The 144,179-nt window shown below is 46.4% G+C and overlaps 2 protein-coding genes across 2 annotated transcripts; both read left to right on the top strand.

Moving 5' to 3' along the window:
* Window positions 1–8,396: 8,396 nt before the first annotated feature.
* On the top strand, window positions 8,397–24,036 carry LOC126195768 (tetra-peptide repeat homeobox protein 1-like). The gene is made up of 3 exons (XM_049934400.1): window positions 8,397–8,586; window positions 20,333–21,123; window positions 24,025–24,036. The coding sequence occupies exons 1-3, from the start codon at window positions 8,397–8,399 to the stop codon at window positions 24,034–24,036; spliced, it is 993 nt and encodes a 330-aa protein (XP_049790357.1).
* A 6,441-nt stretch (window positions 24,037–30,477) lies between these two features.
* LOC126195767 (uncharacterized protein DDB_G0290685-like) lies at window positions 30,478–125,157 on the top strand. The gene is made up of 2 exons (XM_049934398.1): window positions 30,478–31,756; window positions 125,105–125,157. Exons 1-2 carry the CDS (start codon window positions 30,478–30,480, stop codon window positions 125,155–125,157), a joined length of 1,332 nt encoding a protein of 443 aa, XP_049790355.1.
* Window positions 125,158–144,179: the final 19,022 nt, after the last annotated feature.

The following is a 144,179-nucleotide window of genomic DNA, read 5'->3' as shown; positions in this document are numbered from 1 at the left end:
GACAGATCCGGCTATGGCATCTACGCCCTTCTGGATAACGAAAGGGTTGACAGAGGAAAAATCCTTTCCATCCTCAGATCGAGAAACTACAAGGAACTGTGGGGCAGGCGGTAGTATTTTTGTCACTGTTGGCTGGTCACGTTTCCGTTTGTGGGTCGAAGTCGAAAGCGATGGAGTAGAATCCATTGCGGAGGAATCCCCCATGATTGCCAGCGTCTCCGATGGCGCGCTCCTTCCTTGTGGGGACCCTCTCAGAGGGCACTCCCGCCTTAGGTGAATGTTTACACCTCAGGTCACACCTCCCGAGAAACAGACAGAGGGACCAATCGGCATGGTCAGAAGGTATCAGCTCAGGCAATCACCCCTCCCCGGGCCCGGCCTTTACCAGGGGGTACGCGCGTGCCTTACATGTCTACCCAGGGCGGGGACTTACGCGTTACCCCGTCACCGGCTATGCGTGCGAACGCGTGGGTCGGCCTTCAGACACGCACAGGGAGGAAGGAAGAAGAGAGAGGGAGAAAGAGGACAGACTGTCTCAAACGCCGAGGCGGAGACCAGAGAAGGCAAGGAGAAGAAGGCAATGAGAAAGCAAGGAGAAGGAGGCAAGGAGAAGGCAAGGAGAAGAAGGCAATGAGAAGGCAAGGAGAAAAAGGCAATGAGAAGGCAAGGAGGAGTCAAGGGAAAGAGTAGGGAAGACAGTGAAGTGGAGAAGAGCAAAGAAAGGAACCAACAAAAGGAAGGAAGAAACGAGAAGTGAAAAACCAAAAAGACCACGATTATAGGTCGTGAAACCGTCCGTCTCCGGACGCAGGCGCTAACTACCCCCGTGAGGGGGATGGACTCCTTTTAGTCGCCTCTTACGACAGGCAGGAATACCTCGGGCCTATTCTAATCCCCGGACCCGCAGGGGGGAAGTACTAGTCTGCTTCTGTGCTACCACCTTTCAAAATCATTTAGCTGTAAAGCTCAAAATTTGTGTATAATTTTTGTTTGAAAGACATAACAGGGACTACAGAAATAAGCCACTGAAGAAACGATAGTATGCAGCAAATCATTACTACCACAAGATTCCAAAATCATAGATGTGGTACTATTTGGCAAGAAACTAAAACATCTATGATTAATGCATGCTCACACATCCAATGTGTGTGTCGTGGTTTTTCCCAAAACAGACGTTTCTTTTCACCTATGTTGTTCCACTATTCAGCATTAAAATGTAAGTGTGGCATTTCAGTGAAGTAATTAAAGCACAGTAGAACATAACACTATTCTCACTTGGTTAGTACAACTTGTGGACATGCTACATAATTTTAGGTGCATCTGCAACACTGTATTCCAATATCGAAAGCCACAATGAACTCCTTATCCAGTTCCTTGATATGACCTCTTCTATCCTATTGTGTTTTAATCACTCCATTGAAACTCCACAGTTAAGAAAGCACAATGGTGTCATCCTCAAACCTTACACTGGAGCAGCAGGTGGCGATTTCATCCTTTGGTGCAACAAAATTCATCTGTATGAGGCTTGGCATTTAGGTATGTATTTCACATGGCAATTTAGCACACTTTCTTTTAGCTTAAGCACCAATGACTTGCATAAAAGATGAAGTTTTACCTGCTGTTGGAAGGTGTGTTGCAGTTCATAGTGTTCATCATCACACACTAGCCACACTGACAACAGCCTTTAAAAAAAATAGCACTCCCTCCCACTTTGGCAGTTAGGGAGGTGACAGCACAACACTGTACTCTTCAGCTAGGTTGAATCACTTTATAAAAATAAAATACTAGCATCATCATTAAAAATGCACTCAATACCAGTGATGAATTCTGAAACGCACTACAAAGTTATCATGATTTCTGAGCAGAACCAAACCCCAGGAAATAGATAGGAGACCAAATGGAGGAGTAAAGGAAGAAACTGACAATGTGTGATCTGACAGGAAAACAAGACCTAGACCCTGTCAATGATACTGATTTCATATGATAGCACTTCCTGCCTTTCAGTGCACAGCAACTCAAAACAAAAATAATGTTCTTGTTGTCTTCAGTCAGAACATTGGATTGATGCAGCTCTCCACACCAGCTCTCCCATCCAAATCTCCGCATGTCACAGCAGGCTCCCACTCATCAATATTTTTTGAAATATAATTTGAAATTTTGAGTCCCAGTTGACAAAAAATGACACCATTAAATGCATGTATCCAAGCTTAAGAAACTACACACACCAAAAGTACTTGTGCAGTAATTAATGGTTTGTGGCAGTAAATCAATCTTAAATGATTCATTATAAACACAATATTCCGCATTAAAATGAATTGTATTGGTACAAGTACAAGTGATGAGGGAATAGGATTGATAAGCATCAATCTGCATGGTTTTGCTGTGAATTAGTAGTGGTGTGGGCAGGAGGCAGACAGCTAACAATCTAATGCCATTCAACAATCACTTACAGTACTATGTTGACGTAACAACAAACTTTTCATCAGTGCATGGGTCAAGAGGAACTGCTATGAACAGAATTCTTCACAGTTCAGCAATACTGTCTGTTGTTAAAAGGTGAAAGAATGATAAATAAATGTTTATTGCAAAATGTATTCCAATTTACCGAATTTTAACTCTATGATGGAATACATCAAGTAATTTATAGGAATTGATCAACTGTTTTTTAAAATAATCAAGTATGTCATACAGCAAATTGTGTCTTATATGTATCTTCTCTTTATTCTTTCCTACAAAATGTTATAATAAATAGAGTATTTTTAGTGACAAATTATGGCCACAAAGGGACAAGAAGTTTCTAAGCATACATACCAAAAGCTGCTGATGAAATCACTTTCATTTGATTTTTATCAGCTACATTAAATTTGTTTACCCCATTTAAAGGCTTCTGTCATTGCAATGTTTTTACACACCAAGTCACAGACATTTTGAGCTCAATAGTTCCTTATACATGGAAAAACCCTACTTGACTTCTACAGAACACAATAGTAGATTTCTTGTCAGCACCCATAAAGGCAGCCCAGTCAAAGTTGTGAAGAGTTGCACATCTGTAAGGTTCTTCAGATTTAAAATGGATTTGTTTTTAGCAGATTCATCAAGGATGTTCTTAATACTAATTGTTTTGTTCTGTGGCACAAAATCTACTAAGGTCAAATGCACCCATGCCAGGACCTTAGAACAAAGACGAAGGAGGTGTTAAAAATGGGTACACACTAATCCCAACTGACAGATGCAAAAACAGCTAAAAATAACTACTTCCTCCTGGAAAAAGATCCATAAAATAAACTGTAGATAGGAGGCATGTCCTGAACCGAAGATGAAATGTCCATATTTCTACGGTGGATAAGAAGTAAAACACAGTTGATGACCTGCACATCATTTGTTAAAATGGCCAGTAACTCACATGGAAAAAAATTGGACTGTAAGTGGTTAAAAAATAGCCATTTTGTCAGAAAATGGCGACAATTAACACAAAATGGTAAGGGATCACCACTTAACAAATGATACGGTTAAAATGACAGTGGCTAATATACACCCTACCTAAAATGATCCCTTCACTGTGAGAGGGTCGAGGAGGAGGTTGGCCAAGCAGTTGAGAGAGGTTTTTATTCCCTGGAGCTTGTTCCCATTAAAGGAAGAACAGTGGTAATGCCAAAGGGACACTACCTGCTGACCGATGGCAACACAGAGATCATTGGAAACAATGAAACAACTGGGGGGGGGGGAGGGGGGTTTGGATTGCAGCCTTGGCAGTAGTGTCAGCAACATTGTTTCAGACCAGACCAATGTAACCAGGGATTGACAAACATCACAGTGTCACAGTGGCTCAATCAAGAGTGACGAACAGGAGTGTATGACCGCATTAGTTAGGCTGCTTCTGTATAAAGACTCCCAAACAGGCTAGTGTATAATGCACCAGCGTTCAAATGGATGTTGCAATGGTGGAGTGTATTTAGATGGCATAAAATTGAAAGACATGCAGAGGAATAAATGGAACACCCACATTCTAGTTTCAGACAGACAAGGGATTGGTAATAACAGATGAGGGTGGTCTGAGCCACTCCCCATAAAGTATATCACTGATCACACATATGACATTAAGTGACTGGGTACAGAAGGCAGCCAGGTAACACACTTTAGAGGACTAAGAAAGTTTTCTGTCAAGCATGAGCCCCAAAAATTTTGCATTTTCAGCGAACAGAAGAGCAGCAGGTCAAAGATGTGAAAACTGGAAGAAACCCAATGAACTGCCAAAAATTGATACGAATGGTTTTATCAGTGGAAAAGCAAAAGCCATTGTCAATGCTCCACAAGTAAAAAGAATTGAGATAATGCTGAAAATGCCAACCAAGGAGACAAGATGACTGAGAACTGCAATAGGTTGCAAAAATCATGAAAAGTGGTGCCAGAGATGCAAAGCAGGAGACAAGCCATAGTAGGGTTCATGGTGATAGCAAGGACGACAACACTCAGGACTGAACTCTGAGGCACACTGCTTTCCTGATTAAGCTGTCTGACAAGGAAGAACCCACACATACTCTAAAAATCTGTATTTAAGAAATTCCTGAAGGAATTGGGGTAGGTCGCCCTCTAAGCTCCACGTATAGAGAGTATAGATGATTCCAGTACCCAGCATGTGTTGTAGGCTTTCTCCAAATCAAAACCCACTTCCACAGTCTTGCAGTTCCACAAAAATTGTCTACAACATTGGTTGAAGTCATGAGATGATGAAATGCAGAACAGTGGACTCTAAATCCACTTTGTGTAGTGGTTAGTAAATTGTGAGACTAGCCACCACACCAGCTGGGCATGAATCAAACTTCCCAACATCTTGCAAACACAGCTAGTGGGAGAGAGGTGGAGGTAGCTTGGAGGAAGGTGTTTGCCCTTATTGGGCTTACGTATGAGTGTGACAGTGGCTTCACGCCAGTGACTGGGAAATGTGCCATCTGCCAGATGGGATTGTTCGTATGAATGAGAAAGTGCTTGTCCACAAGAGAAAGGTTCTGCAACATCTGAATGTTAACTTGATCTGGCCCTGGCATGAAAGGTCAGGATGAAGTGAAAGAATGATATAGCTCCTGCAAATTAACAGCAGTATTATAGTATTCATGATTCTTATAGGAGAAGGTTATCACCTGAGGCTCCTCCACTTGTTTCTGATGGAGGAAGGCGCTGCTCTACAAAATAGCAGCCCAAGGTACAGACGATAGTAAAAGGGTCCACGATGATATCATATGCTACGGTCACACTGGAAATAGTGGAAAAGACGTTCCAAGAGAGCCATCTGAGGATGGCCTACATGACTGAAGAGGGAGTGGAAGTGTTAAAATATATAATAATTGAAAGGCAGCTAGCTGCTTTGCTATCTCAAAGAATGAGAGAGCACATTTCCACGCACAAATTGCATTGTAGTATGCCTCAGTCCACCAAGGGATTGGGACATGGCATGGCAAAGGTGAAGGTGAAGCACAAGGAATTGAATGTTCTGTGGTGTAAGGATAAAGTTTGTAAGGTATTCTACCTGGTCAGCACAACTGGGTAGATGATGTTCATCAGAGGTCGCCAAGGAGGATTAAAGCCTCCAGTGAGCCTCAGAAAGCTGCAAATTGGCTTTTGCACATGGGTGGGGTAGGAGTCAGCAAATGGATAGCACACGGGAAATGGTTGCTCGAGTGTCAGAGAGAATAGACTACTCAAGATAATGGGCAAGTTTGGCAGTGCGGAAGGTTCGGTCCAAATGGGACTTTGTGTGCAAGGAGTCTGAAAGGAATGTGGATGCTCCAGTTCTAAGTCAGAAGAGGTTGAGTTGATTAAGACGATCGGCCAAGAGGGCATAAGCATTAAAGCATTAAAGTCACAGAGTAGCAGAAATGGGTGAGGTAGCTGCCCAATAATGTGAAGGAAGTCTGCCCTGGTGTGATATAGGTGGTACAAAGAGAAGAGGTGAAATGAGGAAGGAAAATGCTGACCAGAACAGTTTGCAGCCACATGTTCAGTGAGATGGTTTGAAAATGATCATCCTGGATGAGCAGTGTGACTCCTCCATCAGATTAAGTTCCATCCTTGGGGAAGGTCAAAATATGCCAAACAGAAATGCAAGAGGTCAAAGAAGCCATAAGGACACAATTTGTTTTCTGGAGGCAGAGAACAAGTGAACACACTGATTCTGAGAGCAGTCTGAATTCCTCCTTTTTGGATCCAACATTATGAGCATTCCATTGGAGGATAGTCATGATGGAGACAAAAAGAAAGTAGAAAATGAACGTGTATCACCTCAGAAGCTCCCAAGAGCCAGCCTTTGAAGACCCATTTCTACAAGGTTCAAAGGTTGGAGGATGCTGCTCCATTAGACCTGCAGAGGTATCAGCATTCTCCCTCAGTCAGTCTGCAGACTCCAGGGCATGAAAATGGTTGGTCGCACACACCGGCAAAAATGGAGGTTGGCAGGATAAGGCTATCACGTCATGACACCACCGAAGGGGATCTTCGAGTCGGCACTGGAGAAGAATATTTGCCTTTGAGTTTCTATGGAAGTATTCCTTATGTCCTTTATGGCCTGTTGGGAGGGAGGGGGGGGGGGGAGAGAGAGAGAGAGAGAGTGGGGGGGGCACAAGTAAGCGAGCGAGGAATTATAGGAAACAGGAAAGGAAAGAACTGCTGAGGGCATGCTCTTAAGTCATGCTACTTAAAAATTCAGAGCATAATCCCAAAAATATCACGTTTGTGGTCCCCAAGGGAGGGGAAGAAAGAATAGCAGGAGGAGAGAGAGGCAGCACATAAGGAAAAGGTGTCCAAAGGATGGTGCCCTGTGTTAGCCAAGCATGAATGCTCAAAAGAGTGGTCAGCCTCATGGGGGAGTTTACACACTGATGACTGACACCTCCAATAGGCCCCTCACGACACATTCACGATTATTACCTCTGTAGTGCCGAGGGAGTCAACCCTATATACAGCTGATCCCCCCCTATCACTGACACTGTTTCAACCAACACTTACAACACCTCTGCCCCCACTGTGAAGTACCTCGGGTGTCCTCTAGCCGCATCACCATCAGATCATGGCAGTAATGTTTCCCCAGTGCTCCTCAATAACTGAGCTCAGGGGGATGGAGGGGGATGGGGAGGGAGGGGGAGAGTGAGGAGTGGAAGGGGGGGGGGGGTGCACACAGCTGACAGGACATCAAATTGTATAACCCCAGTGACTTCCAAGTGTGGATCGCAATCAACTGTCTCTTGTTGACTGTGCATTCATTGGTGGTTTTTGATGTTTCCAGGTCATCCTTACCCTATATTCCACACTACAGACCAAGAAAAATATGAGAGATTACTGTCATGAAAACAAATTGAAATTTTTTCCATTCTCTGACTGTTCTGTCATCTCTGTCCTATATCGCATGAAGCAAATTTTGGTGAGTATACTGAACTCCCCATCATTTTTGTCTGTCTGTGATCAAACAATGCTCACCATCAGCATTACATTAAATTCTGCTGCACAGACAATTAACTATTCAGTATCCTTTCCAAATCAACTAGAATGCCAAGTTTTATGGTAGTGTAATAACACTAGAGAAGTAAGTTGCTCAGAGCAGTTTACCTTTTACAGCGTAATATGAGCATGAAGGGGGCGCAAACTGTCAGCAGAGCATTGTGATGACAGCTGACAGCTCACTACTGATAAGGAGACTACTCCAAGTTCAAACAGCTACAACTGATGGTAAACATACTTAAAATTTAGTATTGATGGTATCCACTCTTAAAAACATGCAGGTGGTGCCTAGCATCAGTGTTCGCCCTCACTGCATTGCAACTGAACACAGTGTAAGTGAGGTTGCTGTTGTATTTGGTAGTGAATGGGTAGATGAAAGCCAGTTAATCCTGTTAATGTTTTTAAGCTACTGCACAGTAACCCAAGTCAAATTTACACATTCAATAGTGGAGATGTAAGTAAAATGGAAGATGAGGCAGTGTATGGTATCATAATGGAAAAAGCACTATGACAGCTTAAAAGGTATTTATACTAATACAAAGGGGAGGAATTTTGAGTGGGCATGAAGGAATAGCACATGGCTATGACAGTTCCAACAGTTCCAAAATGCCATATCCAGTAACTAAAGAAACTGTGTTGAAGTGAATAGGCAGCTGAACCCCCAAAGATATCACAAATGAAAGTGGTGCTTATGCCTGAACGATGGACAACAGTTATAGAGAATACTGTGACTGAAGTTAAAACTCCTAAGAAACCAATCAACAATTTTCTCAAAATCAAATTGCAATGTAATTTTATATTTTGTGATACGCGAAATTCAGGTACTACATCACTTCAAGGGAAACTAAACATCAAAACTGAAGGCTTAAAGTTAAAATGTAACACTACAGCTAGATAGAGTTACCATAATGGATGGATGCTCTATTGTTGGCACACTCAAGCATGTGCTATGGAAGCTGCTAGAGCAGCTGCTCTGGACATTTTTTAAGGCTTCTTTGCATTTCATCCAGGCAAATCACTATCGTGAGCAGGGGCGTGACTGGAATGGGGCAGCCAAAGGACTAGCAGTGCACTGGCACCCACAACAAGGAAAATACTGTAAAGTTGAAATGGAAGCAAAAGTGGAGAAATAGAAAATACAACACGTGTCTAGGAAAGAAAACATATTGTAAAACATATTACGAGAGAGCACATTCCGGGAAGAGATGGGCAACATATTACTACCGCCCACATATATCTCGCGTAATGATCACAACGAAAAGATCCGAGAAATTAGAGCAAATACGGAGACTTACAAGCAGTCGTTCTTCCCACGCACAATTCGTGAATGGAACAGGGAAGGGGGATCAGATAGTGGTACAATAAGTACCCTCCGCCACACACCGTAAGGTGGCTCGCGGAGTATAGATGTAGATGTAGATGTAGACATACTTTCTCTCGGGAAATGTGGATTATGAGAGAGCAGCAAAGAAATCTATACAAATATCTGGAGTAGAGCGGTAGATGGGTTGATGGCTTAACTCACTTCAACCAGCAGGGCACATTCTATAATAATAATATGGGGTATCATATGGTTCATTTGTTAACAGTGATTTCCAGTATTTTCAAGTGTAAAGATAATTTCCACCTGAAATAAAATTTTCTAATGTGACAAATGTTGAAAAAATTACTTCTTTTAGCAGTTAATGCCATTCATGGAGGTACTGCTGAGCATGTGTGTATAGATTCCATTGGTTGAAGTAAAAGTAAATACACTGAAAAAGCAATTCAAAACAACTTAACATTGGCAGCATCTGTGGAATATTACAAACAGTAGTAACTTGGCACTAAAAACATTTTTATTGTATTCCACTGCTGGATTTAGTATCTTCTGTGGTGCATCATTTTCCTTTGGAATTCTGTAACAATGAGGCCTAGAGAGGAAGAATTACTACAACATTGGAAAATTTTGCTAGGTTAATTTTTTTCTTAGAACAGAAGGGAATGAGCGTTTCAAGTACTCTATTGTTGAGGACTCTGTTTCAAGTGGTGCCCAAACCAAAGGCTATAGGCCTGACACGCCACCTGAGAAATCATTGCCCATAGAGAATGGGCAACAGGTTGACTGACTTCCAGAGGACAGCTAGAATGGAAACCATAGAAGAAAACAGTGGTCAAATCTACCATTAAACATCAAGCAGCACGAAACTCCCTACATGGGACATGCTGGGACAAGTTGCAGGGAGTACATTCATCATAAAATAACTGTAATTCATTAATTAACCAATATCAAGTAGGTGTGAACATCCTGATATTTAAACTGCTGTCTTTATTAAAGTTTACTTAAAAAAAAGTGAATTTTTTTTTTAAATTGGAGTACTGTTGATCAGTATTTGCTGTGCAGGGGAAGACCCAGCCAGCAAACCCATGTCGACTTATTATGGTAGGTGTGTCCCACCCCACAATACCCACTGCACCACAACTATGAAGTTAGAGGAATGCAGGGAAAATAGTATCATCATTTAGATCTGCAGTGGGAAAAGAAGACAGACAAGACCTGTCACAGCTAAAGGGGCTGCATGCTTAATAGGTTATAAGTAACTGCATCGTAGATCAGCATGAGGTTGTGATGCAGCTGGAAGCATCTAGGGCAGGAGGACTGCAGCCTTGGCTGCAGCATCAGCAGCCTCATTCCCAGGCACTCTTACATGTCCGGGAACCCACAGAAAGCTGACAGGAGAGCCACCATCAGCGAAAGAATGGAGGGACTGCTGGATCCCTTTAAAGGTGGCGGCCCCGACGACAAAGGCACAGCCGACACAATCGTCAGTTTTGGAGCCATCGGTGTAAATAAAGGTGTGACCGGCAAGTCGAGCACGAAATTCGACAAACCGTGAGCAATACACTGCAGCCGGAGTACCGTCCTTCGGGAGTGAGCTGAGGTCGAGATAAATATGAACCGGAGCCTGGAGCCAAGGTGGTGTCGGGCTCTCACCCTCTCTGAAGGTGGTAGGGAGAGCAAAATCCAATTGCCGAAGCAGGCGACGGAAGCGGACTCCAGGGGGCAGCAGGGAAGACACATACAACCCGTACTGACGGTCGAGAGAATCGGCGAAGAAGGACTTGTAAGAGGGGTGGTCGGGCATAGACAACAGCCGGCAGGCATACCGACACAGCAGTACGTCGCGCCGGTAGGGCAATGGTAACTCAGCAGCTTCAGCATAAAGACTCTCGACAGGACTAGTGTAGAAGGCTAAGGGCGCAAGACATATCCCCCGATGGTGGATGGAGTTGAGCCGGCGTAAGAGGGATGGCCGAGCGGATGAGTAGACGAAGCTCCCATAGTCCAGCTTCGATCGGACTATGGACCGATACAAGCGAAGCAGGACAGTGCGATCCGCTCCCCAAGATGAACCGCTAAGAACTCTGAGGACATTAAGGGAACGTGTACAACGGGCCGCCAAATAAGAGACATGTGGAGACCAACACAGTTTCCTGTCCAACGTGAGGCCTAGAAACTTAGTTGTGTCCACGAATGGGAGAACAACGGGACCGAGATGTAAGGATGGCGGAAGGAACGCTTTATATCGCCAGAAGTTGATACAAACCGTCTTCTCTTCAGAGAACCGGAAGCCATTTGCCACGCTCCATGAGTAGAGGCTGTCTAGACAACGCTGAAGGCAGCGCTCCAGGAGGCATGTTCGCTGGGCACTGCAGTAGATCGTGAAGTCATCGACAAAGAGAGAGAGCCTGAGGCATTAGGTGGAATGCAATCCATAATTGGATTGATCGCGATGGCAAAAAGGGCTACGCTCAAGACGGAGCCCTGAGGCACTCCGTTCTCCTGGAGGAAGACGTCTGACAATACGGAACCCACACGTACCCTAAACTTGCGATCCGTTAAAAAGGAATCAATAAAAAGGGGCAGGCGACCGCGTAGGCCCCACCTGTGCATAGTGCGGAGGATACCTCGTCTCCAACAGGTATCATAAGCCTTCTCCAAGTCGAAGAACACGGCTACCGTTTGGCGCCTTCGCAAAAAGTTTTTCATGATGAATGTCGACAAGGTCACAAGGTGGTCAACAGCGGAGCGGCGGCGACGAAAGCCGCATTGGACATTAGTAAGTAGTCGTCGAGATTCAAGAATCCAGACTAACCGAGCATTAACCATGCACTCCATCACCTTACAGACACAGCTTGTAAGAGAAATGGGGCGGTAACTAGAAGGAAGGTGTCTATCCTTCCCGGGTTTGGGTACAGAAACAACAACGGCGTCACGCCAACGCATGGGGACTTTACCTTCGGTCCAGACGCGATTGTAGGTACGAAGAAGGAAGCTTTTGCCCGCCGGAGAAAGGTGTGCCAGCATCTGAACGTGAATGGCATCTGGCCCCGGAGCAGACGACCGGGACAGTGCAAGCGTACGTTCGAGTTCCCGCATAGTAAAGGGGGCATTATAAGTTTCCAGATTCAGCGAGTGGAAGGAAGGTCGCCGAGCCTCTTCTGCCTCTTTCCTGGGAAGGAAGGCAGGATGGTAATGGGCGGAGCTTGAGACCTCCGCGAAAAAGCGGCCAAAGGCGTTGGAGACAGCCACAGGATCAACAAGGACCTCATTACCTGAGGTCAGGCCAGGTACCGAGGAGTGGGCCTTAATGCCAAACAGCCGGTGCAGGCTACCCCAAACGACGGAAGAGGGAGTAAAACTGTTAAAGGAGCTGGTGAAAGAGGCCCAACAAGTTTTTTGCTGTCTTTGATGACTCTACGGCATTGTGCTCGGAGACGTTTGTATTCAATACAATTCGCCAACGTAGGATGGCGGCGAAAGGTGCATAAAGCACGTCGTCGAGCACGGATAGCGTCCCTACAAGCCTCGTTCCACCAGGGGACGGAAACGCGACGTGAAGAAGAAGTAGTAGTATGAGGAAAGGAACGTTCGGCAGCATTGATGATAACAGCCGTGAGGTATTCGACCTGACTGTCACAACTGGGAAAATCGTGGTCCGGAAAGGTCGCCAGGGAGGAGTAAAGTCCCCAGTCATCTTTCAGTATGTTCCAGCTCGAAGGACGTGGGGATGGGGTGTGATGCAGGAGACGAACGACACAGGGGAAGTGGTCGCTCGAATAGGTGTCAAAGGACATACCACTCGAACCGTCGGGCAAGAGTGGTAGAACAGATCGAGAGGTCCAAGTGGGAGTAGGTATGAGTAGAGTCTGAGAGGAAAGTCGGGGCGCTAGTATTGAGGCAGACAAGATTGAGATGGTTGAAGACATCCGCCAAGAGTGAGCCTCTTAGACAGGATGCAGGAGAGCCCCAAAGGGGATGATGGGCATTGAAGTCACCGAACAATATAAACGGCGGAGGAAGCTGAACAATCAGGTGCATCATGTCAGCCCGACTAACTTCGGATGACGATGGAGTGTAGACGGTACAAACAGAAAAAGTAAAGGCAGAAAGAGTAATACGGACAGCTATTGCTTGGAGTGGGGTGGTCAATGGGATGGGATGGTAATAGACCTCGTCCCGAATGAACAACATGACCCCACCATGAGCCGGAATACCGTCCACAGGGGTGAGGTCATACCGCTCCGAGGTATAGTGGGTAAAGGCAATACGGTCAGTTGGGCGCAACTTGGTTTCCTGGAGACCAAGGATGAGCGGACAGTGCAGGCGAAGGAGCAGTTGTAATTCCTCCCAATTAGATCGAATACCTCTTATGTTCCAATGTAACAAGGCCATCGCTAGTCAGAAAAAAGGGGGGAACGAGACGGCGGAAGAGCTGGTCACCTTGATGGCCGCGGAGGGCCAGGTTTCGAGGAAACAACGCTACAACTGGCGGGAGGCGGATCCTGTTCCATCGAGTCATCGCCAGCTGTGGCTGCTGTCCCGGGTTGCGTAGGAGGGGTAGCATCATTTGCCGACGAGAGACCAGCTGAGCACCTGGCAGCAGAGCGTCCCGGCGAAACTGAGGATGGCCGGGAGCAGCGACTCACGGATGGAGCGTCAGACGAAACGCGCCGGGGTGGAGAGGGGGATAGACTACTTCTTGGAGGCCTTCTTGGAAGTCCAAGGAGGCACGGGGATGGTGGGCTGGACCCAAAGAAGGTCCTCACGCGTGGGGTCAGTTTTGGAACGCCGGACCTCGGAAGCCGGGGTCCGGGACGTTTCCCCGATGGATGCCTGAGAAGAGGATCACTTCTCAGGTGTCTGGGGGGGGGGGGCGGGGGGGGATAGGGGAAGGAGGAGGAGGAAGGGTGGCCCCTGGGGCAGAGGGGGTGGGGGCCGCGGTGGAGGAGGATTTGGAAGGGAGGGATTTGGGAGGCGGAGGCATAGACCCCGGATGGGGGAGGAACTGGAGGGGGGACAGGATAGGGGTGAGGATACTGTGGAAGGAGTGGACACGACTGAGGCAAACGAAGTTGTCAACGTCACGGGATGGAGGCGGTCATACTTCTTCCTGGCCTTAGAATAAGAGAGACGATCCAAAGTTTTGAGTTCTTGAATCTTCTTCTCCTTCTGATACGCAGGGCAGTCTAAAGATCTAGGCGAGTGGATGCCAGGGCAATTAACGCACTGAGGTGGTGGGGTGCATGTACGTTCCTCACGAAGAGTACGTCCACAATCGCCACAAAGGGGCTCATCCTCACTCCGTGACGTCATGTGCCCAAAGCGCAAACACCGAAAGCAGCGCATAAGAGGCGGGACATAAGGACGCACGTCGCACCGGTAGCACATCACCTTTACCTTCTCTGGGAGAACGTCCCCCTCGAAGGCGAGGATAAAGTCCCCAGTGTCGATGCGATGGTCTTTGGGGCCGCGCTGGACCCGCCGGACGAAATGCATGCCTCGGCACTCCAGGTTGGCCCTGAGCTCCTCATCAGATTGGAGCAGGAGTTCCCGATGAAAAATAACCCCCTGCGTCCTATTCAGTGCCAGATGCGGGACAATGGACACTGGGATGTCCCCTAGCCATTCGCACGCCTGGAGTGCCACCGACTGTGTGGCGGAGGTGGTCTTTATAAGAACGGACCCCGAACGCATTTTGCTGCGAGCCTCAATTTCCCTGAAGATGTCCTCGATGTGCTGAACAAAGAACATGGGCTTGGAGGTGGCGAACGTCCCCCTATCGGTCCGAGAACAGACCAAATAGCGGGTGAAGTACTTCGCCCCAAGCCGGCGGGCCTGTCCTTCATCCCAGGGAGTGGCCAAGCGGGAAAGGGCAGGAGAACCAGAACCAGAGAGAGTACCTTTCTTTTTAAAAAGACTCGGCTGCAGAGCGACCTGATACATGTTGACGTTTCATCTGCGAAACATCCGCTCCGATACCACCCACTCCGACCAGGGGCTCTCCCCACGGGCGCCACCCAGCCTCAGTAAGGGCCACCTGGCAGGATGACCGTTGCCGGGAGTCCTGATGCCCCAAGGAGACGGGCATCTACTCCTTGGCCGACGTGGGGAGGGTGCAGCTCAGGTATCAGCAGTACGATCCCTGTGTTGTCAGGGGGCTACAGCCTAGAGGGTACATGACGACCCCACCACAACGGGCTGGCTACCCTGCTGGATTTCGGGTGCCATGGAAAGTCCATCATGATCGTAGGTGCAGATGGGGACACACTATGGGCGTAACTTGTACAACCCATCAGGCATTTATGCCCAATTTGAGGAATAGTGGGTATGGTTACAACGCCGTTACAATGCGGAGTGCCAAGGTCTTAGTGCATGGAGGACCAGTGATACACCACTTAAGGCGTCCTTCCCCAAAAGGCTCGTACTTCTGTAGAATTTTGAAAAATGGAGGTCAAACCCCAAGGGGGGCCATCAGATGGAATGCCGAAACGGTTGAAACTCCTTTTAGTCGCCTCTTATGACAGGCAAGAATACCTCAGGCCTATTCTTACCCCGGACCCACAGGGGGGAGTGGGTACTCGTATGCTGCTAATGAAACTCACCATTAGTGCTTCTCTTTCTTCTTGTCGTCCGCTGTGAACACCAGTCTCCTCCATAACTGGTATTGTGGGTCCTGATTGTCAGGAAGAAAGATCAATTTGAAGTTACTGTCAAAATTTAGTCACAAATATAAGACAACTATAATACACGTGAAAGAGGGACAAAGGGTTTTTAATCATGGAATGAAAATGGCGCAAATTAAACAATAGAAAACCCAGGTTGGAATATTAACAATATTATGAAAATAATAGATTTATACTCACCATAAAGATGACATGTAGAGCTGCAGACAGGCATGAGCAAAAGACTATTGTGTCAGGTTGCATGAACTTACGAACATGTATGCGTGTGCATGTGGGGGGACTTACATCCATTTCAAGAGTCACCAGGTTCATTTTCTTTGGGATTTTCCATGCATTAGTGATACTGAGCCATAGATGCCACCATAAAGAAGGAGTATTTCTTGTGGGACTAGTCAAAAGTGTAGTTCCTTAAAAGGGCACAGCATCATTTTCAGTAGCACATAAATAAGCCACTATAAGTAACTGATGTGGCCTTGTGACAACTTAAATGGTCTTTCTGTGCTGGTACAGCAAACATCTCAAAGCAAGAGGAAACTACAGCCATTGTCTATCAAGGACATGCAGCTCTACTGTTTGGTTAAATGTTGGTATCCTCTTTAGGAAGAGACTCCAGAGCTAAAAATGATCCCCCATTTGGATTTCCAGGTAAGGACCACTCAGGAGTTTGTTGCCATAGCAGGAGAAACAAAACTGGAATCATACAAGTCTGAGATGGTAAATTGTATCATTTAATCTTTCAGGGACCCTAGAAAATGTATAAAGGGAAATGTACAGGTTGAAGTTAGATGTCATGGGAATTAGAGTAGTTTGATGGTAGGAGGAACAAAATTTCTGGTTAAGTGAATATAGGGCTGTAGAAAGGAACTAAATAGCACTAATGCAGGAATAGGTGTAATAATGAATAAGAAAATAACAATGCAAGTAAGCTACTAACAACAACACTGTAACATTATTGCAGCCAAGATATGTGAAGCCAAAACCCACAGCTGTGGTACAAGCTTACAATACAGCTGGCTCTGCATATGGAGAAATTGAATGTGGTGAGACAAAATACAATATTTGGATAGTTAAGGAACACAGAAATTTAATTGTGACAGCGGTTGGAAATTCAATAGTAGGAAAAGAAAGAGAACATATAGTAGAGGAATGTTGACTGGGAAAAGGAATGAAAGAGGAAGCTGCCTGGTACAATTTTGCACAGAACAATTTAATCATCAGTAACACTTGGTTTAAGAATCATGAAAGAAGGTTACACACATAGAAGACTTGCAGCCACCATAAGGTTTCAGATTGATTATATGATTTTGGGAGAAGAGAATTAGAAATCCGTGTCCAAATTCAAAGATATATCAAGGTGCAATGCAGAATGATCATGATGTACTGGTTATATATTGTAGATTAAAATTTAAGCAATGTCAAGAAGGTAGGATGACATATTACCTGAATAAGCTGAAAGAGCCAGAGGTTGCTGCAAGTAATGGAGGGAGCATTATGCAATGACTGACAATACCAGGAGAAAAGGAACACAATAAGACAAGTGTGGGCTAGCAGCCCACCGGTGGTTTTTGTGAGGCCTGCCAATACAGTCAGAATTTTTTGTAACAATTTATAACTTTCTTGAAATGCAAATTAAACTATTGCATGCTATCATTTAAGAACTGTGACCCTCTGCTAACCTCTGCCTACACAAGAATGGCCCCAAAGCCAATGATATTGCCCATTACCGCAGTAGCAGAGCAATAGGTAGCTTTGAGAGCTGGAATTATGAAGTGAGAAGAGGACCAATTATGTGAAAAGAAAAGGCTCAGTAGAATTCATTTGACAACACAGGAGATCAGAATTCAGTTGTTGAAAAAATATAAAAATGCAGCAAATGAAGCATGCAAAAGTGAATAAAAAGTCAATGAGTGACAGGCAGTAACAAATTGCTAAGCAAGAAAGGCTACAGTCCAAATTTAAGAATCCAGAAGCAGATGTCACTAGGGGAAACTGAAGAGGCCTTTGGAGGTAACAGAAGCAGAAGTATGAATATCAAGAACCAAAATAGACAGCAATTTTTAAATAATGAAGAAAAAGCTGAGAGTATATAGACGGTCTGTACATAGGACGTCAACCTGAGGGCAATGTTATAGAAATGGAAGAGGATGTGGACAAAGATGAGATGGGAGATATGACACATCAAGAACCTGAAGGATCTGAGTCAAAACAAGGTTCATGGAGTGGACAACATCTTGTCATAACTACTAACAGCCTTGGGAGAGCAGCCGTAATGAAACAGAACTATTTCATCTGGTGTGAATATGTATGAGACAGATGATAGTTAATTGATTTAAAGGTGGGATAAGGGATCAAACTACAACGTCACTTGTTCCCAATAAAACAATGCCACAAGGGTGAGAATAAAATGGATGAAACATATAACACAAAATGGAAAGAAAGGAAAAGCCACAAGAACAAAGGGAAGGCAACGAATACTAAAAGGAAAAAAAGAGAACAAGAAAAGACAGAAGCTAGGAACAGAAGGGAGTAAAACATGAAAGCAGATTACATTGGCTTGCCAACCACGATAATAAAAAGGGAAAGTCAGACACACCACAATACATTAAAACCTCCACCCTAAAACCATTAGGTTGGAGGACACTGAGGGATGAAGGACATGTGCTAAAACCTACATAGAAGTATAAAACCTACTATCATGGATAAAACTTAAAACTAAAGCTGATGTGGGGCATTGTCACCCAACACTGAAGACAGCGTGCTGGGAAAGTTAGAAGTCTACCGCAGAGCGGCTAAAAGTGGGCAGTCCAGCAAGAGGTGGACGACTGTCATTTGGGAGCCACAGCAACACTGAGGTGGGTCCTCACAACAGAGTAGGTAACCATGCGTTAGCCACGTTTGGCCAATGAGGAGCCAGCAGAGGACAACTGACTCCCTGTGAGAGGCCTGCATGGATAACTTCCACACATTCATTGTCTCCTTAATGACACACAGTTTTGTTGTGTGTGCTGTTATGCTATTCCATCACACAAAGCCAGAAAACCCATGCAGTGTAAGACAGAACGCAGGCCAGCTTCAGAGATGCTGATCTCCAGAAGTGATTTCTGCGTCACCTGTTTGGCCCGCTTGTCGGCAATTTCGTTGCCAAGGATTCCTACGTGTCCTGGGGTCCACACAAACACCACGGAATGGTGGGACTGTTCCAGGGAATAGATGGACTCCTGATTGGACACTACCAGAGGATGGAGAGGGTAGCACTGGTCAATAGCTTGCTGGCTGCTCAGTGAGTCAGTACGCAGGAGAAATGACTCGCCAGGGCACGAGTGGATGTACTCAAGAGCACGATATATGGTCGCCAGCACTGCAGTGAAAACACTGCAGCCAACTGGCAAGGAGTGCTGCTCAACATGTCCTCCATGAACATATGTGAAGCCTACGTGACCATCAGCCATTGAGCTGTTGGTGTAAACCACTTCAGAGCCCCCTAACTCGTCAAGAATCGAGAGGAAGCGACAGCGGAGAGCGGCGGGGTTAATGGAGTCCCTAGGGCCATGCAAAATGTCCAGATGAAGCTGTGGTCAAGGCGTACACCATGGAGGTATACGTGAATGGACAGCAAGTAGAGGTGGTAAAGGGAAGGACTCCAGTTCAGAGATAAGGGACCGCACGCAAACCACTAACGTTGGACTCTATCTGGGCCACTTATGTGGAAGATCGACCGCCACGGGTAGGAAAAGGAGACGGTAATTCCAATGGTCAGGGCAACTATGAATGTGTGCTGTCTAACTGGTGAGCAGTTGCACACGTCTGATCTGCAGTGGAGGTACACCAGCCTCCACCAGTATGGTGGTCACTGGACTCATTCTAACAGCTCCTGCCTCTAATCAAACCCCACAGTGGCGCACAGGGTCGAGTAATTGCAATGCTAAAGTCGTTTCAGAACGATGAACCACACGCCAATAGTCAATTCGGGATTGGGCAAGGGCTCTGTAGAGCTGCAGCAGTGTACAGCGATCTGCATCCCAAATAGTGTTGCTCAGGCAACAGAGGGAATTGAAGTGCTGCCAGCACTTCTGCTCAAGCTGACAAAGATGAGGGAGCCAAGTCAATCGAGCATTGAAAACCAATCCTAGAAACTGATATGTCACCACTACAGTGAGTGGATCGTCAATAAGGTAAAGTGCGGGTTCCAGGTCAACGATACAACACCGACAGCAGTGCATGACGCACGACTTTGCGGGTGAAAACTGGAAGCCGTGGGCTGGAGCCCATGACTGCGCCTTGTGGATGGTCCCCTGGAGGCGCCGCTCAGCAACAATAGTACTGGAGCAGCAGTACGAAATGCAAAAGTCGTCTGCATATAGAGAAGGTGAGTCGGAGGGCCCGAGAGCTGCTGCTAGACCGTTAACGGCCACGTGACTCCAGAACCCAACCCAACTGCCGACATACCATATGTTCCAGCAGCTTACAAAGAACGTTGGTGAGGCTGATGGGGCAATAGCTATCCACATCAGGCAGGTTTTTACCCGGTTAGAGCACCAGAATGATAGTGCTGTCCCGCCATTGCGACAGAAAGATGCCATCACACCAAATCTGGTTGAAGATGACTGGAAGATGTCGCTTGTAGTCAGATGAGAGGTTTTATCATCTGGCTGTGGATCCGATCAGACCCAGGAGCTGTGTCGGGGCAATGTGCAAGGGCACCGAGGAGCTCCCACTCCGTAAATTGGGTGTTATAGGATACACTGCTGCGTTTAGTGAAAGCGGGCGTTCCCTTCCAGCTGCCGTTTGAGTGTGCAAAAGGCTGGGGGGTAATTCTCTGAGGCAGTGCCCGGCAAAGTGCCCGGCAAAGTGCCCGGCAAAGTGCCCGGCAAAGTGCCCGGCAAAGTGCCCGGCAAAGTGCCCGGCAAAGTGCCCGGCAAAGTGCCCGGCAAAGTGCCCGGCAAAGTGCCCGGCAAAGTGCCCGGCAAAGTGCCCGGCAAAGTGCCCGGCAAAGTGCCCGGCAAAGTGCCCGGCAAAGTGCCCGGCAAAGTGCCCGGCAAAGTGCCCGGCAAAGTGCCCGGCAAAGTGCCCGGCAAAGTGCCCGGCAAAGTGCCCGGCAAAGTGCCCGGCAAAGTGCCCGGCAAAGTGCCCGGCAAAGTGCCCGGCAAAGTGCCCGGCAAAGTGCCCGGCAAAGTGCCCGGCAAAGTGCCCGGCAAAGTGCCCGGCAAAGTGCCCGGCAAAGTGCCCGGCAAAGTGCCCGGCAAAGTGCCCGGCAAAGTGCCCGGCAAAGTGCCCGGCAAAGTGCCCGGCAAAGTGCCCGGCAAAGTGCCCGGCAAAGTGCCCGGCAAAGTGCCCGGCAAAGTGCCCGGCAAAGTGCCCGGCAAAGTGCCCGGCAAAGTGCCCGGCAAAGTGCCCGGCAAAGTGCCCGGCAAAGTGCCCGGCAAAGTGCCCGGCAAAGTGCCCGGCAAAGTGCCCGGCAAAGTGCCCGGCAAAGTGCCCGGCAAAGTGCCCGGCAAAGTGCCCGGCAAAGTGCCCGGCAAAGTGCCCGGCAAAGTGCCCGGCAAAGTGCCCGGCAAAGTGCCCGGCAAAGTGCCCGGCAAAGTGCCCGGCAAAGTGCCCGGCAAAGTGCCCGGCAAAGTGCCCGGCAAAGTGAGAAGTTTAAAGGCTGTGTGGTGCTCCAGGGAAGGGTGCCGCTTATGCCGTTGTAGAGCTCACCAACTCTCTTTAATTGCTTCAGCGATTTCCAGCGACCACCATCGGACTTCTTTATACTTTGGGCACCCTAAAGAGCGAGTGATTGCGTTTTCTGCCTCAGAAACAATTGTGCTAGTCATCTGCTCAACCATCACATCAATGTTACCATGTGGGGGAGATTCAGCAGTGATAGTTGAGGCGAAAGCTCCCCACTTCTCCTTGATCAAAGCCAATTCGGGCAGGCGTCCATGTGCCTGACACTGGGGCAGTGACAGGAAGATGGGGAAGTGGTCACTACCACATAGGTCGTCATACGCTCTCCAGTGGATAGATGGGAGAAGTCCTGGGTTCCAAATTGATAAATCAATGGCCGAGTAACTAACATGAGGCACACTGAAATGTGTGGTGGCCCCAGTATTTAAGAGGCAGAGGTCGAATTGCGACAGTAAAGTTTCGACATTTTTGCCTCAGCCAGTAATCTTGGTACCACCTGACAAGTGGTTATTGGCATTAAAATCTCCCAAAAGTAGGAAAGGTTTAGGGAGTTGATCAATCAGTGCAGCTAATGCATTCAAGGGTACTGCACCCTCTGGAGGAAGATATATATTACAGATAGTTATTTCCTGTGTCGTCCTTATTCTGACAGCCATAGCTTCAAGAGGGGTGTCACCACAGAATGAGTTTAGGACATAGACGCAAACTCCACCAGACAGTATTACAGTCGCTACGATTCTTTTAATATCCTTTATAGCCACTTTGTACAGGCGTACACATTGCTGGGAACCAGGTTTTCCTGGAGGGCAATGCAGGTAGCAGGTGTAAAGCTTAACGGTCACCATAGCTCAGCCATCCGGTGGAAAAAACTGCCGCAATTCCACTGGAGGATGACATGAGACTGGGAAGCAACATTTAATGAGGCAGTTTACGTCTCAGTCACCTGCTGCCACCGATTTATGGCCTGCACAGCCTATATCCATAGTGTGAGGGTATGGCGAGATCTAGGTCCTCAGCAGACGCCGAAATTTTCCATCGCATCCTCAGTCACACAGCTTGTAGGTAGCGATGGTGTGGGTGCCACTGCAATTTCCTTGGCATTAGGAGTCTTCTTTTTGGAATTCTCTCGCTGCTCCTTGGGTTTCTCTGGCCGGGAGGACTTCACTGGCTCAGTCTCTGGGACTGAAGCCATATGACCAGCAGCTTTTGGGCTTTTCAGCCACTGGTGGGTGTCATCTTTCCCACTAGAAGAAAGCTGGGAAGGGAGTGACCCACAGGACCCCATCCTAGCGAAAGAAACTGAAGAAGACTTACACTTCTCTGGCTTAGAATTGGGGACAGATGTCCCCGATGGTTGGGGGGGTGGCGTGTTGCTCCTGAAGTAGGTGGTGCAGGATCAAAAGGGAAGAAAATTTTCCCACCATCGCAGGGGCAGGTGGTGTCTTCCGGCTCAGAGGTGACCTGGGTTGTCGGAGCTGATCGTGCCAGAACTGTTGTACTGGTGGCTTAAGACAATGCCATATGTACAGGAAGCAGGTGTTCAAATTTTCTCTCAGCCTCAGTGTAGGTCAGTTTGTCCATGGTCTTGTACTCCCTGACTTTCCTTTCTTTCCTACTCATCCTGCCCAGCCTTGGTTCATGGGAACAAAAACAGTCTTTTATTCATGGTCATAGCATCCCAGTTGTCAGCATCTTCACACTGTGAAACGATTCGCAGTCTATCAACAATGGCATCATGAATCATGGGTGTTTTGTAATATGGCATAGCGCAACCATCAGGTTTTGCATCCATTTCAATTTTTCTTTTTTTTTATGTTTCCTGTAACTCTCCATTGAAGGTACCACAAAATGTTCAATAATACTTTTTTTATATCAATGCTGAAATGGCACAAAGTACTTTTTATTCCAAGTTAAATCTCGTTTTCAGAAAAAGAGTAACTGTATTGAAAATTAAATTTACGCAAATTCTTTAACTAGCACAAAAATACCAAAACTATACAATATTACTTTCATTTTGAATTGTGTTTGAGAATTTCACTTCAAACAGGTTCAGAGAAGTCTTAGAATAATGTGTTTTTTTTTATTATAGTAACTGTGATTCAAAGAAACAAAGTGTCTACTTATGACAGCTGTGAGTTTGTAGAAGATTAACTCAATGACCATGTTAGGTTACACTAAAATGAACTCTCAGAAAAAATAATGTTTCCTGTTTTCCAAATCGAAACGGAACAGCCCATATGTGCCCCAGCCATTGGCAGAGCGGGGAAGTCACATGTGGTACACAGCTTAGTGTGGATGAGTGTGATGGGACAGAGTGTGGTGGGGGGGGGGGGGGGGGGCAGAAAATGGAAGGACGAAATTGGAGAGAAAGTTTAAGTGAAGAGAATGATATACAAGAAACAGGGCAGGGGTGGATATGTCTGTGTGCATGGCACAGGAGCAAGTGATGATTGAGGCTTGTGGGACAAAGGTATGATATAAGGCAACTCCCATGAACTTCAATCAGATAATCTGATATTGGAGACAATGGCAGTGGTGAAGTCAGAATGCTGGGAACCCATATGCTGTGGGTCATGAAGCCAGGTAGTAGCTGAGCATCTCTTTCTTGGCAGCACATTCTGCCTGTGGGTAGTCAATTGTGCTCTTCACTGTGATTTGAGATGGTCATCATGGATTACCAGTTCAGGTAAAATATCATACAGAAGTTACAGTAGAGCTGGAATACATTTTGATTTTATCGATGGCCCTGCCTCTGATAGGGTGAGATATGACTCTGAAGCATGGTCAATTCCTCTAAAGGAGCTGTAATATTATCAGTTGTGTTGCTGCGTATGGCTAGCCTTGCATTTGGTTCTTCCACAGGCAGATCATTGATGTGGAAAGGGACTGGGAGGAAGTATGGCATAACAATGGACCAGGTTACTTAATATGTCAGGTGGCAAATTTCCACTTTGGGAAAGAGAGAAGATGCCAGAGCCAAGACTAGGAATGCAGTTAAGTTGTCCTGTCTGTGGTAATACGGGGAACATTCCTTAACAAGTGACTGAAGGATTAGAGTCACGAGTGGTACACGAGATATGTTTGGGAGTAGAGTGCTCATCTGTCATGTCCTTACTAAGGTCTTCAGGACATAAAGAGGAATTGTGAGTCATTTCATGCTGAGTAAGAGGGGATGGCAGCTATCTAACTGAACATACTGTCAGTACAAGTAATCTGTAGTTCAGCAACATGCAACACAATTCTGGAATTAAAAATTACCCTTGAGCAGTCTAATATGCCACACTACAAATCTTAATGGTGTACAAACTTTTGGTGGTATGAACTTGCAAAACATGCTCTGTAAGAATTCAGCACAGAAGAACATTATATGATTATAGAGGAAAGAACTGCCAGTTATCACAGAAAAGCAGAGGCAATAATTACAATACAGAGAGGAGGGCCTAGTGCACAACAGGGAGATTTGGGTGGTCAGGGCACCTCAGTTCATGCAGTAGAGAGAGTTTTCGCAACTGTAATTTTGACACACATTCAAACAGCCCACTCTGAGCACTAGGAACTCTCAGGCATTCATCCTTCATGAAAGTTTAGTTTTTTTTTTTTTTTTTTTTTTTTTGGTTTTAGGGCGCAAAACTGCTATGGTCATTAGCGCCCAGCCCGTGACTTAGCAAACAGTAAAAAACCGAAATTGAAAACCAGCAGCAATGGGAACAGAGTCATAAAATTGGAGAAACTAAAAGCAGAAGGAAGGCTTAAAAATCCACTACAGAAAGGGGTTGGTTGTCCCCAAAAAAAGCTTCAAATGACTGACGTCATTTTACTGGCACTAATAAACTGGAGAACGCGGTCGGCTGAGTGCGTGTCATCTGCTAAAATCGATGATAGATCAGGCGAAAGCTGTAGACGGGAGCGTAACGGATTAAAATAGGGGCATTCAATTAAAAGGTGTCTTACCGTCCACAGCTGAGAGCAGTGGGGGCAGAGTGGGGGAGGATCGCCGCTTAAAAGATGTCGATGGCTAAAAAGACAGTGCCCTATCCGGAGTCTAGTTAAAATTACCTCCTCCCGAACGCGACGTCGGGAGGAAGAGGTCCAAGCGCAAGGAAGAGCTTTCACTTCCCGCAATTTATTATGGGGAAGTGTTGACCAATGCGCATACCATAAATGAACAAGTCTGTGACATAAAACGCTCCGTAGATAGGTGAAGGGAATCGGCTGAATAGCTGGCCGAGGAAGAGAGACTGCAGCCTTGGCTGCAATATCAGCCGCCTCATTCCCATAGATACCAGCGTGTCCCGGGAGCCAGAGGAACGCCACCGAGATGCCCCCCACGTGGAGCAAGCGCAGACAGTCCTGAATCCGGTGGGCCAGAGGGTGCACAGGGTAAAGAGCTTGGATACTGAGGAGAGAGCTGAGAGAATCTGAGCAGATAACGTACTGTATCCGCTGATGGCGGTGGATGTAGTGGACAGCCTGGAGAACAGCGTAAAGCTCTGCAGCATAAACCGAACACTGGTCGGGAAGCCGAAAGTGATTTGGGGTGTCACCAACAATGTAGGCACTCCCTACACCTAACGATGTTTTCGAGCCGTCGGTGTAAATAAATGTGGCGCCCGTCATTTGTGCACATAGAGCAGCAAATACCTGACGATAAACAAGTGAAGGGGTACCATCCTTGGGAAATCGACAAAGGTCTCGGAGCAGGCAGATCCAGGGATGGAGCCAAGGCGGTGCTGTACCCCAAGTTGTCAAGAAGGTTTTAGGAAAGCGGAAGGAAAGAGAATGGAGCAGTTGACGGAAGCGGACTCCCGGTGGTAGTAGGGAGGAGGAGCGGCCTGCATACCCTACATCAAAGGAGGCGTCGAAAAACAGGTCATGGGCTGGATTAGCAGGCATGGAAGACAGATGGCTAGCATAACGACTCAGAAGGACTGCTCGCCGATTGGACAGCGGAGGTTCAGCGGTCTCAGCATAAAGGCTTTCCACAGGGCTGGTGTAAAAAGCTCCAGACACTAAACGTAATCCACGGTGGTGGATAGAGTCAAGACGCCGAAGAATAGACGGCCGAGCAGAGGGGTAGACTATGCTTCCATAATCCAATTTCGAGCGCACTAAGGCGCGATAGAGGCGGAGAAGGACCACTCTGTCCGCTCCCCAGGAGGTACCATTTAGGACACGGAGGGTGTTAAGGGACCGCAGACAGCGAGCCGAAAGATAAGAAACGTGGGAGGACCAGCACAGTTTTCTGTCGAACATAAGACCCAAGAATTTAGCGACGTCTGAAAACAGAAGGTTGACAGGACCTAGATGTAAGGAGGGCGGAAGAAACTCCTTATGTCGCCAAAAATTAACACAAACGGTCTTACTGGGTGAGAAACGGAAGCCGGTTTCGATGCTCCACGAGTGGAGGCGATCGAGACATCCTTTAAGACGTCGTTCAAGAAGACTTGTCCGTTGAGAGCTGTAGTAGATCGCAAAATCGTCCACAAAGAGGGAGCTCGAGACATCAGGAAGGAGACAATCCATAATTGGATTGATGGCAATGGCAAACAGTACAACACTCAGCACGGAGCCCTGGGGTACCCCATTTTCTTGGGAGAAAGTACGGGGGAGAGTAGTGTTCACCCGCACCCTAAATGTGCGCTCCGCCGTAAATATGCGCAGAAAAAGGGGCAGCCGGCCTCGAAAGCCCCAAGAGAACAGTGTGCGGAGGATGCCTGTCCTCCAACAGGTATCGTATGCTCTCTCCAGATCAAAAAATATTGCTACCGTTTGGCGTTTCCGGAGAAAATTGTTCATGATGGAGTGGAGAGAGCAACAAGGTGGTCAACTGCATAACGATGATTTCGGAATCCGCATTGGGCAGGTGTTAAAAGACTGCGGGATTCCAGCCACCAAGCTAAACGGTAATTCACCATACGCTCCAAAACCTTACAGACACTACTCGTGAGAGAAATGGGGCGATAGCTAGAGGGGAGATGTTTGTCCTTTCCAGGTTTCAGAACGGAAACGACGATAGCTTCCCGCCATCGTCTGGGAAAAGTACTGTCGATCCAAATTCGATTATAAAGGCGAAGGAGGTAACGCAGACTATGGGTTGATAAATGCAGCAACATTTGGACATGGATACCATACGGTCCTGGGGCGGAGGAGCGAGAAGAAGACAGGGCATGTTGGAGTTTCCGCATGGAGAAAACAGTATTGTAGCTTTCGCGATTTTGAGAGGAGAAAGCAAGATGTCGCACCTCCGCTGCACGTTTCTTCGGGAGAAACACTGGTGGGTAATTTGAAGAGCTCGAAATCTCAGCAAAGTGCTGACGCAATGAGTTAGAAATTGCGACGGTGTCCACTACGGTATCATGCGCGACTGTGAGCCCAGAGACCGGGGAGAAACTAGGCGCGCCTGAGAACCGTCGAAGCCGTCTCCAAACTTCCGAAGAGGGAGTAAAGGTGTTAAAGGAGTTAATAAAGAATTTCCAGCTTGCCTTCTTGCTATCGCGGATGACACGACAGCATCGTGCACGGAGCTGCTTATAGCGGATAAAGTTGGCCAAAGTAGGATGGTGACGGAAAATGCGAAGAGCACGTCGTCGCTCACGTATTGCGTCACGGCATGCCCAGTTCCACCAAGGAACTGGGGGACGCCGGGGCAATTCAGAGCTGCGTGGTATTGAACGTTCCGCAGCTGTAAGAATAACGTCAGGAATATGGGTGACCTCATCGTCGACGCTGGGAAAGCGACGGTCATCGAATGTCGCTAGAGACGAAAAAAGTGTCCAATCGGCGTGGGCAAACTTCCAGCGTCGCGAGCGCATATATGGCAGTTGAGGCTGCAGTCTAAGGACACATGGAAAGTGGTCATTCGAGTGTGTATCGTCAAGGGCGAACCATTCGAAGTGCCGAGCTAGCGGAACAGTACCGACCGCAAGGTCCAAATGAGATAAATTTATCGTGGAGGCAGACAAAAAAGTGGGGACCCCAGTGTTGAGCCAAGCTAGATCCGCTTGGTGGAAGACGTCTAGCAATAGTGAGCCACATGGACAAGGATGTGGAGATCCCCAAAGCGGGTGGTTGGCATTGAAGTCCCCAACCAGCAAATAGGGGGGTGGAAGCTGACCAAGAAAATGAAGGAGATCAGCTCGTGCCATTGGTGTGGACGATGGAATGCATACAGTACAAAGAGAGAACGTGTATCCGGAAAGGGAAAGACGGACGGCGACAGCTTGGAAGGAAGTGTTTAAATGGATTGGGTGATAATGGAGAGTATCATGGAGAAGAATCGTGAGTCCTCCATGGGCTGGAGTGCCTTCAACAGAGGGGAGGTCATATAGGACGGACTGAAAATGAGGGAGAACAAAGCGGTCATGGGGACGCAGCTTTGTTTCCTGAAGACAGAAGATGACCGGCGAGTAGGATCGTAAGAGGATCGACAATTCATCCAGATTGGTTCGAATGCCGCGGATATTCCAGTGGATAATGGACATAGGGTGAACAGAAAATGGAGGAACGTGACCAAAGGTGCTGTCAACTCAATGACTGCTCAGAGCTTGCGACCGACAGCATGGAATGGCATTCAGCCAAAGGCAGATGATCCTGTTCCATAGGTTGGTCAGGAGCAGCTCCTGCCACCAGCTATCGGCCGGTTGACCGGCCACCAGCAGTGCGCCTCGGCGACACAGAAGACGGCCGAGGGCGACTTCCGCCAGGTGGTGCTGTAGATGGGACACGCCTTGGCGGAGGAGAGGAACTGGGTTTCTTTGTAGCCTTCTTGGAAGTATGATGTTTAGAGGCAGGAGGAACCGATGGTTGCGAAGTTGCCGTACGTAAAAACTCTTCACGAGTATGCTCTTTTTTCGAAGTCTTGGTGTGACTTTTGGGCTCGAGATTTATCAGAACTCGACGAAGGGTGAACCAGAGAGTGGGCAGGCGAAAGTGGTGAGGTTGAACGGGCGATCTTTGCGCTGGCCGATCTGACGACCGTGGCACTAAAGGTGAGGTCTCAAGTCTGCGTGGCCGCCTCCTTTGTGGGCCGAGGAGAAGCAAGGACAGTGCTGTATTTTCCTGTCTGAGGCACGGTGGGCTGGTGACAGGCGAATAATTTTCGAGCAGCAAAAGTCGACACCTTTTCCTTCACTCTGATTTCCTGGATGAGCTTTTCTTCTTTAAAAATGGGGCAATCTCGAGAGGAAGCAGCGTGGTCACCCATACAGTTGATGCAGCGAGGGGATGGAGGTGGACAAGCACCCTCATGGGCATCCTTACCACACGTAACACATTTGGCCGGATTGGAACTGGACTGGCTGGTGTGATTGAACCGCTGACATCGATAGCAACGCGTAGGGTTTGGGACGTAAGGGCGAACGGAAATTATCTCATAGCCTGCTTTGATTTCGATGGGAGTTGAACTTTGTCAAATGTCAAGAAGACAGTGCGGGTTGGAATTAAGTTCGTGTCAACCCTTTTCATAACTCTATGAACAGCCATTACGCCCTGGTCAGAAAGGTAGTGCTGAATTTCTTCGTCAGACAATCCATCGAGGGAGCGTGTATAAACGACTCCACGCGAGGAATTTAAGGTACGGTGTGGTTCCACCCGGACAGGGAATGTGTGGAGCAGAGAAGTATGCAGCAATTTTTGTGCCTTTAGGGCACTGACTGTTTCTAACAGCAGGGTGCCATTCCGTAATCTGGAACTAGACTTTACAGGACCTGCAATTGCGTCGACACCTTTCTGAATAATGAAAGGGTTGACCGTGGAGAAGTCGTGACCTTCGTCAGAACGAGAAACAACAAGGAATTGTGGCAACGATTGAAGAACTGTCTGTGGCTGAGACTCAGTGAACTTACACTTGTGAGCAGACATAGTGAAAGGTGAGGAAACCATTGCAGAAGAATCCCCCATGATTACCGGCGTCACCGATGGTGCGCTCCTCCCTCGTGGGGGCCCTCACTGAGGGCACTCCCGCCTTAGGTGGTTGTTCACACCTCAGGTCACACCTCCCGACAAACGGACGGAGGGGCCAATCGGCACTTTCGGCAGGTATCAGCTCGGGTAATTACCCCTCACCGGGCCTGGCCGTTTCCAGGGGGTACGTATGTGTCCTACCTGTCTACCCGGGGCGGGGAATTACGCGTTAATCCGTCACCGGCTACGCATGGAAGTGCGTGGGTCGGCCTTCAGACATGCACAGGGAGGAAAAAAGGGAAAGGAAAGAAGAGGGGTCTCAAACGCCTCAGCGGAGAAAAGGGCAAAGAGAAGAGGGAAGGAAAAGAGAAGGACAGAGGAAGGACGAAGACGTGCAAGTGTAGAAAGCAAGGAATGTGTAACAGTTTCGAGCATCCGTCTCCGGACGTAGGCACAAACCATACTCCCAGAGGGGGAGAAAGGGAAGGAAAGAGCCAGAGGTGGAGGGGGGGCGAAGATGGGGGTGGGGACGAAGATGGGGGTGGGGACGAAGATGGGGGTGGGGACGAAGATGGGGGTGGGGACGAAGATGGGGGTGGGGACGAAGATGGGGGTGGGGACGAAGATGGGGGTGGGGACGAAGATGGGGGTGGGGACGAAGATGGGGGTGGGGACGAAGATGGGGGTGGGGACGAAGATGGGGGTGGGGACGAAGATGGGGGTGGGGACGAAGATGGGGGTGGGGACGAAGATGGGGGTGGGGACGAAGATGGGGGTGGGGACGAAGATGGGGGTGGGGACGAAGATGGGGGTGGGGACGAAGATGGGGGTGGGGACGAAGATGGGGGTGGGGACGAAGATGGGGGTGGGGACGAAGATGGGGGTGGGGACGAAGATGGGGGTGGGGACGAAGATGGGGGTGGGGACGAAGATGGGGGTGGGGACGAAGATGGGGGTGGGGACGAAGATGGGGGTGGGGACGAAGATGGGGGTGGGGACGAAGATGGGGGTGGGGACGAAGATGGGGGTGGGGACGAAGATGGGGGTGGGGACGAAGATGGGGGTGGGGACGAAGATGGGGGTGGGGACGAAGATGGGGGTGGGGACGAAGATGGGGGTGGGGACGAAGATGGGGGTGGGGACGAAGATGGGGGTGGGGACGAAGATGGGGGTGGGGACGAAGATGGGGGTGGGGACGAAGATGGGGGTGGGGACGAAGATGGGGGTGGGGACGAAGATGGGGGTGGGGACGAAGATGGGGGTGGGGACGAAGATGGGGGTGGGGACGAAGATGGGGGTGGGGACGAAGATGGGGGTGGGGACGAAGATGGGGGTGGGGACGAAGATGGGGGTGGGGACGAAGATGGGGGTGGGGACGAAGATGGGGGTGGGGACGAAGATGGGGGTGGGGACGAAGATGGGGGTGGGGACGAAGATGGGGGTGGGGACGAAGATGGGGGTGGGGACGAAGATGGGGGTGGGGACGAAGATGGGGGTGGTGACGAAGATGGGGGTGGGGACGAAGATGGGGGTGGTGACGAAGATGGGGGTGGGGACGAAGATGGGGGTGGGGACGAAGATGGGGGTGGGGACGAAGATGGGGGTGGGGACGAAGATGGGGGTGGGGACGAAGATGGGGGTGGGGACGAAGATGGGGGTGGGGACGAAGATGGGGGTGGGGACGAAGATGGGGGTGGGGACGAAGATGGGGGGGTGGGGACGAAGATGGGGGGGTGGGGACGAAGATGGGGGGGTGGGGACGAAGATGGGGGGGTGGGGACGAAGATGGGGGGGTGGGGACGAAGATGGGGGGGTGGGGACGAAGATGGGGGGGTGGGGACGAAGATGGGGGGGTGGGGACGAAGATGGGGGGGTGGGGACGAAGATGGGGGGGTGGGGACGAAGATGGGGGGGTGGGGACGAAGATGGGGGGGTGGGGACGAAGATGGGGGGGTGGGGACGAAGATGGGGGGGTGGGGACGAAGATGGGGGGGTGGGGACGAAGATGGGGGGGTGGGGACGAAGATGGGGGGGTGGGGACGAAGATGGGGGGGTGGGGACGAAGATGGGGGGGTGGGGACGAAGATGGGGGGGTGGGGACGAAGATGGGGGGGTGGGGACGAAGATGGGGGGGTGGGGACGAAGATGGGGGGGTGGGGACGAAGATGGGGGGGTGGGGACGAAGATGGGGGGGTGGGGACGAAGATGGGGGGGTGGGGACGAAGATGGGGGGGTGGGGACGAAGATGGGGGGGTGGGGACGAAGATGGGGGGGTGGGGACGAAGATGGGGGGGTGGGGACGAAGATGGGGGGGTGGGGACGAAGATGGGGGGGTGGGGACGAAGATGGGGGGGTGGGGACGAAGATGGGGGGGTGGGGACGAAGATGGGGGGGTGGGGACGAAGATGGGGGGGTGGGGACGAAGATGGGGGGGTGGGGACGAAGATGGGGGGGTGGGGACGAAGATGGGGGGGTGGGGACGAAGATGGGGGGGTGGGGACGAAGATGGGGGGGTGGGGACGAAGATGGGGGGGTGGGGACGAAGATGGGGGGGTGGGGACGAAGATGGGGGGGTGGGGACGAAGATGGGGGGGTGGGGACGAAGATGTGGGGGGGGACGAAGATGTGGGGGGGGACGAAGATGTGGGGGGGGACGAAGATGTGGGGGGGGACGAAGATGTGGGGGGGGGACGAAGATGTGGGGGGGGACGAAGATGTGGGGGGGGACGAAGATGTGGGGGGGGGACGAAGATGTGGGGGGGGGGACGAAGATGTGGGGGGGGGACGAAGATGTGGGGGGGGGACGAAGATGTGGGGGGGGACGAAGATGTGGGGGGGGACGAAGATGTGGGGGGGGACGAAGATGTGGGGGGGGGACGAAGATGTGGGGGGGGGACGAAGATGTGGGGGGGGGACGAAGATGTGGGGGGGGGACGAAGATGTGGGGGGGGGGACGAAGATGTGGGGGGGGGGGACGAAGATGTGGGGGGGGGGGACGAAGATGTGGGGGGGGGGGGACGAAGATGTGGGGGGGGGGACGAAGATGTGGGGGGGGGGACGAAGATGTGGGGGGGGGACGAAGATGTGGGGGGGGGGACGAAGATGTGGGGGGGGGGGACGAAGATGTGGGGGGGGGGACGAAGATGTGGGGGGGGGACGAAGATGTGGGGGGGGGACGAAGATGTGGGGGGGGGACGAAGATGTGGGGGGGGGACGAAGATGTGGGGGGGGGACGAAGATGGGGGGGACGAAGATGGGGGGGACGAAGATGGGGGGGACGAAGATGGGGGGGACGAAGATGGGGGGGACGAAGATGGGGGGGACGAAGATGGGGGGGACGAAGATGGGGGGGACGAAGATGGGGGGGACGAAGATGGGGGGGACGAAGATGGGGGGGACGAAGATGGGGGGGACGAAGATGGGGGGGACGAAGATGGGGGGGACGAAGATGGGGGGGACGAAGATGGGGGGGACGAAGATGGGGGGGACGAAGATGGGGGGGACGAAGATGGGGGGGACGAAGATGGGGGGGACGAAGATGGGGGGGACGAAGATGGGGGGGACGAAGATGGGGGGGACGAAGATGGGGGGGACGAAGATGGGGGGGACGAAGATGGGGGGGACGAAGATGGGGGGGACGAAGATGGGGGGGACGAAGATGGGGGGGACGAAGATGGGGGGGACGAAGATGGGGGGGACGAAGATGGGGGGGACGAAGATGGGGGGGACGAAGATGGGGGGGACGAAGATGGGGGGGACGAAGATGGGGGGGACGAAGATGGGGGGGACGAAGATGGGGGGGACGAAGATGGGGGGGACGAAGATGGGGGGGACGAAGATGGGGGGGACGAAGATGGGGGGGACGAAGATGGGGGGGACGAAGATGGGGGGGACGAAGATGGGGGGGACGAAGATGGGGGGGGACGAAGATGGGGGGGACGAAGATGGGGGGGACGAAGATGGGGGGGACGAAGATGGGGGGGACGAAGATGGGGGGGACGAAGATGGGGGGGACGAAGATGGGGGGGACGAAGATGGGGGGGACGAAGATGGGGGGGACGAAGATGGGGGGGGACGAAGATGGGGGGGACGAAGATGGGGGGGACGAAGATGGGGGGGACGAAGATGGGGGGGACGAAGATGGGGGGGACGAAGATGGGGGGGACGAAGATGGGGGATGGGGAAGGATGCGGAAAGGGAAGGTATGCAGCCCGGAAAGGAAGAAAGGCCACATTAGCTCGGGGGCCCGTGCTCGCTACACACGTATCCACAAAAGAGTTGTGGACCCCCTGGGGGGAAGGTTACAGTTGTCATTCTGACACAGGAAGCTGAACACTGGTTATTAGGTAAGTTGGTGTGTGACATGAGCAGCCAGTCCCATTCTGAGGACACAAACCAGCAAAACGACTGCCCACTGAACTGCAAAAGTTGGCAATGAAAAGCTGTGTGTTGAGATGACAGTAGATATGATGGATCTTCTTCCAGGATATATCACACTTGGCTGCAAAATTCCCATTTCAAAAAATTTTCTTTGACAAATAATTGAGTCCTCTGATGGCTTCCACATGAATCGAAGCTTTTTCTTCGGAACTGAGCCTCTGGGTTATATGTAACTCAAGGCAGTGATTTGGGTCACTGGTGCGGTGAGTTATTTTTGGAAAAGTTAAATTTAATTCGAGTGTCAAGAATACAATGAAAAGGAAAATTTGATCTGGAAAGAATCATTGTCCACTTACCAATAAAAAGATGAGGGAAATATGTACTGGTGTCAGTGGTGTTGAGTAAGAGCTTACATTATTAAAACTGAATGAAGCTCCAGGCCCAGTGGAATCCATTGATGGTACTATACTGAATTTGGAGCTGAATTAGCCCCTCTTTACTATCATCAATCATAGACACGAGGAAGAAAAAACAGTGCCCAGAAGTCTATGTCACACCTGTCTAGAAGAAGGGTAGTAGAATTGGTCCACAAAACTTATGTCCAATATTCATGACATTGATTTGTTGTAGAATGTTAAAACATATCCTCAGCTCAAATATAATGAGGTACCCTTAGCAGAATGATCTCCATGCCAATCACACACATTCTGATAACACTCACCTGAACCTTAACTTGCATCTGTTTGTTACCAAAGTACAATCATTATGAGATATCATGCAAAAGATTTGACTGGATTAACTTCTTTTGAAGGGAGGTCATGGCTTGTGTCATGAACAGATGTTGAGGTAACTTTGGGTGTGGCACAGGGAAGTTAGTTGGGGCTCTATGTTTTTATATTAATGACCTTGTAGACGTTACTAGCAGTGATCTCTCATTTTTTGCAGGTGATACATTTAGCTGTAACACGACAAATGTCATGGGATTACTCCTACTGTTGCGTCACACTTACTTTGTCTGGTATAGTGCAGCAACTTGACATAGCATCATGTAACGAGTCATTAGAAACCCCTGCAGAAATATTGAGCCATGTTTCTTCTATAGCCATCTATAAATCTAAGTGTTGCCACTGCAAGATTTTAGGCATGAAATGACCTCTCTATGCCCCATAAATGTTCAATGGGGTTCATGTCTGACAATATGGGTGGAAAAATCCTTCATTAAAATTGACCAAAATGTTTAACATGGCACACTGTCATCCATAAAAATTCTATTATTGTATTGGAATATGCAGTCCATAAATGACTGCAGATGGTCTCCAAGTAGCCAAACAAAACCATCTCCAATCAATAATCGGTTCAGTTGGACCAGAGAACCCGTTCCACTATTATGGAGCCACCATCAGCTTTCACAGTTCCTAGTTGACAACTTGGATCCATGGATTTGTGGAGTCTGCATCACATAATAATCCTACCATATGCTATTACCAACTGAATTCCGGACTCATCTGACCAGGCCACAGTTTTCCAATTATCTAGTGTGCAACTTATATGGTCATTAGCCCAGGAGGGGTGCTGCAGGCCACACCACGCTGTTAGCAAACATGTCCTAATCAGTAATCTGCTGGCATAGCTAATTAATGTCCTAATGGATGCATTTGTCACACATCCCACATTGATTTCTGCAGTTATTTCACACAGTGTTGCCTGTGTCAGCAATGACAACTCTGTGCTGCTCTCTCATCAAGTGAAGGCTGTTTGCCATGTTGTCCATGGTGCAAGATAAAGCCTGAAACCTGGTATTTAAGCATGCTCTTGACGCTATCATTTAATACTGAATCCCTAAATGATTTCCAAAATGGAATGACTCGCATGTCTAGCTCCAACTGCAATCAGTGTTTGAAGTCTCTTACTGTCATGCTCACAATCATGCCTTATACCATTTCACATGAACCTCTTGAGCAAAAACGACAGTTCAGCTCAGCTCAGCCAATGCACTGGCCTTTTATACCCTGCATAAGCAATACTACCACCACCTATGTAAGTGCATATCACTATCCCATGAATTGTCACCTCATTTTAATTAAGTACAGTGTGACATAAGTGACAATCTTCAGTTTCATCATGTCAAGATTTAGAGCTGGTGCAAAAAAATGGCATCTTGTTTTAAATGTTGAGAAATGAAATACTGAGCACTTCACTTCACAAAATGAAAAACTTAACGTCCTATGACTATCACATCAATAGTCAGAATTTCTGTTGTGAGTAATGCTGCTAGCAGATTTCAGTTTATTGGTAGTATACTAGGGAAATGCAATCAGTCTACAAAGGAGATTGCTGGCAAATCACTCTTTTAACCCACGCAAGAATATTACTGATGTGTATGGGACCCACATCACTTAGGGCCAACAGGTGATACTGAACGTGTACAGAGACTAGTGGCACAAATAGTCACAGGTTTGTTTAATCTGTGGGAGTGTCACAGAGATGCTGACAAAACTGAAGTAGCAGACTCTTGAAGATGGACAAATTATCCTAAGAAAGCTTACTTATGAAGTATAAGGAACTGGATTCAAATGTACTACAACCACTTGATGTATTGCTCCCACAGGGATTGCAAGGAGAAGGTTAAATTGATTAAAGCATGCATGGATACATGCAAACAATTATTCTTCTTGCACTCTGTATGTGAATGGAACAAGTAAAAACCCTAATAACTGGTACAATGGGATGCACCGTCTGCCATGAACTTCACAGTTGCTCGCAGAGTATAGATTTAGATGTAGTGTGTAGATAGTGTTATTAGATGGGCAAATCAACAAGGAATGGTGTCAAGTAACCACCAGCAAATATATAGACTACCAAGGGTGACTTTAGATGAACAAAGTATTAAATGCCAAACATGAAAGTGAATTTTTGTGCTCTAGAAAATTCTGCTACTTTTTTCCACTTAGTGACCTCTGATTCCTTGAAGGCAGGCAGTCACTAAATGAAATGCCCAATATGGACTTTTTACAACGTTTATGCTTGTTTCTTTCTCAGACAGTAGTTGAATTATCAAGTGGGTGGCAGGAGACATGTATGTAATGGAGAATCACAATCTGGAAGACCAAATTTTACACAATTCTCACAACAAACAGATTGCAGTGGGATGTAAACAGCTTACCTGCATCATCAGATCTCCTCCTCTTTCTTCGAAAATCTGATGAATCAGAAAACCGCCTTTCCTGGAAGAACAAAAGTTCGGCACTTTAATAAATGTAAATGAACAAAATTTGAGTGCAAATCACTATCAGAAATATTGCAATACATCTACATTTATACTCTGCAAACCACTTGATTTTAACAGTAGAGGTGACATATCATACTATTTATTAGGGTTATGAGAGAAGATTAACTGTCACCATACAGATGTGGTGTCAAACAATAGACAGCAAGCCAAGACAGTGTTTGGACAGTATACACTGTGTTCTTTCGTCTGCCTCTACCTTCCCACTTCATTTCCATTCCCCAACACCACTGACACTAGCTGGAATAGGCCCTTTGACATGAGTGTAAAAAGGAACTATCTGTCTCCACATTCCATAGGTTAGCACACTTGGTTCAAGCAAATCTGAGTGTAGTACTAAAAGACAAATTTATTACTTGCCCATTGGATAGTAGGCACTTCTGTGATAATTGTTGCAGAGCTTAAGAAGGTGACTTTAATGAAAAATCTGTATGAGCATTTAATCATATGATAAATTGATGCACTAAGTAAATGAACCATGAAATTTTGGAAGGAGACTCATCAAACCAAGTAAAAGTAGCCCCTGGCTTGCACAAAAGGAGTGTTGGAACCCTCATCATTCTTGTTTTATGTTAGCAAGCTGACCAACAGTACAAATAGCAACCTCAGACTTTTCACAGATGACACTTATCAATAATTAATTATTGTCAGGAAATAAGTTGCAGGAATAAGCAACCGGATGTGGAAAAAAATCCAAGTGTAGCAGACTGGTACCAATATTTGATGTACAGAAAGGTAAAACTAAGCATCTCAAAAAATAAGAAAGTACCCTACCCTATTACTACATTATCAATGATTCAATATTATAATCAATAAACTGAGGCAATAATTTGTAGGGATACAAATTGTATTAGCTCCATCACAGGTGGATGACTCCAATTCATGCGTATGGCCAATCTTAGGTAACTGTTGAAGTATGAGGGACCAGGCCATTTGTTCAGCTGATTCTCAATGTATACAAAGAAGGATGGCACATATGGTCACAGATTTCCTTGACTGATGAGAGCCATACTATTCAAAAGATAGATACAAATTATTCCACAAAAGTCAACTTCTGAAAGTACAAGAACCAGTATTAGGGAATAACCTAGAAATATTCTTCAGCCTCATCCTTGTATCTGCCTTAGGAACTCCAAAAACAAAATTGGACTATTTACTGTACACGTGGAAGCATTTATGCATTCATTCATTGTTCCTCAATCCATGCACAACTACAATAAGGAGAATTTCTAAAACATGGTAATGTGCAAAGTGCCCCCTGCCATACACTTCACAGTCATTTGAGGAGTATGTATGCAAATGTAGACACACATATTTTCCATCCTCAATACTTAAATGCATTTCACTCACAAGAATAATGATAGTTCCACAGTACTCGCTATATGGCAAGTATGAACTGTAAGATCAAGCAGTTTCTCTATTTTAAACCTTAAATGCATGAACTTTTTATTTTTACTGAAAAATTGCAATGTTTGTATTAACATCTAGAAAAAGAGTAAAAAGTTATTTCAAAATTTGATGCAGTTACAAATTAATGTTTTGTAGCTGATGAACTATGTAATGCATTTATCAGTTTACTAACATGCTACAGTGGCAACCTTGCATCGACTAGTTCCAGTAATTGAGATCCAATGTGTAAGTGAGAATTTTGTATACATGCACATACAGGATTTTCTTAACAGATATTAAAGAAAGGGAAACAAATAGTATCCAAGTCTCAGGAGATTATGAATACCAAAACAATTTATTTAAATAAAGGACAAATTAATTCAAAATTTTTCAACCCATTTTGGGACTAAGAATTATGTCCTACTGCATTTGAAATGACTTAAAGCAATTTTTATTTTTGTTGAAACACAATGTAACTACACACTTCAAAATAAACCCTGGTAAATCCACTACATCCAGGAAAATTACATCTGGCTTACTTCCAATTAACACACATGATTGTGTCTTACATCATTGGTAGCACATGAGCTGTTGGTTTTTTGTCATCAGTCTACTGACTGGTTTGATACAGCCCGCCACGAATTCCTTTCCTGTGCTACTGTGCTAACCTCTTCATCTCAGAGTAGCACTTGCAACCTACGTCCTCAATTATTTGCTTGACGTATTCCAATCTCTGTCTTCCTCTACAGTTTTTGCCCTCTACAGCTCCCTCTGGTACCATGAAAGTCATTCCCTCATGTCTTAGCAGATGTCCTATCATCCTGTCCCTTCTCCTTGTCAATGTTTTCCACATATTACTTTCCTCTCCGATTCTGCGTAGAACTTCCTCATTCCTTACCTTATCAGTCCACCTAATTTTCAACATTCGTCTATTGCACCACATCTCAAATGCTTCGATTCTCTTCTGTTCTGGTTTTCCCACAGTCCATGTTTCACTACCATATAATGCTGTACTCCAGACGTACATCCTCAGAAATTTCTTCCTCAAATTAAGGCCGGTATTTGATATTAGTAGACGTCTCTTGGTCAGAAATGTCTTTTTTACCATAGCGAGTCTGCTTTTGATGTCCTCTTTGTTCCGTCCGTCATTGGTTATTTTACTGCCTAGGTAGCAGAATTCCTTAACTTCATTGACTTCGTGACCATCAATCCTGATGTTAAGTTTCTCGCTGTTCTCATTTCTACTACTTCTCATTACCTTCGTCTTTCTCCAATTTACTCTCAAACCATACTGTGTACTCATTAGACTGTTCATTCCGTTCAGCAGATCATTTAATTCTTCTTCACTTTCACTCAGGATAGCAATGTCATCAGCGAATCGTATCATTGATATCCTTTCACCCTGTATTTTAATTCCACTCCTGAACCTTTTGTTTTTATTTCCATCATTGCTTCCTCAATGTACAGATTGAAGAGTAGGGGCGAAAGGCTACAGCCTTGTCTTACACTCTTCTTAATATGAGCACTTCGTTCTTGATCGTCCACTCTTATTATTCCCTCTTGGTTGTTGTACATATTGTATATGACCCGTCTCTCCCTATAGCTTACCCCTACTTTTTTCAGAATCTCTAACAGCTTGCACCATTTTATATTGTCGAATGCTTTTTCCAGGTCGACAAATCCTATGGAAGTGTCTTGATTTTTCTTTAGCCTTGCTTCCATTATTAGCCGTACCGTCAGAATTGCCTCTCTCGTCCCTTTACTTTTCCTAAAGCCAAACTGATTGTCACCTTGCGCATTCTCAATTTTCTTTTCCATTCTTCTGTATATTAATCTTTTAAGCAGCTTCGATGCATGAGCTGTTAAGCTGATCGTGCGATAATTCTCGCACTTGTCAGCTCTTGCCGTCTTCAGAATTGTGTGGATGATGCTTTTCCGAAAGTCAGATGGTATGTCACCAGACTCATATATTCTACTCACCAACATGAATAGTCGTTTTGTTGCCACTTCCACCAATGATTTTAGAAATTCTTATGTAATGTTATCTATCTCTTCTGCCTTATTTGACCGTAAGTCCTCCAAAGCTCTTTTAAATTCCGATTCTAATACTGGATCCCCTATCTCTTCTAAATCGACTCCCGTTTCTTCTTCTATCACATCAGACAAATCTTCACCCTCATAGAGGCTTTCAATGTATTCTTTCCACCTATCTGCTCTCTCCTCTGCATTTAACTGTGGAATTCCCGTTGCACTCTTAATGTTACCACCGTTGCTTTTAATGTCACCAAAGGTTTTCCTCAGCGACTTGTATTTCTGTATTCCTGATTTTCCTGGAACATGTTTGTACTTCATCCTTTCATCAATCAACTGAAGTATTTCTTCTGTTACCCATAGTTTCTTCACAGCTACCTTCTTTGTACCTATGTTTTCCTTCCCAACTTCTGTGATGGCCCTTTTTAGAGATATCCATTCCTGTTCAACTGTACTGCCTACTACACTATTCCTTATTGCTGTATCTATAGCGTTAGAGAACTTCAAACGTATATCGTCATTCCTTAGTACTTCCATATCCCACTTCTTTGCATATTGACTAATGTCTTAAACTTCAGCCTACTCTTCATCACTACTATATTTTGCTCCTGGGTACACCTTACAATCCAGTATCTGATTTCGGAATCTCTGTCTGACCATGATGAATCTAATTGAAATCTTCCCGTATCTCCCGGCCTTTTCCAAATATACCTCCTCCTCTTGTGATTCATGAATAGGGTATTCACTATTACTAGCTGAAACTTGTTACAGAACTCAATTAGTCTTTCTCCTCTTTCATTCCTTGTTCCAAGCCCATATTGTCCTGTAACCTTTTCTTCTACTCCTTCCCCTATAACTGCATTCCAGTCGCCCTTGACTATTAGATTTTCGTCCCCCTTTACATACTGCATTACCCTTTCAATATCCTCATACACTTTATCTGTTCATCTTTAGCTTGCGACGTCGGCATGTATACCTGAACTATCGTTGTCGGTGTTGGTCTGCTGTCGATTCTGATTAGAACAACCCGGTCACTGAACTGTTCACAGTAACACACCCTCTGCCCTACCTTCCTATTCATAACGAATCCTACACCTGTTATACCATTTTCTTCTGCTGTTGATATTACCTGATACACATCTGACCAGAAATCCTTGTCTTCCTTCCACTTCACTGACTCCTACTATATCTAGATTGAGCCTTTGCATTTCCCTTTTCAAATTTTTTAGTTTCCCTACCACGTTCAAGCTTCTGACATTCCATGCCCCGACTCGTAGAACGTTATCCTTTTGTTGATTATTCCATCTTTTTCTCATGGTAACCTCCCCCTTGGCAGTCCCCTCCCGGAGATCTGAATGGGGGACTATTCCGGAATCTTTTGCCAATGGAGAGATGATCATGACACTTCTTCAATTACAGGCCACATGTCCTGTGGATACACGTTACGTGTGTGTAATGCAGTGGTTTCCATTGCCTTCTGCATCCTCATGTCGTTTATCATTGCTGATTCTTCCGCCTTTAGGGGCAATTTCCCACCCTTAGGACAAGCGAGTGCCCTGAACCTCTATCCGTTCCTCCGCCCTCTTTGACAAGGCCGTTGGCAGAATGAGGCTGACTTCTTATGCCGGAAGGCTTCAGCCGCCAATGCTGATTATTTATCAAAATTTAGGCAGTGGCGGGGATCAAACCCGGGACCGAAGACGTTTTGATTATGAATCAAAGACGCTGCCCCTAGACCACAGTTCTATCCTATTGTTGGTACTCTACTCTTAATTGCTTAGATTTTTCTTGTACTTCATTGCCTTATCTCCGTCATTTTGGTGCATTGGTACCTATCCGGCACAAGCATTCGGCAACCTCCATACAAAATTTGCTTCCACTCTGTGACAGAGCTGGAAGACCCCAAGACTCAAGGAGCCAACACAATTGCCAGCTCACCTCTGCATTCAAGCAAATTACAGAGAACATTGGTGAAACTAATTGGGCTATAACTGTCCCATCTCTATACGGTGCTTACTCAGTTTCAGTACTGGGAAGATAATGCTTTCTCGCTATTGTGATGGAACTCACCCTTGCACATATACAGTTTAAGATGCAAGGTTATGATGCTGACAATAAGCTGATAGGTTATTATTTGGTTGTGCATGCAGTCTGGCCCTCGGGCTGTGTCAGGACAGTGGGCTAGGACACTAACTCCCACTTGCTGAATGGAGCATTATATGGCTCCAGGTGGAAGACAGCGAAAGATAATTGCTTTTGCCACTCACTCCTTTGGGACACTAAAGCTGGTTGGTAATTATTTGATGCAGAGGCTTGGACATAAAGCAGAGCAAGATTTTCAATGGTGGTGTCTGGGTCATTGTAGACAGTGTCATTCAAGTTAATGCAGTCACACCTGCAGATGTCTGGTATCCACGGAGATGTGTGACCTTACCCCAAACCTGCTGCAGAGATGCTCCTGGTCTCGTGGTTAAAGATGCTTGTTTCTGTTTTATTATGTGGTGGGCTTGGGCATGGACCCATTTAAAGGCAATAAGGTGCTCCATAGATGAGTGCTGGTTATGGCACTAGAGAGCCTGTCTATGACCTCTAATGGCGTCCAATTTTTGTTGACCACCAAGGTATAGTCTTCCTTTGGGGAAGGTCCGATGACAGGAGAGCACCAAATCTGCTGCCGAAAGAATAAGTGGAGTTGTACTCTGGACTGCCTCACTGATATCTCCACACAACAGGGAGCTGACGGTGGCAGCAAATGTTAAAGCACCCCAGTTGACACTTAAGACCCCATCTGGGCAGGCATACATGGGAGTGATACTGAGTGAAGTACAGGAGGATTGTGAAGTGATCCCCACCATACAGGTCACAGGTAATCATTGACCCTCCAGGAGGGGGAGAGAGAGAGAGAGAGAGAGAGAGAGAGAGAGAGAGAGAGAGAGAGAGATGGATGGATGGATGGATGGAGACAAGGGTTGCAAATGCAAAAGGCAACTGCTGAGGAAGTTCCACAGATCAAGCAGAAGTTTGTGAGGGAATCAATATTCAAGAGGCAAAGGTCAAGATGTGCTGGTAAATCTACAAGGTTTGATTGTAGTTCCACCCCTACCCCTCCCCTCCCACATAGATAGTACAGAGGTTACCAGTCCTCCAGCATGTCTCTTAGGTTTTCTCCAAATCGAAAAACAAAGCCACAATCTGGAATTTCTGCATAAGACCATTCATGGCATGGGTCAACAAAGTGACTACATGGTCAACTGCAGAGTGGAGCACTCAAAATCCACACTGTGCTGTGGTTAGTTCTGAGACTTGAGCCGCCATACCAGCTGGGCATCAACTGTACATTCCATCACCTTGCAAACACAGCTTGTGAGAGAAAGAGGACGGTAGCTAGAAGTAAGGTGTTTGTCCATACCTGGCTTAGATATAGGTACAACAGTGACTTCATGCCAGTGTCTGAGAAACTTGCCCTCTGCCCAGATGCTGTTGTATGTATGAAGCAGAGGGTGCTTGCCCACATGAGAGAGGTGCTGCAGCAGCAGCTGAACATGAACAGTGTCTGACCCTGGGGCGGAGCATGATCTAGCTCCCTCACAGGAAAGGCATCATTGTAGCACTCACGATTCTGAGAAGACAAGGGGAACATCCGACCCTCCTGCATTCATTTCCGATGGATAAACACAGGAGGATAGTGGGTAGAGCTGAAAATCTCCGCGAAATGGTGGCCCAAGTTTATGGGGGTGGTAATAGGTTCCACAATGACATCATTTGCTACTGTCAGGTGGGAAATTGGGGAATGGATCTTGGTCCCAGAAAGCTGTCAGAGGTTGGTCCACACGGCAGAAGAGGGAGTGGAACTGTTAAAACAACTACTGAATGAAATCCGGCTAGCTTTTTGCTACCCTGAAGAACAACTACACTATGCACACAACTGTTTATAATTAATGAAGTTTACCGTTGTATAAGGACATTTAAAAACCTGTAGAGTACATCTCCATGCTTCACAGAATGCCTAAGACTGCCAAGGGACAGGCACATGGCGTGGTAAAGAGGAAATGTGAGGAATGGAATGTTCTGCAGTGGTAAGAATAACATTTGTAAGATATTCATCTGGTCATCACAACTGGGGAAATGTTTTTCATCAATTCACCAGGGAGGAATAAAGCAGACTGTTGACCATAGTAAGCTACCATTTGGGTGTGTACTTGGGTGGGGTAGAAGTCAGCAAACATATAGCACATGGGAAATGGTTGCTTGAGTATGTGTCAGAGTGAATGGGCCACTTGAGACAATGAACAAGCTGGGTGGTGCAGAAGGACAGGTCCAAATTGGAACAGATATGTGTGGAGTCCAAAAGGAATGTGAGCCTCCTGTGTTAAGGCACAAACAAGTAAATTCATTAAGAAGGTCAGCCAAGAGGGCACCTCTCTGACAGGCTCTGGGAGAACCTGAAAGGGAATGGTGTGCACTGAAGTCACCCATCAACAGCAAGTGTTGAGGCAACTGCCCAATAAGCTGGAAGAAATCTGCCCTGGTGACATTGGATAATGGAGGAATGTAAATGTCACTAAGGGAAAAGGGTAAGTGCCGACATCAGGAGAGAAGATCAAAATACACCGGGAAGAAATGTAGAAACTCAAAGTGGTCATGAGGATGCAATTTTGTTTCTTGAAAGCAGAGAACAAGTAGATGCTGTGATTCTAAAAGCAGCTGTAAATCCTTTGTTGGATTGAAGGTAGTCATGAGGAAAAATGAAGTGTTGTCACCCCAGTGGCTGCCGAGAGCCAGCCTGCAAAGACACGCTGTGACAGGGCACAGAAGCTGAAGGCTCCTGCTCCATGAGGTTCACAGAAGCATCGGCTTTCTTCTGCTGTCGGCCTGTGGAGTCCAACACAGAAAAATGTTTGGTGGTGTACACCGGCGACACAGATGTCGGCTAGAAGGGGGTATCATGTGGTGACACCAGTGAAGAGGATCTTCAGGTCATGAAGGAGACCATTCACCTTTGTTTGACTTCCTTGAGTTTTCCGGTTAGTCAAGGAAGATTCAGATACTGGTTGGCTGGAGAGACATAGGAAGTCTTCAAGAGTATTCCTTATGCCCTTTCTGGCCGGCTTTTTTTGTTTTTTTGTTTTTTTTTGTTATGGTTTTAGGACGCAAAACTGCAACAGTCATTAGCGCCCAGTCTGTGACTTAGGAAAAGGTAAAAAAACGAAACTGGAAACCAGCAGCAATGGGAACGAAACTCAAAAACTGAAAACTAAAAACAGAAGCAAAGCTTAAAAACCACTACAGAAGGGGGTTGGTTGTCCCCAAATAGAGCTTCAAATGACTGACGTCATGTCACTGGCACTAATAAACTCAAGAACGCGATCGGCTGAGCGCGTGTCATCTGCTAAAATAGAAAATATATCAGGTGACAGCTGTAGACTGGCGCGTAACGGAGTAAAATAGGGGCAGTCAAGTAAAAGGTGTCTTACCGTCCACAGCTGAGAGCAGTGGGGACAGAGTGGGGGAGGATCGCCGCTTAAAAGATGTCTATGGCTAAAAAGACAGTGCCCTATCCGAAGTCTAGTTAAAATTACCTCCTCCCGACACCGCGTTCGGGACGAAGAGGTCCAAGCACAGGGAAGAGCTTTCACGTCCCGCAATTTATTATGGGGAAGTGTCGACCAATGCGTGTGCCATAAAAGAGCAACACGACGACATAAATCACTCTGTAGATCGGCGAAGGGAATCGTGCGAATAGCTGGCCAAAGGAGAGAGACTGCAGCCTTGGCCGCTATATCGGCCGCCTCGTTTCCACAGATACTAAAATGTCCTGGGACCCAGACGAACGCCACAGAGACGCCCCCCAAGTGGAGCAAGTGGAGGCAGTCCTGAATCCGGTGGACCAGTGGGTGGACAGGGTAGAGAGCTTGGAGACTGAGGAGAGAGCTGAAAGAATCTGAACAGAAAACATACTGTATCTGCTGATGGCGACTGATGTATTGGACAGCCTGGAGAACAGCGCAAAGCTCCGCAGTATAAACCAAACACTGGTCGGGAAGCCGAAATCGATTTGGGGTGTCGCCAACAATATAGGCACTCCCTACACGAAACGACGTTTTTGAGCCATCAGTGTAAATAAATTTGTGCACATAGAGCAGCAAATGCTCGACGATAAACAAGTGAAGGGGTACCATCCTTGGGAAACTGACTAAGGTCACGGAGCAGGCAGGTCCAGGGACGGAGCCAAGGTGGTGCTGTACCCCAAGTTCTCAAGAAAGTTTTAGGAAAGCCGACGGAAAGAGAATGGAGCAGTTGATGGAAGCGAATTCCCGGTGGTAGTAGGGAGGAAGGGTGGCCTGCATACCCTAAATCCAAGAAGCTGTCGAAAAAAATGTCATGGGCTGGATTAGCAGGCTTGGAAGACAGATGGCTAGCATAACGACTCAGAAGGACAGCCCGCCGATTGGACAGCGAGGGTTCAGCACTCTCAGCATAAAGGCTTTCCACAGGGCTGGTGTAAAAAGCTCCAGCCGCTAAAAGTAATCCACGGTGGTGGATAGAGACGCCGAAGAATAGACGGCCGAGCGGAGGAGTAAACTATGCTTCCATAGTCCAATTTCGAGCACACTAAGGCGCGATAGAGGCGGAAAAGGACCACTCGGTGCGCTCCCCAGGAGGTACCATTCTGGACACGGAGGGTGTTGAGGCATCGCAGACAGCGAGCCAAAAGATAGGAAACGTGGGAGGACCAACACAGTTTTCTGTCAAACATAAGACCCAAGAATTTAGCGACGTCGGAAAACGGAAGGCTATCAGGTCCTAGATGTAAGGAAGGTGGAAGACACACCGTACGACGCCAAAAATTAACACAAACGGTCTTACTCTGAGAAAAGCGGAAGCCTGTTTCGCTGCTCCAAGAGTGGAGGCAATTGGGACATCCTTGGAAACGTCGTTCAAGAAGGCTGGTCCGTTGAGAGCTGTAGTGGATCGCAAAATCGTCCACAAAGAGGGAGCCCGAGACATCAGAAAGCTTTCTTGGGAGAAAGTACGGGAGAGAGTATTGTTCACCCGCACTATTTATGTGCGCTCTGCCATAAATGCGCGAAGAAAAAGGGGCAGCCGACCTCGAAAGCTCCAAGAGAACAGTGTGCGGATGATGCCTGTCCTCCAACAGGTACCGTATGCTCTCTCCAGATCAAAAAATATTACTACTGTTTGGCGTTTCCGGAGAAAATTGTTAATGATATTAGTGGAGAGAGCAACAAGATGGTCAACTGCAGAACGATGCTTTCGGAAACCGCATTGGGCAGGTGTTAAAAGACTGCGGGATTCCAGCCACCAAGCAAAACGGCAATTCAACATATCTACATCTACATCTATACTCCGCGAGCCACCTTACGGTGTGTGGCGGGGGGGACTTATTGTACCACTATCTGATCCCCCCTTCCCTGTTCCATTCACGAATTGTGCGTGGGAAGAACGACTGCTTGTAAGTCTCCGTATTTGCTCAAATTTCTCGGATCTTTTCGTTGTGATCATTACGCGAGATATATGTGGGCGGTAGTAATATGTTGCCCATCTCTTCCCGGAATGTGCTCTCTCGTAATTTCGATAATAAACCTCTCCGTATTGCGTAACGCCTTTCTTGAAGTGTCCGCCACTGGAGCTTGTTCAGCATCTCCGTAACGCTCTCGCGCTGACTAAATGTCCCCATGACGAATCGCGCTGCTTTTCGCTGGATCATGTCTATCTCTTCTATTAATCCAACCTGGTAAGGGTCCCATACTGATGAGCAATACTCAAGAATCGGACGAACAAGCGTTTTGTAAGCTACTTCTTTCGTCGATGAGTCACATTTTCTTAGAATTCTTCCTATGAATCTCAACCTGGCGCCTGCTTTTCCCACTATTTGTTTTATGTGATCATTCCACTTCAGATCGCTCCGGATAGTAACTCCTAAGTATTTTACGGTCGTTACCGCTTCCAATGATTTACCACCTATGGCATAATCTTACTGGAATGGATTTCTGCCCCTATGTATGCGCATTATATTACATTTATCTACGCTCCAAAACCTTACATACACTACTCGTGAGAGAAATGAGGCGGTAGCTAGAGGGGAGATGTTTGTCCTTTCCAGGTTTCGGAACAGGAACGACGATAGCTTCCCTCCATCGTCTGGGAAAAGTACTGTCGGTCCAAATTCGATTATAAAGGCGAAGGAGGTAACGCAGACTATGGTATGATAAATACATTAACATTTGGATGTGGATACCATCCGGTCCTGGGGCGGAGGAACGAGAAGACGAGTACATGTTGGAGTTCCCGCATGGAGAGAACGGTATTATAGCTTGCGCTATTTTGAGAGGAGAATGCAAGAGGTTGCACTTCCGCTGCACGTTTCTTCGGGAGAAATGCTGGCGGGTAATTTGAAGAGCTCGAAATCTCAGCAAAGTGTTGACCCAATGAGTTATAAATTGCGACGGGATCCACTAATGTCTCATGCGCGACAGTGAGGCCAGATAACCGTCGAATCCGACACCAGACTTCCGAGGAGGGATTGAAGGTGTTAAATGAGCTAGTAAAGAAGTCCCAGCTTGCCTTTTTGCTGTCGCGGATGACGCGACGGCATCGCGCTCGGAACTGCTTATAGCGGATACAGTTGGCCAAAGTAGGATGGTGTCTGAAAACGTCAAGAGCACGTCGTCGCTCACGTATTGCGTCACGGCATGCCCCGTTCCACCAAGGAACTGGGGGGCGCTGGGGCAAATCGGAGGTGTGAGGTATTGAACGTTACGCAGCTGTAAGAGTAACGTCTGTAATATGAGTGACCTCATCGTCGACGCTAGGAAAGTGACGGTCATCGAATGTCGCTAGAGACGAAAAAAGTGTCCAATCGGCTTGGGCAAACTTCCAGTGTCGCGGGCGCATATATGGCAGTTGTGGCTGCAATCGAAGGACACATGGAAAGTGGTCACTCGAGTGTGTATCAGCAAGGGCGAACCATTCAAAGCGCCGAGCTAGCGGAACAGTACCGGCCGAAAGGTCCAAATGAGAGAAATTTGTCGTGGAGGCAGACGAAAATGTAGGGTCCCCAGTGTTGAGGCAGACAAGATCCGCTTCGTGGAAGACGTCAATCAGTAGTGAGCCACGCGGACAAGGATGCGGAGATCCCCAAAGCGGGTGGTGGGCATTTAAGGCCCCAAGCTGACCAAGAAGATGGAGATCAGCTCGTGCCATTGGTGTGGACGATGGAATGTATACAGTACAAAGAGAGAAGGTGTTCCAGAAAGGGAAAGACGGCGACAGCTTGGAAGGAAGTGTTTAAGGGGACTGGTTGATGATGACGAGTATCATGGGGAAGAAGCACGAGTCCTCCATGGGCTGGAGTGCCAGCTTTGTTTCCTGAAGACAGAAGATGACACTGAGTAGGATCTTAAGAGGATCGACAATTCATCCCGATTGGCTCGAATGTCGCAGATATTCCAATGGATAATGGACATAGGGTGGACAGAAAATGGAAGAATGTGACCAAGGTTGCCCTCAACGACTGCTCGGAGCTTGCGACCGACAGCGTGGAACGGCATTCAGCCGAAGGCAGAAGATCGTGATCCGTAGGTTGTTCAGGAGCAGCTCCTGCCACCAGCGATCGGCCGATTGACCGGCCGCCAGTAGGGCGCCACGGCGACACAGAAGACGGCCGAGGGCGGCTACCGCCAGGTGGTGCTGTAGATGAGACACGCCGTGGCGGAGAAGGAGAGGAACTCTTTCTTATTAGCCTTCTTGGAAACAGGATGTTTAGATGAAGGAGGAATCGATGGTTGTGAAGTTGGGGTACGTAAAAAATCTTCACGAGTAGGCTCTTTTCTGGAAGTCCGGGTGTCTGACTTGTGGGCTCGAGATTTAGCAGAACCCGACGAAGGGTGAGCCATAGAGTGAGCAGGCGAAAGTGTGGAAGTTGAACGGGCGATCTTTGCGCTGGCCGATCTGACGACTGTGGCACTAAAGGTGAGATCACAAGTCTGCGTGGCCGCCTCCTTTGTTGGCCGAGGAGAGGCAAGGACAGTGCTGTATTTTCCTGTCTGAAGCACAGTGGGCTTTCGACTGGCGAGTAATTTTCGATCAGCAAAGGTCGACACCTATTCCTTCACTCTGATTTCCTGAATGAGCTTTTCGTCTTTAAAAATGGGGCAATCTCTAGAGGAAGCAGCGTGGTCACCCATACAGTTGATGCAACGAGGGGATGGAGATGGACAAGCACCCTCATGGGCATCCTTACCACACGTAACACATTTGGCCGGATTGGAACAGGACTGGCTGGTATGATTGAACCACTGACACCAATAGCAACGCGTAGGGTTTGGGATGCAAGGGTGAACGGAAATTATCTCATTGCCCGCTTTTATGTTCGATGGGAGTTGAACTCTGTCAAATGTCAAGAAGACAGTACAGGTTGGAATGATGTTCGTGTCAACCCTTTTCACGCCACTGAACAGCTGTGTCGCCCTGGTCAGACAGTTTTGAATTTCCTCGTCGCACAGTCCGTCGAGGGAGCGTGTATAAATGACCCCACGTGCTGAATTTAAAGTGCGGTGCACTTCCACCCGAACAGGGAAGATGTGTAGCAGTGAAGTACACAGCAATTTTTGTGCCTGGGGGGCACCGACTGTTTCTAACAACAAGGTGCCATTTCGTAATCTGGAACAAGACTTTACAGGACCTGCAATTGCGTCGACACCTTTCTGAATAATGAAAGGGTTGACTATGGAGAAGTCGTGACCTTCGTCAGACCGAGAAACAACAAGGAACTGTGGCAACGATGGAAGAACTGTCTGTGGCTGACACTCAGTGAAATTACGATTGTGAGCAGACATAGTAGAAGATGAGGAAACCATTGCGGAAGTACTCCCCATGATTACCGGCGTTTCAGATGGTGTGTTCCTCCCTTGTGGGGGTCCCTCTCTGAGGGCACTCCCGCCTTAGGTGATTGTTCACACCTCAGGTCACACCTCCCGAGAAACTGACAGGGACCAATCGGCATTTTCGGAAGGTATCAGCTCGGGTAATCACCCCTCCCTGGGCCTGGCCGTTACCACGGGTACGTACATGTCCTACCTGTCTACCCGGAGTGGGGAATTATGCTTTACCCAATCACCGGCTATGCATGGAAATTCGTGGGTCGAACTTCAGACACGCACATGGAGGAAAAAAGGGAAAGGGAAAAACAAATAAAGGGAAAGGAAAGAAGAGAGGTCTAAATCGCCGCAGCGGAGACAGGAAGGAAAGACGGAAGCAAGCGAGGAAGGAAGGAAGGAAGGAAAGACGGAAGCAAGCGAGGAAGGAAGGAAGGAAGGAAAGACGGAAGCAAGCGAGGAAGGAAGGAAGGAAGGAAGGAAAGACGGAAGCAAGCGAGGAAGGAAGGAAGGAAGGAAGGAAAGACGGAAGCAAGCGAGGAAGGAAGGAAGGAAGGAAGGAAGGAAAGACGGAAGCAAGCGAGGAAGGAAGGAAGGAAGGAAGGAAGGAAAGACGGAAGCAAGCGAGGAAGGAAGGAAGGAAGGAAGGAAGGAAAGACGGAAGCAAGCGAGGAAGGAAGGAAGGAAGGAAGGAAAGACGGAAGCAAGCGAGGAAGGAAGGAAGGAAGGAAGGAAAGACGGAAGCAAGCGAGGAAGGAAGGAAGGAAGGAAGGAAAGACGGAAGCAAGCGAGGAAGGAAGGAAGGAAGGAAGGAAAGACGGAAGCAAGCGAGGAAGGAAGGAAGGAAGGAAGGAAAGACGGAAGCAAGCGAGGAAGGAAGGAAGGAAGGAAAGACGGAAGCAAGCGAGGAAGGAAGGAAGGAAGGAAAGACGGAAGCAAGCGAGGAAGGAAGGAAGGAAGGAAAGACGGAAGCAAGCGAGGAAGGAAGGAAGGAAGGAAGGAAAGACGGAAGCAAGCGAGGAAGGAAGGAAGGAAGGAAGGAAAGACGGAAGCAAGCGAGGAAGGAAGGAAGGAAAGACGGAAGCAAGCGAGGAAGGAAGGAAGGAAAGACGGAAGCAAGCGAGGAAGGAAGGAAGGAAAGACGGAAGCAAGCGAGGAAGGAAGGAAGGAAAGACGGAAGCAAGCGAGGAAGGAAGGAAGGAAAGACGGAAGCAAGCGAGGAAGGAAGGAAGGAAAGACGGAAGCAAGCGAGGAAGGAAGGAAGGAAAGACGGAAGCAAGCGAGGAAGGAAGGAAGGAAAGACGGAAGCAAGCGAGGAAGGAAAGACGGAAGCAAGCGAGGAAGGAAAGACGGAAGCAAGGAAGGAAGGAAAGACGGAAGCAAGGAAGGAAGGAAAGACGGAAGCAAGGAAGGAAGGAAAGACGGAAGCAAGGAAGGAAGGAAAGACGGAAGCAAGGACTGAAGCAAGGAAGGACGGAAGCAAGGACTGAAGCAAGGAAGGACTGAAGCAAGGAAGGAGGGAAGGACTGAAGCAAGGAAGGAGGGAAGGACTGAAGCAAGGAAGGAGGGAAGGACTGAAGCAAGGAAGGAGGGAAGGACTGAAGCAAGGAAGGAGGGAAGGACTGAAGCAAGGAAGGAGGGAAGGACTGAAGCAAGGAAGGAGGGAAGGACTGAAGCAAGGAAGGAGGGAAGGACTGAAGCAAGGAAGGAAGGAAGGACTGAAGCAAGGAAGGAAGGAAGGACTGAAGCAAGGAAGGAAGGAAGGACTGAAGCAAGGAAGGAAGGAAGGACGGAAGCAAGGAAGGACGAAGCAAGGAAGGAAGGAAGGACGAAGCAAGGAAGGAAGGAAGGACGAAGCAAGGAAGTAAGGACGAAGCAAGGAAGTAAGGACGAAGCAAGGAAGTAAGGACGAAGCAAGGAAGGAAGGACGAAGCAAGGAAGGAAGGACGAAGCAAGGAAGGAAGGACGAAGCAAGGAAGGAAGGACGAAGCAAGGAAGGAAGGACGAAGCAAGGAAGGAAGGACGAAGCAAGGAAGGAAGGACGAAGCAAGGAAGGAAGGACGAAGCAAGGAAGGAAGGACGAAGCAAGGAAGGAAGGACGAAGCAAGGAAGGAAGGACGAAGCAAGGAAGGAAGGACGAAGCAAGGAAGGAAGGACGAAGCAAGGAAGGAAGGACGAAGCAAGGAAGGAAGGACGAAGCAAGGAAGGAAGGACGAAGCAAGGAAGGAAGGACGAAGCAAGGAAGGAAGGACGAAGCAAGGAAGGAAGGACGAAGCAAGGAAGGAAGGACGAAGCAAGGAAGGAAGGACGAAGCAAGGAAGGAAGGACGAAGCAAGGAAGGAAGGACGAAGCAAGGAAGGAAGGACGAAGCAAGGAAGGAAGGACGAAGCAAGGAAGGAAGGACGAAGCAAGGAAGGAAGGACGAAGCAAGGAAGGAAGGACGAAGCAAGGAAGGAAGGACGAAGCAAGGAAGGAAGGACGAAGCAAGGAAGGAAGGACGAAGCAAGGAAGGAAGGACGAAGCAAGGAAGGAAGGACGAAGCAAGGAAGGAAGGACGAAGCAAGGAAGGAAGGACGAAGCAAGGAAGGAAGGACGAAGCAAGGAAGGAAGGACGAAGCAAGGAAGGAAGGACGAAGCAAGGAAGGAAGGACGAAGCAAGGAAGGAAGGACGAAGCAAGGAAGGAAGGACGAAGCAAGGAAGGAAGGACGAAGCAAGGAAGGAAGGACGAAGCAAGGAAGGAAGGACGAAGCAAGGAAGGAAGGACGAAGCAAGGAAGGAAGGACGAAGCAAGGAAGGAAGGACGAAGCAAGGAAGGAAGGACGAAGCAAGGAAGGAAGGACGAAGCAAGGAAGGAAGGACGAAGCAAGGAAGGAAGGACGAAGCAAGGAAGAACGAAGACTTGCAAGCAGAGAGAGCAAACAATGTGTTACATTTTCGAGCATCCAGCTCCGGACGTAGGCACAAAACATACTCCCAGAGTGGGACAAAGGGAAGGAAAGAGGTGGTGGTGAGGGGGGGGGGCAAAGATGGGGATGGGGAAGGATGCAGAAAAGGAAGGTATGCAGCCCCGAAAGGAAGGAGGGCCACATTAGCTCGGGGTCCCGTGCTGACTACGCACGTATCCACAAAAGAGGGGGGGGCTGCTTGTTGTGTAGCTGCTGACTTCACCCCATGGAGCGGAAGTTTGGTGGCATGTTGCACAGCTGGAGGAGCAGATGGGGGATGCTACCAAGGTGCAGGGCAATTTCACAACCATGGTGCTAAATTTAAGGTCACATGCCTGTAAGGCCACATCCTCCATGGAACGAGATGTAGCAACAGAGGTACTGTAAGTGCCAGATGGTAGAACACAGGGTTTCCCACTAGCCAACAACTTGTGAGCGACTGGGTGAGGCACTTTTCCTTCCCCCCATCTCCAGGAGAGCCCGCTCATTGAGATACTTTGAACTGTCATGGAAGGAGGAGCATGGTTGCCATTGCAGTTGATGCAACGGACAGAAGGAGGTGGGAAATCACCCTCATGAGGATATGTACCACATATTACACGTTTGGATGGGTGTTGGCAGGACTATAATGTGATTGTTACAATTACACTCTTACTATTGCATTGGATTTGAAATATATGGCCTGACTGTGATAACTTCATAACCTGCTTTGATCTTTAATGGAAGGATCACTCCACCAAAAGAGAGAGAGAGTGAGTGTGGACACTTACGAGGCGTCTACTTTTTCGTCACCTGTTGTACTGTAATGAGAGCCTGATCAGAGAGATATGTTTGTATGTCTGCCTTTGTCATATCATCTAGCAGCCTAGTATAAATAACACAGCAGGAGGAATTCAGTGTTCAATGGGCCTCAACATTAACAGGATAGCCATGCAGGAGTGAAAAGCTGCAAGCAGTTGGTGCTCGAGAATCAAAAGTAGCCTCAAAAGCTAAGTGCCACTCTTTAAAAAATAGCAGGATTTCACAGGGATGGCAATTGCATCAACACCTTTCTGATTAATTGGATTTACCGTTGCAAAGGACTGACCATCTTTAGTACATGATACCAGTAGGAATGATGGTGGAGTTTGAATTGGTTGCTTCATTCTGTTTACTTTTTGTAGACATTGATTGTGAAAACAATTGTTTCATTGGAAGAAACTCACCCATGATTGCCACCATCTCCAATGGTGTGCTCCTTCAATCTGGGTGCTCCCTCACCAGGGATGCACCAGGGTGATTGTTCACACCTCAAGTCACACCTCGCAAACACCTGACGGGGGGGGGGGGGGGTCCAATTGCCAATTTCGGAAGGTAGCAGCTTAGGCATATCACCATTCCCTGGGCCTCGCGTGTATCAGGGGTTATGTGCGATCCCTACCTGTCGACCCATGGCTGGGATTTACATGTTACCCAATCACCTGTTGTGTGTCAGATGCATAGTAGGCCTTCAGGAGTACACAGCGAGGAAGAAGGAAAAGAGGAACCCCAAATGCTGAAGTGGAGGAATGACAAGAGAAAGGAAACAAAGAAAGGAAAAGGGAATGAAAAACTGGGAACAAAAAACCGTGGTGAGACTGTTCTTATGTCAGCAACAGACAGTGCTGAACATTCCCAGTAACACACCTGACATGTCCCCAAGGGAGGGGAAAAAGAATAGCAAGCGGAAAGTATGCAGCATGGAAGGGAAAAGATCCTGCAAAGGCTGGGGTCACATGGTAACCAAACAAAAACCGTCAAAGTGTGGCAAATTGAAAACTGACCACAGAGTCCAAGTGGACCCAGATAGCAAATTCTTCCAGTGTAGTACGAAGTGAGATCTGTGTACTAACAATGTCCATATAGACCAACATGCAAACACCACCGGAAGCCATTGAAGGGACAATCTCATTCCAAAAAAGCATAGCATCTATGAATGGTTGGTGAGTGAGCATGAGTAAACTGAGATTCCTGGAGAACAGCACAAGCTGTCAAAAGGCAATAGGGGATTGCAACTCTGGGAGGTGATGATAGTTTCCATTACAGTTCCACTGAATAAGCACAGAGTGGGTATCTAAATGGATGGTGAACAGACGAGCCAATCACATCACCAGATCACCACCCATCACTGATGAGTACAGGTGTCATCCATCAATAATTGGACAGACTCAGGTTGTGAGGGGAAGATGGCACATCTAGAAGTACCATGGGGACATAGTCCTGAGACAGATGTTTCTTTTTCATCATCTTCATCAGCCGAAAGCATGTGACCTTGGGGAACACAGACTGTGTCCCATGGCCAAGTTGTGATACCAGGCCTCCGACCAGGAAGACCCCAGGGAGAGGTCCCAGAAGGGAACCCAATCACAAATGGTTTGCCGAAAACTTAACACTTCTCTGCCCAGTAAGGGAGAGTGGCTCGTGGAGGGGAGGGCGTGGGAACTGCAGGGAAGGGAAGACGAAAGGGGGGGGGGGGGGAGAGGACTAGGGTACGGAGAAAGGGGAAAGGATGTAACAGAGACAAAGGCAGAAGCCATCGACACAGGTGAAGTCTGTCATATTTTTTGACGAACCTCAGTGTAAGATACACTATCAAGGGACTTTTCTCTCTTTTTCCTTCTTATAAAACAGGCAATCTGGTGAACATCAAGTGTGTTGGTTGGAACAATAAACACATATGGCTGGCAGAACGTAAGGGCTCCACTCATGGGGTGGGTGTCCATGTTCATCTAATAGAGCGGGAAGATGTGCCTGAAACACAAGCTGCATAAACACCACGTGTGGCAAAACATATGGCTTCATGACTCACCAATAACACAAAAGCCTTGCCCTTCTCCAGGAGCATATCTCCCTCAAATGCCAGCATAACTGCATCAGTACCACTGCAATTCGCATTACGACCTGAACCATATTCAAAGACTGGTGGGGAGTAACGGACAGAGGGATGTTCTGATGTTGCCAAGATACGCAGAAGCACAAAAGGCACTGAGCGGCAGAAATAGTTTTTACGAACAGTGAAGTCAACCACATCTTACCAAGAGAACCCACATTGCCAAATTTTGTGACATTTTACACAAACAATAATGGTGGTGTGGTGGTGGTGGCGGTGGTGAATGTGTGTATATGAGCATGCAACAGCTCAGCATCAGCAGTCAGGTCACTGTGTTGCCAAGGGGCTTAGCCAGATGGGTACATATCAGCCCCATCACACTGATTGGCCACATAAGGGAGAGGCGGCGAAAGGGAGAGGCGGCGAAAGGGAGAGGCGGCGAAAGGGAGAGGCGGCGAAAGGGAGAGGCGGCGAAAGGGAGAGGCGGCGAAAGGGAGAGGCGGCGAAAGGGAGAGGCGGCGAAAGGGAGAGGCGGCGAAAGGGAGAGGCGGCGAAAGGGAGAGGCGGCGAAAGGGAGAGGCGGCGAAAGGGAGAGGCGGCGAAAGGGAGAGGCGGCGAAAGGGAGAGGCGGCGAAAGGGAGAGGCGGCGAAAGGGAGAGGCGGCGAAAGGGAGAGGCGGCGAAAGGGAGAGGCGGCGAAAGGGAGAGGCGGCGAAAGGGAGAGGCGGCGAAAGGGAGAGGCGGCGAAAGGGAGAGGCGGCGAAAGGGAGAGGCGGCGAAAGGGAGAGGCGGCGAAAGGGAGAGGCGGCGAAAGGGAGAGGCGGCGAAAGGGAGAGGCGGCGAAAGGGAGAGGCGGCGAAAGGGAGAGGCGGCGAAAGGGAGAGGCGGCGAAAGGGAGAGGCGGCGAAAGGGAGAGGCGGCGAAAGGGAGAGGCGGCGAAAGGGAGAGGCGGCGAAAGGGAGAGGCGGCGAAAGGGAGAGGCGGCGAAAGGGAGAGGCGGCGAAAGGGAGAGGCGGCGAAAGGGAGAGGCGGCGAAAGGGAGAGGCGGCGAAAGGGAGAGGCGGCGAAAGGGAGAGGCGGCGAAAGGGAGAGGCGGCGAAAGGGAGAGGCGGCGAAAGGGAGAGGCGGCGAAAGGGAGAGGCGGCGAAAGGGAGAGGCGGCGAAAGGGAGAGGCGGCGAAAGGGAGAGGCGGCGAAAGGGAGAGGCGGCGAAAGGGAGAGGCGGCGAAAGGGAGAGGCGGCGAAAGGGAGAGGCGGCGAAAGGGAGAGGCGGCGAAAGGGAGAGGCGGCGAAAGGGAGAGGCGGCGAAAGGGAGAGGCGGCGAAAGGGAGAGGCGGCGAAAGGGAGAGGCGGCGAAAGGGAGAGGCGGCGAAAGGGAGAGGCGGCGAAAGGGAGAGGCGGCGAAAGGGAGAGGCGGCGAAAGGGAGAGGCGGCGAAAGGGAGAGGCGGCGAAAGGGAGAGGCGGCGAAAGGGAGAGGCGGCGAAAGGGAGAGGCGGCGAAAGGGAGAGGCGGCGAAAGGGAGAGGCGGCGAAAGGGAGAGGCGGCGAAAGGGAGAGGCGGCGAAAGGGAGAGGCGGCGAAAGGGAGAGGCGGCGAAAGGGAGAGGCGGCGAAAGGGAGAGGCGGCGAAAGGGAGAGGCGGCGAAAGGGAGAGGCGGCGAAAGGGAGAGGCGGCGAAAGGGAGAGGCGGCGAAAGGGAGAGGCGGCGAAAGGGAGAGGCGGCGAAAGGGAGAGGCGGCGAAAGGGAGAGGCGGCGAAAGGGAGAGGCGGCGAAAGGGAGAGGCGGCGAAAGGGAGAGGCGGCGAAAGGGAGAGGCGGCGAAAGGGAGAGGCGGCGAAAGGGAGAGGCGGCGAAAGGGAGAGGCGGCGAAAGGGAGAGGCGGCGAAAGGGAGAGGCGGCGAAAGGGAGAGGCGGCGAAAGGGAGAGGCGGCGAAAGGGAGAGGCGGCGAAAGGGAGAGGCGGCGAAAGGGAGAGGCGGCGAAAGGGAGAGGCGGCGAAAGGGAGAGGCGGCGAAAGGGAGAGGCGGCGAAAGGGAGAGGCGGCGAAAGGGAGAGGCGGCGAAAGGGAGAGGCGGCGAAAGGGAGAGGCGGCGAAAGGGAGAGGCGGCGAAAGGGAGAGGCGGCGAAAGGGAGAGGCGGCGAAAGGGAGAGGCGGCGAAAGGGAGAGGCGGCGAAAGGGAGAGGCGGCGAAAGGGAGAGGCGGCGAAAGGGAGAGGCGGCGAAAGGGAGAGGCGGCGAAAGGGAGAGGCGGCGAAAGGGAGAGGCGGCGAAAGGGAGAGGCGGCGAAAGGGAGAGGCGGCGAAAGGGAGAGGCGGCGAAAGGGAGAGGCGGCGAAAGGGAGAGGCGGCGAAAGGGAGAGGCGGCGAAAGGGAGAGGCGGCGAAAGGGAGAGGCGGCGAAAGGGAGAGGCGGCGAAAGGGAGAGGCGGCGAAAGGGAGAGGCGGCGAAAGGGAGAGGCGGCGAAAGGGAGAGGCGGCGAAAGGGAGAGGCGGCGAAAGGGAGAGGCGGCGAAAGGGAGAGGCGGCGAAAGGGAGAGGCGGCGAAAGGGAGAGGCGGCGAAAGGGAGAGGCGGCGAAAGGGAGAGGCGGCGAAAGGGAGAGGCGGCGAAAGGGAGAGGCGGCGAAAGGGAGAGGCGGCGAAAGGGAGAGGCGGCGAAAGGGAGAGGCGGCGAAAGGGAGAGGCGGCGAAAGGGAGAGACTTCATTGAACGCCCATGTGTTCTGCTCATGGTTCAATGTAATTCAAGACCAATGGAGGAGGAGTGACATTATATGCTACAATTTATATTTCTGAACAATATGATGCAATCTTCTTGGAACTGTGAAGAAACCACAAAATTACATTTCTGGACAAATTAAAGAGGCATATAAAAAACTTATTAAAACTTGAATTCAAAGTATAGATGTTCCACAAAAGCAAGGAAAGATGCAGATTGTGATGAAAGCTTCAGTTTGCCAAATTCTCTTAAATTTTTCACACTGGGGCAAGTGTAACTCATTTTCAAAGAAAAATTACATTTTTTGAATAGTTTTATAGTGCAACATCAATACCACATATTTAAGTTTTTAATTAGTGTATTTTGTTCACAGTACTGACTTAATATCCCACAGAAACACTTACATCATCTGATGAAGCTATAACCTTCAGCTCCAGACCTTTTCTGTGTTCCATGATGGGACTGTAACAAATGAACACACATTGCGCACTGGAATAATGTAATTTACTACTACTGTCACAAATATAATTAAACATAAAATTAAGATAATATCCCTGGTACTGATGTGACATAGGATTTAATTTCCAATGCAGTTGAAAATTTTTCATACTGAGAGAAATTTAATGAATTCCAATAAACTAAATTTACAAATGAAGGTGAAAACAATTTGTTACGAAAACACCACATTTTCATGATGATATAAAAAATGGTCATTGATGTCTGTGTTTGCAGAGTTTCATAGGTAAATTGCCCTCTGAAACTGATTTTCATTGTGTATAGATGACCAGTAAAATGTCAAGTATACTTTATGAACTAAACCCTAGGTGCCCAGTGTTCAAAATGTTATTATCAACTTCCTTTCACTGCATGTCTGAACACAGGAGGAAAATTCACTTCAAAACAGAAAGACCATAAGGTGTGATACCTTCCATGACAAAGAAAGGTGGGACACCTGCTACAATTATTGCACAATCTACTGATGCTACACAGGAATCTGGTTGCTTGAGCCAACACCATAGTTACAGAAATATTACGTACTTACTATATGCACTAATGATTCTGAAAATTCCATCCCCAAAAATACTCACATGAGTGAAATGCACTTTGACTGTATATGGGACAGTAGTGTGTGTTTTAGATTTGAAGGGATATGCATCTCCAGAGAACAGGGGTTATCAGTACACAATTTAAATGTGCAACAGTACAGCAGTGTGTTTTCAGCTGAGATAATCTGACAAAGTCTAGGATACCATAAGGGGTTGTCAAATTGCATATCCAGTGTCAGATTACCCACTTGGCCAATTTATATTCAAGGTCACCCCCAGTCCCCTTCTCCCACATAGCCACTGGGAATTCATAAAGGTCAGATAAATTGATTTCAAAGTGAGTTGAAAGTCTTGTTAGATAAGGCTAACAGGGAATTCAATTATGTAATTGTAATTAGTGATCTAAACATTAACACACTGAAATACAATTGTTATACAAGGTGTTCTTAAGATCTGATTAAAACCTATGGACAATTTAACAGTAGGCAGCCCCATGAGGTGCTGTGAAAATACAGAAGCATTTCTAGATCATGTAATCATTAATACACAACAGAGCAGGCAGACAGTACATTTCATATACATAACCATTGTAGACCATTATAGGGTATTAGGTAAATCAGCAAACAGCATAGGAAGGCCAGAAAAAAATGTTTAAAGACCTTAGACAAACTAAACATACAAACATATGTAGGCTAGAAAGGCTATTGGAAATCCAAGATTTTAGTGAACTATACTTAACAGAAAACCTAGATGAAGGATGGGAATCCCTCTGAAATACATTAGGCCATTACATAGATTTTTCATGACCATTAATACATAGGGAAATAAATGAAGCATAATGAAAGTAGAGGTAAAAAGGAAGAGGTGGAAATTGTGTACAAAATTGTTGGCTAAGACCAACCCAAATGAATAGGGATGCATGTAGCGAAAAGAAGAAATCATACACCCAACTGATGAAAGAAACTATTGACATATTATTCAAACAAGACAGCAACCTCAACAAAGGTCACTAAAATCATAGGGTCTCTCATAAATGAGGAGAGGGAAGGTGAATGTGTGGAAATGATGACTTAACACTGGAGGTAAATCTGAGGGAATTCAGGGATGCACAAAATGTCATCAGTATTTCAAACAAACTTACTGAAGTTTGGGACCCATTAGTAAATCAAAATTATACTTCCAAATTAAAAACCAACATTCCATATGCTTATTCCTGGCCCCAACTAATAAATCAGAAATCTCAAGAAGAGTATATAGTCTAAAAACATAAAACACTGTGGGATTAGATGGTATATCCACTAAACTAATTAAATGCTGTTTACAGTGGGTAGTAAAGTCATTAGCCAGTCTGATAAACTTATCTTTAAAAAAAAAAAGGTATATTTCAAATGTCTCAAAAGGAGTAAATTAATCCCTATACATTAATAAGGTTGCAAAAAAGACCCAGGAAATTACAGTCCTGTAACTATTACATCTCTCCTTTCTAAAATAATAGAAACCATAATAAATGACAATATTAAATTTTATACAAACATGCAATATTCTCAACAATGAACAACATGGGTTCAGAAAGAGCAAATCCTTCAAAACAGCATTTGCTGAATTCATAACACTTAACTACAGCACTTTGTGAACGGAACTTCTGCAATATGTTGCTGGACCTATCTGAAGCATTTGACAGTGTACACCATAATAATGTATTAGAAAATCTCCATTGTTATGGTGTAAGAGGGAAAGCAGTATACAACATTCAACTGTTATTGGAAACTGGTGTGCTGAAATAAAGTGAAAAGTGAAAATACTGTAAGTGTGTTTTCAGATTTTGAAATTGTGAAGCACATGATTCCTCCAGGATCTGTCCTTTGTCCACTGTTCATTCTGTATGTCAATGATATGACCAAAACTGTATCTGATAGTGTAGTCATGTTGACTCTATATTTGTTATTACCAGTTCTACAACAAATGACCTGCAAGAGAAGGCTTTGCTAAATATAAAAATTGTAAACAATTATTTCAAGGAAAACAGTTTTTATAAAGGGAAACAAAGCAACATATATCTGCAGATACATCAGACAAAAAACCACAGTGTTGACAATATTACTGTCAGGCTTGGAAACACACAACTAAAGGAGAGACAGACAGCTATAAATTTCTAGGTTTAAGAATTGATAGGTACATGACATGGGAGAATCATAAGTAACATTTGTAGCAAAACAGGTTCAAGCACATTTCTGAAGAGAAAAATGTCAAAATCAGAAAATAGACACACACTACAAACAATGTACTACAAACTAGCCCATTTGCATATCTCATATTGCATTCTGCCTTGGGGGGAATGCTGCAAATGTGCACACAGATTATTAAGTTTACAAAAGAACTGTACAACACACTGCAAAAGTATCCGCTAAAGAATCCTGCAGAAATAAATTCAGGTAGCTAAAGTTTTAACAGTAGCATCAGTGTTTGTATATATGTATGTACATGAAACAATTATCTACCTAAAAACTGTGCTGCATTGCTGAACAGAGGTTACCATGAACATAATACAAGAAGAAAAAATGACTATCATGCAGAACAAAGTAGGCCAAAATTAACAGAGAACATGTAAATTCTGGACACATATTGTAAATCAGTTTACCATAGTGTATCAAGATGGTACAAAATATGCCTTTTTTTAAAAGAAAATTAAAAAGCCATCTGGTAAATATTTGCCTTTACAGTGTTAAAGAATATCTTGAAATAAAAAATTAAATAGTATCCACTGCAAAGAGAAACTGTAACAGATTTGAAACTACATATAAAATCACTTCAATTATGAATGATGTACCTAATAATATTTCATGTCAAAATGCTAATTCAACTGTCCTTTTCTCTATTTTTCTTGAGAGTTCCGAGTGAAGATCACATAATTACATTTTGTAAGTAGCTTATATGAAGTCAGATTATGAATGTGATTATACACTGATATATATCACAGTATTTTTGCTATGTATATGTAAGCTTTATGTAAACATGGTGTTTAACATTATAAGAAATGGTCCACAGACATATACAGAAAGAAGAAGTCATCCACAGGAACTCCCACACACGCTAGGCAATTGTGGAAGCTATATTCAACTCCTGACATAACTCAAAGGTCACATGATACACCCTAAAATTGCAAAGTAACCCCTCCACATGCTTCAGTCAACTGAAGCACAATAAAATGGCAGGAATCCTGTCTAACAAATAAGATCAGAGCTCAACCTCCTCCATTACTATAATCCTCAACTGTGTTAAGCTTCTCCCTTTGAGGTCTGAGTATTTATGGGGAGATCTTCAGGCCTGCTATAACCAATAATTATCTAGTGGAAGGGATTGGAACAGATTATTATATAACAAATTCAGTAACAGATTATGAACAACTGTTTTCACAATACATGCTTATCTTTGTTGCTTATTAACATTTTTCATTTTTACTTACAATGATGTAGACAATATATTTTTATTTACTATCTTTTGTTATAGTTTATTAATAATATTTCTCTACAAAACTGTCACATGCAGTGGTTTCCTTACAAAGCTAATTTTTCTTACAAATAATACTCAAGTTTTCTTGTTTTATTTGCACATATGTATGCACACTATATTTATTGACCAAGTACTTTTCTGGATGCCTTATTACTCTCCAGTAAATGAAAGCTAGGGAAACTACTTTAATACTACATTTTCCATTTTGTTTCTTTGTACAATACCATATTAATTTTCTTTCTATCATTATATACTCAGTACTTACATTTTAACAGTATATTTCTGATGTATTTTTCTCATGTGTACAGGGTGGGCAGAAACAGTCCATCAGATCAGTGGCAGATACAGAAAAACCTCAAGGAGGGGATGCTAAAGATATCTTTCACTACCTTTACTTTTACCATAACAAAAATGATCAAGTCGCATGCAAATTTTTACTTCAACTGATTATACACACACCAAAAAACGTTTTGCATCTCCTCGATTCTGAGAGTTCAGGAACCTGCACAGAAAACTGGTAGAGAGAGCGATGATGATGATGATGATGATGAGTCCCATACTCCTTTACAGAGCGTAGGGGAGCGACGTGGAAGATCTGCGCCGCCTTGCTAGGCAAAGTCCTAGTGGAGGTGGTTTGCCATTACCTTTCTCCAACCATAATGGGGATGAATGATGACGAAGACGACACAACAACACCCAGTCATCTCGAGGCAGGAAAATCCCTGACCCCACCAGGAATCGAACCTGGGACCTCGTGCTCGGGAAGTGAGAACGCTACCGCGAGTCATCAAGTTTTTTGTGGTGAACACTTTAATTGTATAGACATTAAGATGTGTCTTTTTGTGTTTTTGGTTTTAGGGCGCAAAACTGCTATGGTCATTAGCGCCCGGTCCGTGACTGATGAAATAATAAAAACTGAAAATGGAAAACAGCAAAAATGGGAACGAAACTCAAAAAATTGGAGACACAAAGCAGAAACAAGGCTTAAAAGTCCACTACAGAGAGGGGTTGATGGTCCCCGATAAAACTTCAAATGACTGACGTCATTTCACTGTCACTAATAAACTGGAGAACGCGGTCGGCTGAGCGCGTGTCATCTGCTAAAATCGACGATAGATCAGGCGATAGCTGTAGACGGGAGCGTAACGGATTAAAATAGGGGCATTCAATTAAAAGGTGTCTTACCGTCCACAGCTGAGAGCAGTGGGGACAGAGTGGGGGAGGATCGCCGCTTAAAAGATGTCGATGGCTAAAAAGACAGTGCCCTATCCGGGGTCTAGTTAAAATTACCTCCTCCCGAACGCGACGTCGGGAGGAAGAGGTCCAAGCGCAAGGAAGGGCTTTCACTTCCCGCAATTTATTAGGGGGAAGTGTTGACCAATGTGCATGCCATAAATGAGCAACTTTGCGACATAAACCGCTCCGTAGATCGGTGAAGGGAAGCGACTGAATAGCTGGCCGAGGAAGAGAGACTGCAGCCTTGGCCGCTATATCGGCCGCCTCATTCCCACAGATACCAGCGTGTCCCGGGAGCCTGAGGAACGCCACCGAGACGCCCCCCAGGTGGAGCAAGCGCAGACAGTCCTGAATCCGGTGGACCAGAGGGTGCACAGGGTAAAAAGCTTGAAGACTGAGGAGAGAGCTGAGAGAATCTGAGCAGATTACGTACTGTATCCGCTGATGGCGGCGGATGTGGTGGACAGCCTGGAGAACAGCGTAAAGCTCCGCAGTATAAACCGAACACTGGTCGGGAAGCCGAAATTCATTTGGGGTGTCGCCAACAATATAGGCACTCCCTACACCTAACGATGTTTTCGAGCCGTCGGTGTAAATAAATGTGGCGTCCGTCATTTGTGCACATAGAGCAGCAAATGCTCGAGGATAGACAAGTGTAGGGGTACCATCCTTGGGAAATCGACGAAGGTCACGGAGCAGGCAGATCCGGGGACGGAGCCAAGGCGGTGCTGTACCCCAAGTTGTCAAGAAGGTTTTAGGAAAGCGGAAGGAAAGAGAATGGAGCAGTTGACGGAAGCGGACTCCCGGGGGTAGTAGGGAGGAGGAGCGGCCTGCATACCCTACATCAAAGGAGGCGTCGAAAAAAAGGTCATGGGCTGGATTAGCAGGCATGGAAGACAGATGGCTAGCATAACGACTCAGAAGGACAGCCCGCCGATTGGACAGCGAGGGTTCAGCACTCTCAGCATAAAGGCTTTCCACAGGGCTGGTGTAAAAAGCTCCAGACACTAAACGTAATCCACGGTGGTGGATAGAGTCAAGACGCCGAAGAATAGACGGCCGAGCAGAGGAGTAGACTATGCTTCCATAATCCAATTTCGAGCGCACTAAGGCCGATAGAGGCGGAGAAGGACCACTCTGTCCGCTCCCCAGGAGGTACCATTTAGGACACGGAGGGTGTTAAGGGACCGCAGACAGCGAGCCGAAAGATAAGAAACGTGGGAGGACCAGCACAGTTTTCTGTCGAACATAAGACCCAAGAATTTAGCGACGTCTGAAAACAGAAGGTTGACAGGACCTAGATGTAAGGAGGGCGGAAGAAACTCCTTACGTCGCGAAAAATTAACACAAACGGTCTTACTGGGTGAGAAACGGAAGCCGGTTTCGATGCTCCACGAGTGGAGGCGATCGAGACATCCTTGAAGACGTCGTTCAAGAAGGCTGGTCCGTTGAGAGCTGTAGTAGATCGCAAAATCGTCCACAAAGAGGGAGCCCGAGACATCAGGAAGGAGACAATCCATAATTGGATTGATGGCAATGGCAAACAGTACAACACTCAGCACGGAGCCCTGGGGTACCCCGTTTTCTTGGGAGAAAGTACGGGAGAGAGTAGTATTCACCCGCACCCTAAATGTGCGCTCTGCCATAAATTCGCGAAGAAAAAGGGGCAGCCGACCACGAAAGCCCCAAGAGAACAGTGTGCGGAGCATGCCTGTCCTCAAACAGGTATCGTATGCTCTCTCCAGATCAAAAAATATTGCCACCGTTTGGCGTTTCCGGAGAAAATTGTTCATGATATAAGTGGAGAGAGCAACAAGATGGTCAACTGCAGACCGATGCTTTCGGAATCCGCATTGGGCAGGTGTTAAAAGACTGCGGGATTCCAGCCACCAAGCTAAACGGTAATTCACCATACGCTCCAAAATCTTACAGACACTACTCGTGAGAGAAATGGGGCGATAGCTAGAGGGGAGATGTTTGTCCTTTCCAGGTTTCAGAATGGGAACGACGATAGCTTCCCGCCATCGTCTGGGAAAAGTACTGTCGGTCCAAATTCGATTATAAAGGCGAAGGAGGTAACGCAGACTATGGGTTGATAAATGCAGCAACATTTGGACATGGATACCATCCGGTCCTGGGGCGGAGGAGCGAGAAGAAGAGAGGGCATGTTGGAGTTCCCGCATGGAGAAAACAGTATTGTAGCTTTCGTGATTTTGAGAGGAGAAAGCAAGATGTCGTACTTCCGCTGCACGTTTCTTCGGGAGAAACGCTGGCGGGTAATTTGAAGAGCTCGAAATCTCAGCAAAGTGCTGACCCAATGAGTTAGAAATTGCGATGGGGTCCACTAAGTTATCATGCGCGACAGTGAGCCCAGAGACCGGGGAGAAACTAGGCGCGCCTGAGAACCGTCGAAGCCGACTCCAAACTTCCGAGGAGGGAGTGAAGGTGTTAAATGAGCTAGTAAAGAATTTCCAGCTTGCCTTCTTGCTATCGCGGATGACGCGACGGCATCGCACACGGAGCTGCTTATAGCGGATACAGTTGGCCAAAGTAGGATGGTGACGGAAAATGCGAAGAGCACGTCGCCGCTCACGTATTGCGTCACGGCATGCCTCGTTCCACCAAGGAACTGGGGGCGCCGGGGCAATTCGGAGGTGCGTGGTATTGAACGTTCCGCAGCTGTAAGAATAACGTCGGTAATATGTGTGACCTCATCGTCGACGCTGGGAAAGCGACGGTCATCGAATGTCGCTAGAGACGAAAAAAGTGTCCAATCGGCTTGGGCAAACTTCCAGCGTCGCGGGCGCATATATGGCAGTTGAGGCTGCAGCCTAAGGACACATGGAAAGTGGTCACTCGAGTGTGTATCATCAAGGGCGAACCATTCGAAGCGCCGAGCTAGCGGAACAGTACCGATCGCAAGGTCCAAATGAGATAAATTTGTCGTGGAGGCAGACAAAAACGTGGGGACCCCAGTGTTGAGGCAAACTAGATCCGCTTGGTGGAAGACGTCTAGCAATAGGGAGTCACGTGGAGTGGCTTAAGCCAGAGATAAAGTCTGCCGAAATTTTTACGAAGATACAGACGGTGTTCAGGAAGGATAGATTGCATGCAACCGGTGGTGGAGTGTTCGTCGCTGTTAGTAGTAGTTTATCCTGTAGTGAAGTGGAAGTGGATAGTTCCTGTGAATTATTATGGGTGGAGGTGACACTCAACAACCGAGCTGGGTTAATAATTGGCTCCTTTTACCGACCTCCCGACTCAGCAGCGTTAGTGGCAGAACAACTGAGAGAAAATTTGGAATACATTTCACATAAATTTTCTCAGCATGTTATAGTCTTAGGTGGAGATTTCAATTTACCAGATATAGACTGGGACACTCAGATGTTTAGGACGGGTGGTAGGGACTGAGCATCAAGTGACATTATACTGAGTGCACTATCCGAAAATTACCTCGAGCAATTAAACAGAGAACCGACTCGTGGAGATAACATCTTGGACCTACTGATAACAAACAGACCCGAACTTTTCGACTCTGTATGTGCAGAACAGGGAATCAGAGATCATAAGGCCGTTGCAGCATCCCTGAATATGGAAGTTAATAGGAATATAAAAAAAGGGAGGAAGGTTTATCTGTTTAGCAAGAGTAATAGAAGGCAGATTTCAGACTACCTAACAGATCAAAACGAAAATTTCTGTTCCGACACTGACAATGTTGAGTGTTTATGGAAAAAGTTCAAGGCAATCGGAAAATGCGTTTTAGACAGGTACGTGCCGAGTAAAACTGTGAGGGACGGGAAAACCCACTGTGGTACAACAACAAAGTTAGGAAACTACTGCGAAAGCAAAGAGAGCTTCACTGCAAGTTTAAACGCAGCCAAAACCTCTCAGACAAACAGAAGCTAAGCGATGTCAAAGTTAGCGTAAGGAGGGCTATGAGAGAAGCGTTCAGTGAATTCGAAAGTAAAATTCTATGTACCGACTTGACAGAAAATCCTAGGAAGTTCTGGTCTTACGTTAAATCAGTAAGTGGCTCGAAACAGCATATCCAGACACTCCTGGATGATGATGGCATTGAAACACAGGATGACAGGCGTAAAGCTGAAATACTAAACACCTTTCTCCAAAGCTGTTTCACAGAGGAAGACCGCACTGCAGTTCCTTCTCTAAATCCTCGCACAAACGAAAAAATGGCTGACATCGAAATAAGTGTTCAAGGAATAGAAAAGCAACTGGAATCACTCAACAGAGGAAAGTCCACTGGACCTGACGGGATACCAATTCGATTCTACACAGAGTACGCGAAAGAACTTGCCCCCCTTCTAACAGCCGTGTACCGCAAGTCTCTAGAGGAACAGAGGGGTTCCAAATGATTGGAAAAGAGCACAGGTAGTCCCAGTCTTCAAGAAGGGTCGTCGAGCAGATGCGCAAAACTATAGACCTATATCTCTGACGTCGATCTGTTGTAGAATTTTAGAACATGTTTTTTGCTCGAGTATCATGTCGTTTTTGGAAACCCAGAATCTACTATGTAGGAATCCACATGGATTCCGGACACAGCGATAGTGTGAGACCCAACTCGCGTTATTTGTTCATGAGACCCAGAAAATTAGATACAGGTTCCCAGGTAGATGCTATTTTTCTTGACTTCCGGAAGGCGTTCGATACAGTTCCGCACTGTCGCCTGATAAAGTAAGAGCCTACGGAATATCAGACCAGTGTGTGGCTGGATTGAAGAGTTTTTAGCAAACAGAACACAGCATGTTGTTATCAATGGAGAGACGTCTACAGACGTTAAAGTAACCTCTGGCGTGCCACAGGGGAGTGTTATGGGACCATTGCTTTTCACAATATATATAAATGACCTAGTAGATAGTGTCGGAAGTTCCATGCGGCTTTTCGCGGATGATGCTGTAGTATACAGAGAAGTTGCAGCATTAGAAAATTGTAGCGAAATGCAGGAAGATCTGCAGCGGATAGGCACTTGGTGCAGGGAGTGGCAACTGTCCCTTAACATAGGCAAATGTAATGTATTGCGAATACATAGAAAGAAGGATCCTTTATTGTTTGATTATATGATAGCGGAACAAACACTGGTAGCAGTTACTTCTGTAAAATATCTGGGAGTATGCGTGCAGAACGATTTGAAGTGGAATGATCATATAAAATTAATTGTTGGTAAGGCAGGTGCCAGGTTGAGATTCATTGGGAGAGTGCTTAGAAAATGTAGTCCATCAACAAAGGAGGTGGCTTACAAAACACTCGTTCGACCTATACTTGAGTATTGCTCATCAGTGTGGGATCCGTACCAGATCGGGTTGACGGAGGAGATAGAGAAGATCCAAAGAAGAGCGGCGCGTTTCGTCACAGGGTTATTTGGTAACCGTGATAGCGTTACGGAGATGTTTAATAAACTCAAGTGGCAGACTCTGCAAGAGAGGCGCTCTGCATTGCGGTGTAGCTTGCTCGCCAGGTTTCGAGAGGGTGCGTTTCTGGATGAGGTATCGAGTATATTGCTTCCCCCTACCTATACCTCCCGAGGAGATCACGAATGTAAAATTAGAGAGATTAGAGCGCGCACGGAAGCTTTCAGACAGTCGTTCTTCCCGCGAACCATACGCGACTGGAACAGGAAAAGGAGGTAATGACAGTGGCACGTAAAGTGCCCTCCGCCACACACCGTTGGGTGGCTTGCGGAGTATGAATGTAGATGTAGATGTGGACAAGGATGTGGAGATCCCCAAAGCGGGTGGTGGGCATTGAAATCCCCAACCAGCAAATAGGGGGTGGAAGCTGACCAAGAAGCTGAAGATCAGCTCGTGCCATTGGTGTGGACGATGGAATGTATACAGTACAACAGAGGGGAGATCATATCGGACTGAAAATGAGGGAGAAAGCGGTCATGGGGACGCAGCTTTGTTTCCTGAAGACGGAAGATGACTGGCGAGTAGGATCGCAAGAGGATCGACAATTCATCCCGATTGGCTGGAATACCGCGGATATTCCAGTGGATAATGAACATAGAGTAAACAGAAAATGGAGGACTGTGACGAAGGTTGCCGTCAACTCAACGACTGCTCAGAGCTTGCGACCGACAGCATGGAATGGCATTCAGCCGAAGGCAGAAGATCCTGATCCATAGGTTGGTCAGGAGCAGCTCCTGCCACCAGCGATCGGCCGGTTGATGGGCCGCCAGCAGTGCGCCTCGGCGACACAGAAGACGGCCGAGGGCGATTTCCGCCAGGAGGTGCTGTAGATGGGACACGCCTTGGCGGAGAAGGAGATGAACTGGGTTTCTTTGTAGCCTTATTGGAAGTATGATGTTTAGATGAAGGAGGAACCGATGGTTGTGAAGTTGTGGTACGTAAAAACTCTTCACGAGTATGCTCTTTTTTCGAAGTCTTGGTGTCTGACTTTTGGGCTCGAGATTTAGCAGAACCCGACGAAGGGTGAGCCAGAGAGTGGGCATGCGAAAGTAGTGAGGTTGAACGGGCGATCTTTGCACTGGCCGATCTGACGACCGTGGTACTAAAGGTGAGGTCGCAAGTCTGCGTGGCCGCCTCCTTTGTTGGCCGAGGAGGAGCAAGGACAGTGCTGTATTTTCCTGTCTGAGGCACGGTGGGCTGTCGACTGGCGAATAATTTTTGAGGAGCAAAGGTCGACACCTTTTCCTTCACTCTGATTTCCTGGATGAGCTTTTCGTCCTTAAAAACGGGACAATCTCGAGAGGAAGCAGCGTAGTCACCCATACAGTTGATGCAGCGAGGGGATGGAGGTGGACAAGCACCCTCATGGGCATCCTTGCCACACGTAACACATTTGGCCGGATTGGAACAGGACTGGCTGGTGTGATTGAACCGCTGACACCGATAGCAACGCGTAGGGTTTGGGACGTAAGGGCGAACGGAAATTATCTCATAGCCTGCTTTGATTTTCGATGGGAGTTGAACTCTGTCTAATGTCTAGAAGACAGTACGGGTTGGAGTGATGTTCGTGTCAACCCTTTTCATAACCCTATGAACAGCCGTTACGCCCTGGTCAGACAGGTAGTGCTGAATTTCTTCATCAGACAATCCATCGAGGGAGCGTGTATAAACGACTCCACGCGAGGAATTTAAAGTGCGGTGCGGTTCCACCCAGACAGGGAAGGTGTCTAGTAGTGAGGTACGCAGCAATTTTTGTGCCTGGAGGGCACTGACTGTTTCTAACAACAGGGTGCCATTCCGTAACCTGGAACAAGACTTTACAGGACCTGCAATTGCGTGGACACCTTTCTGAATAATGAAAGGGTTGACCATGGAGAAGTCGTGACCTTTGTCAGACCGAGAAATAACAAGGAACTGTGGCAACGATTGAAGAACTGTCTGGCTGAGACTCAGTGAACTTACTCTTGTGAGCAGACATAGTGGAAGCGGAGTAAACCATTGCGGAAGAATCCTCTACGATTACCGCCGTTTCCGATGGTGCACTCCTCCCTTGTGGGGGCCCTCTCTGAGGGCACTCCCGCCTTAGGTGATTGTTCACACCTCAGGTCACACCTCCCGACAAACGGACGGAGGGACCAATCGGCACTTTCGGAAGGTATCAGCTCGGGTAATCACCCCTCCCTGGGCCTGGCCGTTACCAGGGGGTACGTACGTGTCCTACCTGTCTACCCGGGGCGGGGAATTACGCGTTAATCCGTCACCGGCTACGCATGGAAGTGCGTGGGTCGGCCTTCAGACACGCACAGGGAGGAAAAAAGAGAAAGGGAAAGGAAAGAAGAGGGGTCTCAAACGCCGCAGCGGAGAAAAATGACGAGGGAAGGAAAAAGAGAGGGACAGAGGAAGGACGAAGACTGGCAAGTATAGAAAGCAAGGAATTTGTAACAGTTTCGAGCGTCCGTCTCCGGACGTAGGCACAAACCGTACTCCCAGAGGGGGAGAAAGGGAAGGAAAGAGCCACAGGTAAGGAGGGGGGGCGAAGATGGACAGGGAAGGATGCGGAAAGGGAGGGTATGCAGCCTGGAAAGGAAGGAGGGCCACATTAGCTCGGGGTCCCGTGCTCGCTACGCACGTATCCACAAAAGAGTTGTGGACCCCCTGGGAGGGGGGACTGTTCTTGGTGTCAACCATATGTCAGTACAATTCTAAAGGTAAAGAGCGGAAATTATATCTGTAGAAACCCGGAAGTGAAGCGAAGCCATGTGAGAGATGCTGCAGTCCACTGAGTAACTAGAAAGTCATCTCGTCTGTGAAGATCTTTACATGAATACTTGATAATAGGGGAAGGTTATTCCACTCATATTTTTAACGGATACGAATGTCAGTGATACAACAGATTACATATAATCCTTGCACTTTATGAATTCAACTATTTATACTTATAATCGTAAGTGTTTCTAATAAATAGAGAACCAGCAAACCTCTCTTCCAGCTGTTTATCGCCATTACATGCACACCCAACAACCGATGTTCCCTCAACCAAATAAAGATGGGAAATACGTAGAATGGCGGTACAAGCAGTCAACAGCTCAATTTACATGGGGAGGAGCAACTGCCCAGCGCACACACTCGCCCATACTGAATCTTTTCAGATTTACACAGAGCACACACCGAACACACGCGACCATGAAGGTTACCCAGCAGGAACTGAATGGTAGTTCGCTATTCATCCACCTAGAGGGCAACACGGTTAGGTCAGCTGCATGTTGGCACCCAAGCCTGTCCAGTTCAGGTGGTTAAGTGATGGCTTCTGGTGTAAGCCATAAATTTCAATTCGTTGCAGTCACTGGCTATCTCTGTCACGCACCTGCACGTCAGGCAGAATCGTGCTAGAAAACCATCCATATACTTATCAGGGTAATTACAATAAAATATTACGATCGTATCGCCAATATGACATCAGACAATAAGCAAAGTATTAGAAATACCTCCTCCTGACCACTGTGGCTTTAGAAATATCAGTATCTGCACCATTATCATGACTGCCATAATTTTCTCCGTAAAATCCATCGCCCATATGGTTGTCGATTTGCTGAAACTGCAAGTCTACAAGTCGTATCTATACCTACCTCAGTACCAAGCAACGCCTTTTTCTTTGCACACATCGTTACAAAAACTAGGTCACTTCACATTCCAAGACGTACTTCATAAGCCTGGTGACCACATCCAATCTTACATCACCTACTAAGTATAATAGTTCTCAACTAACCAAATGCTGGTGACATAAAACAATATTGAGTGAAAATCTGAAATGGACAGATATATATCATTTGCTTTTCTTGGGAATGGTGCCAGTGTGTCTTAGGAAGAGATACATAATCGGTTGGTTGGTTGGTTTGTTTAAAAAAAGAGGAAAGAGATCAAACAGCGTGGTCATTGGACCCTTGTTCCTAATAAAACGATACCACAAGCGTGAGAATAGATGAGACATATAACATAAAACGGAAAGAAAGTAAACACTAAAAAGAACAAAAGAACAAGATACAGAAAGATGCAAGAAGAGAGTAAAAGCTGATTACAGCGGCTGGCCCACCACGAAAATGAAAAGGAGAAGCCGGGCACCCTAAAAGCACTAGGGTGGGGGACACAGAGGGACAAAGGACAGGCGCTGAAGCTCAGATCGAATGATGAAACCCACCCTCACGGCTGAAAGTAAAGCTATATCAGCCAATGAGGCGTTGTCTGCTAAAATCAATGATAACGAGTCCAGCAACCGAAGATGAAGTAGCACAGCAGCCAAAGAAGGACAGATAGGAAGAATATGGGTCACTGTCAACCGGGCGCCGAACCGACACTGAGATGGATCATCACGGCAAAGGAGGTAGCCGTGGGTAGCCCAGGCTTGGCCAATGCGGAGCCGGCAGGTAACCATGGAGTCCCCGCGAGAGGCCCTCATTGAGGACTTCCATTCTTTCCTGGTCTCAATGGCTCTCAATTTATTGTGCATACTGAGATTTTGCCATTCCGTCTCCCAAAGGTGAAAAACCTTGTGGCGTAGTAACCAACACAGGTGAGTTGCGGGGATGCCCATCTCCAGAAGTGGTTTCCGTGTAGCCTGTTTGGGCAGCCCGTCGAAGTTCATTTCCTGGGATTACGATGTGACCAGGGGTCCAGACGAATACAGCTGAACGACTGAAACATTCCAGGGCATAGATGGACTCCTGGATGAACGTTACCAAAGAATGACGAGGGTAGCCCTGGTTGATAGCTTGTAGGCTGCTCAAGGAGTCAGTACATGAGAAGACTCCCCAGGGCATGAACAGAGATGCTGAAGTGTACGAGAAATGGCCACCAGCTCTGCAGTAAATACACTACAGCCATCGTGTAAGAAATGCTGTTCAATATGGCCGCCGTGAACGTAGGCAAAGCCAACACGACCATCAGCCACGGAGTCATCAATGTATAACACGTCAGAGCCCCAGAACACATTAAGAATCGAGAGGAGGTGACAGTGGAGAGCCACAGGGTTAATTAAGTCCTTAGGGCCATGTGAAAGGACCATACAAAGCTGCAGACCAGGTGTACACCACGGAGGTGTACATGAGCAGACCACAAGTAGAGATGGTAAAGGGAAGAGGAGGGACTGCACGCAAACCGCAATCGTTAGCCATGACCTGGACCGCCGATGTGGGAGATGGACTGCCGTGGGTGGGAAAAGGAGACAGTAATTCGGATGCTCAGGGGAACTACAAATGTCTGCTGCTTAACTGGCGAGCAGTTGCGCACATCTGATCTGCAGTGGAGGGACACGAGCCTCCACCAGTACGCTGGTCACTGGACTCTTCCTAAAAGCTCCTGTCGCTAATCGAACCCCACAGTGCTGCACAGGTTGAGTAAATGCAATGCTGAAGGCGCTGCCGAACCATAAACCAGACTTCCATAGCCAATTCAGGACTGGACAAGGCCGCAGCAGCATAGAGCTATCTGCGCCCCAATTGGTGTTGCTCAGGCAATGGAGCACATTTAGGTGCTGCCAGCACTTCTGCTTCAGCTGACGAAGAGGAAGAAGCAAAGTCAATCGAGCGTATGAAGCCAGTCCTAGGAATCGCCCGCCTTGTGGATGGCTCCCTCTAGGCACCGCTCAGCAACAACAGTACTGGAGCAGCAGTACGAAATGCAGAAGTCTTCTGCCTACAGAGGTGAAACGGACGGCCTGACAGCTGCTGCTAGACCGTTAAAGACCACTAAAAATAGACGCTCAATACACAGCCCTGCGGATATGGATGGCACTAAGGGAGGCGCCAACTTTTACACAGAAAGTACGGAGTGACAGGAAGTTTGGTAAATTCGGGAGCAGGCCCTGGAGACCCCACACATAGAATGTGGCAAGGGTATGATGTCGCCGGGTTGTGTCTTATGCTTTACGTAAGTCAAAAAAGATTGAAACCAGGTGCTGGAGTCTGGAAAAGGCTGTTCAGATGGACAAGAGTATCAGTGGTAGAGCGACCCTGGCAGGCCATGTGACTCCAGGACCCAACGCAACCACCGACATACCATACGTTGCAGCAGCTTACAAAGAACTTTGACGAGGCTGATGGGGCGATAGCGGGTTTTTACCGGGCTTGAGCACTGGAATGATTGTGCTCTCCCATCATTGCGATGGAAAGACGCCATCGCACCAAATCCGGTAGAAGATGAGTAGGAGATGTCGCTTGTAGTCAGATGAGATGTTTTATCATCTGGCTGTGGATTCGATCTGGTCCAGGGGCTGTGCTGGGGCAATGTGCTAGGGCACTGACGAACTCCCACTCTGTAAATTGGGCGTTACAGGATTCACTGTGGCGTGTAGTAAATGAGAGGACGTTCCCTTCCAGTTGCGGTTTTAGAGTTCGGCCGGCCGCGGTGGCCGAGCGGTTCTAGTCGCTACAGTCTGGAACCACGCAACCACTACGGTCGCAGGTTCGAATCCTGCCACGGGCATGGGTGTGTGTGATGTCCTTAGGTTAGTTAGGTTAAGTAGTTCTACGTTCTAGTGCTCAGAGCCATTTTTTAGAGTTTGAAACGCTAGGGGGGGCGGGGGGGGGGGTGGTAATTTTCGAACACAGAGGCTTGAGCAAAGTGCCCGGCAATTGCATTTTCGTCGGTAGATAATACGCCATTTATGGTAACACCAGGGACACCTGTTGGGGCCTGCTACCCGAAAGACGTTTGATCTTTGCCTAGGCTTGGGAAGGTGACGTATGGCATCCAACGGTCGAGACTTCTCTCCCCCAATAAACCTGTTTCCATCATTTGTTAAGTTGGGGAAGGTGGGCACGGAGGCGTTTAAAGGCAGTGAGGTGCTCCAAGGAAAGGTGCCATTTATGCCGTTGTGGAGCTCGCCGACGCTTCTTAATTGCGTCAGCGACTTCCGGCGACCAAGGGACTGCGTTACGACTCTGGCAACCTAAAGAGCGAGGGATCGTGTTTTCTGCTGCAGAAACAATTGTTGTTGTTCTTGTTGCTGCTGTTGCTGTTACCTGCTCAACCGTCACATTAATGTTACCGTGTGGGAGGATTCAATGGTGACAGAGGTCAAATTTTCCCAGTCTGCCTTGTTTAAAGCCCATCTGGGCAGGCATGCATGGGTCTGACGCAGGGACAGTGACAGGAAGATGGGGGTCACTATCACACAGGTCGTCATATTCTCTCCAGTGGATAGATGGGTGAAGTCCTGGGTTCCAAACTGATAAATCAAGGACCGTGTAACTACCATGAACCTCACTGATGTGGCGGCCCCAGTATTTATGAGGCAGAGGTCGAACTGAGAGAGTGAAGTTTCGACATCTCTGCCTCAGCCAGTAAGTATGGTGCCATTAAAATCTCCCGAAAGTAGGAAAGGTAAAGGGAGTTAATCAGTGCAGCTAATACATCCAGGGGTACAGCACCATCTGGAGGAAGATATACATAGCAGACTTATTTCCTGCTTCGTCATTGTGACAGCCACAGCTTCAAGAGGGGTTTGAAGCGGCACAGTGTCACTACAGATTAAGTTTAGGACAGACTCAAACTCCACCTGACATTATTATAGTCGTTATGGTTCTAGTAATATCCCTTATAGCCATGGTGGGCAGGAGTCCGCATTGCTGGGAACCAGCTTTCTTGGAGGGCAATGCAGACTGCAGGTGTAAAGCTCAACAGTTGCCATAGCTCAGCCAGGTGGTGGAAAAAAGCGCAGCCATTCCACTGGAGGATGATGTCATCGTGAGAGTGGGAAGGCATGGAACATTCAATGAGGCAGTTCACACCTCAAGTTACATGCTGCCACCGATTTATTTGCCCGAGCAGTATATATCCATTGTGTCTGAGGGTCTGGCGAGATCTAGGTCCTCAGCGGACGAAAAAATCTCCACCCCACCCTCAGACGCAGAGCTTGTGGGTAGCGGTGGTGTGAGTGCCACCGCAATTTCCTTGGTCATAGGGGTTTCCTTTTTGGATTTCTCTCCCTGCTCCTTGGGTTTCTCTGGCTGGGTGGACTTCACTGACTGAGTCTCAGGGACTGAGGATGATCATGAAGCACTGCGACCAGCTGCTTTTGAGCTCTTCAGCCACTGGTGGGTGTCATCTTTCCCACTAGCAGAAACAAGGAACCCCTTCCTGGCGAGAGAAGCCGAAGAAGACTACTTACACTTCGCTGGCATGACAGTGGGGACATGTCCCCCCTGATAGTAGGGGAGGGGGTGCTCCTGAAGTAGGTGGTGCAGGAGAAACTGGGAGGAAAATGCCCCAACCATCAAACGAGCAGGTGTAGTTTCAAGCTCGGAGGTGACTGGGGTTGGCAGAGCTGATGGTGCCAGAAATGTAGTAGTGGCGCCGTAAGACGATGTCATACGTACATGATGCAGGTGTTCTAATTTTCTCTTAGCCTCAGTGTTGGTCAGTTGGTCCATGGTTCTGGAGAATCCTGCAGTCTGGCGAGCAAGGCCCTCCGCAGTTGACACATATGGGAGCCAGGGCACTTTTAGTATTGGAAGGTGATGGGCATCCACAATCTCGACATAATACAGCAGGAAGTCGTATGGCCGAACTTCCAGCACGAAGCACAGCATCGGGGGAGGGATATAGGGATTTACATCACAGTGGTAGACCATCACCTTGTCCTTCTCGGGCAATTTATCACCCTCGAAGGCCAAGATGACGGCACTGGTGGCTACCTGATTATCCCTCTGACCGCGGTGGATATGCCGGACGAAATGAACACCTCTACACACTAAATTATCGTGCAACTGATCGTCAGGCTGCAAATGACGGTCCCTGTGAAATATGATACCCTGGACTATATTTAAGCTCTTATGAGGCGTGATGGTTACAGAAACGTCTCCCAGCTTGTCACAAGCGAGTAACGTCCGTGACTAGGCAGAGGATTCTGTTTTGATCAAGACTGACCAAGATCTCATTTTGTACAAGCTTTTACCTCCCCGAACTTGTCCTTAATGCTCAACAAAAAACTGAGGATTCATTGTTGTGAAGGATTCCTTATCAGCTTTTGAACATACAAGGTACTGGGGCAAATAAGATCCACTGCCATCCTTAGCCTGATATTACTTGCATGGTGTGGCCAGGGTAGGGAACGATTTTGGTTTACACTTCCGTGCACTGATTTGAGCTCTTTAATGCTTAGAGACTGCTGGTGTTTCACCACCAGTAAGAGATGGACTACGCTTCATCATGTGTCATCCACCCTGACACACACACACACACACACACACACACACACACACACACACACACACACACACACACACACACACACACACACACACACACACACCAACCAGGGGCCCTTCCATGGACGCCACCTAGTCACAGCAAAGGCTACCTGGCAGGATGACCATTGAACGGAGTCCCGATGTCCCAGGGGGTGGGCATCTACCTCTTGGCATATGCGGGGTGTTTACGGCACAGGCATCAACAGAGCAATCCCTGTGTGGTCAGGGGGCTACAACCAGCAAGGTACATGGCGGCCCCACCACAACGGACTGGCTACTGTACAAAGAAGTCCATTTTCATAGTCGACACAGAAAGCGACACTGCTTAGTGCATGGTGGAAAACGCCCAGCTTTTCAGAGCATTCACACAAGGTTGGCGCCTGTGGTGACACCTACAACGTGCTGACATGAGGGAAGTTTCCAACCGATTTCTCGTACACAAACAGCAATTGACCGGCGTTGCCTGGTGAAACGTCGTTGTGATGTCTCGTATAAGGCGGGGAAAAGCGTATCATCACGTTTCCCACTTTCATAAAAGTCGGATTGTAGTCTATCGCGATTGCGGTTTATCTTAACGCGACATTGCTGCTCGCGTTGGTCGAGATCAATTGACTGTTAGCAGAATATGGAATCTGTGGGTTCACGAGGGTAATACGGAACGCTGTGCTGGATCTCAATGGCCTCGTATCACTAGCAGTCGAGATGACAGGCACCTTATACGCATGGCAGTAAAGGATGGTGCAGCCACGTCTCAATCCCTGAGTCAACAGATGGGGACGTTTGCAAGACAACAACCATCTCCACGAACAGTTCGACGACGTTTGCAGCAGCATGGACTATCAGCTCGGAGACCATGCCTGCTGTTACCCTTGAGGCTGCATCACAGACAGGAGCGCCTGCGATGGTGTATTCGACGAGCCTAGGTGCACGAATGGCAAAACGTCATTTTTTCGGATGAATCCAGGTTCTGTTTACAGCATCGTGATGGTCGCATCCGTGTTTGGCGACATGGCGGTGAACGCACATTGGAAGCGTGTATTCGTCATCGCCATACTGGCGTATCACCCGGCGTGATGGTATGGGGTGCCATTGGTTACACGTCTCGGTCACCTCTTGTTCGCATTGACGGCACTTTGAACAGTTGACGTTATATTTCAGATGTGTTACGACCCGTGGATCTACCCTTCATTCGATCCCTGCGAAACCCTACATTTCAGTAGGATAATGCACGACCGCATGTTGTAGGTCCTGTACGAGCCCTTCTGGATACAGAAAATGTTAGACTGCTGCTCTGGCCAGCACATTCTCCATATCTCTCACCAAGCTCTGTTTGACTAAATGCCCAGGCGTATCAAGGTCGTTATTACGGCCAAAGGTGGTTGTTCTGGGTACTGATTTCTCAGGATCTATGCACCCAAAGTGCGTGAAAATGTAATCTCATGTCAGTTCTAGTATAATATATTTGTCCAATGAATACCGATTTATCATCTGCACTACTTCTTGCTGTAGCAATTTTAATGGACAGTAGTGTACTTTGCGGACCAATAATTCGCTTTTTTTGGAAAGCATTGCTAGTAGTGAAGATATTACCATACGCCCACAGCGCAACGAGGTGTAGGACGATGAGGTTCTACGGAGGGATATAAAGCGTGTACAGCATGAAGGTGACAAATGTAACGGCTGCAGCGTTTGTGAGGGTACACTAACGTTAGCGTCTGAAGCGGGCTTACTACTTCTTTACGTAAAATGACGGAACTGCAAAAGTTTGAACCATCAGGATCCTAACTGGACAGTACGAAAATAAAAACCGTTTCTAGTAAAGTAAAATGTGTGTGGTCCCATTCACTAGAAAAAATCTATTTTAGCGTAACGTGTGAACAGCGCTTGCAAATGTAAGCGCATCTGAATAGTAACAAAAAAAAATTCTGTTTGTGATCACTATGGGGACGTTTTGTAATAGTGATTTTGTTTCCGTATGAGAGCCGAATTTTCTTACGAATTAAAACGTTCGTTCAGGCCAAATTTGAACCAGCGATCCAAGGACACCACCTTATAAAATTCGACGGTCTACCGCCCTAGCAAGTAAGATACCGAATACTCGAGATACAGGTGGGTAAAACGATAATTTTCGCTAGAAGTTTAATTTCGTTGAATGTCGCCATCCTTCGTTCTAACAGAGGAAGAGCATATCTCCAAGGCAAGTTAATTCTGACTTCACGCTTCTACACATTTTAAGTGAGTTAGTAAACTCTCCGAAACATTTCAGGAGTTTCCATAAATATATTTGTACATTATGGTACTACACACCATTTGAAATCTATTTTCCAAATCAAAACCTCTCTCTGAATTAACATGACGGCCGCCGGTGCATCGAGCTAGCCAGTGACGTCAGGGGCGTCACGTGACTAATGGAGCGTTTTAGGATGTTTTCAAAATATTTGAATTCCACTTCCGTTATCATAAATACTGAAATTCGAGAGGAAAGTAAGCATGGTGGGAGCGTAAAAAGACAAGCATTTAACGCAGTTTCCAGGAAAAGGTCAAATATCGTATTCCTGTGACATTCACTGACTAACAACGATACTACTAGCAATCTTACAGACACATCGACACTGAAGCGCGTGCCCGCCTTTGCAAATACTGGCAACCTGACACGTTTCGTCTACCAGTCGACACGGGTTGCCGACTTCCAAGGTTTCTGGGACTTTATTTACAGCTGTTTTGACATCCAACAAAAATTAAGAGGGTACGCGTTAAAAACAGATAATTTCTTGGGACAGTGACAGCAAAGTCTACAACCGTCTGCCCATCTACGCCGTCGCGTTACAATTCGCCACTTGTCACATGACTACTACAGTACCACGGGGCCGTCGCTCAGACGACTGCATGAATTAATAACGCATTGCGCAAATGCTACATAGAATCCCGGCACCAAGCTCGGCTGTGTGAACCAGTTATTTCGAGTTCTCTCTGTCTTAAGCGTACTTCACGTTGAAAAGCTCTTCAAAACAGGCGCTTTTCGCTTTTGACGGAGCATAAAAAATGCTAATATTGTATTTGTGAGTATATGTTTTCGTTCTTTCAGTATTTCTAGACGGAATGGCTGTTTTGCTTCAGAACGACGAATTCCAGAAGTTTCCGTCAATGTTGCGTTCCTTGTTCTACGTACTGGTGACAACTGCTTCTCTTGTCACTTCAGCCGATTCATTTTTCTCCACTCATTTTGGAGGTAGTTTTTGGGACACGGCGTCTGGTTTCGTGCACCGCGTTCCTCTGTTTTGGAGACAGCGCAAATGACAGAGTTCTAAGAAAATATTTGAACGTGTGCAATGATCAAGACGTGTTGCCTATTCATAAAATTTACAGAAAAGCTACTGGAACGCCCCCAAAACGTTATCTCGTTGGTGAATGATCTTTCAGTGTTCTTATGACATAAAACATGAAATAATTGTTACAGTTTTTTGCTTATTGCATTTAATTTGCAGTTGGTGCACCTAACAAGGGAACCTCGCCATCGCACCCCGCTCAGATTTAGTTATAAGTTGGCACAGTGGATAGGCCTTGAAAAACTGCACACACATCAATCGAGAAAATAGGAAGAAGTTGTGTGGAAAAATGAAAAAAATTAGTAAAATATACAAACTGAGTAGTCCATGCACAAGATAGGCAACATCAAGGAAAATGTGAGCTCAGGGGCGTCGTGGTCCCGTGGTTAGCGTGAGTAGCTGCAGAACGAGAGGTCCTTGGTTCAAGTCTTCCCTCGACTGAAAATATTACTTTCTTTATTTTCCCAAAGTTATGATCTGTCCGTTCGTTCACTGACGTTTCTGTTCACTGCAATAAGTTTAGAGTGTGTTTTGCGACCGCACCGCAAAACCGTGCGATTAGTAGACGAAAGGACGTGCCTCTCCAATGGGAACCGAAAACATTTGATCACAAGGTCATAGGTCAACCGATTCCTCCACGGGAAAACACGTCTGATATATTCTATACGACACTGGTGACGGCATGTGCGTCACGTGACAGGAATAGGTTATCGACCCACCTAACTTGTACACTTGGCGAATGGGTAAAAAGATGCTTCTACCTTGCCCGATTTAGGTTTTCTTGTGGATGTGATAATCACTCCCAAAAAAGTGATGAAAACATAAGAGTTCCACATAAACTGAAAATAAAAAATTAAACTTTTCACTCGAGGGAAGACTTGAACCTAGGACACCTCGTTCCGTAGCTACTCTCGCTAACCACGGGACCACGGCGCTCCTTGACTCCGAGTGTCCTTGATGTTGTGTTTGTTGTTTGTGTTTGAGGTTTACAGGCGCTAAACAGCGGGGTCATCAGCGCCCAAACGCATAAAAACAGGAACACATGCAGTGAAGGGACTAAGACGTACAGCCAACAAGAAGTACGGCTAAAAGAGACAGACCCGACGCAGTTTCAAATCCTCACATACAGAGGCAAAGCAAGAGGAGAAGGAATACACGAAAAAGGAAGGGAAACAAGGAAAAGAGAACAGAAACCGAAGGGAAACAAGGAGGTAATCGTGACTGGCTGACCTCTTACCGAAAACCTGGGTGAGCCAGTCACCCAGCACCACATTAAAACCCTCTCCCTAAAATCCGAGGCAACAAATTGGACAGGACACAAAACCGTAAGACCTTAACTACAGTAGTTGCGTCATCTTGTAAAATAGAGGGCAAATCCGGTGGCAAAGAAACCACCGCCCTCTGGTCAGAGAATAAAAGACAGTCAAGTAAAATGTGGCGGACAGTAATCTGGACGCCACAAGCACTGCAGATTGGGGGGTCCTCCCGCCGGAGTAAAAAGCCATGCGTGAAGGGACTGTGCCCGATGCGGAGGCGAGTGAGGAGAACCTCATCCCGCCTGCATGACTGGTAGGACGTACGCCACGGCCGCGTGGTGGCCTTGACCAGACGCAGCTTATTGTCACCGACTGCCAGCCACTCCTCTTCCCACTGACGAAGAACGCGAAAACGCAGGAGGGAGGTAACAGCATGGAGGGGGACGGCACATGCAACAACGTGAGGGAGGGAACACGCATCTTTGGCAGCCACATCCGCCAGTTCGTTTCCCCTAATACCTACGTGCCCCGGCACCCAGCAGAAGGAAACCTCCTTCCCCTGCCGTTGCAGGTGGAGGAGGGCATCATGGATGTTCTGGACGACCGTATCCGCTGGGTACAAGTGTTGCATGGTCTGAAGGGCACTCAGGGAGTCAGAACAGATGAGGAACTTAAGACTGGGAACACATCTCATCTGCTCCAATGCCCGCAAGATCGCAAACAATTCGGCATCAAAGATGGTAAACGCCGCAGGAAGCCGTAACTTGACGACTCGATCAGGGAAAACAACAGCACAACCAACAGAGTCCCCCTGTTTAGAGCCATCCGTAAATACCGGTACATGGTCGGGATGCTGGTTTAAAATATCATAAAATAAGGAGGTAAAAACAAACGCAGGAGTGCAGCTCCTCCGGTACTCTGACAAGTCTAAAAGGACGCTGGGCCTCTGGAGCAACCAGGGAGGCAGGCGAGTAAAACCTTGTCGTTGGGGGGCCACACGCTCGACACCAAGGGAGTCAAGCAAATGCATGGCACGAATCCCAAATGGTCTCGTTGCCCTGGGACGACTGGAAAAGAGACGTTCCATAGGCGGTCGGGCAACGGTAGGGTACGCAGGGGAGGTAGGACAGGCAAGGAATTGACACACCTGTCGCACCATGAGGAGTTTCCGCCGAATGGCGAGCGGCGGTTCCCCTGCCTCAGCACACAGGCTGGGGATGGGACTGGTACGGAAGGCACCAGTGGCCAGCCTGATACCCTCATGGTGTACTGCGTCAAGGATCTTCAGATACGAAGGCCGTGCGGACCCATACACGGTGCAACCATACTCAAGACGCGATCGGACGAAAGCCCGATAAAACTGCAGCAGACGCGCCCGATCTGCTCCCCAGGACCGATGGCTCAGACACTTCAAAATATTCAGCGCCTTCAGGGCCCGCACCTTGAGGTCTTTAAGGTGAGGCAACCACGACAACTTGGAATCAAAGGTGAGGCCCAGGAACCTCACAGTGTCTCTAAAGGGAAGAATGGTGTCCCTCAGACGCAATTCAGGAGAGGTAAAAAGACGTCGAGAACGATTAAAATGAACACACACACATTTGTCTGCAGAAAAGGGAAAACCCGTCTGCGCAGTCCATGCCTCTAATCGCTGTATCGTAAGCTGCAACTGCCGACTAGCAGTGACAAGACTGGATGAAGAACAGAAAACAGCAAAATCGTCCACAAACAACGAGCATTGGGCAGGACTCCGGACAGTGGACGTGATACTGTTAATGGCGACGGCAAAGAGGGTGACACTTAAAACGCTTCCCTGAGGAACACCATTCTCCTGCACATACAAATTAGATAGCACATTACCAACCCTATATCGAAAGAGGCGGTGGGAAAGAAAGGACCGAATGAAGATGGGGAGACGGCCACGAAAGCCCAACTGATGGAGTTGATTGAGGATATGGCGGCGCCAAGTAGTGTCATACGCCTTATGAATGTCAAAGAAGACACCTAGACAATGCTGGTTACGCAGGAAGGCCTGCTGGATGGCCGCCTCAAGCAGGGTCAAGTTGTCGATGGTGGAACGACATCTCCGAAAGCCACACTGAGAGGGGCTAAGGAGCTGCCTGGACTCGAGCAGCCAAACCAGGCGACGGTTGACCATGCGTTCCAACGTCTTCCCGACACAGCTCGTCAAAGCAATACTCCGATAACTACTGGGATGCGTTCGGTCCTTCCCCGGTTTGAGGAGGGGGATCAAAATCGCCTCCCTCCACGAGTCAGGGTACGTGCCAGATAACCATATCATATTAAAAAAATTCAGGAGAACTTCCTTGGAAGGCAGTAACAAGTGCTGCAGCATGCTGTACCGGATTTGATCATGGCCAGGCACAGTATCATGAGCCACAGACAGCGCCGAATCCAGTTCCCACATTGTGAAGGGGCAGTTGTAGGGTTCAGAATTTGGAGACCGGAAGTCCAAGTGACCCCTCTCGACGGCAGTGCGGTAGCGGCAGAAAGCTGGATCACAGTTAACAGTAGCGGTAGATTCCGCAAAATGCATAGCCAGTGTCTGGGCAATGTCTTTCGGCGCCGTGAGGAGACTTCCCTGATGCAGCAATGCTGTGACAGGTAGCTGGCCGAGTTTCCCGGAAATCCTCCTGATGGCTTCCCATACTTTCGTAGAATTAGTGGAACGGGAGATGGAGTTCACGAACGATTGCCATGACCGTCGTTTGCTCTCTTTAATCACTCGCCGCGCTTTGGCCCTTGCCACCCGAAAGGCCGCTAGATTGTCAGCGGAGGGACTGCACTTGAAGCGGCGCAGAGCTGCACGGCGGGCTCGGATGGCTGAGCGGCACTCAGTGGTCCACCAAGGGACAGGACGCCTCGTGGGATGACCGGATGACCGTGGGATTGATAATTCAGCAGCATGGGAGATCACGGCTGTAACATGGTCTACCCATTCGTGGACGCTGGCACGGTGTTCCAAAACAGCCAGTTGGCTGAAAAGTGTCCAGTCAGCTCTGCAAAGGTGCCACCTGGGCGGCACTGGTAATGCCACAGCCTCATCCAGGAGGCGAATCCAAAGGGGGAAGTGGTCACTAGAATGGAGGTCTGCAGCAACCTCCCACAGAGCAGAATCTGCGAGTGCTGGAGAGCAAAAGGAAAGGTCAATAGCTGATGACGACCCAGAAGCAGTACAGAAATGAGTGGGAGCACCAGAGTTGAGGATGCACAGTTCTTCAGACATCATGAGGTTTTCCAGAAGGCGACCCCTGGGGCAAGTAGTCGAAGAGCCCCATAAGACATTATGAGCATTGAAGTCCCCCAGAAGAAGAAATGGGCGGGGGAGTTGGCTAATAAGGTCTTTGAGAGCCTCAGAGTCGATCGCATCCTGAGGTGGTAAGTAAAGTGAACAGACTGTGATCCTCCGACCCACAAGAATGTCAACTGCAACTGCTTGCAAGTCTGTAACGAGAGGGAGCTCAGATGAGGGGTGCATGTCACGGACAAAAACCGCAACACCACCTTTCGCCCTTTGCCCCGTCAGATCATCTTTCCGATATACGGTATAGCCCCGTAAAGAAGGAGCATCAGTGGCCCGAAAATGTGTCTCTTGGAGACATAAGCACAAAGGGCACTCTCGTACAAGGAGTTGTAATTCGGCCACATGCGTCCTGAACCCATTCAGGTTCCACTGCAATATGGGAGCCAGTGATCAGGGCGGCTGAACTTTCACCCTGCCTCTGTGTTTTGGAGGAGAGCCCGCACTGGCCGGAGATTTATTCCTGGGGCGAGAAGATCGCCCGCGGTCGACATCAATGTCCATCAGCTCCGATGACGACCCACGGGAGATGTCAGACAGTACGATGGCCCCGTCATCAGACCGACCCTGACCAGTCTCCGCAGGTGGCAAAACCTTCACCTTCGGCGTCTTTGTCTTGGGGGGCTGAGAAGGCAGAGCCTTGGCAGCAGGTGGAGCTGTACCCGCCTTGGCAGAAGGCGCCATATGGGGACAGGCAGGAAGTACCCCGATGTCAGCAACCACGGCCTTGTCCGACGTTGCGGGGAGAGCCGCAGGTTGCAAAACAACCGCAGCAGCACAAGTGAACTGGCAAACGCAGTTATTAGTGCTAACACTAGCAACCTCCGTTTGCGTAGCAACAGTGGCCATTTGAACTGGTTTTTTCAGAGCGGAAGCGAATGACGTCGTAAACACAGGAGGTTGCATGGCCTTAAAGAGCTTCTTGGCCTCACCATAGGGGATGCGCTTAGATGTTTTGATCTCCTGGATCTTCCGTTCGTCGAGATAGATGGGGCAGATCCGGCTCCAGACAGGGTGACTCCCAGAGCAATTCACGCACTTCACAGGCGATGAACAATCAGCTCCTTCATGAGCAGGCTGACCACATTTACCACAAGTGGCTATCCCATTGCACCCCAACGTAGTATGCCCAAAGCGCTGACATTTAAAACAGCGCATTGGGTTGGGGAAATAGGGCCTTACTGGCAAACGTAAGAACCCCGCTTTAACATGCTCTGGGAGGCGTGGGCAACTGAACGTGAGAATAAACGAGTCGGATTTGACTAGGTTCCCATCTACTCGTTTCATAATATGCTGCACGTCAACAATACCTTCATCAGCCCATTCAGATTTTAACTCGTCTGTGGGGATATCCACCAAGTCCCTACAGGTCACAACACCCTTACTGTAGTTAAGAGTGGAGTGGAGCTCGGTCTCGATAGCGTACTCACCGAGACAGGTTGCCTTCCGAAGAGAAGTGACTTGACGGGAACTAGATGTCTCAACTAACAGAGTCCCATTGCGCAGTCGCTTCACAGATTTAAGTGTTCCTGCAATACCCTCAAGACCCTCAAGACCCTTGTGGATGTAAAAGGGAGAAACCCTCTCAAAGCTACCCTCCTTCCGTGTAATAATCAAAAACACATTCTGATTATCAGCATGTGCTCTGTTACGACAGTCTGATAAATCTCTATCAACACTAGGCGCTGGAGGACTCGCAGCACGAAGTCGCTTCTTCGATGGGGTGTGTTTTCCTACCAGTGGCCCACCCAAGCCACTGGTAGGGGGAAATGTAGAGGTCGAAGGGTCCATTGCGGTCCCACGAGCAGCTAGGGAACTAAAGGTCCGCTCAGACAGAGCCCCGCGTGCCTGAGTAAGCCGTATACAACTGGGGTGTGGCAGGTGCCCCAGAGGTTGCCCCCTTGCGACTGTTCCACCTCAACAGCCATGCATCTCATAGGCGCGGAGCACACCGGAAGATTGAGGGGTTTTTATAGAGGTTGGCCTTCCTCGCAATCCAGGCGGTCAAGCCAAGATTACCATTCCCCGCAGCACACAACATTCCACCGCCGCGCCATACGGTGGTCGCTGAAGCATGTCCGGGGGTTACGGTGACAGGAGACTGGCGGCGCTGACCAGTCCCCAGCTCAGGACCCCGGGGTCGCCAAGCCCGTACTCAGCAAATGAATGCTGAGCCCCTGGGGGGTCCTTGATGTTGCCTATCTTCGCATGGACTACTCAGTTTGTATATTTTACTAATTTTTTTCGTAGTTCCACACAACTTCTTCCTGTTTTCTCGATTGATCTGTGTTCAGTTTTTCAAGGCCTATCCACTGTGCCAACTTATAACTAAATCTGAGGGCGTTGCGATAGGGAGGTTCCCTTGGAAGTATTGTAAGTAAATACGTTCCGGTTACTAAAGCAACTTACAGAAGTGGCATTTAAACCTCAGGGATACGTACTTTCAGTATTCCGACTCTCAGCCACATCTTTGAGACTGAGGCTGTTACCACTTCTGAGGCACACATCGGCTGGTGTAATTCCTGCTGGAAGTATAATTGAATCTTGGCAACAACATATACGTTTAGCAACTGTGACCGACAGGTTACTTTCTGGTTATCGCACAACTGTACTGGTAAATTCACTTTAACTCATGTGTCTTACCACTTAATAATCTGTGATTTTTCGCTTAAAGTGAGGTTATCAAGATGTGGGTTTGAATCCAGGAAGGGTATTCCACGTGGAAATTTCAACTAATCTCATCTTTCACATCGCAATTTACCTGTCCTAGCCATCACTGGGACAATAAGAGACTAACAATACAGCTTTTCAGTAGCTCAGGAATGACGTCATCGCCTGACAAGTGAAGGTCGTGTCGACTCGCGGTTCCATTCTTGCTGAAGACCATATTTCTAGCTGTTATGCTACACAGCAACAAGGAGCCAGATCGAAAAGCAGTATGGATATCTTAAGAAAACTATAAATATTTTCGCCCTACTTCCAGTATCTCACAGCTTGGGGGCAACTGTTAATGCCTCAATCTGGTTCTGTCGACTTCACTTTGGTTGTTGTGAATACACAGTTTTATTTACAAAACTCCACATTTCCATGCCACAGAGGGTGACACACAACAGTACGTAAACAGACAGTTTCGAGGTCCAAAGTGAATAACATCTCACTAATTCATGTTGATATAGTTATGGATGTGTTACAGATACTTCATATTTCATTAAAACAGACTTTCGTGATAGTGTTATTGCAGCAAGTGTTATTTCATTTGTACTAGGGCAATGCGTATTTTAACAGAAGTTCCCATTAATTTACTAAACACAACAAACATCACTCACCAAAAATATATTCTCATTATCTCAAACAGTCGGACAATGCTCAAGTAGTTTATCGACTCCATACCTGTAGCAACCTACTGGCTCTACGTTAAAGATGTCAAACCACGTCTGAAGTGCATTTTGGTCTGGAAACGAATTTTCTTAACGGTTGTTTGGTAAGGAGTGGGGAAGGTAATCATCTGAGAGCATAAAACCAGAATTTGGTGAGGTATGATTTCCCAAACAACCTGCCGGATAGTTTTGGTTTTGAAATTAGTGCGTCTTAGTGTAGCAACAAGTGATGCAATTCTGTCTGCTTTTGTCTTACACTCATACCAAAAGGTGTCTCAGTTGCTGGCATACACACTGCAATGGACACGCCTCTGGGAAAGGAGCTCCTAGTGCACGGCACCGACGCTAAGTGTGTTACCACTGAGCTTTGTTCGAGCATTTCGACCCTCACATTAATTTCTTCTTAAGAAGTTGACGCAACGGAATCATACCTTGCGTAGAAGTATTAACGCAGTAGTAATCACAGTTTAATTTTTGTTGCTTTGAATTTGAGCATGGAGTAATCCTATTCCCGACTCGAATCTGTGGAAAATCATGCCAATACGATCGTTCTTAAGGAAGAAAACGTTTTCTGCAATGTTTTGCCCAAAGGCACTCGTCCCACACACGACATATTCAGAGCTGTCTCTGCTGCCTTCATCCCCTCTATTAAACCCAAAGCGAATAGTGTCGCAAATGTTAGCCCTTTTCCCACTTACGAATATTTTACAGTTATAACCACGTTAATCCACTATTTATCATTGTCCCTTTTTTATGAAGCAAATATTGTCTATTTCTACATTATATATATATATATATATATATATATATATATATATATATATATATATATATATCAATGTCAAGCATTAAACGAAATGGGAGTACATATAAAAAAAACTTATGTGACAAGCCGTAATGCTTACGGATAATAAACTGTGTTAGAAAGAATATACATTGCTAATCAGACATATGTAGGGTAAGATTCATTATTAAACAGTAGTAAAGGGAGCGAAAGGTAGAAATAGTGTTATGTTTGCATAATACTGCATTGTCATCACACTAAAGTGACAGTGAACCAAGTTACTTAAAGAACGTCAATCATAGCGTCGCAAAACGAATAATAAGAAACCGCAAAACTAGTATGGAACCTAGTTAATAAAACGTAGTCTGGTGTAAAATACATACTAATCAATCTAAAACCTACTCATTCAAATGAAAAATTTAAGTTAACATGCCGCTGAAAAACCTTATTTCAACGTCTTTGTCTTATCGACGGCAGTAATCTTGGTCACAAGTAGTGTAATTCTATTATGCTTACATGATCAATAGAACGATCAAGTTGATAGCAATACTCCAAAAGTAGTAACCAGGTACTGACAGTTAACAATTCGTCACACTTGTAAAATATACAGCGTATAGCACTCTTATTGTAAATGTAATCTAGCGAAGGGTTGATTAGGTTAATTACACTCAATGACATGCTTAATCACTACTTATTAGGACGGAGGAAAGTCTAACAACCAATATCACCATCACACCATGGGTACTCATTCGTTTCGCTTATCCATATACAGCAGTTCTTGTATAAAATTACTACTTAAAATATAAGCTATACACTGATTACGGGAACAAGCATAAGAGTGGAAAGAAGAATTATTCTGGACGCAAGGCCTCGTAAGTGATTTGGATGAAACTGACTTCACAGCGAAAGGCGATAATGTGTCAAGTATGGAGTGTGACAAGGGAAAGAGAATTCTCTACCGAATTGACCACATAGTAAAGTCCATAGTAGATATAACCGAACACAAATGCATGAACTACTACCTTATAATCGACGGACAAATCTCCATAAAGAGGTGTGTCAATCCAAGTACATGAATTCACATAACGTAGAGGCCAATCGTCAACCACCATATGGAAAACCACGAGAATCTGTACGGATGATCTCTTTTGAAGTCGCTATGCCAGATACAAATTTCTGTATTGGATGTGGTTTATTCGCCAACTGCATTTCTAAGCCAGTCTTCACGTTGTTTAGGCCTTCATAGAGATTTAAAATGGTAAAAAAATCATAACCCCGATATGTTCTGGAGGCACATTCGTTTTTCGGTGTACAGAAAAATCTTAATGACGATGATTAACAACTTATTAGAGCAAATCCAACAAACTACATGACAATCAACTCAATCAAGAGGCCAATCGTCGATCGCAATATGGAAAACCATGAGAATCCGTATGGATAATTGGCATCCGATAATCGTTAACAGGCCGATGTCTCTCGCGATAACGCGTCATGTAATCAATGGAATAATATGTCCTACTTACACCACAACTTTTGCAAATATTTATCGCTGTTTATCTGCACTTCCGAAAAATACTATTAATTTAAAAGTGAGTGGTTATTTCCTGTTCATACAGTAGTTAGTACTGCTCTATACTGGATGTCAAACGAAACCGAAAGTAGTATTTATAGAACTGGATCAATGTCTAGTAATCAAGCTATAAATCTCAAAACCACCACCCACCCCCCTTAAATCCTACCACAAAAATCTGTAAAACCGAAGTTGGAATCTAACACTTCCCTTGACCTATATAGGTCAACAACAACTAACGATACCAAACCAGCCATAGCCACAACCACAGCTTGCTATCAAACACTTCGCCGAAGTCATGTAAGTCAGCAGCAAAGTAAAATACCAAATCAATACAAACCAACAAAATAACCACAACCAAATGAAACTCCCATACGACCCACAACCCAACCCACCCTCCCCCAAAAAATAAAAGACGCATAAACCAAGAAAAACAAAAAAAAGCACTATCACCACCGTAACAAAAAATCCTCTACATAAAATAAAAAACCACCACCCCAAAATCCCTCTACAAACTTCAACAACTAAAGACATCCCCCTAACCCAAGCCGCAGCCACCAACGCCCCACCCAACACCTAACTAACCCTATACATCCCACTAACGCCCTTAAAAAACCCTAAACATACAGCAGCCCTCATGGATGCTCTTCCACCAGATGAGACTGAAGGTTAGAAGAGCGCCTCTTCCCCTCCTCATTACTGACTTAACTGCCACCCAAAACCCCTCTATAGCACTCGTACAGGCCCCCATCTCATCATTCTTAAACTCAACAATGTGGTTCAGTACTAAGTGATTGTACACTTGCTGACCCAACCACCTATAAGAAAATTGGTCAAACTATAGTGGTACCCTCTTCAATAAAATCCTCCTTCAATCCTACTAATTCGCTTTTGTCTCGCCCTCCAGAACCCTAAACACACATTCTGAAACCCCCCTGATACCACACCACCTCCTCCTCCTCCTCCTCCTCCTCCTCCTCCTCCTCCCATCCCCCCCCCCCAACCATAAACCAACCAAACACTTACCCCTCCCACACTTTCTCTTCCCAATCTGCGACTCATCAATCTCCACAACAACACCCAGTCCACCCAACCTAGCCCCATACTTAATACATTCAGAACATACCTCACAACAATAATACCAATTAAGCACCGTTGTCTCACACTCACCTCATGCGCACAGAAACTGTGAGAGGATTTATAAAAAAAAATGATACGTCATAAACACTATTTCTCGCATGGCCAACCTAGACTTCTCGAACCAGGAACCTCGTCTAATGGAGCGCCATAGGTTATCCTTAACGACATCTCTGCATATAGCCATCCCTGGTCCGAGACGCCGGAAGTTTAGTAAGCCTCATTTCTTCACGACACACTGAACACTTCACGACTTCAGCCAACAAGCCGAAAAGCTGTAGAAATTTTAGGAAATACGGAAGCGTCCGATCCCGCCCGTCTGCTTTGACCCATGACGTCACAAATATGGCGGAAACAAAAACACACACACACACACACTTTCCACAAGAAGCCTAATGACACTAACGGGACAAGCGCGGGAAATGGGGTGTTTTGGGTGGGGGGCAAACTAAATATAAACAAATTTAGACGCCTTGCGTAGCTACAACGTGTAAGTGAAGACAGCCATCCATGAATACCCACCCACCTCCCCAGGGGTCGTAACCCCTGCAATCCATAGAAGGTAAAGATGCTTCAGTAGCTGATTAGTGTGTCTTTTTTAAAAATAAATCTCACGGGATAGAACGAACAGATCTGAAAGATAAATATAATAAACTAAAACAGAAATTGGAGGAAACATAATTAACGTAAGTAATAAGTGTTTTTAAATTTTAAAAATCTCACGAGATAGAACGAACAGATCAGAAAAGTAAATAAAATAAGAAAACAGAACTGGAGACAGCCACACTCAAACCAAACTCCGCGCCGTCATGACGTCACACACGACAACACCCTTACGTCTCGGGTCAAAGCCGACGTGTGGGATCGGACGCTTCTGTCGACGACGACAGACAACGCACTGTCCCCCATCATATCCATAACTACCAAAGACATGAACAAAGCACTTTACCAAAATTCACACACGACGAACAGAAAAAAATACAATGACGTAGACATAACAAAACCAAAATCGTTAACTCACTAAAAATATTACACTGAAAGCAGTCACCAACGATACCCCACACGTGCAATGCTACCACGGAAATTAACCTCATACGCCAAGTAACACGCTACCCATAAACACACCACCAGAGAGAGCCACCGACCGCAACAATACGCCACATATAAACACGCCACACATGCAAACTAAACCAAAAACATTCCCTAAAACACAACACAAACACACTATCAGCGCTCACATTCTTACTACCTTTAAAAAATCGTTTGCTATCGGTAGAAACAATTGTTGGAAGCTTATCGCAGAAAATGTCTTCGCCCACTGCAACAAGCAATGACCTGCTCGTGAATTTCCTTAACTAAATTTACGTCCGTTGTCGGTGCTCATCCCGAAAATGCTGAGAACATTTGTTACTTTGGTCGGTTTCAAAACTTTCCTTCAGTCTTCACCACACGGGCTTTCCGAGTCAGATGGGTAAAACACCTTCTGTCGAATAACGGAAATAAAACCTCTGATGCAAAAATAAACAGCACAGCCACTTCTGATTAAAATGAAAAAATCAACCATCAATCGAATGTAAATAGGCAAATACCGTAAAATGTAGCTCGTTTTATATTTACTGTCAAAATAGTCGCAATGAGCGTGCTATTATGCACATTGTCTCAGAGGAAAGTTTTAATCAGTAAGCATCACATGTTTATAAGAACTAATACGTGGACACTGCTGTTTTCAGTGAAGCTAAGAAGTTGCCTTATTTGATGGACTTAACAGCACTGCAAAATACAATACGCAGGAAATATAAACGACTTCACTTACTGTGGTAGTTGACTGGAAAAGCTCGGAAAACTTTGGAAACAGGAAAACGTTTGGAAAACCTTGGAGAAACTACTCAACCGGGAAACTTGAAAAACTACTGAACCGGGAAACTTCAAAAATTACTGAAATAATAGAAAAACTTCAAAAACTACTGGAATAATAGAAAAACTTCAAAAACTACTGGAATAATAGAAAAACTTCAAAAACTACTGGAATAACAGAAAAACTTCAAAAACTATTGGAATAATAGAAAAACTTCAAAAACTATTGGAATAATAGAAAAACTTCAAAAACTACTGGAATAATAGGAAAATTTCAAAAACTAGTAAACAGGAAACAAAAAACTAGTGGAACAACAGGAAACCAAAAACTACTGAAATAACAGGAAAACTACAGGAACAAATGGAAAAACTGGAAACGCAGAAAGTAACTTGAGCAAGTAGTACAGCACTCCAACAGCAAGCGTAGCAGGCAGCGGAATAACGTACAGCCGTTCGTTTCGTCCGTCGCAGCAGTCAGCAAGATCACGTGACTCGAGAGTACCGCCTCTGGTGGTGCCTCGCTTGCACCAGCCGACTGATCGACCAACCGACAAATTGGACGTGTGTCCGTGCTTTGACCGACCGAACGACTAACTTTCATTGTCGGGAAGTCGGGCGCTTCGGACCACACATCATTAATTCATTAAGTTTACATGAACATAATTTATTTTATTTGTTTTGCCTTTGCTTTATCATGACATATTTCCTCAGGAAGCTATGAATCACTTTGCAGGTTTCAAGAAACATTTTAGATAATAATTGTGGGGATCCATTACGCCGAATTTCAGGTCTTCACAAATTATGCCAATGCCTAGAAATCGTGATGTAGCTAACAGTCTCTCTCGCAGTTTACAGCTAACAGTTTCATGGAAAAGAGTAGCAATGATCCAGAATTCTTAATTTTCTATCATAGATACAAAGAGATCTATAGGAGGGTGCTGATTACTGCAAAAATTGATATAATGACAAAATAATATATAATGTAGAGAATAAAAGAAAAGCAGTCTCGGATGTTATAAAAAAGAAAACGGGAAGAGGCAAACAAACACAGAATAATATATTGCTAATGGAGGGGGATAAGGTAATAAATGATCCACAACACTTAGCAAACTATGTAAACGGGCATTTTTCAAGTATTGCAGAGAAGTTACAGCAAATATGCCCCTAAACAAATATAATTCCTATAACAATGTACAAGGATGTTACTTCCAACCTCAGAGAATGCAGTCAATAAAAATGATCAAAAACTAAAAAATAAAAGTTAGTAGGTTTAGATGAAGTACCGATGTGTATACTGAAACAATGCATAGGTATTATACAAGGCCCCGTAACAAATATAAGAAATGAAACCTTCAGAAATGGCTCTGGTTCAAATGGCTCTGAGCACTATGGGATTTAACATCTGAGGTCACCAGTCCCCTAGACCTTAGAACTACTTAAACGTAACTAACCTAACGACATCACATACATCCATGCCCGGGGCAGGATTCGATCCTGCGACCGTAACGGTCGCGCGGTTCCACACTGAAGCGCCTAGAACCGCTCTGCCACACCGGCCGGCTAATCCTTCACATCAGGGACATTTCCAGAGCAGTTAAAACAGGCAAGAGTTGTACGTTTGCTTAAGAAAGGTAACGCAGAAGGCATAGAAAACTACCATCCCATTTTCCTGCTGCCAGCATTCTCAAAAATAATAGAAACAATTATGAAAGGCAGATTAATGAATTACCTCAATAAATACAATCTTTTAAGCGAATCATTTTGGTTTCCAAAGTGGCAAAAATACAGAGTCAGTCATAGTAGAATTCACAAACGATGTACTTGATGCTCTCGATAAGGATGAGAGTGACACAGGCATATTTTTGGATCTTTCTAAGGCCATAGGATTCGCTTAAATAAATTAGAAGTATTAGTAATGAGAAGGGTAGCTAATGACTGGTTTCGATCGTATCTAGCATACAGGGTACAGAGAGTAGAGATAACACATACTTTAGATGGATCTAAACATTTAGTAAAACACCTATCAGAACCAAAATACATCAATATAGGTGTTCTGCAAGATAGTATATTAGGACCAATACTATTCCTGATATACATCAATGAGTTTCCCAGCAGTGTTACTCATGGTGAAAAAATTCTATTTCCTGATGACAGCAATATTTTAGTCACTGAGATGACAAGAGAACTCCTTGCAGAGAAAGCAAATGAAACTCTCAAGGAAGTTTATGATTGGCCAATAAGCAATAAAGAGACATTGAACGAAAAGAAAATTAATGCTATGAATTTCAGTTTGAAGAGGGAAAAGACAATGTCAAATTAAATGTAGCTGGTACCTCTATAGACTGTGTAACAAATGTAAAATTTCTAGGAATGAATATTGATTCTCAGTAGAAGTGGTGTGAACACACAAAGGTACTTGCAAACGGAATGCCATCAGCATGTTACGCACTCAGAATCCTATCATCAGTGTGTAACGTGCGAGGTGTTTTAGTGAGACATTATTCATATGTACACTCAATTCTTCGCTACTGAGCCGTGGCTGGCTCGTGTTATGCTTTTCATTAAACCTCGGTTGCTATTCTGTGATTAGTCTCCCGCAGTTATCGCGATTATGCTGTTATCCTCTTCCTCCGCGAGTCGCAGCAGCATCGTGTATCGATATTTGCACCCTTGTACTCGTGCTTATCGTTTCTGGCTGTGCTGTGTGCGGGATGTTGCTCGTTTGGCATGGAGCAGCGAGGAAGTCTCCGTGTCGCATGTCTGGGCAGGCCTGCTGGCGGCGTCCACGCGCGGCCGGAGTGTGAGGGGCTGTTCCCACTGCTACGAGGTCCGTGGCTCACCGATCCCGGACACGAAAGTTTAGTCTTTACTTAATCTACCAGCCAGCCCCAACTGTTCACAATGTGTCCTTTGAATTTCGCTGTGGGCTGTTGGGACATTCCTGTGAGCAACAACGTGTGTTTTCAAGTTGACGAAATTCTAGCCGCCCTCCTGTGGAGTTTAAATTAATTTCATTATTTCGGAATTGAAGTGCACCAGCAAAATCTTCTGCCTTGTGGCCGTTAGCGTTCCAGTTACCTGCCCTGGCAGGCAGAATATTTTTCTCGTCGTGTTGTGGCTGTCCAGCATGGTATGTAGTTTGACAGCTGAATGTGTAATTCGTTGTGAGTGCCGATACCTTCTGCGTTGTTCCATTGAGCTCCCTATAGCGTGCTGGTCGGCTGGAGCGGAAGTTATCCTGTCCCTGGGACCGTTGACTGTCCGTCAATTGGGTTGCCATCAGACTGAGATGGGCCGACTGCCTGTCTCACTTAAGCGAACGTTAGTGTTTGAATTCCAGGTTGACCTTTGGAAACTTCTGAGCGCCGTTTGATGTGCTGCCTTTTCTTATTTATCCATGTTGTTTGCTTCTGTATGGCTTCTAGCCGATTTTAAATTAAAGTCGTTTTGGCCTTTAGGCGTGAGATTGTTTGGGCCTTCAGCCTAATTTAGAGAAATGTTTCAAGTGAGGCCTTCTGCCTTTTAAAATTCTAATTCTTACTTTTGAGTCTTAAGTGATTGGCCTTCAGCTGGTTTTAAATTAGTTGTTTTGCTCTTGAAGCGTGAGATTGAAAGGCGCATTTAACAGGGAGTTAAGTTCTAAATTTAATGTTTGGCTTGCTCTGTTTTTAATGTTTTCTTATTCCTGTAATGTTTGTCAAATGAATAAAGTAGTATGTTCGAGTGTAATTGACAGCCACTCATTTTGGCCCCTTTCCACAAATTAAACTATCTGTCCTGTGCTGCGGGTATAGCAGGGGATCTCACTGGTTGGCCTTGGATTATTCCGGGCACACCTTTTCCTTTACATTCGCTCCTGAGGAGAAGTTTGGCCTTTGCGAATGCGCTAAACCTATTGTACATCGAACTGTTGGCGCTTTGGTCGTTGAGGATGCAGCTGACGACTGTGATCTGGCCCATCTATTGCCCCATCAGGCTTCTAAGTTACGCGATTTGTTGCACAGTTTTCCCCAGCTCCTGAGTGCTCACTTGGGTGTTACTAACTGTTTTGGTTGGCAGGAGAGCCAACACTGTGTTACTAGAAGCAGGCCGAAATGCACGCGTTTTAGCTCACGCAGGCTGGCGTGAGGTCTGGAACAGTACAAGGAAATTAGAATTTAGAAAAACGGACGTAGCTAGTGCAATAATTAACTTTAATCCATTAATGGTGAACGTCGGTCTTGACGGTACATTATTCAATATCAATAGTAACTGATAATGGCGCCTTGCTAGGTCGTAGCAAGTGACGTAGCTGAAGGCTATGCTAAACTATCGTCTCGGCAAATGAGAGCGTAAGTAGGCAGTGAACCATCGTTAGCATAGTCGGTGGTACAAGTGGGGCGAGTGCTAGGAAGTCTCTCTAGACCTGCCGTGTGGCGGCGCTCGGCCTGCAGTCACTGATAGTGGCGACACGCGGGTCCGACGTATACTAACGGACCGCGGCCGATTTAAAGGCTACCACCTAGCAAGTGTCGTGTCTGGCGGTGACACCACATTCCTCCCCCGCAAATCGACGTACGGTGGTGGCATAAGGATTCCGCCCGCCGTGGGGAGGACCCCATGTTGACGTATGCGACGAGGTGGGGAGCCTAACAACAGGCGAAGCTGTTCCACCCGCACCCTGCCATTCGGACCGCGGGGAGCTAGGAAACGTCTCAAAACCTGCTCCAGGGTGCACGCCAACATGCGGTGTATGCGCCCGCAGAGAGACAGGAGGGTCCGAAGGGTCGACCTCCATCGGGCCGGGGCACCCGACGGGCAAAGAGGCATATGGTCCGGAGTGGGCAAGAGTTCCACGTCGGAGGACAACTGGTCACGGGAAGCGATCGGCGGCCCATGACCCAGGGAGGCGCCCGGCTGTTGCAGCGACGCGTCCACTGCGGACGTCGCCGGCGGGAGAACAGGCGGTGGCGGCGGCGCGTCGCCATGGGGCAAAATGGAAGGCAACGTCGGTAACACCTGGGGCTGAGACGAGCCAGTAGATGGGTCCCCAGGGCGCTGACCAGACGGCACCGTCGCTGAAAGCAGATGGGAAGCGGCAGATCCCATGCGACGACAGAGGCGCAGCTGGTTGAGATGCTGGCGCACCTCACCAGAGGCCCACAAATACATAGCGCGTCCGAGGCAGCGAAGAATCCGGCCTTCGAGCCAGCGCCGTGAACCTCGGTAGTGACGATAGTAGACAACGTCGCCTGGAGCAAAAGCAGGTGTCTGCCGCTGCACAGGAACCTGATGCGACGGATGTAGCAAAGACATCAAGGTTCGATGATGACGACCGTGGAGCAACTCAGCCATCCAGCGACCATCTCGGGGCTGAGAGCGATACGAGGACAAAAAGAGCAATAACGCGTCCTCCCGAGAATGCGACTCTCTTAACTTCAACATCTGTGACTTGAAAGTCCTGAGCAATCATTCAGCGGCAACGTTTGACTGTGGCGAAAACGGCGCGGACGTCAGATGTCGAATACCATTGGCCTTGCAGAATGACTGAAATTCTGCGGACATGAATTGTCTGCCATTGTCGGAAACAATAGTCTGCGGAAGACCTTCAATGCAAAAGATAGGAGATAACGCTTGGATGGTGGCAGATGACGTCGTGGAAGACATATGGACAACAAAAGGAAAATTACTGAATGAATCTACCACAACTAACCGTCGAGCATTCCAGAATGGACCAGCAAAATCGATGTGTAAGCGTTGCCAAGGGGAAGTGGCTTTTGGCCATGCAAAGAATTTCCGCAGTGGGGCTGATTGTTGTTCGGCACACACCATGCAAGAAGAGCACATATTCGTAATCGCGGCATCGATTCCGAACCAAGTACAGTGCTGACGAGCAAGTTGTTTTGTTCTCACTATACCCCAATATCCTTGGTGGAGAAGCTTTAAGACAGAAGACTGTAACGAACGTGGGACCACGACCCTGGACTGATCATTATCAGAACGCAACAACAAAACACCACGTCGAACAAAAAGTCTCTCCTTGTGAGCAAAAAATCGGCGAACCAATGTGTCCCCGATCCGTGACTTTGACAAGGGCCATTGCATAGCAACAAAACGCAGAACGGTAGCAAGGACAGGGTCAGCAGCTGTGGCTGCAGCTACAAGGCGAAAATCAATCGGAAACGATTCGACCACGTCATCGGTTGCTACATCAATGAACATGCAAGCAAGTTCGGAGGAATTGAAAGCTCTATCCACAGCAACAGGCAAACAGGACAACGCATCAGCGTTTCCGTGCTTAGCAGTGCACCGATACAAGATATCGTAGCAGTACTGCGAGAGGAAAATAGACCAGCGAATGAATTTCTGCACTGTACGTGAAGGTACAGGCTTGTTCGGATGAAAAAGCGATGTCAAAGGTTTGTGGTCTGTGATGATGGTAAAGTGAGGACCATACAAGAAATCATGAAACTTTTTAACACCAAATACGAGAGTCAATGCTTCTTTCTCGATCTGTGAATAATTTCTTTGCGCAGACGAGACCAATTTGGACGCAAAGGCAATAGGGCGATGGTGCGATCTATCTTTGTGCGCAAGCACAGCACCGATCCCGAATTCCGATGCATCTACCATCAACAAAAGGGGCTTCTGGGGATCGAATGGCGTAAGGCAAGTATTGGAAAGCAACGCCGATTTCAACTGGAGAAAGGCGCGTTCACATGCCGTCGTCCAGACGACGGAACACCTTTACGGCGTAAGCGATGAAGCAGAGCTTAAATGGAAGAGGCATGCGGCACATATTTATGATAATAGTTGATTTTTCCCAGCACACTCTGTAGCTGCTTCAAATTCTGCGGCGAAGGTAAGTCTTGTATGGCACGGAGGTGCTCGGGACTAGGATGTATGCCTTGGGCATTGAGTACATATCCAAGGTAGGGCAAGTCACGAGCAAAAAACACACATTTGTCCTTCCGCAAGCGAAGACCATTTTGTCGCAAGACCTGAAATAATGTTCTGCTATTGGCCAAATGTTCTTCTTCCGTCTTTCCGGAGATCACAATATCATCCAGATAATTTGCTGTAGTAGGGACCGATGTACAGTTTGTAGATATTGCTGAAACAATGCAGGGGCGGATGCACACCCGAATGGCAGTCGTTTGAATTGATACAAACCAAGATGTGTGTTAACCACCAAAACGCGCTGGTATTCTTCGTCCACTGGTATTTGCAAGTACGGATCTGCGAGGTCCAACTTCGAAAAATATTTACCCTGGCACAGTTTGTCAAAAAGATCTTCCAGGCAGGGCAAAGTTGCAATCACTAGTTATGGATTCACTGTTGCCTTGAAGTCCACACAAAGTCTCAATTTTCCCGAAGGTTTTGGCAAAAGTACTAAGGGTGATGCCCGGAGAGAATCCTGCACACGTTCAATTACATCTTGTGATTCAAAATCGTGTAATGTTTTTGCGACCTCATCACGCAATGTGTGGGGAACATTGCGCGCTCTGAAAAATTTCGGTTGCGCATTTACTTTCAGTTCCAAATGTGCTTTATAGTTCTTAGCGCAACCGAGGCCCAGTGCAAAAATGTCTGCAAATTCATATCATAGAAGAGAAACACTGTCTGAAGGCACAGTCTGGTTCACTGATAGGACCTGATTTACTATAGACAAGTTAAACAACTGAAATAAATCTAAACCAAACAAGTTCACTGTAGAAGAAGAACGAAGGACGTAAAATGACACAAGTTTTGTTTGTCCTTTGTATGTTGCAAGAAGGCTGCATTGTCCTAACACAGGGATCTCTTGACCTGAATAACTAATTAACTTAACATTTGTGGCATGCAACGGAGGTGTTCCCAGCTGTTTGTACGTGTCTTGATTGAGCAGTGAAACTGCAGCTCCGGTATCGAGCTGAAATGGTATCACTTTGCCGTTAATGTCCAAGTCTACAAAAAGTTTATTGTCCTGCTGATGACAAGAGCGACTGTCTCGTGTGACGTGAACTGACACTGGTACATAATCACTTGCGACTTGACGGGATTTCCGGCGATGTCGACGCACACTATTTGTGGGACGAACACAGTCACTGTTAGAGAGAGTGGCACTGAGCGGAGTGGAATGAACTACATGAATTTCCATGGCTGAAGTTTCACGAGCCTGAGTATCCTTGGTTCGAATTCGGCGCGAAGCAAAGGGCCTGGAATGGTTGTGAGTTTCTGATCTGAGCTTTTTCTGGCAAACACTCTGAACATGTCCTTCTTTATTACAGAAAAAGCAAATAGCCTCGCGTGACAGGCAATTCTCACGCGAATGTCTAGTAGCACACCGCGGGCATGATTTTAGCACTGCATTTCCTTGCCTGCGTGGCACACGTGGCTGAGAGCCTGGCGGCAGCGGCACGACCGGGCGCGAGGGCTGTTTACTGCTCCGTGCAGCTCGCCCGGCGTGTTGGTTAACCTGACACACGGCTGGTGAAGATTCAAATGATTCCTGAGCAAAGTCAAGTGTGACCTGCCGATCCACTATGTCCATCATTTGTAGAAAGGAGGGATTGACTAGTTTCAAAATCTGTTCCCTTATACTAGGATCAGAAACGTTCTGTGCAATTGCATCACGTACCATAGTATCTGAATCAGGGAGTCCACATTGACACTCAAAAGCACAATCCCTAGTAAGGCCTTGCAAGGTTGCAGCCCACTCCCGATTAGTCTGACCTGCCATACGTTTTGTATGAAAGAAGGTATACCTCTTCGCAACTACATTGACTGGTTCTTTGAAATATGCATCGAATGCAGAGAAAATTTCGTCGTAGGACAGAGTTTCTACGTCGCGTCGGGGAAATAATTTGTCTATCACATGGTACGTGGTCACCCCAACGGATGATAACAAAAAAGGCTGCCGCTCGTTACCTTGAATTCTATAGGCGGCGAGATGGAATCCAAATTGGCGTGACCACTCCGTCCAGCTTTCCAGTGCAGCATCAAAAGGTCGGAAAGTTGGTGCAACAGCGTGTTGTGGCTGCGTTAGCGGTGGAGCGGCTGCTGCCGCATCGTTTTGCATCAGACGTTGACCCTGGACGAGCTGTCCAAGGGCATCCAGTAAGGCCTGCGTCTGCTGGTTCTGTAAGCAATAAAATTCGGACAGTACATCTGGAGATTGTGGCGAAGCCATTACACAAGCAAATCAGGGCAATATCGATAAGAACGCGGTTGTGCCCCGTCGCAAATGTTTTGGTTGGCAGGAGAGCCAACACCATGTTACTAGAAGGAGGCCGAAAGGCACGCGTTTTAGCTCACGCAGGCTGGCGTGAGGTCTGGAACAGGACAACGAAATTAGAATTTAGAAAAACGGACGTAGCTAGTGGAATACTTAACTTTAATTCATTAATGGTGAACGTCAGTCTTGACGGTACATGATTCAATATCAATAGTAACTGATAACGGCGCCTTGCTAGGTCGTAGCAAATGACGTAGCTGAAGGCTATGCTGAACTATCGTCTCGGCAAATGAGAGCGTATTTTGTCGGTGAACCATCGCTAGCAAAGTCGGTTGTACAACTGGGGCGAGTGCTAGGAAGTCTCTCTAGACCTGCCGTGTGGCGACACTCGGTCTGCAATCACTTATAGTGGTGACATGCGGGTCTGACGTATACTAACGGACCGCGACCGATTTAAATGCTACCACCTAGCAAGTGTGGTGTCTGGCGGTAACACCACACTAACGTTCTTGATTATCATATCCATCTGTGTGACAACATTCCGGTTAGGCAGTTCCCAAATCGCTTCTCACCCCCTTGATTATCATATCCATCTGTGCGACAATATTCCGGTTAGGCAGTTCCCATATCGCTTCTCACCCCCTAAAGTGAAGATACTCAAGTCTAAAATATGTCAGATGCTCCAACAAGAAGTGATTAGGCCTTCTACATCTGCTTATCCGTCCCCAATATTTCTTGTACATAAAGATGAGGGCGCGATTTCAGACCTGTAGTTGCCTACCGCCGTTTGAACGTTAGGGTTGTCCTTGCTTTGCTGGCGCTAATTGGTTTACGGTCCTCGATTTGAATCAGGCCTATTATCAGATTCCCTTGGCTGAAGAATGTAAACATGTTACTGCGTTTTGTACTGATTGGAACTTGTTTGAGTTTAACAGAGTTCCTATTGGGCTAGCGACTGGTGCAGCTGTGCTTACTCGTTTTCTGGATAATATCCTTGGCGACTTGAACTTAGTCTGTGCGTACAACTATTTGGACGACTTAGTTATCTATCTGTATCTGTTCGTTTCAGGACCATTTGGAGCATATCTAGCAAGTTCTTTTAAGTTACAGGCAGCCGGGTTGATCGTTAAGCCTAGTAAGATGACGCTAGCCAAGCAGCAGGTAGCTTTCTAGGGTCATATAGTGTCAGGTCAGAGTATTTGCATCGACCAAGAGCGAACTAAAGCCTCGCGGGCTTTGCCTTCACCTACTGATAAGCGAAGAATTGCTAAATACACAGGCATGGCGAACTAATGTAGGCGTTTCGATCCCAATTTTACTCAGTTGGCGGCACCCTTAAATCAAGTTACGGCGGAAGGGCGCGCGTTTTGAATGGGGACCCGCCCACGAAACCGTCTCTGAGCACATTAAGGAGCAATAGCCAGTCCTCCGGTTCTTGGAGTACCCGGTTTTAATAAAAGGTTTGTTGTTCAAACTGACGCTTTTAATGCCGGTATTTCAGCTGTTCTCCTCCAGGAGGCAGATACAGCCTCTAGCCTACGCATCGGTTAACTGATGCCGAACTTAGGTACTCTGTCTACGAGTGCGAGGCTTTGGCCGTTTTATTTGCGTTGGAGAAGCACCACTTCTACCTTGAACATCGGGTTTTCCAATTAGAAACGGACAAGCAGTTGGGTGTTGGCTAGGTCGCGTAAAACTGGACATGTTGCCAGATGGGCGGTACGTATTTCGGTATTTCAGTATAAAGTTAAACATGTGAGAGGCTCTGAAAATATCCTTGCGGATGTCCTCAGCCGGATGTTCGCCGAAACTACACCTAGTAAGGGAAACCAGCAGGTAGAGGGAGACAGTCTTAATTGTAGAGTGTCGGGTGAAATTCCCCTCTTGTTTGAGGAGGTTGCTCAGCATCGGGATCAGGACTCTGTTTGGGCCCAGATTGAGCAACGTGTGTTGGCAGGAGAGCAGTCGGATGAGTATGTTGTTAAGAGTGGCATTCTCTGTAAGAGGGTGGGCGATGCTAAGCAGTGCAAGATCTGTTTGCCTGTAGCTTTGGTGCGCCCTGTTTTTCGTTATTTAGGACATTTACCTAGTAATAAGAAGGGTCATCGATATGTGCTAGTTATTATCGAGGCGTTCTCCAGATTTACTTGGCTCCTACCGAGCCATAACGTTATCGCTCCCACCACTATTTCTCTTTTAACTAATGTCTTCAGTGTTTTTGGCCCACCTAAGTAGCTAGTTAGCGATAATGCTCCTGCTTTCCTTTCGGCTCCTTTCAAGGCCTTCTGTTTTCAGAACTGTGTCAAGCATATCACAACCACCCCATATTATCCGCAGGGGTCCTATGCGGAAATAGTTAACCGAAATCTTAAGTCAGAATTGATTATTTATCATCAGAAAACGCCTAGTAAATGAGACTCCAGTCCTCCTTGGCTTAGTTTTGCCTTTAATAAAGCGTCATGAAGTTTTGCGAGCTACGCCCGCCTCCTTGATCCTTTCGTATCCCATTAATTCCCCTCTTTCGAACTTGTGGGGAATTCAAGATCTTATTCCACGAGATATTTAGTCCTCAAGTTATCAAGGGAAACTGGAACCAGGCCAGACGAAATATACTCAGAGCACATAATAAACAAGCTGAGCGTTATAGTAGTAATCGAGAAATTTTTAAGGGCAGGCCAGGGGATCAAGTCTATGTCCGCAATTTCCTGGGGAGGCAGGTGCGTGGCGGGAATCTTAGTAAATTTACTCCCCGTTTTCTGGGATCTTGCACCATGATGCGTATGTTAGGTCCGGTAAATCTGTTGGTCAAGGATACTGTTCGGGTAACCAGTATCGGGTTCACCTTAGCCAAGTTAAGTTCAGGTAGCTTAGGGTATGAGTCACCCCCTCCCTGTGTTAAGGGGGAAGGTTGAGCTGTGGCTGGCCCGTAATATGTTTTTCATTAAACCTTGGTTGCTATTCTGTGATTAGTCTCCCACACTTATCGCGGTTATGCTGTTATCCTCTCTCTTCATGAGTCGCAGCAGCAGCATGTATCGATATTCGCACCCTTGTACTATCTTTGGCCTCACGCTTATCGCTTCTGGCTGTGCCCTCTTCGTGTGGAGCAGCGAGGAAGTCTCCATGGTGCGGGTCTGGCCGGGGCCGCTGGCGGCACTCACGTGTGGTTGGAGTGTGAGGGGCTGTTCCCATTGCTACGAGGTCCTTGGCTCACCGATCCCATACACGAAAGTTCAGTCCTTACTTAATCTACCAGCCAGCCCCAACTGTTCACATTGTGTCGTTTGAATTTCGTTGTGGGCTGTTGGGACATTCCTGTGAGCAACAATGTGTATTTTCAAGTAGGTGAAAAACTAGCCGCCCTCCTATGGAGTTTAACTTAATTATTTTTGAATTGAAGTGCACCAGCGAAATCTTCTCCCTTGTGGCCGTTAATGTTCTGGTTACCTGCCCTGGCGTTGACGTAAATTCAGGCAGTGTATTTTTCTCGCCGGCCAGAGTGGCCGACCGGTTCTAGGCGCTACAGTCTGGAACTGCGCGACCACTACGGTCGCAGTTTCGAATCCTGCCTCAGCCATGGATGTGTGTGATGTCCTTAGGTTAGTTAAGTTTAAGTAGTTCTAAGCTCTATGGAACTGATGACCTCATCAGTTAAGTCCCACAGTGCTCAGAGCCATTTGAACCATTTGTATTTTTCTCCTTGTGTTGTGGCTGTCCTGCACGACATGTAGTTTGACAGCTGAATGTGTAATTCGTTGTGGGCGCCAATACCTTCTGCGTTGTTCCATTGAACTCCCTGTTGTGTGCTGGTCGGGTGGAGAGGAAGTTATCCTGTCGCTTCATCAGGTGACTGTCTGTCAGTTGGGTTGCTGTCGGAGTGAGAATTGTTGGGCCATCTGCCTGTCTCACCTAAGCAAGCGTTAGTGTGTGAATTCCAGGCCGACCCTAGGAAAGTTCTGAGCGCCGTTTGATGTGCTGCCTTTTCTTATTTGTCCTTGTTGTTTGTGTATGGTTTCTAGCCGATTCTGAAGTACATTTGTTTTGCCCTTAACGTGTGAGATTGTTTGGGCCTTCAGCCTAATTTAGAGAAATGTTTTAAAGATGAGGCCTTCTGCCTTTTAAAATTCAAATTCATGTGTTTGAGTCTTAAGTGATTGGCCTTCAGTTGGTTTTAAATTAAAGTTGTTTTGCCCTTTAAGTGTGATACTGAAAGGCGCATTTAGCCGGGAATTGAGGTATAAAATTAATGTTTGGCTAGCTCTGTTTGTAATGTTTTCTTATTCTTGTAATGTTTGTCAGATGAATAAAGTAGTATGTTCGAGTGTAATTGACCGCCACTCATCTGTCCTGTCCTGCGGGTATAGCAGGGGATCTCAGCTATGTCATATTTTTTTGGGGAACAAAAATGGCTCTGAGCACTATGGGACTCAACTGCTGTGGTTATCAGTCCCCTAGAACTTAGAACTACTTAAACCTAACTAACCTAAGGACATCACAAACATCCATGCCTGAGGCAGGATTCGAACCTGCGACCGTAGCAGTCGCACGGTTCCGGACTGCGCGCCTAGAACCGCGAGACCACCGCGGCCGGCGTTGGGGAACAAATGAACAAAAAATGAACAAAATTTTCAAACTCTAGAAAAGAACCATAAGAATAATAACCAAAAATAGTAGTCGAGCTCATTGTAAAGATCTGTTCAAAACACTGGGGATTTTACTGCTCGATGGGAATACATTTACCAGTCAGTTGTACACATCAAAAGTAACATTGGTAATTACTGCACAAACAGCTTTGTCCATGACCATGGAACAAGAGCTGAGCTCAACTTACATTTGCCAAGAAAAAATAAACATAAAAGTCAAAACAGCATTTTCTACCAAGGAATAAAACTGTACAATAAAATACCAAAAGAGATTAAAGGAATTGCAAAAATACACTTATTTAATACGGCAGCTAAAATGTATCTGTTATGCATTACATTTTATACAGTGAAGGATTACTTAGATAAAACGGTAGGGGTTTGGTAAAGAACAGTTATACAAATAAATAACAATAATGATTATAAAACATCCAACATTCCATCTAACACCTACACATTATGTTTTTTCCTTATTTTTTCCTTTTCTAGAAATACTTACCCGCAAGCTATGCATAGCACAATACTAACACCTCTTCCTCTTTCTGAGCTCAACACTATAGAGAGATGCTGACTCACTTTTTCAGGATTGCAGATGGGAAGTTGCAGCACAAAAAATGGCTCAGATATCACCTGTGTGTGTGTGTGTGCGTGTGTGTGTGTGTGTGTGTGTGTGTGTGTGTGCGTGTGTAGTGAGTGAAGTGTTATGAAACAATGTGTGTATAGTGTGTACAGTGACTGATAGTGAAATATGAGTGATCAGTGTGGCATTACATTATTTAATAATTTTTTTTAAAAAGTATTGTATATCAGGAATAAATCTAATGATTGTCTCTGACTAGAAGTCTGTAAATGTACGTGTATACGAATTAGCTTATTTTAAATTGGTCGTAACTTGTAAATAGTTTGACATGTCCCATATCCATGTAAAACCAGATCTACAGATGAATAAAGCTACTAACTACTACTACTACTACTACTACTACTACAACTTCACGACTGCATCTTCTGTATGTTCTGAAAAGCAGTTTTCATCCATTCCAAAAATCTTCGGGTCCCAGCTCCGTGAGTAACACAGTGTAGGTGCATTTCTTCCATTGCATTATCCATTTCTTTACCTGCAGCTCTACCACAGCTTTTTCTGGCATTTTTCGTTCGAAAACAGCCAAGCCAAATCCCAATTCTTTTTCTGTGTAACACTAAGCGATATCTCGTAGAACATAACGTCACAACCAGCGAAAGGTGCAGGGCGGCGCTGCAGTCGTTGAGTGTAGTCGGCCGGGACGTGCGTTGTGTGGGCTGCCACGAAATTTGTCGGTCGGTCGATAAATTGTGCGTGTATGCGTTTGTGTGTGTGTGTGTGTTTAAGGTCCTTGAGGAATTCAAAACGTTTGATTCTAGAGAGAAGCGTGTGAAGAACTGTGGTTCAGGTTTAGAAGAAAAGCTGACCATGTGTTTCATGGACATGTGCCTTGTGGAATATAAGACGTATTAGAGATAAAGTTAGTGAACTGCTTATAGATGTTGACTCTGAAATTATTGGTATATCAGAGCACCACTTAAATTATTTGGCAATTCAGTGGCCCTCCTTTACCCGGCTACAGATTAGCTGGCTGTTTCTCAAGGAGTCCCTTGTGTACGTGAAAAACAGTATTCCATTTGAGTCCATAGACGTATCAAGACACTGCACTGAACAGATATTTGAATGCTGTGTAGAGTTAGTTGAATTTAGTAAAACTAAACTTCTAACTGTTGTTGTTTATAGGTCCCCTAACTCCGACTTCAGAGCATTTCTAATCAAGCAAGAGAGGGTTCTTGATTCACTTTGTAGGGAGTACCAGAAACTAGTTACATGTGGTGACTTCAATATTAATTTTGTATATGATTGTACAAGAAAAAGGATGTTGATAGATCTAAATTCACACGATCTGATGCAAATTGTGTTTTTTTCAACTACGGTGCTGGGGAACAGTAGCACAGCCATAGACAATATTTTTATTCATTCTTCATTACTAGATGGTCATTCTGTTTGTAAGAGCGTGAATGGCCTTTCAGACCACGATGCACACATTTTAGCACTAATAGGCTTTTGTACTCAAACCAATGTCACATTTAATTACAAACTATGTAGGAAAGTTAACCCAACGGCAATAGTGAGTATTTTAAAAACTGTCAAGGAACAAGAGTGGCAGGATGTTTATAGCGCCGATAACATAGGTGATAAATACAGTTCTTTACTTAACACATTTCTAATGCTCTTAGAGAGTTGCTTTCCATTACACCATTTTAAACGGGGTACTAGCAGTAATGGGCAGCCCAGGGGGCTCACTAGTGGGATAAGGATATCATGTAGAACAAAGAGGGAATTATATCAAAATATTGTGAGTAGTCACAATCAGGCTACAGTAGCCCATTACAAACAGTATTGTAAGATGCTTAAAATGTTATTAGGAAGGGAAAGAGTATGTGGTATGCAAATAGATTAGCTAATTCACAGGATAAAATTAAAACCATATGGTCAGTTGTGAAGGAAGTGTCTGGTCAGAAGCACAAGGTCGACGATATAAAGTCACAGTAAAAATATTTCTGTTACTGATAAAACAGATATATGTACAGTATTTAACAATCATTTTCTGAGCATTGCTGGTGAATTAAATAAAAATTTAGTTTCCACAGGAAATCATATAACTTCCTTGGCAAATGTCTTTCCGAGATTGATGTCTGAAATACTCCTCTGTGATACAGACAAGAGGGACACTGAGTCAATAATTAAATCACTGAAGACTAAGTACTCTCATGGTTATGATGGAGTGTCTAGCAGAATATTAAAGTACTGTGCTGCGCATGTTAGCCCTGTATTAAGCCATATTTGTAATTTTTCCTTTAGGAATGATCAGTTTCCTGAGCGATTAAAGTATTCAGTAGTAAAGCCGCTTTATAAAAAGGGAGAACGGGGTAATGTAGATAATTTTAGACCCATTTCTATGCCACCAGTGTTTCCTAAAGTTATTGAAAAGGCTTTGTATGTAAGGATAATTGATCATTTTATATCATACGATTTGCTATCAAATGTACAGTTCGACTTTAGAAGTCGTTTAACAACTAAAAATGCTATATTCTCTTTTCTCTGTGAGATACTGGATGGGCTAACCAAAACGTTTCGAACGCTTGGCGTATTTTTTTATTTAACAAAGGCATTAGATTGTGTTGATCGCAAAATATTGCTCCAGAAGTTGGACCATTACGGAATATGGGGAGAAGCTCACAATTGGTTCATCTCTTACTTTAGCAACAGGCAGCAAAAGGTCATTATTCACAACGATGAAAACAGGTGTGATGTGGGATGTGAGTGTGGTACTGTCAAGTGGGGGTAGGGGGGGGGGGTGCCCCAGGGATCAGTGTTGCGGCCACTCCTGTTACTTATTTATATAAATGATATGCCCTCTAGTATTACGGGTAATCCTAAAATATTTCTGTTTTCTGATAACACTAGCTTGATAGTAAAGGATGCTGTGTGCAACATTGGCTCGGATTCAAATAGTGCAGTACATGACCTCAGTTCATGGCTTGTAGAAAATAAACTAAAGTTAAATCACAGTAAGACTCAGTTTTTACAGTTTCTAACACACAATTCAACAAAACCTGACGTTTTAATTTCACAGAACGGGCATATGGTTAGTGAAACTGAATAGTACAAATTTCTAGGTATTCAGCTAGATAGTCAGCTGTCGTGGAAACACCACGTTCAGGATCTTATTCAAAGACTTAATACTGCCATTTTTACTATTCGAACGGTATCAGAAGTGACTTATACTTCGACACGAAAATTAGTCTACTTCGCTTATTTTCATTCGCTTATGTCTTACGGTATTATATTTTGGGATAGCTCTTCCCACTGTAGAAGGATATTTTTGGCTCAGAAACGGGCGGTTTGGGCAATAAGTGGTGCGAGTTCACGAACCTCCTGTCGACTTCTGTTCACGAGTCTGGGTATTTTGACAATGGCCTCTCAATATCTATACTCCTTATTGTCGTTTCTTGTTACCAATATTAGTTTATTCTCAAGAACAGGCAACTTTCACTTGGTTAATGTTGTGTTGGCAGAAGAACCAACACCGTGTTAGTAGTGGAGGCCGAAATGCACGCGTTTTAGCTCACGCAGGCTGGCGTGAGGAGGAAAGAACTATATTGACGTGAGGTCTGGAACATGACAAGGAATTAGAATTCAGAAAGCGGACGTAATTAGTTTGATACTTAACTTTAATCCATTAATGATGAACGTCGCTCTTGACGGTACATGATTCACAATATTATCAGTTCAGAATACATTACTGAAGAATATGGCGCCTCGCTAGCAAATGACGTAGCAGAAGCCTATGCTAAACTGTCGTCTCTGCAAATGAGAGCATGTGTGGTGAGTGAACCATCGCTAGCAAAGTCGGCTGTACAACTGGGGCGAGTGCTAGGGAGTCTCTCTAGACTAGACCTGCCGTTTGGTGGCGCTCGGTCTGCAATTCACTGATAGTGGCGACACGCGGGTCCGACGTATACTAACGGACCGCGGCCGATTTAAAGGCTACCACCTAGCAAGTGTGGTGTCTGGCGGTGACACCACATTCCTCCCCCGCGAATCGCCATACGGTTGTAGTATAAGGCCTCCGTCCGCCGTGGGGGGGACCCCATGTTGTCGTGTGTGACGAGGTGGGAGCCTAACAACAGGCGAGGCTGCGCCACCAGCACCCTGCCATTCGGACCGCGGGGAGCTAGGGAACGCCTCAAAACCTACTCCAGCGTGCACACCAACCACTCCAACATGCGGTGTATGCGCCCGTAGAGAGACAGGAGGGGCCGAAGGGTCGACCTCCATCGGGCCGGGGCACCCGACGGGCGAAGACGACATATGGTCGGGAGCGGGCAAGAGTTCCACGTCAGAGGACAACTGGTCACGGGAAGCGATCGGCGGCACGTGACCCAGGGAGGTGACCGGTGGCTGAAGCGACGCGTCCACTGCGGGCGTCACCGGCGGGAGAACAGGCGGCAGTGGAGGCAGCGCGTCGCAATGGGGCAAAATGGAAAGCAGCGTCGGTAACACATGGGGCTGAGGTGAGCCAGTAGATGGGTCCCCGGGCGCTGACCAGACGGCACCTTAGCTGAAAGCAGAGGGCGAGCGGCAGATCCCGTGCGACGACAGAGGCGCAGCTGATTGAGATGCTGGCGCACCTCACCAGAGGCCCACAAATACATAGCGAGTCCGAGGCAGCGAAGAATCCGGCCTTCGAGCCAACGCCGTGAACCTCTATAGTGGCAGTAGTAGACAACGTCGTCTGGGGCAAAAGCAGGTGTCGGCCACTGCACAGGAACATGATGCGGCGAATGTAACAAAGACATCAAGGTTCGATGATGGCGACCGTGGAGCAACTCAGCCATCCAGCGACCATCTCGGGGCTGAGAGCGATATGAAGACAAAAAGAGCAATAACGCGTCCTTCCGAGAATGCGACTCTTTCAACTTTCTGTGACTTGAAAGTCCTGACCAATCTTTCAGCGGCACCGTTTGACTGTGGCGAAAACGGCGCGGACGTCAGATGTCGAATACCATTGGCCTTGCAGAATAACTGAAATTCTGTGGACATGAATTGTGGGCCATTGTCAGAAACAATAGTCTGTGGAAGACCTTCAATGCAAAAGATAGCAGATAACGCTTGGATGGTGGCAGATGACGTCGTGAAAGACATCTGGACAACAAAAGGAAAATTACTACAAAAGGAAAATTACTGAACGAATCTATCACAACCAACCATCGAGCATTCCAGAAAATGACCACTCCAGAATGGACCAGCAAAATCGATGTGTAAGCGTTGCCAAGGGGAAGTGGCTTTTGGCCACGCAAAGAATTTCCGCGGTGGTGCTGATTGTTGTTCGGTTTATGCCATGCAGGAAGAGCACATAGTTGTAATCGCGGCATCTATTCCGAACCAAGTACAGTGCTGACGAGCAAGTTGTCTCGTTCTCACTATACCCCAATGTCCTTGGTGGAGAAGCTTTAAGACAGAGGACTGTAACGAACGTGGGACCACGACCCTGGACTGATCATCATCTGAACGCAACAGCAAAACAGCACGTCGAACAAAAAGTCACTCCTGGTGAGCAAAAAATCGGCGGACCAACGGATCCCCGATCCGTGACTTTGACAAGGGCCATTGCGTAGCAACAAAACGCAGAACGGTAGCAAGGACAGCGTCGGCAGTTGTGGCTGTAGCTACACGGCGAAAATCAATCGGTAACGATTCGACCACGTCATCGGTTTCCGAATCAATGACCATGCAAGCAAGTTAAATTAGACCAGCGAATGAATTTCTGCACGGTATGTGGAGGTACAGGCTTGTTCGGATGAAAAAGCGATGTCAAAGGTTTATGGTCTGTGATTATGGTAAAGTGACGACCATACAAGAAGTCATGAAACTTTGTAACACCAAATACGAGAGCCAATGCTTCTTTCTCGATCTGTGAGTAGTTTCTTTGCGCAGACGAGAGCAATTTGGACGCAAAGGCAATAAGGCGATCGTGCGAGCCATCTTTGTGCGCAAGCAGAGCACCGATCCCGAAATCCGATGCATCCACCATCAACACAAGGGGCTTCTGGGGATCGAATGGCGTAAGGCAAGTATTGGAAAGCAACGCCGATTTCAACTAGCGAAAGGCGCGTTCGCATTCCGTCGTCCAGACGAACGGAACGCGGCGTAAGCGATGAAGCAGAGCTGATATGGAAGAGGCATGCACATATTTACGACAATAGTTAATTTTTCCCAGCACACTTTGTAGCTGCTTCAAATTCTGCGGTGAAGGCAAGTCTTGTATGGCACAGAGGTGTGTGGGACTGGGATGTATGCCTTGGGCATTGAGTAAATGGCCCGTGTATGGCAAGTCACGAGCGAAAATCACTCATTTGTCCTTCCGTAAGCGAAAACCATTTCGTCGCAAAACCTGAAACAATGCTCTGGGACTGGCTAAATGTCCTTCTTCCGTCTTTCCGGAGATCACAATATCGTCCAGATAGTTTGCTGCAGTAAGTACCGACGCACCAACAGTTTGTAGATATCGCTGAAACAATACAGGGGCGGATACGCACCCGAATGGCAGTCGTTTGGATTGATACAAATCAAATGAGAGCGTATGTAGTCAGTGAACCATCGCTAGCAAAGTCTGCTGTACAACTGGGGCGAGTGCTAGGGAGTCTCTCTAGACTAGACCTGCCGTGTGGCGGCGCTCGGTCTGCAATTCACTGATAGTGGCGGCACGCGGGTCCGACGTATACTAATGGACCGCGGCCGATTTAAAGGCTACCACCTAGCAAGTGTGGTGTCTGGCGGTCACACCACGGTTAATACTCGGCAGAAATCAAATCTTCATTTGGATCGGACTTCCTTAACTCTAGTGCAGAAAGGTGTGCAGTATACTGCTGCATCGATTTTCAATAAGCTACCACTGGAATTCAAAAATCTTAGCAGTAATCCACGCGCTTTCAAATCGAAACTGAAGAGTTTCCTCATGGGTCACTCCTTCTATTCTGTTGAGGAGTTCCTTGAAAAGTTAAGCTGATTCTTATTGTATTGCTGATAGCGTTTACTTAAACATATGGACTGGCTTTTTTCAGGTTCGTTAACATTTATTTTTATCTGTTATTACTTTTGTGGTGTCACCGCTAGACACCACACTTGCTAGGTGGTAGCTTAAATCGGCCGCGGTCCATTAGTACATGTCGGACCCGCGTGTCGCCACTGTCAGGATCGCAGACCGAGCGCCACCACTAGGCAGGTCTCGAGAGACGTACTAGCACTCGCCCCAGTTGTACGACGACGTTGCTAGCGACTACACTGACGAAGCCTTTCTCTCATTTGCCGAGAGACAGTTAGAATAGCCTTCAGCTAAGTCCATGGCTACGACCTAGCAAGGCGCCATTAGTTACTTCATGAATCTAAAGAGTCTCACTTGTATCATCAAGAATGCTGTATACCAAAGGACGATATAAAAGTTAAGTGTTCTAGTAGCTACGTTCTTTTCTTTATCACATTCATTACGAATCCTGTTCCAGACTTAACGCCAGACGGCGTGAGTTGACGCGTGCCCTTTCGGCTACTTCACTGTGGACTGGCTGCCTTAACAGTCCACTACAACTTTCATGTTGTAATATCATGTACTGACTCTTTCCATGAGCTTGGAGATTTGCTCCTCAATTTGGTCCTACGGAACTTGACGTGTAAATAAATGAAAATAAAAAGTGGAGCCGTCGGTGATGGGACAGACCAGTCCTGCATGACCGAGTAGTCGCGCATAAAATGCGAAGTGTGCGTAACCGGACAGCCTGCCCGCACTAGTTATAGTGGCCGAGCGTAGAGGCCGTGACCGTGTCCCAGGTAATGTTCGACTATAACAACGTTAAACGTGTCCTTATCCCTCCGCTACTACATCCAGCACAGGCTTCTCAATTGTGGTGTGTTTATAATCATGCAGAGTGAGAAAGCAAGTGCAGTAATAAGTAAAACTGTAACCAATGCGTAAATGCAGAAGAAACTATTGGGTCTAAAAAGCGAAATAAGAAATAAATATTTGTTATAAACGATAACAGTAAGTCTACAGGATACGTCTCGTGCCTAAACTGATCTATGTTATTGTGTTTCTAGTCGGGAGCAACTCATTTAAAGAAACACAGTTGTAAGATATCCCACACTGGCACACGTCCTTCAGGAATGTACGTATTAATAATAATAATATAAAAAAACAACAGTTCGTTGCAATGTGCACTAAAGAGATGATACTTTGAGAGTTGTTTCTGGTGAAGGGTTCAACGAAATAGGTCTACAATTAATTCATTTGGGCGCATATTATCGAGAACTCAGCGTTTCAGATATTATGTGAAACCTCTCTAGTGTAAGTAAACATGTCACAGAAGAGGTTGCTGCAGCTCGGAACCGGATAAGGCCTTCTGTTATTATCTAAGTTATTAATGAAACATTGTCTGCGACAGTTGCTATGTGGAATGATTTATGAAAAAGTTGCATTATTTGACACTTACAGCACATTACATAAACACAGATTGGTGTCTTGTGAATATCGTTTTACTTACAACCATATTCGCAGACGTTAAGCCGACGGGAGTAAATATTACTAAAGACGCACAGGAGAGGATGACTGATACGAATATTTTGTTTTTGTCTCCGACCAGGTTTTCAATACAATAACAGATTTGGAATATCGTGAGAGCGTTCCCTGTTGTGTTCCTCTTATAACAGTACTTAGCCACATTTGCGACGTTAAATGACACGAACAAAAGCGTCTTCTGCCCATGTTTGGAGCCAAAGTTCCCATTCGTCTGAACAGCTTGTGCACTACGCGAGAATCCGTACAAGCACTGTATAACGAAGTTGCTGCTTTCGTGGAGGACAAGAATTCTGCTTACAGATTAGAGGGGTGTGAGAATCAACTTGCAGGAAGAATTGTAGATTTTCCGGAAACCGTTTAAAGGGGGCAGACATGAATTAATATCCAGTTACTTCTTCGGTTTTACAAACTCGAGAAAATCTGTAGCGTCAAAGACAATGATTGTGATATCAGTTGAATTACCGCAGTTGCAAGTGCCGTTTCATGACGACACGGGGAAAGAATAGATTCGTAATCAATTAGTGTAGCTGGTGCATTTTGGGAGATGTGTATTTTCGACGGAGGTACAAGGAATTAAAAACAGCGTCCTGACTTGTCACTTCCAAACATAAAATTGCAGCTTTCGTTAGGCTGTGTTTCCCTTACCTCAATATGTTTAACACAAAGGCAAAACAACGAATTTCTTACCACTGTGTGATGAATGTGTGCAAGCTGTTCAGTTACAACCTGCGACCATTAACGTAGTTTTTCTACACTTTGTGTTTAGTGTCTCATAGCGAAACGGACGTACTGAGTGCAAATTAAAATACAGCTGCCCAAAGAGGACCAGTGCGGACTGTAGTTATCGTATGGCAACGAAAGGTGGTAGATATTCTAATGAGATAATGAGGAATTGATTTACGCTGGAAAAAAATACTTCCAGTTCTGACTACCACGTGCAAATCTGGCGTTGTAAATGCGAGAAAAGGTTATGGAAATGTTTCCGTAGGTAACGGATTAGGACGAGACATGGGCGGAAAAGTAAAACAAGTAAGAAAGGCTTAGCTTTGATATTATTGTTAACCGCCACCCACACAATTTGTTCAGTATGAGCATCCGTAGAAAGAAGTGATCAACAGTTGCTCACAGCAATTCCAGTGGAATCTCAGCAGCGTGTCCCTGTGTACCGGCATTCAGATCAGGTTGAGACCGAACGTGTCTCTGATAAGAGCATTCTCTTAGATATCCCAAAAGCCAAAAGACGCATGGATTCGGATAAGGTGACTTGCAGGCCATATATCACGAAACAACACTCCCGTGGAAGGTTGCATTAAGCAGATTTTTCACTGGACAAGCGACTTCAGGTGTTGCCTCATCTTGCATGAAAACTCTGGTTTACAGACAGTTCCGCTTTCTCGAAGTAGAAATCACATGCTGTACAAGGAAGTCTCGATAGCTTGCACACGTCTCGGTACATCTGACAGGCTCTCTGCGCTTGTCCTCTTCAAAGAAGAACGGACCAACAATAAAGGTGGTTGTGAATCCACACCACACAGTCACATACGGAGAATGCAGTGTCTCTTCGTGTACAACACGCTGTCCAACAGTAGGCAAATTCGGCAGTTCTGTGCAATCACTACACCCTGTACTGTAAAATGTCCCTCGTCAACCCACAGAATATTGCCTAGCCACATGTCACAAACTTCGATCTGTGCCAGAAACAGAAGAGCTAAATGAGGTGCTGCACTGTCTGAATCGTCTACATGTACCAGTGTCCGATATATCGGAACACTTTCCGCACTGTAGACTATTGCTGGACAATTCTCATGACACATGTGCACTAGTACTACGCAGGACACATGCTGCGCAGTCAACTACAGCAACAGCAACCTCGTCAGTAACTTCTACAGGGATAGGACACCTCCCTTTTCCAGATGCTACATCAAGCTCACCCGTGTTTCCTAATTTCGTCATCATTTAATGTATACTATTTAATGACATTGGGTCCATCCTCAGACTTTCAGCTGGTTTTATCTCTCAATGTTCCACTCTAACTTTCGTCATTAGCATAAGACAGTTTCACTAACAGTGCACGGTCTCTCTTCTCTAGAGTCATAATGTTCACTCACCTTATGGCTTGTCAGATGACAGCGTGAGTAGTGGGGCTGAGCCGTTTCTAGCCCCCTCTGATGACAAATTGATATTAAATTAAGTAAGGAAATTAATTGATCAATTAAGTACCCCTACTCCTAAAAACGTCATGGGTTTTCCACAGCCGGCATGTGGGTCCCACTCAGACAACTCCCAGTACACTCCCCACCAGTGGTGTAATACAAGATGGTCGCCTCAGGAAAAATGGTGGGAAATTCGTTCAGTCTGTGTCGAGCCGATGAACTAGAAGATTATCACAACAGCAGGTTAATATAATGTAAATCATAATGCATTAATCAATTTTCATAGATACTGTTTATTTATTTTTAACATGCCTCTAAATTGATGCTGGAGTTGAAACAATTTGCAAATATACTAATTATGCAGAATATTGTTTCACACATACTTACACAAAAATTCGCAGCTAGTAGCAGATTGACTAAAAAGGTTAGAACTAAATGTTGCATGGACTATTTAAACAATTTGTGGGGATATTGTTTATGGAATATTGTATATTGTTTAAACAGTTTAAGCATGGTGTGGTAAATTCACATAGTTTAGAAATTGAAAATGTCACAGGAACTAAATGTAACACTGCACACAGAGAGAGAGAGAAAGAGAGAGACCTTTGCAGATGACAAAACAATATTTAAACAATTTGCGATATAATTACACTTTATATTCCGAGAAATACAGCCACACTTGAACACACTCTAAAAAGATCGAAGCAGGTTCTGGCACACCTGTGAAAACTCCCAGTCTTTGTCCAGCCTTCCTTCTTGGGACGTTTCGTCCACTTTTGTGGGAAGTACTAAAGCCTACCTCCCTGAGACACTTCGTGCACTGTTTGACCCTTCAATACCCTCGAAAATGTTGCTTTACACAATTTGTTTCGAATACACTTGCACACAAAACACTGCACTGTAGTTGGAAAGTGTTATATACCTGTGCTGAAAGTTCTGACGCACCAAGCCAAGGCCAGACCTCTCTCTAGTCTTCAGTTCCAGTACTGACTTCTTGTCACCACTCACAAGCAGACCAGTTTTCTCTAGTGCATGGGGAACGAGAATATATCGCGCAAAATAAATTAATGCAAATACACTTGGAAATATATTGCATGGGAATATTGTTTATAATCTGAAACTAAGTAAAATGAGCGCCAATAAACGACGTCAAAACCTTAAAGACAATTATAATACTTGTGGGAGTATTGTTTAAACGTTTTCCACTAAAATAAATATATAATAATAAAAATAAAAATCATGTCAAAACTCTAAAGATGATCCTGCATCACGTAACAATATTGTTAAATATACTAGCACAGCAGTTTGCTGTATGAGGCACCATCGTAGCCTGGCACTGGTGGAGCAATATGTGCACCAGCGGCTGCAACTCTCTGCAGAGTGAACCAGTGACTGGAAGCGGGCTCTCCAGCCAGATCGTCGAACATGTCTAGCACAAAGAACGGATCAGTGGAACAAGTGAGTATTTCCAGAATGCGACAGAACCCAAATACAAAAGTGCACGAAATCTGTGGCTAGCAGACCAGTACCAACTTTTCCTGCATTCTGCGACCAGCATTCATCAGTAGGTGGGGAGGAACATCGCACTCCTGTTGGCTCCCTGGGTGAAATGGTAGGCAGAAGGGTAGAGGTTATGTAAACCATCATCGTCCCCTCATTCTTCCATCGTAAGTTCACCTGTGTCTTTGCTTGTTTGTATTTATGTCAGTTCTTTTTTTTTGGGGGGGGGGGGAATGAAGTGCTCAGATTCCATCTAAAGCATCACCAGTGATAGGAGCAACAATACCTTCTTCAGGGCAGCCTGCCATGTAAGTTAATTGCTTTTTTTCTGTTCATACAATGTACCTGTGTGTTCTGTAATTTTCGCATCCTCCTACAGCAAATTTTAGGCCATCGATGGGAGAGGCACTGCTCCATACTATCGAGCTTTGAACAGTTTGCTGATGTAACTTTTTTACTACTTCACCCCCTCCCAGCAGTTGTTTAGCCTGTAGATGGCTAAGGACTCCTTTGTACTATCGAGCTTTGAAAGGTTTGCTGACCTAATTCTTTTAGTACTTCCCCCCCCCCCCCCCCCCCGCTAGCAATTGTTCAGGACATAGGTGGCAGAGGCACTCCTCTGTACTATCGAGGCTTGAATGGTTTGCTGACATAATTTTTTTAGTGCTTCACCCCCTCTCAGCAATTTTTTGGCTGTAGGTGACAGAGGCACTACTCTATACCATCCAGTTTCGAACGGTTTTCTGCTGTAAGTTTAGTTTGGGACCAATTTTTATTCTGTAACAGGTATTACATTCCTTCTTTTTGTTTATTCTCGTTGCAGCTCTCATCTCTGAGTTGCTGGCTGCGCTGGACCGCCAACTGGAGGCAGAGTGAGCACTGCAGCAGCCTCCAGCAATAATATGCAATCTAGATCAGCATGAACGAAAGTGCATTTTATTTTCATAACGTGTAGGAGCTAGAGAATTTTTGTTCATGTAATATACCGTGGGTCTAATGATGAGGGCATGTAATGTATATACATTTATTTTTCGTAATATGTTGCATTCTGTTGGAGAATACGATTTTAGTTTGTATTTCTGTGAGATAAAGTATACGATTTTCTGTATGATTTTTTCTGTATGTCTCTAACATTTTCAAGAAATAATTACATTCATTATCTTATTGTTGTAGGCAGCGTTAGTGACCTAGATAGATGCCTCCAAGGAGAAGGCGCAGCCAGCATTGAATAAATGAGAAGGCAGCTGCTGAGGAAGTTGAAAGGCAGCGCAATCTCGCCCTTTTGGATGCGGAGGAGGAAATACTGGATTGAGTGGGAGAACTACCAGAAAGCCCAATTCAACTGCCAGTGTGTAAAAGGCGATTATAATGCAACTGTCGTCGTTATAGCACATTATTATTATTATTATTATTATTGAATGTTGCTAGTTGTTTCGGCATTTATTTCTTAAATCTTGAGCACTGCACCTAATTTGTTTCGTTATTCGTATGTTACAGATGCACCACAGTCATCACCAGCACCACAACAGCTAGCTGAGGCACAGGTACCTAGATTAGTGCTTGTGGGGCAGGAATCAAAACGCACCTGAGCGGTATGCACAGCTAGCAAAGCACCACTTGTGGTTGTGAGAGAGACAACTGTGTTTGCTGTGGCCTCCCCCAACAATAATCCACTGCCGCCGCTGCACTGCCAGCCCCGGCACCATTGCATACTGCCTAGCGACCTTGGGCAGTTCAGCCCAAGGGAGAAGAACGGCAGCTATCTCCCAGCCCCCCCGCTGGTGGTGTTGAAGGCTACAGCATGCAGCAGCATTGCTGGACACTGTCACGTCAACCTGGGTGCTCCCACTGGACCTCACCACTGCCCCCTCCTCCTACTCCAGCTCCAACTGTTAGCCTGTGCTGGCAACAAAAGGCATGCCTGCCTTAGTTAATACCCCTCACACCAATGCTGTCATCCACCAGGTAGACACAGTTGTCAGCTTCATCTTCTAGACATAGTATTAATGAGAGTGTTAATGATTATGAACCTGCTGCTAGCGGTAGTACAGTACGACATCAGATTAGCGGCATCATCACCGCTCTAGAATACTCGGCAGTTGCCAGGACCTTTGAGGGTCTATCTCTTTCACTAGCATTGAGAATCTGGCTGTCAGGTATTCTGACCCAGTCAGAATTCTAGAAGCATGACTCTGAGTGCTTGCGAATGAGCTCCCGAAAACCACAGATGATTCTAGATTTAATGACCTTAAATGTAACTCAGTACTATGCTGTGAGTTGACTTACCTTCCCATACAGCAGGGTGTTGCTCAAGAGAAAAGACTGTACTATATCTGGAGCATCTTGTGTGATAATGGCATTACATCTCAGAGGACATCAGTCGGTGAATGGTATCATGAACCCATCTTGGTTGTTATACTGCCCCAGTTTCCCAAAATGGAAGTTAGAGGGTCAGGTAAGGCACTCAGCCAAATACCACACCTCAACAGTGCTATGCTGCAAGTTGACTCATCCTCCCATGCAGAAGAGTGTCACTGAAGAGAAAAGACCACACTATATCTGGGGCATCTGAGGTGATAATGGCATTATATCTCAGAGCACATCAATCGGCGAGTAGTATCATGAATCCACCTTGGGCGCTTTACAGCCCCAGTTTCCCGAGATGGAAGTTAGAGGGTCAGGTAAAGCACCCAGCCAAATACCACACCTCAACATCCATATATCATGTCTATGATCCAATTGCTTTTAGCCTTGTGCCTACTTACTTTATTTAAATTGCTGGGCATTGTCATTTGTCTGTTCTTTTACCTTTATTTATTTGTAGTGTCAATTAAGCCTAAGACGATTTCCAAGGTGCTAGCAATTGATTTTAGCCTCGTCTGTACTTAATGCTATTTAAATTCTTGGGCATTGGCATTTGCTTGTTCTTTTACTCTTATTTATTTATTGTGCCATTTAGCCCTAAGATGATGTCGGACCTTGGTATCTGTCAACCTTATTTTGGTTACTAGCGCTCAGGTGCAATATTGCCGGGTCTATCCCAGATTTGTCATTAATTGAGAGCTTTTTTATACTGTATTTTAGTAGTAGGTTTGACAAGTGCACTTGCGTATGGTATTTATTGTGTTTATCCCTTCCCCCTTCCTACTCCTTCGTGTAAACTGATTTTGGCAAGATTGCTAGGTGGCCTCTGTTATTACCTATGTAAGTTTTCCCGCTGCTGTAGTCATAACATGTTTTGACCGGCAAGCGGCCCATGTTGGCGAAGGTTTGAATGTGTTTTGCGCTGTTGATGTTGGGCCTTGCCGTGCATATATTTAGTCATGTACGTGTTGTTGTGTTCAGGATTTTAGGGCAATTTTAACTGTTGAAAATTTTATCACTCTTTTAAACAAGGTATAGGAAAGAGTAACTTCAACTGAAAATTTATTTGTAAATTATACATTTGTGCTTCACATTTAAAAATTTAACTGTATTAGGTGGAAGTATGTAGTTTAATGCACAACAATTATTTGTTAATGTATCAAATTGTAATTAGTTTTTAAGTTTCTCTGTTTACCTGTGGTATTACCTCATATTGTAAGCAGTTTGATTTGTTTGTGCCACCGCAATATGTAAGCCACAGTGTAATTTATTACAATTAATTACTTGTTTTGGGGAAATAAACCTTGAATTGTATGTCCCCTTTTCATTAATCGAATCCCATCCAAATCGTCCGCTCAGAGAGTGTAATTTTTGGCGTCATTCCTTCTGAGAAAAAAAAAAATACTTTTCAGGACACTGACCTGATCTTTCTTCATACCTAAATTAACCAACTCCTCAACTAGAAACCCACTTAAATTATGGAATAAAGTGGATATGCGTCATGGTGACTTATACTTAAAATTGTGAGCATTTTGAGCTACACCACGAAAGTTCCCCATAAGATGATATTGATCTCTATAGGGAATTTCAGCTTTTTTATTTAAATGGAGCCCTCTAATATGAGAGTTAACTGCATCACTGTATAATTTTTTATTCTCCTCTGGTAAGGTCATGTGGGTGTAGGTGTTGTAAAGACTTTCAAAATCCCATGAGAGTTTTTCAAGCTCAGTGAGCAATCAAGCCACAGGATTATTAGTGACACAAGATTCGTAGTAGTTAAGACTTGAATTGTAAGAGCATACAAGTTGGTACACTGTGGTATACAGTACATGTTTTTGCGAGAAGGTGGTATGTGCAGCTAAGGGGTTCCCTTTACAGTGGGTGACTGGGGTAAAGAGGCATTTTAAGTGAGCATATGCATTAAATAAACATTGCTCCTGATGGACTTGTTTTCTTCTGTAGGTGTAACAACATGTAGTGCTTCCTTGGATTTACAGTCCTTCAGATACCTTTTTACATACTTTTCCTTGGGAAAGGTGTTTTATCCATATGTAGTGATGATTTTCATCTCCACAGAAAAGCAGCATGTTTACATGAAGACCACGCCCACCTGTATATTTAGAAAAGTGGGATGGTCCAACTACAGTATGCTTGTCATGCATCTGATGCTGATTGTCAGCATTGTCATCAACTTCATCTGGCTTGCTTTTCTGCTTCTTCAGGCCAGAAATGTGAATCAGTATTCCTAAATATTCTGCCTCAAGTTTAAGTATATCCTGAATCTTTATGAGGAACCCAGTGCCAGCAAAGTTATAACATCAACGAATGTCAAGACCTATTCCATATCGAAATGTGCACTGTTCTTGTTTCTTGTAATTTCTCTTGAAAGTCAGCACTGATCTTGCAAAACAAGCCAGATCCTTTTCAGTTTTGGCGCCTTCTTACCCATTAAATCGTTAGGAAGCTCGATATAACTGGATCCTCCAAAAATATCAGACTGCTGCCACATCACAAACGGAACGGGAGTGCGCGCAGTCCCCAGTAAGCCAGAAAAGCAATAACACACACTCCAGCTACTGAGCCAGCCTGACCACAGTAATTTCAACTCAGGATCAGGGCGCGTGAGCACAACGGGCCCACGCAAAACACACACTGCTAAATAATTCCCACCAACAGATACGGCTGCCCCCCGGGCGGGAAAACAGGGGCGACGACCGGGTACACACCAGCAGAAAACTCAACACCCAGACTCCGGCTAAAACGGAATCACGCAGAAAATATAAACAACAGCTGAAGTAAGGTGAAACGAACCCCGCCACGCAGACCGGACAGAGCAAACACACAGAAAACCTGCGCTGCAGTCCTTACAACTCCTGAGTGCGGAAACCCAAGCGATATCGTGGCACCCTTTTCAGAGACTGAGAACCTCGAGCGATCTCGTGCGGGAATCCATCAGTTGTCTACAACACCACATCATCAACACAGCCCAATGCCCAAATCGAGGCCCGCCAACAACGAGACCACACCTCCGTGCCGGGGCGGAAGGCCAAACACCGCCAGCTCGGTGCGAATCCAACTGCCGAGCCGAGCGCGCGCGGCTCCCCGCGAAAAACGCTCCAGAGGGCAGCAGCCGCCTCAGCGCCTGCGCAGGCCGAACCAGACGGAAACAGAAATACAAGTTGCTATCGATAGTGCCGGATACGCAACGCGCCAGAGAAATGGCACATCCTCGACACCTTGCGTTTCATGCAGATTTCACTCCAGAAACTTGTTAACAATCTACTTCAGGAGGATATGCACATCATCGCACCTGCATACCCCAATGAGGAAAAGTTTCAACTTGTGACCAGGCGAAACTCGACGAAACCAGACTAACTGACATATCTACATCTACCAGTTCTCTCACAGGCGATACCATAGCTAGTGCGGATTACGAGCATGCCACGGATGACTGGCAGGAATTCTACATTCCAAATTTTGGGGGAATACGCAAGACTATACATGAAGACAGACATGTGCTTGTTTCCAGATGTTTTTGAGAAGTTTCATATTGTATGCATGGAAATATACTCTCTGGACCCCACCTTTTATTACATGGCACATAGTTGGTCCTGGAATCCAATGCACAAGAAAATGAGGGGCAGCATCAAACTTTTGGCTAATGTTGATATGCTTCTTATCTTTGAGTGTGGGATTCGTTGGGACTTCGCCAGTGTGTTGACAGACACGACAAGGCAAATAACCCACAGATAATTGGAGGGTTCAACGCATCCCTCAATTCAAGTTATAGTCTGTATTTGGATGTAAAAACTTATACGGGCACGCCATGACACAGCACTGTTTGGTGGGTTTCAATGAGTGCCCAAAAACGAATTAGAGAGATCAGCTGCAAGAGTAATGGGTCTGGCGGGTGATTCTGACGTTGGGAATTTGGTGGACCATATACCATGTTAGTATGCATGAAATGACAAGCGACTTGCCATTATGTCCGGAGCTACAGCATCTGTGAGGAAGCACTAGCCCTAAACTGATGATCACTGTTAGACGTAAGGGAGTCTGTTATCCAACCTGGTGGCGAGTGAGTGACTTGCATTAGCTTGGATTGCACGTTTACGTGAAATCTGGAGGTGTTTTTAAGCAGTTACGCTAGTCTACACATACTAAAGTCGTATATCTAGTGCCAAGTGTCGTATTTTCCATCACATACTGAATACTAGCTACACGAAATCACACTTAAAATGGAAAATCGCCGAACAACGCGCACTGCAGCCAACGGCCAGGTCAGCGACAGCGCACGGGTGGAGTTGCGGCCGCTCCACCCAGCATCGCTAACATCACCACACTCGTGAAGGCTGAGGAGACGCTAAGGAGGCGCTCAGGCTCATTGTTCAAACCATCGCTGATGCTGTCACTGCAGCAGTGACGGATAAAATACAGAAAACTCTAGAGGCGAATGCGAGCGAGATACGTGCACTGAACACATCGTTAAAAAGCAAGTAGGTAGGCAGCATGACTGTTCGAACAAAAATTGATCGAGAAGTCGGACGAGCTCGAACAATATCCGAGACGCAATAATCTCAGACTGTTCGGCATTTCAGATAGCAACAGGGAGAACACAGATGAATTGATAATGGTCAAGACCGAGAACAGAAAGAGAACAATTTTCAGTGTTAGAAGCTAAATGATGTCAAATCTTGCTGCCACTAACCTGTATGTTTACATTGTTTACATTGTCATCCATAACTTAACTAACGGATTATCAAATTTTTCGTTTCTCCACCTAACTATTTTTATCTCTAATTGTTTTCTCATATAATTTTGTTATTATTTGTATTACCAACTTTTCGTTCCTCCACATAGCTATTTTTATTTCTAACTGTTTTCTCATGTAATTTTGTTAATTATTACATAAGTTAGTCTTACTTACACTTGTAATTAGCAACCCACTACCATATTTTAGTTGTTATCCTCATAAGTGCCATTAATATCATACTTTGTCCTTGTCTTGAAAGCCGTAACGTGCAGATTACTCCCGTCGTGTTAGCGAGATTCTTTCCCTTGCCAGCACACAGCTAATTTCAGAACTGTGGCAAACCTCGCTGACCTTGGCCTAGGGACCTACCCTCCCCCCTTCCTGGCTGCATTCCCTGCAGAAAATCGGGAGAACATCCCCTCCCCCTCCTCCTCATGCCTTCCATGTTCCTCATGCCAGACCCTCTTGCCAGTGCTAACCTCGACCCGCAACCACCTGTAGGCAGCCTCCATGGGCAATCGACACCCGAACACACCAAGCTGCATATTGCACAAGCAAATGTCCAATCTCTGCCAGCTCACATTGGAGAGTTCAAATGTATATTTCAAACTACTGATACACACGTAATACTTTTGTCAGAGACTTGGCTCAAACCAAATATTCCCTCAAGTTCTGTAAAACTAGACGGCTATATCTTTCTCAGGCAAAACAGATGCAACGGACGAGGGGGTGGAGTAGGGCATACATATGCTCTGATTTATCACCTACTGTGCTACATACATCCGACAATAATATAGATTAACAAGAGGAATATATGTTCATAGAGATCAAATCCCTTAACAGAGAGTGCTTAATATGTGTCCTTTACAAACCTCCTAAAGTAGGTGGGTTCGCCTGCTTCGAAACTGCCCTCTCAAGTCTCGAATCGTCATATGAACACGTAGTTATAGCAGAAGACACTAACATTAATTTTCTGTGCAAAAGTCCTTCCAGTGGGAAATTTCAGAGGATGCTTTCTTCCTCATATATGACGCTACTTCAACTGGCACCGACTCATCACACGACAACCAGTCACACTTTCATAGATATACTCGCAACGAAATCTCCAAACAGAATAATCAGCACCTCTCAAATATCTGCGCCTGGCATGTCTGCCCATGACATTATTTTCATGACATATACACTAGAATGTCGTAGAAAGAAACAAAAATTGTCTACATACCGAGACTTCAAACGCATAAATTTGCCTGAACTCGAAACTGAGGCACAAGAAATAGTTTGGGGGATGACCTCTACTCCCCTCATGGACATAAACGAAAAACCTCAGGATTTCACTAACAAAATTACTCAACTATATGACAAATATGCTCCAATAAAGACCAGAAAAGTAAAAAGGAAACCTGCACCTTGGATGACTGATGAACTAAAACAGCTCAGGAACCTCAGAGACGCTCCACATCGAGCATACAAGATACACCATACATCTGAAAATAATACTGTATACAAACAGAAACGAAACATAGTCAGTCAAGCGGTGAGAAACGATAAACTCAGGCATGCCCGTACATTAACTGACAATAGATGTAGACCAGCTATCCTGTGGAAAAATCTCCATAGTCTCTGTTTAGCAAAATAAAAGTTGTAGAAAATCCCATGGTCCCAGGTGAAAGCCTAACCGTATCTTCACATTACCTACAACCATAATGGAACTGCAAAAAACAGAGAATCACTGATTACTTCATGGGGATGAACGACTGTAGCAAAGAAAAATTGTATCTACAGCACGTCACTTGCAATACTGTCAAGAAAGCCATCATGCGGGTTAGTCAGCATCTACTGGACATGATGGCTTCACTATCCATATGGTAAAAATTATTGATCCACTACTGCCCTCTATAAGATATACACTCCTGGAAATTGAAATAAGAACACCGTGAATTCATTGTCCCAGGAAGGGGAAACTTTATTGACACATTCCTGGGGTCAGATACATCACATGATCACACTGACAGAACCACAGGCACATAGACACAGGCAACAGAGCATGCACAATGTCGGCACTAGTACAGTGTATATCCACCTTTCGCAGCAATACAGGCTGCTATTCTCCCATGGAGACGATCGTAGAGATGCTGGATGTAGTCCTGTGGAACGGCTTGCCATGCCATTTCCACCTGGCGCCTCAGTTGGACCAGCGTTCGTGCTGGACGTGCAGACCGCGTGAGACGACGCTTCATCCAGTCCCAAACATGCTCAATGGGGGACAGATCCGGAGATCTTGCTGGCCAGGGTAGTTGACTTACACCTTCTAGAGCACGTTGGGTGGCACGGGATACATGCGGACGTGCATTGTCCTGTTGGAACAGCAAGTTCCCTTGCCGCTCTAGGAATGGTAGAACGATGGGTTCGATGACGGTTTGGATGTACCGTGCACTATTCAGTGTCCCCTCGACGATCACCAGTGGTGTACGGCCAGTGTAGGAGATCGCTCCCCACACCATGATGCCAGGTGTTGGCCCTGTGTGCCTCGGTCGTATGCAGTCCTGATTGTGGCGCTCACCTGCACGGCGCCAAACACGCATACGACCATCATTGGCACCAAGGCAGAAGCGACTCTCATCGCTGAAGACGACACGTCTCCATTCGTCCCTCCATTCACGCCTGTCGCGACACCACTGGAGGCGGGCTGCACGATGTTGGGGCGTGAGCGGAAGACGGCCTAACGGTGTGCGGGACCGTAGCCCAGCTTCATGGAGACGGTTGCGAATGGTCCTCGCCGATACCCCAGGAGCAACAGTGTCCCTAATTTGCTGGGAAGTGGCGGTGCGGTCCCCTACGGCACTGCGTAGGATCCTACGGTCTTGGCGTGCATCCGTGCGTCACTGCGGTCCGGTCCCAGGTCGACGGGCACGTGAACCTTCCGCCGACCACTGGCGACAACATCGATGTACTGTGGAGACCTCACGCCCCACGTGTTGAGCAATTCGGCGGTACGTCCACCCGGCCTCCCGCATGCCCACTATACGCCCTCGCTCAAAGTCCGTCAACTGCACATACGGTTCACGTCCACGCTGTCGCGGCATGCTACCAGTGTTAAAGACTGCGATGGAGCTCCGTATGCCACGGCAAACTGGCTGACACTGACGGCGGCGGTGCACAAATGCTGCACAGCTAGCGCCATTCGACGGCCGACACCGCGGTTCCTGGTGTGTCCGCTGTGCCGTGCGTGTGATCATTGCTTGTACAGCCCTCTCGCAGTGTCCGGAGCAAGTATGGTGGGTCTGACACACCGGTGTGAATGTGTTCTTTTTTCCATTTCCAGGAGTGTATTTTCAACGATTCCTTAATCTCAAGTGTTTTCCCTGAAGCCTGGAAACTGGGACAAACTACACCATGGCCTAAGAAGGACATTGTCATGGTACCCTCTGACTACTACCCCATCTGCATTCTTCCTGCACTATCAAAAACCTTAGAATATATAGTCCATGACCAGCTCACCAACTACCTAACTACTAACAACCTACTAGACGAATACCAATCAGGTTTTCATTAACATCGAAGCACAACATCTGCATTGATAAAGGTGACAGATGACCTGAAACTTGCCATGGATAGACAAGAAGCGACTATCATTTGCTTCTTAGATTTCAGCATCGGCGTCTTACTTGCTAAACTTAGCGGCCTAAATTTCTCACCATGTGCAGTGCAATGGATTCACTCATACATGACGTCTCGACAGCAGTGCGTCCTGTCCGGGAATATAAAATCACAATGGTGGCAGGTAGTGTCAGGCGTTCCCCAAGGCTCAGTATTAGGACCTATACTCTTCTCTCTGTATGTCAATGATATGTCATCGGTTCTGACCTATTGTAAATATCACATGTATGCTGATAACCTTCAGTTTTACAATTGTTTCGTGCAAAACCAATGAATCTTAAGAAAGCTATTGAATACTTCAATACTGACCTCGATGTACTATCAAAATGCGCACAGAACATAGGACTAAAACTCGAACCATTTCAAACCCAAGCGGTACTTATTGGTCACTCTCAGCTCATTAGCCCAAAACATCAGGAATGTGTACCATCTTTAATCCTAAATGGAACAAATATCTTGAAACATCATGGCAGATAAAAACAGTGTGCCAGACCGAGACTCGAATTTGGGACCTTTGCCTTTCGCAGTCAAGTGCTCTGCCAACTGGGCTACCAAAGCACTACTCACGACCCATCCTCACTGCTTCAGTTCTGCCAGTACCTCGTCTCTTACCTTCAAAACTTTACAAATGTTCTTCTGTGAACCTTGCAGAACTAGCACAGCCTTGGGGAAGTTTCCAGAATGAGATTTTTACTCTGCAGCGGAGTGTGAGAAGAGCTTTTGTGAAGTTTGGAAGGTAGGAGACGAGGTACTGGCAGAATTGCAACTGTGAGAAGGGGTAGTGAGTCGTGCTTGGATAGCTCACTTGGTAGAGCACTTGCCCGCCGAAGGCAAAGGTCCCGAGTTCGAGTCTCGGTCCGGCACACTGTTTTAATCTGCCAGGAAGTTTCATATCAGAGTACACTCCACTGCAGAGTGAAAATCTCATTCTGGGAATATCATCTTCTCTCCCTCAGCAGAGAGTTTGGGAGTAATAATAGATGACAATCTAAATTGGACAGAGTACATAACCGCAGTATGCAAAAATGCATCAGAATCCTTTCATGCCCTACAAAAATATAAAAAGAAATTAGTACAAACGCTTATACTCCCAATCGTTGACTACAACGATATTATTCTACAACGTCTTTCTTATGAAAATTCGCGACGTCTGGAACTGGTCATGAAAGCCTGCGACCGATGTATCTGTGACTTTTTGATCACATTTTACCAGCGTATGCACAACTGTCCTGGCTACGTGCAGACAAACGGAGAGATTTCCATACACTGCTGCCTTATAAATGTACACAGTCCCTCATATCTCTCCTCGTCCTTAATGTTCATGTCTGAACAACATGACAGAAGCACACGTTCCCATCATAATAAAATCCTCTCTCTTCCACTATATCACTCAGTCACCTTCTCGAAGTCCTTTACAGTAGCAGGACCCCGACTCTGGAATAAAAATTTTAGTACCTCTCGTTCCGTAGATGTTCACGCTAACCACGGGGCCACGGCGCTCCTGAGCTCAGATTATCCTTGATGTTGCCTATCTTGCGCATCGACTACTCAGTTTGTATATTTTGCTTATTTTTTTCATAGTTCCACACAACTTCTTCCTGTATTCTCGATTGATCTGTGTTCAGTTTTTCAAGGTCTATCCACTATGTCAACTTATAATTAAATCTGAGGGGGGTGCGATGGGGAGGTTCCCTTGTCAGTTCCCAGTTTTTTTCTTAACTGATGAGGCCTCCTTAAATCTCCCTTCGCCAAACTCGCTATACCAGTGAACACCTACTTTAAACACCAATATATTAATGTAAATCTGCACAAAATTTCATTACTGTTGCCAATTTTTCTCATGTTTTCTTTTACTGTTATTACTATTGCTTTTATCATAATTTTTATGTATAGTAGCTGTTGTAAAAATACTGCCAGTATTTACCTTATTAGGTCTTAGTCATTACTCTTTGTTCATATTGTCACTAGATTAATCTATTTTTCTTACTCAAATTACTTTCATGCTGTAACTAAAAAAAATGGCTCTGAGCACTATGGGACTTAACATCTATGGTCATCAGTCCCCTAGAACTTAGAACTACTTAAACCTAACTAACCTAAGGACATCATCACACACATCCATGCCCCAGGCAGGATTCGAACCCGCGACCGTAGCGGTCACGCGGTTCCAGACTGAAGCGCCTAGAACCGCACGGCCACTCCGGCCGGCATGCTGTAACTATTGTGTGTAAAATGCTGCATGTGTAGAACATTGGTCCGATGTAAGAGAGAACCTGATGGCCCTAATCTGATCAGGTTAAATAAATAAATAATAAATAATTCGTTCCATAAACTAAAGCAGTGTGTGGGCTTGTGGATGTAGCTAGATAGAATCTCTCAGTCTACCTCCTTCAAGCAGCCACCGTGGCTGAAGGAGTTTACTAAATGGAACACTGAAAAGAGGGCGGGCGCGACTTGTGATTTCAAAAAGACTTTTATAAATTAATATTACCATTTTCGGGTCCTGAAACACCTATTGTAAAACTCTCCGCTGTCATCGGTTTGGAGGTTGTCTGGGCATCGATTCATCACTGTCTGCTACAATCGCTCAGACACATCAGCAACATTTCTTCCCATTTTTGTTTTAACAGGTAATGCCCAGGGAAATTTGGAGTGTGTATTAATAACCATTAAAATGTATTTGAATCCGTTATTCTCATGCAATATTCCCTCATATCTACAAGACCCGCCTCCATAAGTCATCCAAACCTTTAATTATGTTTTGCACGGTGGTTTGTGCTGTTCTTGATTTACTGTATCCCAAAGATACCTCTCTCTCTAAGCTCAGAGATTACTGAAACAACCTCATACAAAGGAGGAGCATTACCTGCAGCAGCTGATGCCGTGAGCAGATGTCGTCGTTTAGTTCGTTGGGATCGTCATAATATATATACTGTGGAATTTGATTGTTCATCACTGTATGCTCAAAGTCGGGACCATCACCGCTGCTCCTGCTGTTGGTTTTATAGTGGTTTTACATTTCTTGTTGCTCTGCCTTTCTGAAGATCTCATGTACATCAGTCAAATGGATTATTCCATGGTACATTACCCTATCATTAAATGAATAATTTAGGTTTTGTTTTCGTGGGTCTTATGAAAATAAGATTCATTAAGCCAGGTGTTCTCTTAAACTGCCTATCACCAATCTGTAATTTCACATCAGTCACATTTATAGGCTGCATGACCACCATGTGTGGCCTTCCCATGCTGACACCGAGTGTTCTGTCTATTTGGCCAGGGCCATGATGGTTAATGACTGGGAACACCGTCGTTATTGAGTGGTTTTGTTTTTGCTGAGAGCTTCCTGAGAGATTGATAGCTGGCTTAAAGGTGTCGCTTAGTGTTTGCTGTCGATCCATACTAGTCCGCTTTAACTTTAGCAACTGTAATCTCTCTCGAACGTCTTTCCGTGCCTGAATGACTTTCTGCTTCATTGACATCAGACTTCTCTGCAGCGTGGGGTTTTATATATATCAATAAATCATCTCATTATTGTGTGGCTGCTCCCCCTTTTCAATAACTAGGGCCTCTACATCTATTTTCCCCTCATTAGTGCCAACCTTTCTACTCAAGTCACTTACTTTCTTACCAGTTTCATTATCTACTTCATTTAATGTTTTGATCATTCTCAGAAGGGTCTGGTAATATGTCTCTTGCTCCAAGTTTATGCATGTTAGTCTGAATTTTTGTATCCATGTACAAGCGAATATTCTGTCTATGTACAACCATTCTATTGGGTTGAGGGTCAGACATTCATGCAAATTTGTCCTTGGTACAGTGTATACTGATGTACTCTCTCCTCTTACCAGGATACATATAGAGAAACTCTTGGAAGTTTCGCCTAACCTACCATCACTCCGTTTTCTTGTTGTATCAATAACGAGAAACTCATACTGTGAATGATGCAACAATCGGCACTTACCTTTATAAATTATTCAACAACCTGTCAGTTCCCACATGTGCTTGGTAAAATTATTTTAAATTCAGATTGTCTTGTTTCAAGGCTATAACGAGGTTTTAATTATCCCTGATCAATTGTTTTGGGGACCGAGCGAGATGGCGCAGTGGTTAGACACTGGACTCGCATTCGGGAGGACCACGGTTCAATCCCGCGTCCGGCCATCCTGATTTAGGTTTTCCGTGATTTCCCTAAATCGCTCCAGGCAAATGCCGGGATGGTTCCTTTCAAAGGGCACGGCCGACTTCCTTCCCCATCCTTCCACAATCCGATGAGACCGATGACCTCGCTGTCTGGTCTCCTTCCCCAAAACCAACCAACCAACCAATTGTTTTGGGATCCTGGAATATGATTGGCTTTGACAAAAACAGCAACATCCACTGCTTTCACTGAATGTTGTGTAGTAATGTCTTATACACCATGCAATATCTTCTGTAATAACTGATACTTGGATGAAAACAGTGTTTTTGCAAATATGCAAACATGTTCAAATTGGACTTTATCTACATATGTGAACAGCATCATGAGAGCATTAGTCTTGATACAACTGGATGGACCTACAATATTTGTTCATATATTACAGGAAGGAGTATTCTACTCTTCTTCTTCTTCTTCTTCTTCTTCTTCTTCTTCTTCAGGTCTTCTTTTACACCTTCACAAGACTAGTTACTTACAAGAAAGTCCTTGTGACGAAGATGTTTCGCCAACCTGCCATGATACCAACAATGTGAGATACCAACAAGTAGTGGGTGCATATAGAAAGGCACACAGTCACTTGTAAGGATGGTAATACAGTAATATGTGTGGCCACTGTAGCTCACTTGTGGCTACACAGAGAATTCAACTACATACATGTACCCATGAAAAGTAACTTCATCATTCAGTTTGACAATAACTGGTGAGGAGGTGTTTGAGGCAACTGTCTGCAGCTGTATGAAATAGGCACAGCATTGAATATAATGATATCACCAAGTGTAATACTTTAACTATAATGAGAGAGGCATGAAATAAAACACAAACAGTTTGATATTATGTCTACACAAGATTTATTTAAATATTGTACACTGGATGCAGCATTTAAAAAAAAATCACCAAAGTCTTTAATAAATCTTTTTGATTTGCAATAAATTCTGTGCAGATCTCCTTCAAACGGATGGGCACCATACAATACTCAGGTTTTTCACATATACATTTAACCTGTTTCTCTTTTGACTCTGAGTTGATGTAGAATCAAAGGTACTGTTCCAAATCATCATGTTCACTATGCACACATAGAAAGTTTACAACATCATTGCATGTGGATTCTATGCTTGGCAACAGATAAACACAAATGTCAACTGATTTCGCACATGGTGCAGAGTCATCATACACTGTTGTAATAGACAGTGTCACACCGGTAAGGTGAATGTCTGGTATGGTATGAGTTGGACAATACTCTGTGGTCATCTGCTGACTGATGTAAAAGACATATTTCATCCTGGTTGAACTTAGAAATAGCAGTTCAACACCCTCAGATGTATTTTCAATTTCTATCCTCACATGCAAGTTCCAGTCATTATGTGCATCTAAACTCCTGGAAATTGAAATAAGAACACCGTGAATTCATTGTCCCAGGAAGGGGAAACTTTATTGACACATTCCTGGGGTCAGATACATCACATGATCACACTGACAGAACCACAGGCACATACACACAGGCAACAGAGCATGCACAATGTCGGCACTAGTACAGTGTATATCCACCTTTCGCAGCAATGCAGGCTGCTATTCTCCCATGGAGACGATCGTAGAGATGCTGGATGTAGTCCTGTGGAACGGCTTGCCATGCCATTTCCACCTGGCGCCTCGGTTGGACCAGCGTTCGTGCTGGACGTGCAGACCGCATGAGACGACGCTTCATCCAGTCCCAAACATGCTCAATGGGGGACAGATCCGGAGATCTTGCTGGCCAGGGTAGTTGACTTACACCTTCTAGAGCACGTTGGGTGGCACGGGATACATGCGGACGTGCATTGTCCTGTTGGAACAGCAAGTTCCCTTGCCGCTCTAGGAATGGTAGAACGATGGGTTCGATGACGGTTTGGATGTACCGTGCACTATTCAGTGTCCCCTCGACGATCACCAGTGGTGTACGGCCAGTGTAGGAGATCGCTCCCCACACCATGATGCCGGGTGTTGGCCCTGTGTGCCTCGGTCGTATGCAGTCCTGATTGTGGCGCTCACCTGCACGGCGCCAAACACGCATACGACCATCATTGGCACCAAGGCAGAAGCGACTCTCATCGCTGAAGACGACACGTCTCCATTCGTCCCTCCATTCACGCCTGTCGCGACACCACTGGAGGCGGGCTGCACGATGTTGGGGCGTGAGCGGAAGACGGCCTAACGGTGTGCGGGACCGTAGCCCAGCTTCATGGAGACGGTTGCGAATGGTCCTCGCCGATACCCCAGGAGCAACAGTGTCCCTAATTTGCTGGGAAGTGGCGGTGCGGTCCCCTACGGCACTGCGTAGGATCCTACGGTCTTGGCGTGCATCCGTGCGTCGCTGCAGTCCGGTCCCAGGTCGACGGGCACGTGAACCTTCCGCCGACCACTGGCGACAACATCGATGTACTGTGGAGACCTCACGCCCCACGTGTTGAGCAGTTCGGCGGTACGTCCACCCGGCCTCCCGCATGCCCACTATACGCCCTCGCTCAAAGTCCGTCAACTGCACATACGGTTCACGTCCACGCTGTCGCGGCATGCTACCAATGTTAAAGACTGCGATGGAGCTCCGTATGCCACGGCAAACTGGCTGACACTGACGGCGGCGGTGCACAAATGCTGCGCAGCTAGCGCCATTCGACGGCCAACACCGCGGTTCCTGGTGTGTCCGCTGTGCCGTGCGTGTGATCATTGCTTGTACAGCCCTCTCGCAGTGTCCGGAGCAAGTATGGTGGGTCTGACACACCGGTGTCAATGTGTTCTTTTTTCCATTTCCAGGAGTGTAGAAGTGTGAGCGATGAAATTCCCGCAGAGCTCCAGCGGCTGCTCAAGTTTGAGCAACAGTACTTTCCACTCTTACTTCACCTATCTCAGTTCTATGGGATTAAAAACCGGCTGACTGGGTATATAATACAGATCGTAATTTAATTCGTGCTCCCGATATCTCCAGTCCTGGGGTAGGGGAACTAATGTGTATATCCGAGAAAGTAAGTTCCTTCCGCAGCAGGACAGCGGCACCCACTTTAGAGTCAAGTCTGGCTGACCTGATAACAAAGAACCTTCTACAGGTGATATACCTATCTAGTTTGGATCACGTTTCGGAAATCCAAGCAGCACACACATTTTTTATATGGAGTTCTTGTAGCAGGCTCTGTCTGTTGTCTTCGACTGACCGAACATGCCACTGAAGGACCATGAAAGCAATGACTGGAAATAATGGCTAGAGTTAAAATTATTACGCCTCTCGTGTTTAACTCTGCTCTGATAAGGGAATATACCTCACTTGTTAATATGATAATCCAGATATTATCTCGGAGTTAACTGCAGCTACCATTCGTTGTGGACGTCCTGAACACTGACACTGTGTTACGGCTTGGTAACATTTAATTCCAGTTCGCCTGGGATAAAAGAAGCAGGAGATATTGTGTGAGCCTCCATTGTGCCTCATAACTCCTCACTTTATGTAACATAAAACTAATTCTAAAACATCTGCATACCCGCACTGTTCGATATTGCACTTCACCGCAGTCCCATTGAAGCTGAAGCATTGATCGAAGCATATAATTCATTTTTTCTCAACGTTTTGAAAAAATACGTCTATTAACGCAGATTTTACAGTTTCAAGAGGTTATTCCGACAAACTGAGGCAAGGGTCAAACTCTTGTCGGAGACAGCCCACAAAAAAAATCTCAACTTTCTGATTGCTGTGTAGTCCATGTTTGAGACGGCTTCATCGTTGTCTTAATGTGTAGGCACTGGTTTACGCGTATAGTGATTTTGTTTTGGCTTCTCAGGTGCTACGCAGCATTTTCTGCTGTTCGTGCCTTCCCTGCAGGAAGAAAACGAAGAAAGCGAAGAAAACGAAGACAGAAACAGCTTATGTGGAGCGCTACACAAGTAGGAAAGAGTGGAAGAAAGACCTTGATGCTGGAATAATGGATCTGAACATGGTGAGCAGCTCCAAGACGTATCAAAAACGGCACAGCGAAGTTAAAGCATTACTGAAATTAGTAACAATGTTTATTCTTGTAGCAAATGTTCTTTTAATTTCCCAGTTTTTTTCAATATTCCTACTATTTGTTTTAGTTTTCTGGTTTATATTAAATCTTAAATTAGACCCTACAAACATATACAAATTTTTGTTGTCTACTTCTAATTTTGGAGAACTGTTGTTAGTCTTTCTTTGATATCTTTACGTTATCAACGGTAATATAAATTCGACGAGATGGCTTCAATTATCACACTCAATTTCCAAGTACAGTTCTTTATTTTATGCACTTCAAAGATTATAATTGTTGTATCATGTTATGTTCATCTGAACAGTCAAAAGAGACACTCTCCTTTATTGTTTGTGGTTCACTCTCCAAATCTCTTTGCCCTCAGCCACCCACGATCACTTCCCATTAAGAAGTTCAAATCTCACCTTAAGATAATATTACGTGTTTATGAAGCAACTATATTTTCATAACTAATAAACATATATTTAAATAGGAAGCGTAGTATTATATAGTCGAAATATTTGTTTTATAACAGGACAAATACTAACAATTAAATAAATCCGTACAAATAAAGTAATGGATGTGTTATTAATAATTGCAAACCATATAGTGTTTGTTCGCTTTCATTATTAATTTCTGCAGCAGTATTATCATAAACATAATACGTTTTAAACGGAATTTGTTCACTTTTTTTGCATTAGAACTATCCTTGCGTTTATTAATAGGGAAAATTTGACTGAAAGCATTGGCACTTACGAATACTTGCTTGTTTTGCCATTTGATAACACTGCTACATTATTCGATGGAGAAGTACTGGCTTTGTGGCATCAAAGCCGAGGTTCTGGAACTATATAAATACAAGAACAATTGCCAATGAAACTTAGATGTTATCAAAATACTGGAAACCATTTAGGCCATTGAG

The sequence above is a fragment of the Schistocerca nitens genome, chromosome 7 (assembly GCF_023898315.1).
Source record: "Schistocerca nitens isolate TAMUIC-IGC-003100 chromosome 7, iqSchNite1.1, whole genome shotgun sequence".
NCBI classification, from domain to species: Eukaryota; Metazoa; Arthropoda; class Insecta; order Orthoptera; family Acrididae; genus Schistocerca; species Schistocerca nitens.
The sequence above is the reverse complement of the archived record's forward strand: the minus strand, read 5'-3'. Positions and strand labels throughout refer to the sequence as shown.

What these genes read in the sequence shown, in the direction of transcription:
- LOC126195767 (XM_049934398.1), top strand. Translation starts at nt 30,478, where the DNA reads ATGTGTAACAGTTTCGAGCATCCGTCTCCGGACGTAGGCACAAACCAT. An exon ending in GGGTGGGGACGAAGATGGGG is followed by an intron (nt 31,757 to 125,104) that starts GTGGGGACGAAG and finishes TTCTCGTTGCAG; the next exon opens with CTCTCATCTCTGAGTTGCTG.
- LOC126195768 (XM_049934400.1), top strand. Translation starts at nt 8,397, where the DNA reads ATGGATGGATGCTCTATTGTTGGCACACTCAAGCATGTGCTATGGAAG. An exon ending in CCCACAACAAGGAAAATACT is followed by an intron (nt 8,587 to 20,332) that starts GTAAAGTTGAAA and finishes TGCCCGGCAAAG; the next exon opens with TGCCCGGCAAAGTGCCCGGC.